Source organism: Triticum urartu, chromosome 2 (genome assembly GCF_003073215.2).
Source record: "Triticum urartu cultivar G1812 chromosome 2, Tu2.1, whole genome shotgun sequence".
NCBI classification, from domain to species: domain Eukaryota; kingdom Viridiplantae; phylum Streptophyta; class Magnoliopsida; order Poales; family Poaceae; genus Triticum; species Triticum urartu.
In genome coordinates this window covers 728,517,029-728,630,866 of record NC_053023.1, presented here as the reverse complement: position 1 = coordinate 728,630,866, position 113,838 = coordinate 728,517,029, and the positions used below count along the sequence as shown (strand labels likewise).

The following is a 113,838-nucleotide window of genomic DNA, read 5'->3' as shown; positions in this document are numbered from 1 at the left end:
GCTAGCCGTGGTGGGGGACCCGAGCGAAAGGCAGGAAGCGCCACCCACTTGGTGCTCCGGGAAGCGGTGATATAAAACCACTCTCGTTGCCACAAGCCTAGCTCCCCTTGAAAAGAGCCCTCGGGCCATGGAGCATCAGCATTTTTGCTTATAACAGCGCCTCCGCACTCTACGTGCCGTCCCTTGATCATCTTCGGCTCCACTTTGAAAGTCTTGAGCCATAATCCGAAGTGAGGGGTAACACGGAGGAACGCTTCGCATACAACGATAAACGAGGAGATATGGAGGATGGACTCCGGAGCTAAGTCGTGGAATTCCAGCCCGTAATAAAACAGCAGTCCCCTCACAAAGGGGTCCATCGGGAAGCCTAACCCCCGAAGGAAGTGAGACACGAACACTACGCTCTCACCGAGCTGGGGACTGGGGATAGCCTGCCTTTGAGCAGGCAACCTGTGAGAAATTTCGGCGGTCAAGAACTTAGCCTCTCTCAACTTTAGCACGTCCTCCTCTGTGACGGAGGAGGGCATCCATCGGCCTTGAAGGTCGGAACCGGACATTGTCGAAGGTCTGAGGCACCCGGAATCTGGAGCCTAGGGTGTTGGAACTCAAGGCGACGGGCGAACTTGTTTTGGGATTGGAGAAAAGGAGTAAGGCCCTGGTCTCTTTATAAGAGGTTGAATACCAGGAGCCCTCCCCGTAACCGTTTGGGACTCGCCTTTAATCGAGAAAACATGCTAACGGGCACGATTGGGTTACCCACGTCCGTATTGATGAGAATCCTGTAAAAGGGGGGGCACACGATCTCTGCTTTGACAAGACGTGCCAAGGAAACCGCCTCGCAAAACACGCTGAGGTGGAAAAGTGAAAACGATTCGAGTGAAGGACTTGGCTGTAGTGTGATGACGCACTGCGGAATACGTCAGCAAATTTGATTTGTGTTAATATTATTCTCTCTATGGCAATATGTGGAAGCTTATTTTGCAGAGCCGGACACTACTCTTGGTGTTTACAATCTTCTATGAAGGACTTGGAGGAGGAACCCGCCTTGCAATGCCGAAGACAATTTGCGCGCCGGACTCGTCGTCATTGAAGCCTGGTTCAGGGGCTACTGAGGGAGTCCTGGATTAGGGGGTGTTCGGGCAGCCGGACTCCTGGACTATGAAGATACAAGATTGAAGACTTCGTCCCGTGTCCGGATGGGACTTTCCTTGGCGTGGAAGGCAAGCTTGGCGATGCGGATATTCAAGATCTCCTACCATTGTAACCGACTCTATGTAACCCTAACCCTATCTGGTGTCTATATAAACCGGAGGGTTGTAGTCCGTAGGCAATCAACTCCATATACAACAATCATACCATAGACTAGCTTCTAGGGTTTAGCCTCCTTGATCTCGTGGTAGATCTACTCTTGTACTACCCATATCATCAATATTAATCAAGCAGGACGTAGGGTTTTACCTCCATCAAGAGGGCCCGAACCTGGGTAAAACATCGTGTTCCTTGCCTCCTGTTACCATCCGGCCTAGACGCACAGTTCGGGACCCACTACCCGAGATCCGCCGGTTTCGGTTTTGACACCGACAGCTACCATTTAGGGTTTTGTAGATGCCGAGGCACCCTAAATGCCCAAGTGGATCCATTTAGGGTTTTGTCGACGCCGAGGCACCCTAAATGCCCAAGTGGATCCATTTAGGGTTTTGTCGACTATGATCAACATCATATGAACTATGAAAACTATGATCACCAACATATCAACACCATGAAAACTAGGATCATCATCCTATCAACTATGAAACTATGATCATCAGCACAACAATAGAACGAAAACTTCTAGAAAACATCATAACTAATAAGTTCATCATAACCAGAGTACCATAGTGCATCACAACCATTAGGTACATTATATAGTCCACCACTTGGACTAGAACTAACTGGTTTCAACATGAAATTCTTAATATTCTTCAGCACAAACTAGCCAAAACAGGCTGAATTAAACATGTTTCAACATGACATCACTTCTTGCTGCCTTGAGAACAATTGAACCATTCAGAAATCTTGTATGATGGCTTTCTCACTCTTCCAGTACCTGACACTCTTGGTGGTATGAATGTTCTCTTTGCCCTTGACCTAGCAGCAGTAGCAGAAGATGAACTAGGCCTATCAGCAGCAGCAGAAGATGAACTTGGCCTTGTTGGAGCAGGAGCAAAAGGAGCTGCCCTAGGTGCAGCCCTAGTTGCAGCTGGAGCTGATGGAGCTGTCCTTGGTGTTGCACTGGTTGCAGCAGGAGCTCTTGCCCTTGCTGCTGGTGGAGCAGATGGAGCTGACATTGGTGCATCAACTCTCTTGTTTTCCTGCAGTGACAACATATAGAAAGATTAGAACATAGTATTAAATATACACAAGATTTAACATGCAGTGACAACATATATACACAAGATTTAACCTGGTGTTGGTTTCTTCTTATTGCTAGGGCTGGCTTCAGATTTTTGTGGCAGCTAGTGTACCTATGACCTGTCAAGTTGCAATTGCTGCAGGTTATTGTTGCCATCCTTGAAGTATCCTTGGGAGCTGGCTTCTCAAACTGATTCCTTCTCCTCTTAGTCTGCTTCTTTCCTGGCTTGTCTTTGAAAACTGGTGGTTCTATGTCAGGGGTCCCAGTATTTGGCCATAGGTCAGGCCCAGACACAGGATACATAATTGGATTGTAGGCTTCTTGGTACATCGGTTTCTTGAAGAAATCACTAACAAAATCTTCTGGATGAAGTTTTGCCTTGTTAATTGCAGAAACACCATGCTTGTAAGGAACACCAGTCATGTCCCATTTGCTACACCCACATGTGTGCACTTGCAGATTTACTGCATATGTGCTTTCTCCACTGCTAACCTGGTATAGAGCAGGTCCTGCTTTGATGGACTGACAGTATCTAGCACAGTGTTTTGCTTCTTCTACCTTTTCAGCATATGTTGGGCATATCTGCCACTTGGCTGTCTCGGTCTTGGTCATGTTTGCATTGAACTTAACTAGCAATTTAGTTCTGATGCCATCAACCATATTTTTAATTGGTTTCCCTCTCACATCAAGTATCATTTTGTTGAAAACTTCACTGATATTGGTAACAACAAAATCAGTTTTACAATTTTTGTCCATGACATGTCTAGCCCATGTATGCTTGGGTATCTTTCTAATCCATTTCCAAGCTGCCTCACACTCTCTTTTCATGCCTTCCATTAATTGATCAAAACCATGCTCAGTATATGAATAACTAGCCTGATCCATATACTTCTTTAACTCTTCACCTCTAAAGCCAGCTGTTTGAAAGTTCTGATAAATGTCTAAGGCAGTATCTTTGAGGGCAATTTGGGAAGACATTGTTTATGGCTTTAAGAAGGCCCTGTTTAAATAACTAGTGTTCAAAATATAGTATAACAACAAACAATTTGATAGTACTAAGCATGGTAAAACTTCAGTAAATATAAGAATCATGATGTGTGAGGTACCTTTTGTCTATTAGATATGATAGTGTAGTTGCCATACTTCCCTGACTCACCACCAAGAGCATACTTGAGCTGGGTTAGAAACCAGGACTAGCTAGCAGTGTCTTCCTTGTGAACAATTGCAAATGCAATGGGAAAGATGTTGTTATTACCATCTCTTCCAGTTGCAGCCAATATTTGTTGCCCTGTTGTCAACTTAACAAAGCAACCATCAACACCTAAAACCAAACAGAACACATTAGTACCAAACATAACCAAATGCAATGGGAAAGATGTTGGGAAAATAATTATGCAAGTACCTATGAAGGGTCTGCAACCATTTAGGAAGCCCTCTTTGCAAGCATTGAGGCACATGAACAAGCCATGAAATCTAGGGTTTCTGCTAGGATGAGTCTTCAAATGCTTTGTTGTAACAATGCATCTACTTCCAGGATTGGTATCCAGCACAGCTTGGAGGTAATCCCTTATCCTAGTGTATTGTGCCCTCTGATCTCCTTGGACAACTTCCTTAGCTGCTTTCCTTGCCCTGTAGGCCATGTGAATGGACACTTCAATTCCATATTTTTTCTTCAAATTGTCCATTATTGCCTGGACAGGTGTGTTTATGTCAGACCTTAACTGTTGCTCACACTCATGTGCCAACCACCTAGCAGTCACTTTGGTGCTCTCTCCAATAGCAGGACAATTGTGGTACAAGTTCATTTTCTTTATGCAAAATGTCCTCTCATGTGCAATTTTGGAAGCAGCAATGAAAAAAGGACAGTCATCTGTACTGCAAACTACAATAACGCTATCTGAGCAATTACTATGAAATGAGTAGTTCCTGTTTTGTGAGATGTGAAATGTAAGCAGTGCCCTTCTGAACTGTTGCACATCTAGGAAACAAAGTTTCTTGACAAATTGTTCTTGTGGGTTTTCCCTCTTCTCATCATACCAAACCCTAACTTTATTCTTTTTGGCCCTGCTCTTCCTACCATTTGGTAGCTTAAATGGTGGAAGCTGAGCCCAATCGTTCTCTTCCTGACTTAAGTCACCTGGGTTGCTCTCCTCATCAGATGAAGGTGTCCAGTCTTGCTCTATGATTTGATCCAAACTTGCATGGGATCTTGTTGTCGGCCCCTTCCCCCTCCTCTTACTTCCTCCTGTGCTGCTACTACCTCCTGCACTGCTTCCTCCTACACTGCTTCCTCCTCTCAAGCCCTCATCTAGTGGCTCCTCCTGTCCTTCCTCTTCAACTCTTCCTTCATTCTCCTCCTCCTCATCTGGTCCATATAGCTCTTCTACATTAGTGTCTCCTTCAAAGTGATATAGTGGATCATCCCTATGCCTCTTCATTGCCTCCAACCTAGCCAATATGTCCTCATCTTCTAGATCTTCATCCTCACTTTCACTATCAGTGAACTCCTCAGCAAGCAGCTGTGGGAGTTTTCTTTTTGCTGCATTGTACTTCTCTCTTTGTATCTTATTACTCCTGTACCTTTGAATTTGTTCATTTCTTTTCTGCTCCATCATCTGCTCAATGTGCTCTTGCTCTTGGTCTGTCTGCATGAAATACGCATGCCTCTCATTACCATTGTCCAAAGCAAACTCAGGTTCACTTGGGCCCTTTTGCTTTAACAAACAAGAGCTCTCCTGTGTGTTCATTACTTGGACTGGCTGTGGTTGGGGTTTCACTGGACTGGGGGAAAAAACTCCTGAATTGTCTACCTCATAGACAACTGGCACACCTATTTCTGACAAAGGAACCTGCTCTTCATAAGCATGACCAATGTCCAAATCAACTGGTCTAGGTGCATCACTTCTCATAACTGTAATGTTAACAACATTCTTTCCTTTACTAGCTATGTGATCCAACATTTCTTCCACCTTGTCATCATCAGTTAATTCTTCCATTCCTGACACCCCAACTCCTCGATCTCTAACATAATACATAAAATCCCTTGAACTATAGCCTTCTACCTCTATTAGGGCAATGAGATTCCAGAAGGTTATGCCTGATAAACATATTGTTCTTTCCAAGTTATCTTTGTCTAGGAAATGGAACCTCACTTCCCATTCTTCATCATCCAAGCTACAAATTCAGATAACAGGTATAAGAATAAGATGAAATAATTCATTTAATTCAGAAAACAAGTCATTTAATTTTGCTGTTAAGTAGGTCAGTTAACTGGTATAAGAATAAGATGAAATAATTCATTTAACAATGTTAAAATTATTGTTAAGAGGTCAGATTCGTGTTAAATGGGTCAGTTCATAGCCATATTAATAAGTTGAAAAAATTCAGTTAACAGTGCTAAAATTCGTGGCAACAGAAATTTCTGATTCAATTTACAATACTAAAGTTGGTGAAGACCAGTATTTGATCAAACAACAGACAGAGAGGATTTCTGTCAAATTACTCATGCTAAAATTAATTTCTGTGAGACCACCAATCATGTGACAGATAGGATATCATATAACACTAACCCTAATGCTAGAACCCTAACCCTAGAACCCTAACCCTAGAACCTTAACCGTACTACACTTACCCAAGAACACTAACTAACCCTAGAACCCTAACCCTAAAATGCCAATCGGGGAAAAGACAAAGAAGGAGGAGGATGACTTACTCCACACCGCCGAAGGAGGAGGCAAAATGTTGGCTGCCCGTCGGATTGGCCTTCACCGCCTGGGCGAACACAGTAGCCGCCGTGTATTCCAACAACTTCGGCGCCGACGACGGTTGGGGAAGAGGCAGCGCGCTCGAGGGATTGGAGCTCCCGCAGAACTCCGGCGGATCTCCAACACCGCCGCCCGGAGCATCCCCACCGGCAGCAACTCCGCCGCCGCCGTCCACGCCGCCAGGTTTCGTCGTCGCCATGGATTGAAGCTGGAGGGAGAGGTCTGGTCTGGTCGGGTGCGGGCGGTCGGTCTGTCCGGCGCGACCAGACCGCGTCGGTCTGGACCAAACGGCGCCGTCCACGCGTCCGTTAGGACACGTCACCCAAATTGGGCCCCACCTGTCGGGAACGCCCTCAACCGCGCCAAATGGCAGGTTCAGTGCAATCTGCAAAACTTTTACTGAATGCGCGGTGGCTTTTGCAAAAAATTAGCGATCAGGTTCTTTTCTGCAAGAGAAGCCCCAAATGTGGTGGTTTCTTGCAATTCACTCAGAAATTGACTCCCAATTGCGGCCAATATCCTGGTTAGGCAGGGCCCTGGCGATTGCAAATGTGTCGTATGTTGCCTTGAGAAAAATGTTGACCACATCCTCTTCAACTACCAGCCAGCCAAGTTCTTGTGCCCGTCAAGGACTGTGGTGTACATGGAACCCTTCCTCTTGCGTCGATCTGATTACCATAGTATCCTACTTAGTAGGAGCAAAACAATGTATAGTGAGGCGTCTAATCGCGGTCCAATCCTAGGCACTTGCCTGCACAACCCTCGTGATGTTCCTTTTGGTGGAGAGATTGTCTAAATTTTTTAACAATGTACAAGGACAATGCCTCATGTTTGCCACAAAATGGGTTCACTGTTGGATTCTGGAATGACAATTGGGGACCCTTGTCGAAGGACTAGACTTGGCCACATCTTCATTCATTTTCCAAGAACACGGAAGCAACACTAAAATCTGTGAGCAGTTTGGAAAACCTAGCAGATCACTTTCATTTACCCCTTTCAGAAGAGGCCTATGCACAGCTCCAAGAGATGACAAATTTTCTCCAGACCCCACATCTGAACGACAGCATGGACCAGTGGCAGTACCCCCCTGGAGCTTCTCACTTCCAAGTTTCCAAAAACTATAAATTTCTAACTATTTGTACTGTTGTCATGCCAGCTCTGAAATGGATTTGGAAGTCTTGTTGCCAGCTCAAACATACATATTCTTCTGGCTTTTGATCTACAACAAACTTAACACAAGAGGATGCCAAACGGCAACGAGACATGGGCTCCAAAGCGGTGCCTTCAAGAAGGGCATATGACATTCAGGGCACTTCAAACTTGATACTCACGACCAAGAAAATCGAAATTTTCAAATGCAAAATCGTAAGTTTCAATGATTAAAACTTAAAACTTACTGTGCCCTCACGCGGGATCCAACTACTTTGCGAATCGCGAGGCAATCGAGCGGTGGGGCAGGGCTTGACAGTGACAGGTGCGTGCCCCTACGAATTTCCTGGATATTGTAACGTCATGTATCCATCTTTTTTCTTGAACTACCCTCAAACTTTATTAATCAACTGAGAAGAGTTACATATTTCAAGACAAAGGGCAACAGAAACGAGGGTGGATCACCATCCCAATTAAAATCTAATTTAGAATCATAAGAGCGCTTCGCTAGTTGGGGAGCAACACAATTTGCCTCCCGGGACAGTAAGAAAAAGAAACTCCTTTGATTATCGTGGCCTTTGCAAAACATTCCGCTAGCATGGCTGTATGAGGACTGAAAATCTCAGAAGCACCATTGCATGCATTGATTAGTTCCAATGAATCAGACTCAAAGGTAACCTGGTTGTATCCCAAACTCTCTACCAGCTCCATTCCTTTTAGCAAAGCAATGGCCTTAGCCGTGGCAGCATTAAGGACAGAACTTAAAAAGGTTGCCGCACCAGCCACTGCCTCCCCCATGTTATTACGAAGAACAATACCAACCGGCAACCGCACATGTACCATTGTCATGGAAAGAAGCATTTGTATTCAGTTTATAGGAGCCAGCTCTTGGCTTTGTCCATGATATTTCAGGAGGTTTACTGTCAGGAGCAGCAAACCCATAGTTGGACATTAAGGCTTGAACTGCAAAGGCAGTACGGGGTGGGCCTGCGACCAATTCTCCTTTCTCCAACTCTCTTCGTTGCCACCATATGTACCAACAAGCAGCAACAATCGATTCTTGTAGTCCCAAAGTTCCCAAGATAGGCGACTGCCGATTTTGATTGCATAAGATATATTCAAAAACAACTGAGCCCGATCTGTCCACAATCAGGGCATTTTTAATGACATCATGAAGACCCAGTGCCTCCCAAATGCACCGAGCACGAGGACATGTGAATAGGAGATGACAAATATCCTCCAGACCCGTCGAGCATACTGGGCATTGCAGCGATACAGGGATATATCTTGCTGCCAAGACAGCCTTTCCCGACACGGTACCATGCAATGCCTTCCAAATGAAAATTTTAATCTTGCTTGGCACTTTTAACTTCCACAAAATATCCCATATAGGGTTTGGTCTTGAAGCTCCCTGTCCATCTTCTCTTCACACCCTAGCACCAAATTGATGCTTCCATTCTGTATAGTACGCCGATCGTACCGAGAAATAAGAAGACTGTGTGTTGTGCCAAGCAATAAATTCCTCCTGCATGTGCTCACTCAATGGGATCATAAGAATATTGTGTGCATCAATGGGGAAAAATACATCTCTGATTAGATCTTCATCCCACCTCCAGGAGTCATGATCAATTAACTCATCAACTGTTCAAAGTATGCAATTCCCTCTTCTAGTAATGATCTTTCTAGACGGCAATTTGGGACCCAGTTGTCCTCCCAAATATTGATTTTTGCTCCGTTTCCAACTCTCCATATGTGTCCATCTATGTAAAACGGATGTTCCAAGTTTTTGGTTTTCTTTCTTTCCGTTTGAACTATGTGTTGTAACATTACTATTTAGCTCCTTTGTGATGGCCTTTATATTATTACCAATGTTTTAAATAGCGGGCTATGGCATTTAGCAGCAACCTTTAAAAACAGCTATAGCGGTAAATTGTACATGAAATCATTTAGCGGCAACATCCTCAAACAGCTATAGCGGAGCTATAGCGAGGCTATAGCCGGCTATTTAAAACTATGATTATTACTAGATAATTCCCGTGAACTAAACTAGGTTATATGGTTAGGTATCCTATGGTGGAACTGGCCCATCGGAATTCAAGACAACTCAGACGAGACCCTGACCTGAGAATGGTCCAAAAAAGACAAGGACGATAACGCTTACATGAAGGAATTCCAATAAGATAATCAATGGAATAAATACTAAGGCTCCTTTGGTTTGTAGGATTTTTGTAGGAATTCTATAGGATAGGATTTGCAAAGGAAAAATTCCTTTGAAGTCCTTTGGTTTGTAGGAATGAATTCCTATTCCTATGTAGGATAGAAATCAATCCTTCACGTTTGGGAGGGAAAAAACATTAGCCTAGATTCAATGAAAAAAAAATCCTATCCTATGCACCAAATGGCATCTCTTTCTCTATAGGAATTGACATGCATATCATCTCACTTCCTATGATTTTCCTATTCCTATAAAATTCCTATCCTATGAACCAAAGAAGGCCTAAGTTTTTTTGCTCCTTCTACTAAGACGTTTCACTTCGCTTCAATCTCATATATCTAAAAGTGTGTACATCTAGACAAGAGCAAAATGGTCTCACTAATTATGGATGCCTATCTAGATGGATGGTAATCCTTCTTCCTAGGAATTCTAAGGGTATCCGATCGATATCCACTTGTGGGTTCTTAGTCAATACGGCGGGCAAACGGTGGCCCATACGCCTAGACATGTATGCATGGAGCCAATTCTGCATCCACCACACAGTACCCGTGAAGCTCTCGTGGCCTCACGCCGTTTTCATGGACCAACGCCTATTTAAAGCAACGGCCATCTTCATAATCCTCCACACGAAGCATCTTCTTCAACCATCCCTTAAGCACCCGATAGGTCAACTGCAATGCTCAAGGTTATGACATCTCGGTTGTGCTAATCCTTGTCGTCCAGTGGCGTGCATTCATGGATGGACGGCGTACCACTCATGCTATTGGCCGAGCAGCCTCGTTGAAGGTTGTTTCCATCGCTACAGACCGCTCATGCAGTCCTTGCCGTCGCCCCTACCGGCAAGTTTGCCATGATGGAAGAAACCTTTCAACAGGCAGCTCGTCCCATAGCTTGAGTGACACCCGTTTTATGAATCACCATGATGAGTGCGATGAAGGTTTTCTCCATCAAAATAATAGAGAACAATGAATATCTTTTTTTTTGCAGGGATAGAACAATGAATATCTTCTCCACACAAAAAGGGAAAATGACGGATATATATCTTACAAAGAACATGATCAGATGATCTACAGAGATGCTCCATGTACATTGAAAGATGCAATGAATTTCTCCCTCTGTAACGAAATATAGTGTTTAGATAACTATTTTAGTGATCTAAACGATCTTATATTTCTTTACAAAGGGAGTACTATATGGCAATTTGCTTCAGTATCAATCCGTGTACATGCAATCCATTATTAAATCAATTTGTGTCAGGTACAAAGCCATTCTTCACATACAGTATCATTTTCTTTTGTTTCTTCCCTTTTTTCTTCTCCAATTTTTCATTATTTTTTTGCATTTCGTTTCTTCTTCTTTTTTCTCTTTTTTTTTTCTTTTGTTTCTTCTTTCTGTTTTCTTTGTTCTTGTGATTATTATTCTGCATTTTTTGTATATGTCAACAACATTTCTCTAATACACATCTAACATTTTTCCAATACAAATTAAATGTTTTTGTAATACATGGTCAACATTGTTTCTATACACATTTAAAATAGATACAAGATTAGCATTTATTGATAGATAAATAAAAAATTCATATATTTTAATTTATTTTTAAATGCTTGATCAACAGTTTTAAAATAAAAGATACATATGTTTTTGAATACATTGTCAACACTTTTTTATACATATTTAACAGTTTTCCAAATGCTTGATTAACATTTTTTAAATACTTGCTTAACATTTTTTTAAATGCTTGATTAACATTTTTACATACATGATCAAAAAAACTCATCATTTTTTAATACATGGTCAAAAAATTTCTATGCACATTTAACATTCTCCAAATGCTTGATTAAATTATTTTAAATACCTGTTCTACATTTTTTCAAATGCATGATTAATATTTTAATATAGATGATACAGATTTTTCTTCTTTACTAATACATGGTCAACATTTTTCCTATACAAATAAAAAATTTCCCACAGGCTTGACTAAAAATTTTCAAATAATTTTCTAACATTTGTTTTCAAAATGCTTGATAAACATTTTTATATACATGATAACAAAATTTCATAATTTTTTATATACATGATCAATAAGTTTTGTATTAACATTCAAGATTTTCCTCAATGCTTTATTAACATTTTTCAAATACTAGATCAATTTTTTAAAAATACTTTTTCTAATTTTTTGAATGTTTTTGAAGAGTGTTTTTGGTAATGCATATATTTATAATATTTTAATTTACAAACAAAGGTAAAAATTAAAACAGAAAACAGGAAAACGAGGCGTCTGGCCTGCTGTGTGCGTGGCCCGGCCCATCTTGCTCTCCCCTTCAGACAAGATTAACATTGCTGGTCAACTTTTTTTTCTATACACATTTAACACTTTTCAAATACAATTTTAACAACTTTTAATGCAATGTTAACATTTTCTCTATACCCATTTAACATTTCTCAAAGGCAAGTTTAGCATTTTTTTAATACATGGTCAACATTTTTTAAAAACTTTTTCAACATTTTTCAAATGATTGATTAACATTTTTCAAATACAAGATTAGACTTTATTTAATACATTGTCAACATTTTTTATACGCAGTTACAAAATATTTGAAATATAATATTAACATTTTTAACGCATGGATGACATTTTTCTACGCACATGTAATATTTTTTTTGAATGATTGATCAAGATTTTTGAAATACAACATTAACATTTTTTTAATTCATGGTCAACATTTATATACACATTTTACATTTCACAAATACTTGGTTAAAAATTTCGAATACTTGTTCAACAGTTTTTTCAAATTCTTGGTTAACATTTTACATTTCCCAAATAGTGATTAACATTTTTATATACATGATAAAAAATGCATCATTGTTTTAATACATGATCAATATTTTTTGCTATATACATTTAACATTTTTCCAACTGTTAGATTAACATTTTGCGAATACTTGTCAACAATTTCCCAATACTTGTGGAACATTTTTAAATGTTTTTTTAATATATAATATGTATTATTATAATATTTAAAGTATAAACAAAAGTATAAAAATAGAGCAAAAAATTAAAACAGAAAACATAAAATGTGAACATAAATATATAAAAAGGAGCTTGTGGTCTCCCGTAAACCTGTGCCGGCCCATCTTGGTCCCCCTTCAGCGAGGGTACCTCGAGAGCAACTAACTAAAGAGTGTTCGTTGCGAACCTCCCCAAGGATCACTTGGGGATGCGTCGAGAGCGCGCCCAGCTGCCGCCACGTGTCCCGCTCTGTGCGGTTTCTCCGGATTTTGTGTTTTTTTTTACACGTGTATTCTGCTTTTTAGATGGGTTTTTCCTGGTTTTTCAGCTTTTCGGTTTTTCTCCAGTCTTCCTTAGGTTTTGGACCAGAAAATATTTACGCGAAAAAACAACTTTTCTTTTTTCTCTTTTCGCGAGAGGCACACTTTTTTTTGGTTTAGGGAACCTTCTAGAAGGTTCATGACTTTTTTATTTTCTGTTTCTTTTTCGTTTTTCTGTCTTATTTTCCATTTCTTTCTTTCCTTCTTTCTCGTTTTTTGTTTCTTTTTTTCTTTTTGGTTCCTTCTTCGTTTTTTCTGTTTCCCCCTTTCTTTTACTCTATTTCAATTTTTATTTTTATTTTTTGCTTTTCAAGTCTTTTTCTTTATCATCAAGTGTTCAGGAATTTAAAAATATTCATATCTTTAAAATTAGGCTCATTTTTTGGAAATGTTTCTAGTTTGAAATTTTGTTTAAAAATTAGGAATTTCAAATTTGTTCACTTATTTTATAAGAATTGTTTGAAAATTCAAGAAAAAAATTAACTACATATTTTTAAAAGGTTCGCCTTTTTTATGTTTTTGTTGCCAAATTCACAAAATGATTGGGGATTTCAAAAAATGTTCTCACTTTCAAAATGTGTTCACGGATTTAAAAAAAAGCATGTCTTTGGATATTGTTCGCGAACTCAAAATATTTTTGAGGAATTTTAAAAAAAATTCTCATTTCTAAAAATTTGTCATAAATTCGAAAAATCTTCTGTAATTTTGAAAAATGGTCCCTAGCTTTTGCAATTTTGTTCACATATTCAAAAAATTCATATCTTTTGAATTTTAGAAAAAGTTTCGTTTTGTAAAAATTGTTCATAATTTTGAAATATGTTCGTGTTTTGAATTTTTTTCATAATTTTTAAAAATATGCGTGTTTTCAAATTTTGTTCACAATTTCAAAAAATATTCAGGAATTTCAAAACATGTTCCAGCTTTTCCAAATTTGTTCACATATTAAAAAAAATGACCATGTTTTCAAAAAATTTCGCAAATACAAGACATGTTTCCATTTTGAAAAATTGTCATTATTTTGAAAATTTTCCGCTTTTTCAAATTTCGTTCCTATTTTTCAGAAAATGTATGTGTTTTTTAAAAGGTTATTCATAATTTCAAAAACTATTCTCACTTTCAAATTTGTTCCTTTTACCAAGAAATGTTTGAGACACCCAAATGTGTTCACGTTTTCCAGAAATGTTTGAATTTTTATAAATTTGCTCATAAATTTAAAAATATTCATTTTTCAAAAAGTATTTACATTTAAACAAGATATCGTTCAAAATTTCTATTTTTTTAATTTGTTGCGACTTGATAGTTCATATGCTTTGGATGCTATTTTAGTTACAAATTCCTAGGAGTTATACTGGCTAGCGATTTTAGTTCACTAGTCATGTCATTTAGATTTTGCTGATGTATTTTGTTTCTTTAACAACCACGTTGCATTTGTAGCAGAGAAGCTTGTCACGCACCACAATGTAGTCTTGGGTTCGAGTCCCACTAATTTTCTGACATTTTTCACGTCGCGAAGTGCCACGGCCTAATTGGCCAGCCTAGGTGAGCCGCACCCTATGGGAAAGGTCGACTCTCTGACGCAGAGAGCGTCACATAGGAGCTCCCATATAGGGGCGCCCGAGGTCCGTCGAGTTTGACTGACAGAGCAGCCTCTTTATTGGGCCGGGATTCAAAGCATATTGGGTTGCTCCGCTACGCGCTAACGCTAAGCACCATGCGGGTCACAGGGTTGTTTCTGTCCCGCCTCGCCTGCTTACGGTGATCCGAACCAGCTTAAAAGGGGATTCACATAGTAATGCATCACGACCTTACTTGAACACTATCTGTTCTATAGGAATTGTACTATTGCATCCTCCTCTAATAAGGAGACAAACTAGCCAGCCACCGCCTCCAAAAAGTTAGGGTTCTTTGCCTCCCGTCGGCGCCGGTCCGTCCCGTCTCCTGTTTTTTGATCTTTTTTCGAGTTTTGTTAGGGTTTGTGTCCTGCTCAGTTAGGTGAGACGGAGGTGACTCTCTAAAGAAGAAATAAAGGTCTCCCCGCCTAGCCCCTGTTCCGGTGATGTGTCTAAAGAAGAAATAAAGGTGTGTCTCCGGCAGATCTATCTTTGGTGGATTTGCTTGGATCTGTTCGTCATTCGTCGTTCGTTCGTGCGTCTTCACGTTGGATCCTTTTGATCTACACTCTTCATTTGCGGCGGTTGCTATTCTGGTGCGTTGGTTCTATAGGGCCTTAGTACGACGACTTCCCGACTGTCTACTACAACAACGTTTGCCCGGCTCCGGCAAGGAAGGGGTAATGACAGCGGCGCGCTCGCTTCAGTGTTCGTAGTCGTCGCTAGGTGGTCTACGGATCTTGATGCAATTTTTTATTATTTCTAGTTTTCGTTGTACTATCATGATTGAAGATGAATAGATTAGAAATTTTCCGGCAAAATAAAAATAAAAATAAGGAGACAAGCAGTTAAGCTTGTTTGATGACATCTCACCCGTGGGCCAGAGCGTGATAAACGGCTCGGATCACAGTTCCCTTATCCCATGGCTGTAGAGCATTGCTGACCAGGGTGGCTCTCAGGTTGTCTGACAGACCCATTTCTTCTTCTTTTTTCCTCTTTGACATGCCACGGTAGTGCTGAGCATCACCCAACTTGCCATCCTTTTTGGAGGGAACCAGTTAAGTTGCTGCTAGCCTGCTTACCTGGATGAGCCAACCTGAAGCTTGCTTCACTAAACCAACGCCCGAACTGAGATCGCTGGCTCACCTGGCCACATGGCCCTCCCCGAAAGCCTCTTTCCTGCAGCGAGACACGGCCGGTGTGCCTCGACTTTGTTGCTGCATGCGGCGGGGCCAGATGCTAATGGGATCAGCAGAGCTGATTGAGCCATATGTCTCGCTGCAAAGCTCCTCCCCGGCGCTGGCCCAGCCATTGTCTTCCTCATCTTTCCTCCCCCGGATCGAATCCTTTTCGATCTACAAGCTACCGCAAGTTGCCCAAAAGCTCCCGCGCACATGCACGGCACAGTACGGCCGGCAGTGCCGGCCGGGCCAACTCGCCGTGTCTCGCTCGATCCATCCCCCGGATTCCTCTGGCACCGGCACCGCCCATGCCCTCCAGATTCCTAACGGCACAGTCACTTCTGAAGCAAGACTTCTCATGCGTGCCACCTTTACCCTCGTCTTTTTTTCTTCTCTTGCTCGTGGAGAACAGACTTGAGAGGTGATCTTAATTATGAGCCCTTTGACAATTTGAGCCCGTGATAATTCACACACTGTGCAACCACTCCATGGTTCCGCCATGAGTCAACGAGTGGTCGCCAGGCCTGGTCGGTCCATGCATGCACGGCCATGAGTGCACCGGTGCTCCTCTGACTTTGGATCACCGAGAAATGGCCAAGCCCCGTCCCACACGGTTGAAGTTAAGGAGCAATCGCCGGCGTGGCGCGCCCTCGCTTCTAGACCTGTTCTTGCATCTTGGCCTTGCTTCCACAAGTCAGACCGGCCTAATATGGCTTGTCGCAGCACAGATGGCGCACAGCACAACGTGGACACGGTGCCTACTCCCTTTTGACACGATCGCATCAATGAGTAACGAGTCAACCGGACACAGTCAGCTAATTTCCACGTACTACTACTGCATGGAATCAAGGCCATGTACGTAGATGGAGCTTGCATTACTTGGAAGAAAACGTACTCTACCGTTTCATGCGTGGCTCCGTCTAGTGCCATGCCCTTGCACTCGAATGCACACAAACCACCTAACTGGCTACTCCTATGTACTCATGTAGCTAGCTGCCTCGTTGTGTGGCAACTCACGAAAACACCACGGCACATGGACACTAGCTCAAGTATCATTCCTGTTGGTAGTGCCCAGTAAGCTAGGAACCACCATGCAAATGGTTGCCAATCCAAGCCTTTTCGGACGTGCTCCGATACGTACATCTGCTAGGGCACATGCATGCACGTACGTATATATGGTTGGCATGGTGCGGCGGGCGTCACGGCCGCGATCGTCGGACCGCTCACCGGCGGCAACGTCGCAGCCACTTTCACGCCGCGCGGGCCTAGTCGTTATAGCCCAACAGCGCAATGCAGTGCGCTTAAACCTCGGACGCAAACACCATTGTTTTCAAGCCTGGCATGATCTCTGCAAACACCCTTGTTTTCCCTCGTCGCAGTCCTACGTACGTAATGTTTCCATCAGCGCACAGAGAACTGATGTAGCAGTAACTCCGACAGTGACCCAGGGAATTTCGAGGCAGAGCTCTCGCTCTCCCGATCGCAACCGGAAAGAAAGAGAGAGAGAGGAAGAAAGTGAAAGGTGAAGCGTCAAAAGGGGGTTGACCCGTGCACCCAGGCTGCGATTGCGACGGACACTGCCTCCACAGGCCCATCGCCTGGCCCAGCATACCTAACGCAGTCACACGCATAACACGGCCGGGGGCCCGGCTGGTCAGGGAGGCTGCTGCGGGCCTCACTACTGGGCTGGTTTCGTCAGAGCCCACCTGCATGTGCCGTCTCGGGGTCCAGCGAGTGTTGACCCCCCTGGGAGCCAGATGGAGAGTTTGGCCTCGTTTCACACTGCGCACATCAATAAAGTCGGAGAGAATTCACAAGACGGGAAAAGGCGGTGTATTATTAGTGCACTAACTCCTTCAGGAGACGCCTCTTGTCTGTTGTTGTTTGTGCCCAGGTAACGGTGAGCTGAATCTAATAGCTTGTGTACTGCTGCTGCTGCTGCTGCTGTGTCTTTAATTTTCTGCTAAGGTTATCTATCTGTTCCACGAGTGTGCATGACGTGCACACTGCACACACAGGGGCCGGTGTGGGTGTGGGTGGGTTCCGATCAGGTAAAAACACACCAAAGCGTCCTGCAAAAAGTGCTATAGAATATTCGTGTAGAAATATTGGCAAGTGTATTCCCGGTGCGGTGCTAGCTTGATCCTTGCTAGCTAGTCTAGAGTCTAGACTTGTGAATCACAAGTTCTCAATATGCATGCATGAGAACGGATTTCTCTTAATTTGGATCATCTGATGGTTGACCTTGTTGCTTGGACGCATCAGTCACGGGCTTACCTCCCGTGCTCACTTCCAAGTCCAAAGGCGCACATGTAAGTACATTAGCGAGCTAGTTGCGATGGAAACGAAGGAGAGATCAACGGAACCAACCCCACTTGACACGGTAGCTTGCTAGGCTCCAAAGAAGCTCGATCGGGTCTGGCCTGCCATGGATCTCGGCAGCTGTCGGGAGAAAGAAACTGATCGAGTAGACGATCGGAAGTCAGGGCAGGTAGCGTACGCTTTGACCCACTAAATCAACTCCTAAAATATCGGTGGTACTACCAGATCCCCCAAAATCAGAAAGATGCTAGCTTGACGATCTAGCTAGAGGTCGTAGCGCACCCCAGCCCTGAATGCCGTGTCAACGCCGAGCCTAACAGCGAAGACGCCCCACGTACGGGCCCCCGCGTCCCATCGTAACTCGGAAGGCCGGCACACTCATGATCGACACCTCTCGCTTTTTCTGACTGACGCGTTGGATCGACGCCGGCCGTCGCCTCGGTCTGCCCGGCGCCGGGTCAGCGTCGCCGTCGGCGCGCGCGTGCGACCGGTTCGCGGGCACGTGTCACAGGACCGGCCAGCGACGTACAGTGCGTACATACGTGCAGCAGCGCGCGTGGTGTGATGTGCCGGCCGCAGCGCGCGCACTAGGCGTGGTCGATCGCCGTGTCCGTGCGCGCGGCCGTGTCGCCGTGTGCCGCACAGACAGCAGAAAGCGGCGGGGAGAGATTCTCCGTGGGAGGATGGGGGCGGGCTCAGTAGTAGGAGTTCCCTGGGTCGCACGGCACGGCAGGGCCAGCGGCTTGCCGTCTACGACTGGATCCGTCGACCCACCAACAAATGATGGAGATGGAGAGTCTACACGTCTGTCTCTCTTCTCTGGCGAATTGTCTACGTCGACGCCTATCATCAGTGCGTGCGTGGGCGTGGGCGTGGCTACGTACTACGTGCAATGCACGATCGAGTAAATTTATGTGTCATATATCTATCGTAGCTAGCTAGCCTGTGGGTGGCTGATACGGATCGTGCCACAAGTTACGGCCAGGTAAAACTCTTGCCTCTTGGTACGTACGTGCTCTGTCGTTCCGATCGCGGGAGGAGGTTGATTGCACGCGACTAACTGACGCGATCTATAGCTAAATTAGTTGGCTATATAATCTTCCACTCCATCTCGTGCATGCCAACGACCGACCAGTCCCTAAACGAAAACACAACGGACGGCTAGAAAGGTCATGCACGATCGCGCGCTCCTTAGTGTTATTTTCCGCGAGTTGTTCGGTGAAGAAACACTGAGGCTAGCTAGCTCATCACAGATTCGAGTGTCTGCCTTTGTGAACCTATATATAATTGTACTATATTACTATCAGTTCCTCTCTGCAACTGCTGCACTGCCAAGCACGCTAGCTAGGGAATGGAATGAACAACAAGTTGACCTCCACAACCCCAATGATTTCTCGCCTAGCAGTAGTACTGCTACAGAACTATAATATCAATTCATTCATCTGTGGAACTGCTACACTGCTGGCTGTCCAGCGAGGGAAATGAGATGAAATGAATAGAAAGTTGACCCTCTTCTCGTCTACCGAACCCGAGAATGATGATCCCTCCATCGCGTCGCCTAGCTAGTAGCTAGCTCGATCGGATCGGATGGGATCGGATGGTCAAAGGTTTGTCGCTGGTGGATACGTGGCGGCGACGTCGTGGGTCATCGATGGGGACACCGGCCGGGCGGAGCGGACGGATCCTTGTCGAGATCGATGAGGCGATGGATCGATCGACGAACGCTGCTCCGGCTGGCCGGACGCTGTCCCTGTCCGACCTTTTGACTCGGCCTCCGACTACTGGAGTGGCGCTGGCTTGCGGGCGGAGTGCACTGCATGCTCCTGCGTGTGGCTTGGCTGAGGCTCAGTATAGATGTGTGTGTGTGGATGGGGTGAGTGGGCGGCTGGCTTTTTCCGGGCACGCGTGCCGTCCCCCGGGCCCCGCGCTTTTGACGCCTTCTCTTTCTCTCCCGCCATAGACTTCGCCGTAGCTAGCAGTCGATCGACGGCCATCAGCATGACGTCAAGGACGTCGTCGTCGAGCCAACCTACCTGTCTGTGCTTGCAACCATGGTGTTGCACTAGCTAATACCTATGGCTACAGCTGTAGGTTTAGGCCGGCCACCGTCTTCCTCTTCTAGAGACGAAATCCTGCGGCGATACTACGCCGAAAGAATGTTCCTACAGTCGTCGTCCACAGGACTCTCTGCTCTGCTGCAAGCCTCAAGTAGTAGTAGGTGTATATATTTTTTACGTCTATGCATGAACCTAGGCTGCCGTTTTTTAAGTCCACTAAAAGCGCAATTAGGACGTACCTGCCTTGATTAACCACTTGCATGTTTGAAATGCTGTATCCAGTATCTATGCTGCCCGTGGGCACGACGGTTTCATATCACGATCAACCAGAATGAGAAGTTGTCTTGACTATTTACGGTTGGCATGTCTATATATAGCTACGCATTTGGATCGGTCGAATCGCACTGTGCTACTACGAGCTACGAGTAGCTAGCTATAGCAACCTCACTAATTACACACTCCGTTACACCGATCTGTAAGGAGAAGAAAAATATAAGGGGAATAATATGAGTTTGGCTAGTCTGAAAACTTTTTTTAGAAAAAAACTGGGACTTGGCTAGTGTGGACTTGGAAGGGAATATAAGTACGTGGCAGAAAATTCCAAAAAGGAATAGGGCGGAGGGAATCATAACGATCCAGGACAAACATGGGGTGCTTAACGCGTGCGTTAGGGAGGCGTTCTTCCATCACGTCACCCATCCCCGACGAAACTGACGTTTTGGCATCTGAATTAATTTTCAGATTCATCCAGAACATGCATGCATGATTCATTGTGACCAAAAACAATTTTATCACCGGCAGGCAAGCACGCATGCATGAAAAATTCTTACGGCAAAAACCAAGGGTGCATGCATGCATCCATCCATCGACCATTCTTCCATTATAATGCCATATATAGTAGTAAAATTTAGCTAGCATTTAAAATGCATCATGCTAGCGAGAGCTACAACGTTACTATCACTGGATATGTTCCGCATGCTACACATATTATAAACTACGATTTGTAGGATCAGGGCACGCAAGTAATTTGCATCCGATTGTGACGCTTGAATTTTATCTTCTAGTGGTCGGAATGCTTGACAATAAAATAAAATAAAGGCCGATGGTCAGAGGATTTGCAATTATCACCACGTTGAAAGTAATTCGCTACTAGCTAGGATAGATTAGATTAATTCTAGCCGACTATAGCGCACACAGACGTGACTTCTTGGTACAAAAGATTAGGTCCAACAGTTGTACTACTAGAGTTCATTACCCCTTTATAGCAGTTAGGCAATTTCATCAAACATTCCTTCTGGATGATGTAATTCATTTCACTGTGTTGCTATCATCAACAAGACCTCCTTTCGGAGGTCAATGCCTTTGATTGATCCATTCGAATTTATACCCTAGTCTCACTCCTTTGTTTTATTTGCAAGTAAAAGATAACATATTTTATGCCGACTCGACATATTTATCCTGATTCTAATGTGTGAAACATGCATGCACGGCGCCAGGCATATGTCAATTATTGAATCCCTGCTTTGTAATCTCAATATCCCTAAATCCTTACTATTATATGGCTAGCTAGTGGCCCGAGCCTCTAACCGAAGAATCATAAAAGAGGAGATTGAAGGATCAGAATTTCTTGAGGGTATAGCTAGATGTGACTTGTCTGGAACAAAGACATCGTGAATTTTTCTTTTGTGACCATCAATTATTTGCCAAGATTTGTCCGTAGTATTGAAATACTATAACACACATGTACTGAGACAATATCAACTTTTAACACATAAATGTTCCCCTCCTTAGAGGCGTCGTCACAGATACCTTAGATTTGTCTCCCGTGCCTTGGGTTTTGGGTCCTCAAGTTTTCCCGGAAGGCTTTAACCTAGGACCAAGTCACACAACATGTTGTCTAGCAAGATCAATGGACTCTAGGTTGGCGGGCTTGGTAGGTTGTTGAGAGATGAGGGAGAGACCAGGAAGGCGGTGCGGCAGCGATGAACCAATTGGGTGGGAATGTGGTTTGGCATGGCAGAGAGTGGTGATCTTGTGCTAGAAGGGTGACCAATTTTTCTGATCCAAGTACACAATCAAACGGGGTTGGTTTGGCTGGTACTTCGTTTGCGAACTAATATAAAATCGTTTAGATCACTAAAGTATCTAAACGATCTTATATTAGTTTATAGAGGAAGTACATTGGAGCGGCATGCCTGAATGTTGGTGTGTTGGTTGGGCATGTAGCTAGCCATGCAGGCATGTGCATGAGCGAGTGGTGTATTTGGAAGTGAGAGCAGCAGCCCACAAGAACGATTTCTCGCGGCAGATCTAGTTTAGCTAGGCGGTTTGAGCTTATTGTGTTGGTTTATTTATTAACTAATCCCTCCGATCCAAGATAAGTGTAGTGGTTTTAGTTCAATTTTTCCTAAAATCATGAAACATATTTTCGAATGCAGGGAGTAGGGTTTTCAGCCGACTTTTCCTTGTAAACAGAGTCTCTCACCCTTTTATCCATTCAAGGTTTAAAAAAAAAACTCGCTCCGTTCGAAATTAGATGACGCTCAAACGGATGTATGTATATATATTTCGGTGCTAGATACATCCGTTGAGGACGGAGGTTGGTTATTCTTTAAGATTACACCTAGTGTGATGAACCTTAACAACACTATGATATGTCTTTTTCGTTGTTGGTAGTCATCTAACATTACGCGCATACGTCAAAACCCTAAGACAATAAGAGGTTACTGTTACAACTACAAGACAAGATTGAGAGTTAAAAGAGACTACTACCGGTGAGCACGAGAGTGTTGTGTAGTGCTCTACTCTAGTGATGTGGGTTGTTCAACGACCGCTTGATCATGATCTGTTGCACCAGATCGATTTGAAATTTACCAGCTGACGCAATGCGGGAAGACCGCCAACGACCCAAGCCACGGTCAGGCAGGCGAAATTCTCCTCTCCGTTTCATTTCCAAACGCAGTTTATATATACCCAGACCACACAACCCCATCTTTTCCACTGAGCTTAGCTTCACCCCTTTCCCCTCCCTCCTCTCCTTGCCCACCCAACAAGCACTCACCACTCCCTTGCATCTGGCTCTCCTATCCCTCCGAGATCGATCGGTCGACGAAGAAGCGGAGCGGTGATCGGCAGATTGAAGAGATGGGAGATCATCAGCTGATGCATGCTGCTCCGGCCATGTACAGCGGCGGCGGTGCCGGAGCCGTGTCTCATGGCATGTGGTGGAACAGCAACGCGACGGCGGGGGTGCCTGCCGCGGCGTGCTCCACGGAGCTCGCCGGGTTCAACAGCTGGCCGGCCGGTCTGGCGGCTGGTGGCTACGACGTGGCGGGGGTAGACGGCGGGAAGCAGGCCAAGAGCTGCACCACCACGGCCTCCTCCGAGTCGCCCGGGAACAACAGCTCCATAACCTTCCAAGAAACGGCCAGCATCAACGACCCGGCAGCCGCCGGCTTCGCCGACTGGAATAACCCTTACATGTGAGTTGTTCGTTCCCACTTAGTTCCACACCTGCCCTTAATTTGCTCGATTGATTCGCCGTTCGTCCGTGATCTCGTACTAGTATCATATGATATGATGATGGTCGATACACATACGTACATACTCCCGTGACATGCACTGAAACTAATTAACGAAATCTACATGTGTATGTATTTTAACTTCCAACAGGAGCAGCGGCGCTGGTAATATGCATGGGTTTCTCCAAGTTGGCCACCATGACATGAGCTCGAGAACGGACCCGCAGAGCATGATGAATGCCGTCGCCGCGCCGAACAACCTAGACCTAGCTCTACAAGGCCACCACCACCATCAGCAGCAGCAGCAGCAGGACGATCACCAGCGCCAGCAGCAGCTGCTGTCCAGCCTGGGGGCGCCGGAGCTGCTCCTGTCGCCCAACTCGCCGTACGGGTTCCAGTCGTCGCTGCTGAGGAGCCTCATCGAGCCCACCGGTAAGCCAGCACCGGCAGCGGGGCTCCTGCAGCAGTATCAGTACCAGCAGATGGGCGGCCAGACAGGGGCCAGGGAGCCGCTCCAGTTCACCAACGACGCCGCGTTCTGGAACCAGTCTGCCGGGTTCGGCATGGGCATGGCAGCGCCGCCGGCGACTGACAACACTAGCGTGCGTTTGGCGAAACAACCGGCGCCGGCGCCGCGTGGGGCAAACCTTGCACTTAAGGTACGTAAGCTTGTGCTAATGATTTAGTATTTACTACTACGATACTCTATACAAGCAGTTGCAAATATTGCATGGAAGCACGTACAGATGTAGTAGGTGGCCGATTGTAATTTACTTTGGTTGTCTGTATGTATAGACTGTGCTAGAAGGCGTGGGAGATTCTAGCTCAATCGTCACCAAGAAGGCGAGCGGCGAGCCGGCGTTCAAGAAACCGAGAATGGAGACGCCGTCGCCATTGCCGACCTTCAAGGTAAACATGCATGCTCATGCTCATACTCATGCATGGTTAGGTACTTAGGTTAGGTTAAATCATGCCACTTGGTTCTCTTAAACACCATGGACATTATTTGATGTCACATAGTATAATACATAGACGCAAACCCAGATCGGTGCATGATGCATCTTTATCGGTTGATTAAAGTTGTGCATGCAACACATTTCAGGTTAGGAAGGAGAAGCTAGGGGACAGGATCACAGCGCTCCAACAGCTCGTCTCTCCTTTCGGAAAGGTATAAGCTTGCTTGCTAGCTTCGCTTAGCTAGGCTTTTCATGCATGCATGCATGCATCACATAAACAAAAGCTAGATATATTACACATGACCTTGAGTAGTATCATCCAATGTGCATCTCTTCTCTGCAAAAGCGTTCATCGTTTCCTCCCCTCCTTTCGAGATCTACTTTCATCTAAACACACATGTGGAGGAGTATCTAACACACAATCTCGTTGTGCGTGCCGCAGACAGATACGGCGTCGGTGCTGCACGAGACCATCGAGTACATCAAGTTCCTCCACGACCAAGTTGGTGTAAGTGCACGTTCCAAGTCCCTACATATGATTCCATGCCCCCATGCACGCACACGCACGCTTTAATCATGGCGCCCCGAGCACGCACGGGCTCTATCGGTTTCCTCCCACGAATCATCCACCAGGAGACTCCATTGGAGACCGAGCTCAACATTTGTCTCTGCAACCTTGCATGCAGGTGCTCAGCGCCCCATACCTCAAGAGCGGCCATCATCAGCATCAAGTGCCACAGTACCTCAAGGTATGTACATGTACATCCATGGCGTGCTTGTCAGTCTGCATGCTTTGCTCTCTCTCACTTTCCATTGCCCCATGGATGCTGCCATTTCAAGTCTCAAAGTGCTTGCATGTCTGATGGTGGCTTTTTACATGTGTCTGCGCGTGTCTGGTCACAGAGCTCGAGCAATGGTAGCCCCGACAAGTCGTGCAAGGACGGCGGCGAGGTGTCGCTCAAGGGCCGGGGGCTGTGCCTGGTGCCGATATCGAGCACCTTCGCCGTGGCCAGCGACGTGCCCGTCGACTTCTGGAACCCCTTCGGCCCCCAATTTAGGTAGAGGAAGAAGAAGAAGCACAAAGCTTGATGAACGTACGGCCCCGATCCGATCGATCAGAAGCAACCACGCACGGATCGATCCGACGACAACGTTCCTCGATCTTCATGAGCTATCTAGTAGTAACAGCCTATGATCATAATTTGTAACAGGTAGTAGCACCAGTGAGGAACGCTTAATTAATTATATGGCTAAGCTAGATGAACCTTTGGAATGAGTGCTTGAAGACTTGGGCTCATTCTTCAGGTTCATCAGGGAATAATCTATTGACCAAGGGATCTGCATGCTAGCTGAGAGGATCAGTACTGGATTATGTCGCGCTGATCATTCGATCATCGTCGTCGTCGATTGTCGTCGTGTGATTGGTTGTTAGGTTTGCATCATTGGGCAGTTGTGGAACAGCTTGTTGTTTTAAGAACTACTACTAGTACTTTAATTCAGCCATGATCGATCAAAGCAGATCTGTCTGTAGCAGGTTTCATTTCTCTATGGATTTGTACTACCAAATAAAGAAGTGGCATCTCCCCTTGATTGATCTCAGCATGCGGTTTACACCTTTGGATCTGGCCACATGCTCTTGTTTTAAGTAGGGCTTCCAGAATCTGTGCGTGCTGTGTGTCTTTTTCTTGAATATTGCCTTCCAGAATCTTTCAGGTTAGACTATCCCATTTCTGAGCCAGTGGATATCAGCATGCGTGTATAGCATATTCTTCTGTGTGTTTCTTATCGTGTGGTCTACGTTTCATTCCTCTCAGCGGTACCAACTAAGCCAGGACCCGTGTATAGTCATCGCTGAAATTGTATCCAAGCAATTTAGAAAATTCAGTTGCATAACAAGTAGCAGGAGTAGAAAAAATCACTCTTTCATAACAAGTATAGGGGTAGTAAAAGCGATGAAACTCACCTGAAAGTGACTCGCGGCACGAAATTCAGATAAGTTCGACACACCGAGAGTAGCGAACGGCTGAATCTCAACTGAAGTGTTGCAGCACTGAAGCTTGGCTGCTGAGTGCTGAGCACAACTGTTTTGCCCTAGCAGCATGCTAGCACCCCATTTCCTGTGCTTTTTTTACATTTGGGTGGTATGGTACCGGACCAATATCGAGTGCACTTTTAGCTCTTTGAGTCTACCTGCGTGGAAAACTGTTGAAATGAAAAAGAGTAAAGCACCAGTTTTTTTATAGTATAAACTGAACATCATAGTGGGATGGTTGGCATAAAAACAACTGTTCTTCAGAAGAACGCACTAAACTACTTGGAGGAGATGTATGAACTGTGTTCGAGTATTTAATTTCTGCCCAGCCCACCAATTCTCCTGCGGCATGGATATAAGTTGAACCTCTCATTTGTCCTGTTCTTGGGATGAAAGAAACTCGTGTACTTTTCGTAGAATTTGACCTTGTTTCTTGCCATAGAAAGAATTGGTGCTAAACTTTTGAATTTGACTCTGTTTGAAAGCTACCATCACGCACCTCAACACCCTACGTTAGTGTAATGGTCGAACTAGTAAACCCAGCGTGCAAGACAAAGTTCAACTTCACGTCTCGTTAAGTGACTGAGAGACCTACAGTGAAATTAAACACCTTTATATTGATTCTCCATCTTTTAAAAAGCACTCCTAAAAGTAACCACACATTTTTAATCGTCTGATTTAGCCATTTAGGTAGTCACACAATCCAAACAGAAGCTTGTGTTAGATAATAACGAGAAATAAACGAGACAAAGAGACATGGATTTTTACGTGGAAACCCTTGCGGGAGAAAACCACGGACGCACGAAGGCGCAATCATTATGAGGAGGAGTATTACAAGCACGAGACGACAGGCCGTCTGAGGTGCGACTACATGTGATATATATGAGGGGCAACACATAGGAGTCCTTGTAGGACAAGTAAACGAGTTGTACTCGTACGCATCGGTACCAACGCAAAAGGCCCACACCGTATGTACTACGTCTAGTCCAATACGATACTAGAATTTGGATCACAATTTAACAATCTCCACCTTGAGCCAAATTTCTTTCAGTAGTCGAAGAAAGTGAATAACTCCATCCAAATCAGGTTAAACACCTTGTGCGTCAAAGTCCATAGGACTAGTGAGAAATACCAACTAAGCCTGAGTAAAGCTCAAACTTATTGGTCGGAACTGGCTTTGTCATCATATCAGCTGGATTATCATGAGTACTTATCTTGCATGATGTCCTTGTTGTTACTGTGGTGTTCCTCTTGCAGCCCGATTTACACCTCTCACAATAAGCTCGACGTATAAGAATTTCTACTCCCTCAATCCCATAATGTAAGACGTTTTTTTGACACACGTTATGGGACGAAGTGAGTAGTATATAGAATAACAGAGCTCATGCCGGTTGCTCGAGAAAAAAAAACTTAATAGCAACTGATTAGATATCAAGAACTGATAAAATTTCACTAGGAAGAATTAAGTCCAACAACGACTACACATATGAAAACATCATCACAACATAGACAAAAATATGCATGCAACTACACGAGCAGAGGTTCAACAATGGTAAGATATGGAACTAGGAAGGGGACATAAGTTTTACAAACAAAAGATGCAACCATATAGATTGATCAGTCCTTAAGCACTGGATATATATATATTCCTTGGCGCATGAAAATACCCAACACACCTCGCTTGTCGGCAATGTGCCTGAGGATCCTCCCAAACCCACCCTCACCCCAGTCTTCTCTCCACGAGTTCTTGAAGCGCCAGTACTTGACACCGTCGGAATCTGTGCCATAACCAACAATCAGGACAGCATGTCTGCTGCCGGTGTAGTCTTCGTTAGGTTCATAATCCAGGATGCCTCCTTTGTATTTCTGCAGATCATCGGGACTCTGTATACTGACAACCACGGGCTGTTTTGCTACCGCTTTCTCTAGAGCCTCTTCGGTTGGGTTGACAAATTGAAAGCCTGCTATCCTTGCTGCTACTGTTTTGTTCGGCTTGCAACCCGATTTACTCCTCTCATCGATGTATGGGTAGTCAGTTTCGCTCGAGAGTCCATTTGTTTGTATATACCCGAAGGCCTTTTCTTTCTCGCCCCCGTCACACCCGTCGTTCTCTGTGTCACAGACTCACAGTCGATGAGCTCTTGAACCGACAACGAGACTGACTGCAAGGTATTCATGTAATGTACAGCTTCGACCGAGGATGCAACAGCTATGGCCCAACAGCTGCCTGCGACAAATGCACAAGTTAGGGATCCATGCATGAACGCACTAAATTGTAGATGCACGCTAGCATGTTAATTAGCTGCCGTCCAGAATTAAGCTACACGCAGCAGCAAATAAACTACGATGCACTATGAGAACAATTCAAGCTAGACACTAGCTAGCAACGGAGAATAATGTTTTCAATCTTAAGGCACTCACCACAATTCTTTTGTTCCCTCACAATCGGGGAGACGGCGCCAGCTTCAACCCAGTCAATCTCTGACGGCACAATCCTGCCAATCTCCTTCACACAGATCCAGACACCAAAAACAAATAATCCATGCCATGCAGCTAGCGCCATATTCCGTGGTCTGAGGTACCTGCGAAGAAAGCCAAAGCGGTGGCCAGCAGCATCCATTGCTCTTCTGAGACTGCAATTTGATCACCAGAAAATATTCAATTACTTTCATCAAACACGCACGAGTGAATAGCAAAAAACTATCACATTACGGGCTATCGTTTCGAAAAACTACCGCTTTTTTTAATTTTTCAAAAAAACTACCACAAAAGTGGCTGGCTGTTCCAAAAAATCTAAGTGGCCGAACGGTTAAGTTTTAACTGGGGTTATGACATGTGGGGCCCGCCCGTCAGGGTTTTGTCGGCCACAGTGCTCACGGCGCGCGGGTGACGGCCGTTAGGGCGCACGGGCCGTCCCGACCAGGTCAAAACGGATCCGGCCCTCACTCTGTCTCCCTCTCGCTCACTCACTCTCTCCCCCCTCACTCTCACTCTCCCCCCTCGCTCTGTTTCCCCTGGCCGAGCTCTCCATCGTCGCCGGCCACCTCAGTTCCTCGTCACCGGCCAGGATGCCTTCTTGGAATGATGGGGATGAGAGCTCCGACGACAGCATGGGGGGCAACCTGATGGACATGGAGTACTTTGTAAGCCTCATCCTCCTCCTCTCTGTCATTATCTAGGGTTAGGGTTGAATCGATTTGGGAATGAGGGTTGATGAGCTGTATATTTGTATGGATGGATTCGTTTGGTTTGGTTATCTATTAGTTTTGATCTAGGGTATGGATGGCACTGTGATGTCTGATCTGACCTTGAGCAAGGCAAAGCTTGACTCAAGTTGAACTAGTTGATGCATTGGTTCTGATCTACCTTTTACTGCTTGTAGGACACACCTGACACCATCCCTGAGCCACTCTGGTGTGGTGCTCCCATGGAGGAAGTTGCCAAGTGTACTCTGCACGATATGAAGCCTAGGAAGTGTGTTGCTTTTGAAGGTGCTAAAACTGGGAGGAGGTTCTATGGATGCCCTGTTCAGGTGAGTAATTGAGTATGCTGGGTGGATTCAGTTATGCCTAGTGGATTCAGTTAATGTCTAGTGGATTCAGTTATGCCTAGTGGATTCAGTTATGCCCAGTAGTTACTGAATTTGTACATTAACTCTGTTTGAACTGAATTTAGTACTGAATTTATGGTTACATGTCCTCCTTGTGTACCAATCCTCTTTTTGAATTGAAGTTAGAACTGAATTTATGCATTTTCTGAAGTATGTGTTCTCTGATCAAACTACAGGGAGGTGTGAATTGTGGTGTAGTTCAGTGGGTTGATCCTGCCTGGCCTGATGTACTTAAGAACTGCCTCATCAAGTTGTGGGAAATGTTCCATGAGCAAAACCTTGGAAGGATTCAAGACAAGCATGCATATGAGGATGAGGTTGCCAAGTTGAAGAAGGACTATGATCATCTCTGCACTGAGTATCATAAAATGGTTGATGATGTTAGCAAGATGTTTGACTGGCAGGATGGTGTTGGCAAGATTGACTACCAAAAAGCAATGGATGCTGAGAAATTTGAGAAGCAGAAGGAAGAGCTAGAGCTGGAGATGAAGATGGAGAAGCTAAGGCTAGCAAAAGAACAGAGGTGTATCCTTCAGGCCCAGGCAGACATAATTCACAACACCAGGAAGGCAATGAAAGAGATAAAGGTGGACAGGGATCTTCTTGCACAAGAGAAGACAGAGCTTGAGAAAGTAGTTGCTGATCTGCTGAATGCTGGCCATGGGAGTAAGGAAAAGCTTGAGAAAATCAAGGCCATACTGGAGGCTTGAAGATTTGGACAATGGTGGTTAAGTAAGTAAGGTGGCCTACACATATAACAGGCCTTGCAAGATGATGGTAGGAGTATATTTTGTGCAGTCCTATATGAACTATTTAAGTTATGGTAACTAGAGTGGTGGAGAACCTTTGCTAAGTCTGGCTTATGTTATTGTACTGTTAAGAACCTATCTATCTTAAGTAATGCAGTGAAGAACTGTTTTATTTCTTTAGGTTGTTTTCCTAAAAGTAGCAATGCTGAACTAGTATATTTTTGGGCCTAAAACCATTATGTACACATTGTGGGCCTAGACTGGGTTGTTTTATTACTCCACCTACCTACCACCAACCATTAGTAGTCTATAAAGCCCACCCCTTGAGTGAAACCGCAGTCAATCCCCCCATCCCCACCCTTCTCAACCCCCCAGCCGCCAAAGAAACCCTAGAATCCAAGGGAGAGATGGATCCTGGAGAGGTCATAGATGGAGAAGAAGAGGTGCCTAGACAAGCCAGGCGCAGAGATGCAAGGAGGAGGGCGAGAAGGCAACTTGCTGAGATGATCCTTGCAGCACGCAACCGCAAGGACATAGAGCAGTTCCTGGAGGCATTCCCCCTGGTTCCAACCCTAGTGATGATGATATCATCTACTGGGCAAGGAGGAGGGCAAATTTCCATCCCTTTCAGGTCACTAGGCAAAGGTGGACTAGGATTCTGTACCCATGATGCTGCTGTTATGTTTCTGTGTTCCTAGATCTGTCTTTCTATCTATGTGATGTTTGAAGTTGGTGTAAGAACAATGTTGAATGAGCTATGTATGTGATGAATCAAGTTGTCTATGATGCAATGCAATGTATGAAGCTAGTGAAAGAAAAATGTTGAATGATCTATCTATGTGATGAATCAATCTGTCTATGATGCAATTTATGAGTGAATCTTTTATCTATATTTGTATGTATGAATGAATTGATCTGGTGATCTTGATGTTTTAAGTTAGAAATGTTATGGTTTGGTCAGATGGCCATATCTTGTTGTTTTAGGTTTGATCTCTTAGGGTTTGGTGCCTAGAGGGGCAAATCTTGATGTTTTAGCTTTGATATGTTAGGGTTTGGTGCCTAATCATATCAATCAACTATCAACAAAATAAATCACTTGATGTACATAACAATGCTCAGCATAAGAAATAATTTCATATGAAACAATTCATAACCTAGGACATATCAAATCAAAATATAGCTTGACAGCAGATAACTCAACATGGATCAAGCAGTTCAAACACAGACCATATAACTTAATTGTTTCAAGCAGTTCATACATAGACCACATAACTTAATTGTTCAAATGAAAACAGAGTTCACTGCAAATAACACATTCAATGGTTGCCACTAGCTGTGAAATACAAAGCAAGTTTGCTTGGGGCCTTCCTCTTCCTCTTAGAACCAACATCAGCTTGACCTGATGTTGATGCTGCCCTTGGAGCATTGAAACCTCTTGCACTTGACCTGGTGTTCTTTGCTGGAGATGATGCACTTGACCTGGTGTTGTTGGCTGGTGCTGAAGTAGGTGGTGGGTTCTTTCTCTTTCTTGATCCACCTGTTGAAACTGCAGTAGATGTGGTTGCCCTTGTTGTAGCAAATGTGGTTGCCCTTGTTGAACCTGTTGCTGGTTTCCTGCCCCTAAGTGGTCCTGAAGATGGAGCTGGACCTGATGATGTGGCCCTAGCTGGAGGTGGCCTGGTTGGTGCTGAAGTTGCTGGGTAGGATGCCCTGTTTTCCTACAATTAAAAACAAGTTGTAGCTCACAAGATGTATGCATAAAAAACAAGTAGCAGATTTTCCTTGTTGAACTAGCTTAGTTACCTGGTGGTTGTTTTTTCTTGTCATAAACTTGGCCTTAAGTCTGTCTCCACACATTGTCCACCTGTGGCCTTGCAGACCACAGTTACTGCATGTTATTGTGCCCATCCTTGATGTATCCTTTGGAGCTGGCACCCCAAATTCACCCTTTCTCCTAGCTATCTGCTTCTTGCCTTTCTTCTCCCTAAAAACTGGTGGTTCTATGTCTGGTGTGTTGGTGTTGGGCCAGAATTCAGGGCCAGGGACAGGGTAGATGATGTGCTGGTATGCAGCCTTATACATTGGCTTCTTAAAGAATGGATGCACATAATCTTCGGGGTGAACTTTTATCTTCTGCATTGCAGATATTGCATGGTAGCAAGGTGATCCAGTCATGTCCCACCTCCTGCAAGAGCAGCTCCCTACATCAAGCTTCACACAATATGTGTTCTCTCCACTAGTTGCTTGCCAGATGTTGGGACCAGCCATGTTTGCTTCACAGTATTTAGCCCACTTCTTGCTCTCCTCAAGTTTCTCCATGTAATGTGGGGTTATTTCCCACCTACAGCTCTCTGTTTTCTCTCTGATGCCCTAGTACTTAACCATTAGTTTGGTCCTCAACCCTTCAAACATGGTCTTAATTGGTTTTGACCTAACATCTAGAATCATTTTGTTGAAAACCTCACTAAGGTTGTTCACTACCAAGTCAGGCTTGCACACATGATCCATTGCATATCTAGCCCAACACTCCTTAGGGATGCCATTCAACCACATGTAGGCTGGTTCACATGCTGCTTTCAAACCTGCCATTCCTTCTTTGTGACCATGTTCAGTGAAGGAATAGCTAGCTTTGTCAACCCATTTCTTAAGTTCTTCTGCTCTAAAGCCAGCTGACTGGAAGTTGGCATATATGTGTCTTAGACAATATCTTTGTGGGGATTGAGGAAATACTTCATTAATTGCTTTAAGAAGGCCCTGTTGTTTGATTACATAAGGTAGTAATGATATAACTATAGCAACATTGCTATGTGCATAAGAATAATACAGAGTCAGAGAAAATACCTTCTACCTGTCAGACATGATGGTGTAGTTCCCAAACTGGTTGCTAGTGCCAATGCAGACTCTAAGTTGGTTTAAAAACCAGGTCCAGCTAGGCCCATCCTCTTTGTCAACCACCCCAAAAGCAATTGGGAACACATTGTTGTTCCCATCTCTTCCAGTTGCTGCCAATATTTGCTGGCCTGTGGATAACTTGATGAAGCAACCATCAAGTCCTGCATAAACAGAGATAGTTAGGGCAAAATTGAATAACTTGATTACATTTCTAACATGATTAAATCACTGATTTGTACCTATGAAAGGCCTACAACCAGCAAGAAATCCATCTTTTGATGCCTGGAGGAAATAGAACATGTACTTGAACCTTGGTGTGGGGGCTGGGTTCAAAGGATCCTCAAAAGTTGTCACTATGCACCTGCTTCCAGGGTTTGTGTCAAGCACACATTGTAGGTAGTCCCTCAACCTCAGATACTGCTTTCTATGATCACCTTGCACAACATCAACAGCCATCAGTCTTGCCCTATATGCCAAACTCCTAGGTACATGCACCCCAAACTTCTTCTTAGTATGTTTGAGAACTGTCTCTACATCAGCCTTTACATTTGATCTAACTGTGTCCTCCACAGCTTCTGCAACCCATTCAGCAGTAACCTTTGTACTCTCTCCACAAGCTCCACAACTATGATCCATGTGGCACTTCTTGATTGTGAATGTATCTTCATGGGCTACTTTGGATGCAGTCATGAAAAATTCACATCCATTCTTCCTCTCTGGGCACCAAACAATAACCCTTGATGGTTCATTCCTATGGTACTGAAAGTTTCTCAAAGTCCTAACATGAAAATTTCTCAATGCCTTTCTAAACTCATACACATTGGTGAAGCAAAGGTCCTTGCATAGCTGGTCATGTGCATCAGGTACCTTTGGGTCATACCATTTCCTCTCTTTCTTCTTCTTCAATCTTCTCTTCCTTCCAGAAGGTAGTCTTGGAGTCTCCCCATCTGAGTCAGAAATGCCCACATCACCAGGGAAGCAATACTCATCAGCTTCAGGTACAAAATCTTGAAACTTTGGGATCTCTGGCTGACTGTGAGCTCTGGAAGTTGGACCTGGATTTGCTGCTGCTCTTCTCACAGGCTTGAGTTTCTCAGGCCTGCATTTTTCCACAACTATTTCCTCTCCACTGTCAGCCTCTTTCTCCTCCTGCCAAAACTCTGAAACATCACTGTCACCTTCAAACTGTGGCCTGTCTTCTATAGCATCTCTTTCTTCTTCATTTCCAATATTTTCTTCACCTCTCTTCCAAGCCTTGTAAGACATCTTTATCCCTCTATAGTCAGCCCTATCAATCTCAAAGTCTGAGGATGATTTGTCAATATCATCATCCTCTTGATCAGCAGCCTATCCATCATCATCTCCACCATTAGCTTCTGAAATGTTGAAGTTACAGCTTTGCTGTGTGTTCAAATTAACTTCAAGAGGGTGGACCACTCCATCTTGTGACAGACTTAACACAAAACCAGGACCCCCCACTGGACTGCCTATTGGAATTTGTTCTTCACAAACATTGTGAGCCCTGTTACATTCAACATCTCTATCTTCATTTGCCTTGGAAAAAATGATATTGAGCACTGTGAAATCTGAGTGGTCTATCATTTCTTCAACTGCATCTTGACTGTCCAGAAGAAATAAACCTTCCTGTCCAATCCCTTGTTCTTTTACCCAGTACATGTAGTCATCTGACCCATAGCCTTCAGTCTCAGTAAGTGCTATCAAGTTCAGAAATGTGATGTCTGAAACAGAAAACCTCCTTTCCATATTATCTCTGCCCTGGAAATGCAGCCTAACCTCCCAAACTTCATCATCCAGCCTGCATTACATAATATGTTATTTGAAAAGCCCAACTAACTAAGTGTTTTTTGCTACAAAAATTCAGTGCACACTAACTATAAAGTACAGTAAGGAATCTGAATCCAACAAATGCTTCTCTGAATCCACCATGCATTTCTACTAAATCTAACTAATCCTTCAGTGCTAAGTGATACTGTTGCATCCAAAACACGCCACAGAGTGTTTGCTCAACTATTATTCAGTGCATGTTCATGTTCTAAGATGAATCACAGCAGCATCAACCTAGGGTTTGGTTAAAAAACTAACTAAATTATGCTATGTTGTTTGAAATGAACAAGAAGAAATGCAGAAACTATTGAAGGAGCTCATAAGAGGAAAAAAAATTACTCCACCCCTCCAAATGCAGAGGCCCAGTGCTGGGAGTTGGCCGGATCTGCCTGCACAGCCCTAGCAAGAGACCTCGCTGCTTTGTACTCAAGCGAGAACTGGCAATCATCAGGCGACAGCGGTGTAGCCTGTGTCGTAGGAGCCTGCATCAGAGCTGCAGCCTGTGGTGTCCGCTGCGGCGGCGGCGGCGCCGCCGGCTGGGTTGCGAAGCTACCGCTCCCCAGCCAGTTATCAACCTCTGAGAACTCGCCGCCTCCATCCCCCCTTCCACCTCCACCCGTTGAATGGCCGCCATCGCCTAGTTTCGCCGCCGCCGCCGCCATCGGAGAGGGAGGCGCGCACGAGAGAGAGGGAGAAAGAGAGGGGGAAGACAGAGTGAGGGCGGGCCGGATCCGTTTGACCTGGTCGGGACGGCCCGTGCGCCCTAACGGCCGTCACCCGCGCGCCGTGAGCACTGTGGCCGACAAAACCCTGACGTGCAGGCCCCACATGTCATAACCCCAGTTAAAACTTAACCTTTTGGCCACTTGGGTTTTTTGGAACAGCCAGCCACTTTTGTGGTAGTTTTTTGAAAAATTAAAAAAAAGCGATAGTTTTCCGGAACGATAGCCCGTAATGTGGTAGTTTTTTGCTATTCACTCAACACGCATGTCCATGCTGAAAGAGAGGCAGATTGAGTTGAGAGAGTGTATGGAGCTAGCCAGATGCGTACGTACGTGTAGGTGTCTCAGGAGCCTGCTAGCTCTGGCCGGCCTCGACGGCGACCCGGCCGCCGCGGCCTGGCCGCAGAACCGCCGCAGCAGGGTCCTCCCCGCGACTCCCAACGCCGGACGAAACATGCCTGCCTGCCTGCACCTCGCTCGACCATGGATCCAATGAAGAGTATAGATGACGAGGAGGAGGGCACTACCGGAATAACCCTATATGCCTACGGCCTTATCTATGCCGACGGCTTTTTGTCGGGGCCGTCGGCATAACTTGAGCTACGCAGACGGCCTGGGAAAAGCCGTCGGCATAGAGAAGCCGTCGGCATACCTTCATCTATGCCTACGGCAGCCGTAGGCATAGTTAGGCCATCGGCATATATCGATCTATGCCTACGGTGGCCGTAGGCATAGTTAGGCCGTCGGCATAGATGTGGCCCTGGTGGCCCAGGGACAAACGGCGGGCTGACGCCGTCAAATCTATGTCGACGTCCCTGACGGCGGCCGTCGGCATAGATATTATCTATATTTTTTTAGTAGGAGCTTCCACGTGGCAGAGCTATGCCGACGGCAAAGCCGTAGGCATAGTTTTCCATCTATGCCTACGGCCTTGCCGTAGGCATAACCCCGCCACGTGGCGCCTCCTGGCAGCCCCTGGCCGAGAACTATGGCCGTAGGCATAGATATTATTTGTTTTTATTTTAAATTATTTTTATTTTTAAGTTAAATTTTGTTTAATTTAAATCTAACTTATCTAAACTTAAACATACACAAATTATACATCGATTTAGGGTAGAATTTTCCATAGATTATGAATATCCAGTTTGTTTTTGTTTTTGAGTATGTTAGAAATGTGGCCTCCTGTACTTTTGCATGTAGGTCCTTCTGCTTTATTAAAATCATAAGTAATTGATACTTGGATTGATTTTGACAAAATTTATATGGTTTTTTTATCAGAATCTTGAAAGGATTATGTGTTATACTATGTTTCAAATTTGAACAAACTTAAATCATGTTTGCTTCATCAGATTGTTTCAAGGACTGTGGTGGCGGGTGCAAAGGCAACTGGCTCAGGAGTGTGACCCTTCATGGACGCCGATGCCGCTGTCACTTGGGGGGAGGAAACGGCCATGTCGGGTTGACACGAAGGGAATCTTATGGTAGGTTTGTCCCAGACCTTGTTCTCAAGTGTTCCTATGGGCCGACCTATCACAACCAGGTGAAAACGTCCATTGGTCAAAGCTCGTCCGGTGAAAGTCAAAGGCGTAGATTTCCGGGTCAACTTGTCCAGGGTTCGGCTGACCGGGGACCGGTTCGGCTGACCGAGTCCTCATACATGCCGAAAGATGTGGTGCCATGTCTAAAGAGGCAATACGCGGCTCCAGTGTGAGGTTCGCCCTCATGAACGGCGATGCAATCGAAGTAATCCTTCTGCGGTTTTGGCGTTGCATGAATATTCCTGAACACTTGAGCGTAATCAATTCATGAGATTTTTACACAGTGCAGACACATATGATATAATATGTGTGGCAATTTCTTATATTTTTGTAAGATGCAGGAGTATGTGAAAAAAATCCCCACCATGGATTGTTCTTTGCATGTCTATGAGTGTGGTCGAGGGCCTTTGGGGGCTAGCTACGCCATCAAATCTTGCGCCAGGTCCTCTTACATGTCTGGAAGTGTGCTGTCAAGTGCAAACAAATGACATGCGGCTCCGGAGTGTGACCCCCTTCACGAAAGGTGCTGCCGCCGGCACTTGCAGGGGGGGGGATGGCCGCATCGGGTCGACACGAGGGGGGTCCGCTGGTGTGTTGGGCCCAGACCTTGTTTTGAAATGTTCCTATGGGCTGACCTATCACAACCAGGTGGAAAAGTACGTTGGTCAAAGGCCGTCCGGTGAAAGTCAAAGACCTAGATCTTCGGGTCAACCGGGCTAGGATTAGGTCGGTCGGGGGCCTTGGGGGTATCAATGGTACCCAAACTTGCATTGTGTCTTAATATATGTATACAAGTGCGATGGAGGGTTGAAATAGCCAATGGAGGAACGGGTAACACATTTCATTCACAAACCAGACACGTTCTCTCTCGATAGCTAGATACTAACTCGGAGATGCTGCAGTTTACAAGCGGCCTCCGGTCAGGCTTCTGTGAAACGCGCTCAAACTTTTACCACACCCTACAAGGGGCATATGAAGACATTGTGCCGGGTCCCTAGGATTTCCGGCATCGTATGATTTTTCACAGATTTTTATGGCTTGATCTGGCATGCCACCAAGGTACATTCGCCCCCCCCCCCCCGGTTGTGGGGCTCCTTCTTTGGTTGCACTAGGCCTATGCATGCTGCAAGACATCATATATGATTTTACAAACCACTTCTGGACATCATTTCAGGTGGCCGTCGTGCAGATCTGCAATTCCCCGCATTGAAACCCTACGGATGTAGTAAATGTCTCAAATAATCCAGGCAAGCCCGAAAAATGCCATGTCCTGGCACGTGTCATGAAATGGCCCCCTTTGAGAGCATGAGAATTTTTGAGGTCAACGGAGCAACAGGCAGCGCAGTTCCTTCACAAACCGAAACATTCTCTCTCTATAGCAAGATACTAACTCGAAGATGGTGCAGTTTACAAGTGGTCGCCGGTCAGACTTTTGTGAAACGCGCTCAAATTTTTACCACACCTTACAAGGGCCATATGACGACATCGTGCCAGGTCCCGAGGATTTCCGGCATCGTATGATTTTTCGTGGATTTTTACGGCTAGATCTGACATCTCGTCGAGGTACATTCGCCTCTCCCCGTGGTGGGGTTGCTCCTCCTTTGGTTGCACTAGGCCGATGCATACTGCAAAGACATCATATATGATTTTACAAACCACTTATGGACATCATTTCAGGTGGCCGTTCTGCAGATATGTGATTTCCCGCATTGAAACCCTACGGATGCAGTAAATGTCTCAAATATTCCAGGCGTGCCCGAAAAATGCCATGTCCTGGCACGTGTCATGAAATGGCCCCCTTTGAGAGCATGAAAATTTTCGAGGTCAACGGAGCAACGGGCAGCGCAGTTCCTTCACAAACCGAAACATTATCTCTCTATAGCAAGATACTAACTCAAGGATGGTGCGGTTTACAAGTGGCCGCTGGTCAGACTTCTGCGAAACACGCTCAAATTTTTACCACACCTTACAAGGGCCATATGACGACACCGTGCGAGGTCCCGAGGATTTCCGACATGCCGCCAAGGTACATTCGCCCCCTAGTGGTATGGCTCCTCCTCCTTTGGTTGCATTAGGCCTACGCATACTGCAAAGACATCATATATGATTTACAAACCACTTATTGACATCATTTCAGGTGGCCGCCGTGCAGATCTGCAATTTTCCACATTAAAGCCCTACAGATGCAGTAAATGCCTCAAATATTCCAGACGGTCCCAAAAAATGCCATGTCCGGGAACGTGTCATGAAATGCCCCCCTTTAAGAGCACGGGAAGTTTCGAGGTCAATGGAGCAACGGGCAACACACTTCCTTCATAAACCGAACACGTTCCCTCTCGATAGTCAGATACTAACTCGAAGATGGTGCAGTTTACAAGTGGCTGGATCCAGCATGCCGCTGTGATCCTCCTCTCCCCTCATAGATCGCCGACAGCCGGGTCCGCCGGACCTCGTCCTGCCGTGTCCATCCATGCGTCAGGATCCGCTCCTTCCGTCCACCCAAAACCCTACCTCGTGGCTATGGTTTCGGTGGCCTCCACCTCTAGCGCTGCTCCGATGGCGGCAAGGCCAGAGGACGCCAGACCCTTCACCGGCGTGGACGCGGTTAGCACTTGCCCTCCTTCAGCGGTACAAGAGAGTAAAAAATTTTAGAAGAAAAACAAAAGGGAGAACACAATTGCATGAGCTTGATTCCTATTGGTGGAAACGTTTGTGCCACGGATCGATGACGTGGCGCATATCCATCCATCTAGCTCTCCACCCCACATCCATCCAGCCATCCATCCATCCATCTAGAGAAAAGGAGAAAAAAAGCCCATGAGATAGAGCCCACCCAACTCCACCGAACGCCTCCTCCCTCTCTGTCTCGCGACCTCGCTCCTCTCTCCCCCACGAACCCCTCTCCCTCGCCGCCGCCACCACCCACGTCGGCCTATTCCGGTGAGCTCCGGCGACGGGAAGCACTCCCCCCGAGCTCCCCAAGCTCCACGCCTCCTTACCCTCCGTCCAGAATCGGCGCTCCCGCCCTCCATCGTCCCCCGTGCTAGCTAGGGTTTCGGCCGCCACCTCACCTCGGCGACGGCGAGGCCAGCGGGCGGCGGGTCAGGTACCGGCGATCTCCCGAGCCCCTCTCTCTCGATCCCGAGCCCCTCTCTCTCAATCCCCAGCCCCTCTCTCTCTCGATCCCGAGCCCCTATCTCTCGATCCCCTTCTCTCTTTTGTCGCCTCACATCGCCGCCTCGGGCGCCGGCCGATTCCAGCCTACTCCGGCGAGCTCTGTCGCTGAGCTAGCTACCCAGGGCTCCCCGTTGAGCCGCTCTACCTCCTCCACTCATTCGATTCGCTTCTCCCTGCCGCTCGTGGTCGCCCCCATCAGTTCTCCCTCTCTAGGGTTTCGGTGGTGGGGAGAGGTTTGTTGTCGGCATGCTCTTGCTCGTGGATCTAGTCACCTGCGCCACCTCCCGTGCCTCCTTGTGCACCAGCGCCTCCTGGGTTTTGCCTGTGGTGCTACTGCCCCAGATCCGTCAGCCTCGACTACCTTATCGCCTGCCACCGTGCGACGACGGTGATTTGGCCACACCGCAACCATGGTGGTGGCGTTGCTTATGGTAAGCTCCTCAATCCCTCTGCTCCCCTGCTCGTACTACTCTCTTCGGGCATGTCATGGTCGATTTGATGCTGCTCCGCGTGTCCTGTTAGTGCTTGGTGAACATTGGCTCACCTATTATTAGCTCAATTGATTACTGTGCTATCTTTATGGATTTGGCAATGTAGACTTCGGTCTACTTATGCTCCTGCTGCTTTACATGTTCATATTCTAGTTCTAGTTCATGTCTATGGACTGATTACAAGAAATTCTATGCTACGGTTGGTCTATCACTGCAGTTATCTTGGTCTTATAGATGTTATTGTTCCTGTCATATAGCACATGCTAGTTTCTTTATTAGTTGGCTGTTGGTTCTATTTATTCATATGTACAAGTGCTACTGTTTCTTTGTTATCTTATAAAGGATATAGTCCTTCATTTTTATATAGCTGTAACGTTCTTATTGATCAACATATACTGATTCATCTCTTTACTGCAATTACTCTGTGTAGTTCATGATTTGCTCCTGTAGTAGTATAAAATTATAGTTTCTCTTTCAAGCTGGTATGTGTGTTTGATATATACTAGTCTTTATCTAAATACCATGTATTGGTATTTCTTGTATGGTTTAGTACATCATCTACTGGTGGTTTACTTGTATATTGTACAGGATATAGTCCTCATGGTTGCATGTAGTGTTTAACTCTTTCTTTGCTTTAGCTATTTCAGATGTTTGAGATGATTTAGATGCATGCTTATACTCCTATCTATACCAGGTCCATGTGTTGTGCTTGTGTACCTATATACAGAATAGTACCCATGGGTAAGTGGGTGTATGTTTTCTGCACTTCTTCTTACGACAGATGTTTAGTAGATGTGCTATCAATGGCCTATTTATTCTTGCAGGTTATGGAATGTATCTTTCCTTGCCAATTCCCTCTCTCTTAAATCTGATTTGAACAGATGCTACACTGGTGTCTTCACTTTCTTTCTCTCTCACACACTCTCACTGATAAGAACAGGTGCTCCTTAATCTTGCCATGCCAATGATGGTGTCCTGAGGCTCTCATCGTTACTTAACAGCAGATGCTGCACTACTTGATCCAATGATGCAATAGTCCTAGCACTACTAGGTTGCCTGAGGACAATCCCTACTTCAAACCCTACCTCTGGGTTAGTTGGTTAGTAGTGGGTTAGTTGGATTTCATCTGAAAACTAACCCAAGCTTAATCGAGGGATCCCCTAATCATGGAGTTAGTGCTAATTTGAGTTGATCTTTGGGTCTAGCTTTGATCTATACTTTGCTGGCTTTACTTCTCTATTGGGTTATTCCTTACTGCCAATTGAACCTGTTCCTTTTGGCCTTGCTGGTTACTATTTCATTGCCTCCATTTATGCAGTGTTGGCTCTCTTCTAATGTTTCTTTTATCAACTTAATCTGATTGGGGTTTGACTAATGTTTCCAAACTCCTAAGTGCTAGCTCCTACAGCAAAGGCATTTCCCTAAGGGGAATGCTACATTTTAACCTTAATCAAGTTTTTCCTATTTGTTGTTTCTTGTTTTGCAGGTTGATGAACTAGAAGAAAGAAGCAGAAGATGAAGTAGATAGTTTAGTATAGGTTTAGTTTAGGACTTTTCCTTTCTTCTTTTATTTCCTTTTCCTCTAAGTGTAATTCCTGAATGCTTGTAGTTGACATTCATATTAATAAAGTCTATTGTTTATTATTCAGGCCAAATAATTGCAATGCTTCAGTTATTATGAATATAGTTTCTTTTATTCAGTTTTTGCAATATCACTTGTCTTATTTATTCATGTGGTAGCTCCTGGCCGAGGAGTATGCCTACAGCTTTGGCAAAGCTGTCGGCATAGATCATCTATGCCTACAGCTTTGCCGTAGGCTTAGTACTCAGCCAGGAGCAACCATGAGCTGCCACGTGGCAGAGATATGCCGACGGCAAAGCCGTCGGCATAGATTCATCTATGCCTACGGCTTTGCTGTAGGCATAGCCCTGCGACGTGGCATTGCGTGATTCGTCAGCGCTTTTGACGGCGCCGTCCGTTGCCGTCAGACGAAAAACACTGCCGACGGCTATACTATGCCGACGGCTGACGGTAGGCCGTCGGCATAGGCCCCTATGCCGACGGCTATACTATGCCGACGGTCTGACAAACTACGCTGACGACATCTACGCCGACGGGGCTATGCCGACGGCAGTTGTAGGCATAGATCTATGCCGACGGCCTAGGGGCCTATGCCGACGGCCCGTGGCCGTAGGCATAGCCCGCAAGTCCGGTAGTGGGGCCAACCGAGCTGTGGAATTGGAGTCGGAATCCAACTCATGCTCAGACGATCCACCGTGGATGAATAGAAATCTCAAGGCGGTAGGCTTTACTGTCTTTCAGCCGTGCACTACGTACGCTCTCCCGGTCCGACACGGCTGCAACCACTGCCGCTTCACCCCCTCTTCCTCGGGTAGCAAGGGCCATCCACTGCCATGGCCGCACCTTACAGCCTCCTCCGGATGGTGCCGCCTCGTTGACATGTACTCCCTCTGTCCCAAATTACTTGTCGCAGACATCCTTATCAAGTAATTTGAGACGGAGGGAGTACGTGTACTACAATACCTTCTTTCCAGTGAATAAGACGTGCACACATTTTAAAATTTAACTGTTGATAAGTTCGACACATCGAGAGCGTGGCGAATACAGCTGAATCTCAACCGAAGTCTTGCACTGAAAATTGGCTGCTGAGTACTGAGCACAACAGTCCTGCCCTAGCTGCATGCCAGCACCCTCTTTTCCTGTGTCTTTTACACTTGGGTGGTATGGTACCGCACCAATATCCAGTACACTTTTACTTTTTATTAGGTCTTGCTGAGTCTACCTGCGTGGATGACTGTTGAAACGAAAAAGAGTAAAGCACCGGTTTGTTTATATAGTATAAACTGAACATCATAGTGGGATGGTTGGCATAAAAACAACTGTTCTTCAGAAGATTGCAATTAAAATATTTGCAAGAGACATATGAACTGTGTGGGAGTACTTAATTTCTCCTCAGTCCACCAATTCTCCTGTGGCATGGATATATATAAGTTGAACCTCTCATTTGTCCTGTTCTTGGGATGAAAGAAGCTCGTGTACTTTTCGCAGAATTTGACCTTGTTTCTTGCCATAGAAAGAATTGGTGTTAAACTTTTGAATTTGACTCTGTTTCCACCCTCTGTGAAAGCTACCACCATGCACCTCAACACCCTACGTTAGTGTAATGGTCGAACTCCAGCGTGCAAGACAAAGTTCAACTTCACGTCGTGCAGAGACTGAGAGACCTACAGTGAAATTCAACACCTTTATCTTGATTCTTTGTCTTTTAAAAAGCACTCTTAAAAGTAACCGCACGATCACAATGGATGTGCAGAGTGTAAATCAAGATTATTGCTCTCAAGTGAAAATAATGCTATCTAAATGATGAAAGGGGTGGTGCAAGTGCAACAGCTAAAGATTTTAGTGTGATTTCTGAAAATTCGGAGGAGGTATACATGATTCTAGATGAGTTAGGCTGGCGATGTCAAACTTAATTTATGAAGATATGAGCTGAGTACCCTAAACCACATTCTGGATGAGCTAGGCTGGCAAGATTTATTCTGGTGATACAGGGGCAAAATCACTTGAAAATACCTTTATACCTTTCTGATAGATACTGATAGATCCACACTTTTCTGACTTTTCCGTCGAGGCTGGACCTGAACTTCCAACAGTTTTCCATACCTGAAGTTTAATCCTAGCTTACTTGCCACTTGCAACAGAAGATAAAAAGTGGACTACATAGCAAGATGCACTGCATGCTAGCTCAGAGAAAACATGGATTTATATCAGCCTTGTTACCAACATAGCAATTCAGAGTTCCAGACCCATTGACCAACCAAGAAAGCTGGGATGCAGAAAATTCTTCAACAGAGAAGAACTGTGTTACTGATCCACACATGATCAGGTAGTCTTCCACTTGACAAAGTAAAAATAAATGCACAAACTAGTGAAAACAAGTACTCCCTCCGTTCACTTTTGTAAGACCTTTTAGACATTTAAGACAACACCTAAAACAGTTCAATTTCAGCTGTTCTAAACGACTTACAAAAGTGAACAGAGGGAGTAGCAATTCAGAGTTTCAGACCCATTGACTAACTGAGGAAGCTGGGGTGAAGAAATTCACCAACACGAAACAATTGGGTAATCTGGTAGCCTCTTCCACTTGACAAGGTGAAAACAAATGATAAACCAGTGAAGTTCACAAAATATGGAAACCGTCTATGAAAATAGCACACAAAGAGCATTACATGTCAATACACTATGTGTTTGTCCGTAAGAACATGAATCAAAGAATTTCTCAACTGTACAAATGAGAGAATTTTACAAAAAAGGACAAAATGGAACTAAACATTTAACGCCCCTCTTGCATTGTCATAGTCATGCCATTCAGAGATATTTCCACGTTATCTCTTTGGTCTTCAATTTCATACTTCCGTTTCCTAAAATATACAGGCTCCTTCGGAGTAGGAAGCGGGGCTTTTTCATTTTCTAACATGAACACGGTGGATGACATGAGTGGACGAGCACTTGGATCGTCTTGAACACACAAGAGACTTAACTGAATACACCGCAGAACTTCATGAAGTGGACAGATCTCCGTAATGGACGAGTCCACCAATTTTCTTGCATTTCCATCTTTCCATAAGCTCCATGCCTAAACCAATGAGATCCTCAATTTATTATGAGTTTTTTGAGTTAAAAAAGTTTAGAGCATAGTAGTGAACTTACATAAGCTATAAGGCTTGGAAAATCCATTATGAGATTGGATGAACTGATCTTTAACCCGCTTACAATCTCCAACAGTAGAACACCAAAGCTGTACGTGTCAGACTTGACTGAAAAGGAACCTTCCATTGCATATTCAGGTGACATGTAACCGCTGTTTGAATCATTCCAAGAAAAATGAATTAGTTAAGTTGAGTAAAATTACAATGTTAAGCCTTACCTAGTGCATATATTACTTACTATGTCCCAACAACACGGATAGTGTTCGCTTGTTGTTCATTTCCACCAAAGATCCTTGCCATACCAAAATCCGATATTTTAGGATTCATTTCCGCATCTAACAAGACATTGCTTGCTTTGAGATCTCTATGGATTATTGTTAACCTTGAATCTTGGTGGAGATAAAGAAGCCCTCTTGCTATTCCTTTAATTACCTTGAACCTGGTCGGCCAATCAAGCACACCATCTCTTGTGGCATCTTGCAAGAAAGTGCAAAATTAAAATCATTAACAACCATCACAACTTCAGTTATTCTAAGAATATTTTTGCGAGACATGACCATAAGAGCAGAACATACCAAAAAGGAAGGTATCTAAGCTTTTGTTAGGTAAGTATTCATATAGCAATAACTTCTCATCTTCATGAGTGCAGTAACCAAGAAGCCTAACTAAGTTTCTATGCTGCAATTTGGCAATCAGAACCACTTCATTTCTGAACTCGTCGGCCCCTTGCCCGGAACTCTTACTAAGCCTTTTGACAGCAACTTCATTACCACCTTCTAACCGGCCCTACATAAAGACATCATTTTTCAATTGAACATCAAATGGCGATTTTTTCCCCGATAATCAGGCTAAAAATTATTACCTTGTAAACTTTTCCAAAGCCACCTTTCCCGAGCATGTTGTAGTCTGAGAAATTGTCTGTTGCAGTAACAACATCTTCAAAACAAATATATGGAAGTTCTATAATTTCATTCTCAAGTTCATTAGATTTGGAATTTTTTGACAGTTGTCCTGTATATTTGTTCTTAGTTTCCTTGATTCGTCGTTTTCCTGCCAAAAATAGATATAGGTCAATATTATTTCTTACGAATAACTCATGAAAATTACACCCTGAGAAAGTAAAGCAAATATTGTTTTTACCTCTTGACTTGCATATCCACACAAGGCTGATGCATGTGAGTATCAGAATACTAGCAATTACTGGGAGTGCAATCTTCAACACATTACTCTCTCTGTCAACTGCATAAAGCCAGAAATATAATCCAGGAAGAGAATCATGGGTTCAAAATTTAACATGCGTTTTTTTGGCATGTTTTATGTTTGTCGTGATTAGTATGTCATCCAAACCGCATCTAAGACATTTCTGGGAGTACAATCTTCAATACATTACTCTGTTTCTCAACTGCAGAAAGGCAGAAATATAGTCCAGCAAGGGAATGATGCTTTCAAAATTTAACATGCATTTCTTGCAAGTTTTGTGTTTTTCATGATTACTATGTCATCCCAAACCACATCTAGCATTCAACATTAAAAAGGATAGATCACACGGTACAATCCATAAGGGCATAAGGAAAGATGTGTATACCTGTTGAACTGGCTAGACGAAGGTACAGGTTCTCGCCACTACCATCACGAAGTTTTCCTGTGTCGACAAGCTCCCCCAACCAAATCAAGCACCTTGACTGGTCACTAGACATGCTGCCATTTTTCATGTTAGAAAAAGCATATGCGGTGCAAGCGCAGTTGTTTCTGCACTCTGCTTCGCATTGGTCAAAGCTTCTGTTCCTGACATACACAAACTTATCGGGTGTCTTCATGCCACTCAAGGTTGAGAAACTATCTCCACCACCACATGTCAGCTCCTCCTTTCTTCGACACCCTTGGGAGAAGTTTACACCATCAGGCTCAAACCCACTGAGGCAGTTGCATTTCGGAACTGTTTCAGTGGCATCACAGTAACCAAATGGTCCACAATAGGCGTAGCGGTCACAACTAGGATTAGGCCGCTCTATGAAAACATTCCATGACGATGAGGTGCTGTTCCACGCTAAAAACTGAAACATGCCCGTGTAGTGCAGAATCAGGCGCGTGCTTGGCGAGCCGTCGGAGACGGTGAATGTCAAGTAGAACTTACCCCCTATGTCGACAGTTGTTTGGGTCATGATGAAGCCAGTGCTGCTTTGATACAGGGCAGTGACCAACGCACCATCCCATGCAGCTCTGCGCCAATACGGCCTCGTCCCATTCCAGATGACAACCTGGAGGTCTGAACTAGAGTCACCGCCCATGGAGTAGTCGCTGGTGGCTGGGTCATCAGGGCCCCTCCAAGCCACGAGGCGAGTGTAGAGATCATCATCTGTGCTCAGTGGTAATTGCATGCCGGGGAGGATGGTGTCGGTTGGGTAATGGAAGCTTTGCCATATGTCTGTGCTGTTGGGCAACCGGATGACAAAGTTTCCGGAGTCGAGAAGTACAGCAGAAGTTCCCGTGGCTCCGGTTGTGAAGTTGTTCATGGTTGTCCAAAGAGTGCGGCCTTGGGAGTCAGACAACACAAGATCAGAGTTGTTGGTCACAACCAGCTTCCCGGAAGAAGCGTTGGTGATCGGCTTGTCGCGGTTAGCAACCCACACATAAGTACGCTTGGGGATGTTGTTGTACCATATGCCGACGTATGAGCCCGCAGTCGAGTTTGTGGGGGAGAAGAAGCCAAGAGCAAAGACACCGTTGCTCGAGACGAGCTTGTCGCCGGCGGAGAGCGGCTTTGCAGGAGTCAGGCGGTCATCAGATCTGCAGATACAAATCAATGACAGGAGGATGACAACATGGAGGGCGGCCATACCTATTCAGGATTCTGTCACATATGACTCTCCTGTGAAGATCAAAGGAGGGAGCCAAGGAAGGAGGAGGAGAATGGCATGAAGGTAACGTTCTTGGATCCTTGGACGATCTAACGCCACGACGAACTAAGAGGAAACGTGCTCTGACTTGTGTCTGGTTTTTGTTGAATATTAGCTCATCATTCATCACATTAATTTGCAGGAGTTGAACGTCCAGCTTGCCCGGAACGGTGGTGATTCTCGGACCACACAATAATACAAGGTGGTTATTCAGCATTGGCTGCTGGTCTGGTCTCCGTGGGGAATTTCACATCAGGAAAATATCTAGCAGGATAAGTTTTTCGCTGTAATGTCTGCATCAGCCACCGTGAAACTGTAAAAGTAGTAGTCTTACTCAAGAACAGGAAAGGGGATAATGCTAAGAAATGGGTTACCGTCAGGTGGAGCTCCGGCGGGGTGGCTCGCGGCGACGGTGGCGGCCCGACGCCGACGGCGTAGGGGCGGGTGGCGCACCAACCCGAGGGATTAATGGGGCTTCACTCGGCTTACAGCCGTACATATGTGGCAGAAGGAAGGCCGGCGGTGGGCGTGGCGGGCACATCGCTTCTGGCGACGGCGCCGGTGGAGGGCAAAGGGAATCGGCGGAGGATGACCGCGACGGAGCGATGAGGCGCAGGAAAGAGGGAACAGAGCGACAATTTTTTTTTTTTGACAAAGGAACAGAGCGACAAGTGCCCATGGGTCAGAGCGACTCTCGTTCAGCTGGATGGTGGGTTAGGGCTTGCGGCCCAGCCCGAGACTTCTTTTCCACCCAATAAAAATCTCCATATATGTCTAAAAAAAAATCTCAATATAGTATGTATAGGGGCAATTCCCCTAAAAATATGTATAGGGGCAATTCTCAAAGAAAAAGTATGTATATGGGCTCTCCTAATAAATTCACAGAAATGGTAAATATATGATGTCAGCTTTTTAGGCATGGCAAATCAAACGTTTTTCATGGCAATTTATTTTGGCACAAGGATGGCAAATTTTTTTTGCAAGCATGAACAATTTCGTGGCAGAAAAAAATGAACTGGGACAGATTTGCAATGCAAACCAACTAAATTTGACATCCCTCGACGAACATAATTTGCCGGGAACATGCTGCTAGTGTAAAAAGCACTGGGAAAAATAGTACACTATAGCTTACTGAGGATTGTCTCGCTAAATGAATCAGTATAGAACGCCTCGCTAATAGCACGTACGCTATAGCGCGATATAGCACGCTAATACCATATTCGGAGGCCAACGCTATTTTGTTTTAGCATGCTATTTTTTTTTCCTTGACTAAAAAGAATAATTGTGTTTGCTAATTATCCGGCATTGCATCTGATATCGAAATCTGTTGAACCTGAGCAGATTTTCGGATACAGGGTTCAGGATTACAGCAGAACTTCAGTGAAGTGACGTACCATGAAGGCGTGAACCAACACGCTGTACGAGTCGACTCGTACGGGCCACGCTACCCGTTTCAAACAATGTCTTGTACCCTCAAAGAAAGGTGCCTTTTGAACAGAAAAAAATGGTTAATTCAGGGGGCACATTGCAGCCACCTGAATTATACATGTGTACGATCTCGGTCCTTCCTGCTGCATTATGATGCAGTTGCACAACTCAGAGAAAACATGGACTTTCCATCAGCCTTGTTATCAATATAGCAATTCAGAGTTCCAAACCCGTTGACTAAAAGAGGAAGCTGGGATGCAGAAAATTCATCAAGAGAAGCTAGTGTAAAAGTAATGATCTACACATCTCTTCCACTTGACAAAGTGGAAACAAATGCAGAAACTAGTGTAGTCCACAAAATATGGAAACCGTCTATGAAAGTACCGCACATCAGATGGATTGTTTCTTTGTCCATGGGAGCATAAATCGCTGAATTGATCAACCGTACAAATGCGAATTTTACAGAAAGGAGAACAATGAAATTAAACATTTAACGCCCCTCTTGCATTGTCATAGTCATGCCATTAAGAGACATTTCTAGGTTTTCTTTCAGGTCTTCGGCTTCCTGCTTCCGTTGCCTAAAATATACTGGCTCCTTTGGAGTAGGAAGCGGAGCTGTTTCATTTTCTAACATGAACACAATGGTTGACATGAGTGGCCGAGCATTTGGATCATCTTGAACACACAACAGACCTAACTGAATACACTGCAAAACTCCAGGAAGTGAACAATTCTCCACGATGGATGAGTCCACCAATTCTTTTGCATTTCCATGTTTCCATAAGCTCCACGCCTAAACCGATGAAATACTCAGGTTATTATGATTGTTTGACTTGTTGAATATAGAGCATTTTACTATACTTACATAAGCTATAAGGCTTGAAAAGTCCATTATGAGATGGGCTGAACTGATCTTTAATCCGCTTATAATCTCCAACAGTAGAACACCAAAGCTATAGGTGTCAGACTTGACAGAAAAGGAACCTTCCATTGCATATTCAGGAGACATGTAACCGCTGTTTGAATCAATCCAAGAAATTGAATTAGTTAAGCTGTAGAAAATTACCATCTTAAGCCTTACCTGGTTTAATTTATATATTACTTACTATGTCCCAACAATGCGGATAGTGTTCGCTTGTTGCTCATTTCCTCCAAAAATCCTTGCCATACCAAAATCAGATATTTTGGGGTTCATTTGCGCATCTAACAAGACATTGCTTGCTTTGAGATCTCTATGGATTATTGTTAATCTTGAATCTTGGTGGAGATAAAGAAGCCCTCTCGCAATACCTTTAATTACCTTGAACCGGGTCGGCCAATCAAGCACAAAATTTCTTGTGGCATCTTGCAAGAGAAGTGCAAAATTAAAAGCATTAACAACCAGGTCGGCCAATTCAATGATTATAAGAATGTTTTGCGAGACATGACCATAAGAGCAGAACATACCAAAAATGAAGGCATCTAAGCTTTTGTTAGGTAAGTATTCATATATCAATAACTTTTCATCTTCATGAGTGCAGTAACCAAGAAGCCTAACTAAGTTTCTATGCTGCAATTTGGCAATGAGAACCACTTCATTTCTGAACTCCTCGGCCCCTTGCCCAGAACTCTTACTAAGTCTTTTGACAGCAACTTCATTGCCACCTTCTAATCGTCCCTGCACAAACACATCATTCTTCAACTGAAAAAAGGGCAATTTTCTATTATCGATAACCAGGTTAAAACTTGTTACCTTGTAAACTTTTCCGAAGCCACCTTTCCCGAGCATGTTGTAGTCTGAGAAATTGTCCGTTGCAGTAACAACATCTTCAAAGCAAATATATAGAAGTTCTATAGTTTCATTCTCAAGTTCATTAGATTTGGAATTTTTCGAGTGTCGCCGTGTATATTTATTCTTAATTTCCTTGATTCGTCGTTTGCCTGATAGAAATGTCTTCATATCAATATTGCTTCTTTTGAATAACTCATGAAAATTGCATCCTGAGAAAGTGAAGCAAATATAGAGTTTACCTCTTGACTTGCAGATCCATACAAGGCTGACGCATGTGAGTATAAGAGTACTAGCAATTACTGGGAGTACAATCTTCAGTACATTACTCGCTTTGTCAACTGCACAAAACTAGAAATTTAGGAAGAGAATGATGCTTTCAAAATTTAACAACATGCATTTTTCCAAGTGTTGTGTTAGTATAATCTTCAATACATTATTACTCTGTTTCCCAACTGTAGAAAGCCAGAAATATAGTCCAGCAAGAGAATGATGCTTCCAAAATTCAACATGCATTTCTGGCAAATGTTGTGTTTGTCAGGATTAGTATGTCATCCTAACCACATTTAGCATGTCATCCTAACCAAAAGGGATCGATTATACCGTATAATGAATAAGCTGAATAAGCGCATAAGGGATGATATATACCTGTTGAACTGGCAAGACGGAGGTACAGGTTCTCGCCATTACCATCAGGATACTTTCCCGTGTCAACAAGCTCCCCCAACCAAATCAAGCACCTTGACTGGTCAACAGATGTGATTCCATTTTGCAAGTTAGCATAAGCATACGCAGTGCAAACGCAATTGCGGCTGCACTCTGCTGTGCATTGGTCAAAGCTTCTGTTCCTAACATAAACGAACTTATCGGGTGTCTTCATAGCTCTCAAGGTCAAGAAATTATCACCACCGCCACATTTCAGATCTTCCTTTCTCCGACACCCTCTGGAGAAGTTAACACCATAAGGCTCAAACCCACTGAGGCAGTTGCATTTCGGAACTGTTTCAGTGGCATCGCAGTAGCCAAATGGTCCGCAATAGGCATATCGGTCACAGCTAGAACTAGGCAGCTCTGTGAAAACCTCCCATGATGACGAGTTGCTGTTCCATGCCAGAAATTTAAACATGCCCCTGTAGTGCAGCATCAGGCGCATGCTTGGCGAGCCGTCAGAGACGGTGAATGTTATGTATAACTCACCCCCTCTGTCAACAATTGTTAGGGTCATGATGGCGCCGGTGCTGCCTTGATACCAGGCAGGGACCAATGCACCATCCCACGCAGCTCTGCGCCAATACGGCCTCGTCCCATTCCAGATGACAATCTGGAGGCCGGAACTAGAGTCACCGCCCATGGAGTAGTCGCTGGTGGCTGGGTCATCAGGGCCCCGCCAAGCAATGAGGCGAGTGTAGAGACCATCATTTGCGCTCAGTGATAAAGGCATGCTGGGGAGGACCGTGTCAGTTGGATGTTGGAAGCTCTGCCATATGTCTGTGCCATTCGGCAACCGGATGACCAAGTTTCCAGAGTTTTTTTTTTGGAAAAGGGGTGATTCCCCGGCCTTTACATCAGAAAGATGCATACGACCCTCTTATTAACCAAATAAAGTAGTGTCAACATGGTTCCAAAGGTCTCCAAATAATAAAAAAGCACAGACAGCTCACACAGAGCCAAAAAGGGGCTAGAAACATCAACTAGCCGAGAAAAGACGCCACAACCGGCTGGCTAAAAAATAGATAGGAAATCTAAGTGCCTATCCTATTACATGACCGCCATCCAAACCGGTTGAAAATATCCCGAGCTACCATCTCCCAGCGGAAAGACCCAGTAACCAAATGCTCCCTGGCCTCCGTCTGGGTGAGTAGCGACCACGAACGGATCAGTGCCGTAGTTCGGAATATGACCTGCAAAAAATGTATACATGATATTCTGTTAAAAACCAAATCATTTCTGCAAGTCCAGATAGTCCACAGCAAAGCACAAACTCCAACCCGAATATGTCTCGCTAAATTAGGCTCAATCCCATTAAGCCATGTCCCAAATAACGCATAAACAGAATTCGGTGGATTGATACTAAAAGCAATGTGGAACGTCTGCCAAAGTACCTTGGCTAACGGGCAATCAAAAAAGAGATGTTTGATAGTCTCATCCCGATCACAGAAACTACACCTAGTAGGTCCTGTCCAATTACGCTTCATGAGGTTGTCCTTAGTTAAAATAACTTGTTTATGGACAAACCACATAAACACTTTTATTTTCAAAGGAACTTTGACGTCCCAAACATGCTTGGACGTAGGAATGGAGTTTGAGTTAATAGCATCAATATACATTGATTTAACCGTAAATACTCCAGATTTAGTCAGTTTCCAGCGTAATTCATCGGGTTGTTGTGAAAGCTGGACTTCCATCAGTCTCCTAACTAGATGGAGCCATTGTTCCCAATGATTGCCCGCTAGCGTTCGTCGGAACTGAATATTAAGGGGGATCGATTGAAAGACCGATGCAACGAACACCTCACGTCGTTGCACAATACGGTATAAAGACGGATATTGGATGGCCAAGGGTGTCTCGCCAAGCCAAGTATCCTCTCAGAAACGTGTACTCGTGCCGTTTCCAATAACAAACTTCGTCCTATTAAACAACGACTGTTTGACTTTCATCAAGCCTTTCCAGAAAGGCGAATCGGTCGGCCTGGCAGTAACCTGGGACAAAGTTTTTGTCTGGAGGTACTTGCTGCGAAGGATTTGAGCCCACATAGCATCAGTCTCCAATGAGAGCTTCCACAGCCACTTGCTAAGAATGCATTTATTCTTAACTTCTAGATTCTCAATACCTAGACCCCCTTGGTCTTTCGGTCGACAGATGATGTCCCATTTAGCAAGCCGATAGTTTCTTTTAAGCTCATCACCCTGCCAAAAGAAACGCGATCGATAGAAGTCCAGTCTCTTCCTAACCCCAACTGGGACCTCAAAGAACGATAGGAGAAACATTGGCATACTCGTGAGCACCGAGTTAATCAGGATTAATCGGCCTCCGTATGACATGAGCTTACCCTTCCAACAACTCATTTTTTTCTCAAACCGATCCTCGATGCACTTCCACTCTCTGTTAGTCAGCCTACGATGGTGGATTGGAATCCCCAGGTAAGAGAAGGGTAACTCGCCCAACTCACACCCAAACAATTGCCTATAAGCCTCCTGTTCATCTTTGGCCCTACCAAAGCAGAACAGCTCGCTCTTATGAAAGTTAATCTTTAACCCGGTCAATTGTTCAAATAGGCATAACACCAGCTTCATATTTCTCGCCTTGGCCAAGTCATGCTCCATAAAGATGATTGTATTATCAGCGTACTGAAGGATGGATACACCTCCATCAATTAGATGAGGTACCAATCCACCTACTTGACCATTTTCCTTAGCCCTCCCTATCAAAATTGCTAACATGTCCACCACAATGTTAAACAAGATAGGGGACATCGGATCTCCTTGTCTTAGGCCTTTATGTGTCTGGAAGTAATGACCTATGTCATCATTAACTTTAATTCCCACACTACCTTTTTGCGTAAATGATTCAACCTGTCGGCGCCAGGCTTCATCAAAATCTTTCATACACAATGACTGTTGGAGGAATGGCCATTTGACCTTATCATACGCTTTCTCGAAATCCACCTTAAAAATTACTCCATCTAATTTTTTGGAATGGATTTCATGGAGTGTTTCATGCAGGACGACCACCCCTTCAAGGATATTTCTGTCCGGCATGAAAGCAGTTTGAGACTGCTGCACCACAGAATGCGCAATCTGTGTGAGTCTGTTTGTCCCGACCTTGGTGAAAATTTTGAAACTAACATTGAGGAGACAGATCGGCCTAAATTGCTCAATCCTCACCGCATCCGTCTTCTTGGGAAGCAGTGTGATAGTCCCAAAATTCAAGTGAAATAATTGAAGCTGGCCACAGAACAGATCATTGAACATAGGTAGTAAATTCCCCTTAATAATGTGCCAGCACTTTTTATAGAACTCTGCCGGGAATCCATCCGGTCCGGGAGCCTTATTGTTTTTCATCTGTGCAATAGCATCAAACACCTCCTTCTCCGAGAACGGGGCAACCAGAATATCATTATCGGAAGCCGATAGCTGAGGCACATCCTCAGTCCTGGACTCATCGAGGGACACACAATTATTCTCCGGAGGTCCAAACAACTGCTTATAATAGTCGGTAATATATGTTTTTAGGTTGTCCTGGCCTAAAATAGTACCCTCGTCTTGCTCAAGCTGAAAGATACGCTTCTTTCTGTGCTTGCCATTGGCTATCAAATGGAAGAACTGAGTATTCGCGTCCCCTTGGACTACTTTGCAGACTTTAGCACGCAAAGCCCACTTCAATTCTTCTTCGCGGAGCAGTTCTTTCAACCTCTTCTCCGCCTCATTTTTAGCCTGAAGCTCAGTTGACGTTAAGATAGTGGATTCGGCCTGTATGTCCAGGGCCTGTATAAGAGCAAGGAGTCTATCCTTTTCCATCTTATACACACCACTGAGGTTCTTAGCCCAGCCCCGTAAGAAACTCCTTAAATGCCTAATCTTATTCTGCCAACGCTCTAACGCAGTCTTGCCTCCAACACCTCTATCCCACTCCCTGGCAATCAAATCCAAAAACCCCTCACGTTCAAACCATGACATCTCGAAGGAGAAGGTGTTCTTGTTACCCACATGGTTTGGCTCACCTGAGTCCATGAACAATGGGGTATGATCAGATATTCCCCTTGAAAGAGCTTGCACCGTCACCAAAGGGAACTTTTGTTCCCACTCCATGCTCGCAAGAACTCGATCAAGTTTTTCATAGGTTGGGTGTGGCAGAGCATTAGCCCAGGTGAACTTTCTACCAGAAAGCTCTATCTCTCTCAAATCCAAGCTTTCAATAATGGTATTGAACATAAACGACCATCTGCCGTCAAAGTTATCATTGTTCTTCTCCTCTCTCCTCCTGATGATATTGAAATCACCTCCAACTAAAATTGGAAGCTGTTCTGACCCACAGATACGAACCAGGTCCGCCAGAAACTCCGCTTTAAGCTCGGGCTGTGCGGCACCATACACCGCCACCAAAGCCCAGTTAAAACCGTCTATCCTAGACCTGACTCGAAACTTCACCGTGAAGTCGCCCATCACTACACTTCGGACTTCAAGCGAATCGCATCTCACACCCAGTAAGATACCACCCGACCTTCCTCGCGGAGGGAGGCAATGCCAATCAAAATCAATACCACCCACCAAAGAAGAGAGAAACTGGGGTGCAAAGTTATCTCTACCCGTCTCCGATAGAGCAACAAAATCTAACCTCTGCTCTAAAGCTGCCTCAGCAAGGAATCTTCTTTTAGCCAAGTCCTTCAGACCTCTGCTATTCCAAAATATTCCTCTCATAATTCATCATGGAATTTTTTAGTGGTTCGAATCCTAGCACTCCTACGAACTGCGGAATCGGGATAGATCTTCCGATTCCACTTACGCTTAGGTTTACTAGGCTCTGTCGCCCGGTCCTCATAACCGTGTTCACAAATATTACTATCATCAATCTCTAGGGGTACATCATCTTCGTCAGAGTCATGATTGGGTGGTGCTAAATCCGCACATAGATTATCTAGCACTCTGACCCCTAACACATCAATCTCATCATCCTTCATTGGTTTAACGGCTGCAAGATTACGAATAGTCTCTAAGGCACGTTCCGCCTCCAAATCTAATAAATCATTCACCGAATTGGAAATCTCACTATCCGTAGCACCTAGTGAAACTCCTAATTGGTTTGCATTATTTATAATCTCCTCATTAGAAAAATGCAATAAGGAATTAGATAGGTTGACGGACATACCGGAAGACAAAGCAGCCTCCTGAAGCTTGGCCGCCCTCATAGCGCACCGCTGCTGCATATCATCCACCTCGGGGATGTCTAGGATGCGAGCACTCATCCGTCTCCCCTCGGCGATAGGGTCCGGGATCCCGCCAAACGCGACAACCTCCTCCCTAGTAACACCTGGCACAGAGTCCCTCAAAGGCTCTACCGGGGTTACCAGAGACGGCGTCTGCGGGCTCCCGATCCCCTTAGACGGGAGTCCCACACTAGGGACCCTGGCCATGGGTAGGAGCGAAGAGGAGATGACGGGGGCCGCCTGCCCGCGCCCTCCTCCGACCTCAGCCGCCGGCTCAGACGTATGAGCCATCGGCGAGGGAGAGACGGTCCTCCTGATCGTCGAGGGCGAAGGGGGAGCCAAGGCCTCCTGCCCCAGCACCCCCCAGCACAGCTGCTGCCGCGGTGGTTACCGCCACCGTCGGGGAAGCAGGAGCCGAGGCCGCCTGCCTCGGGCTCCCGCTCCCCGCACCGGCCGACCCACACGGGGCTGGCGTGACCGACGCCGCCGAGAGCGTGGTGGGGTGGGGAGAAGGCGAGGCCACCTGCCCCGAAGCTCCTCCCCCACGACCCATCTTGCCCGTAAACGCCGACACCAGAGTCGCGTCCACATGGGGCGCCAGGACAAGAGAAGCTCCCTCCGGACTCCTCTCCGTAGCTCCGACCATAGACCTGGCCGGCCGTCCAGCAAACAATCCAGCATCCCCCTCGAACTCCAACGGGGGGAGCGTGTGCTCAAGAGAATCATCAGAATCTACCCGGTCACTCCATAGTCTGGGAGGTGCCGAGGCTGGCTCAAAGGACCCAAAACGCAGAGTAGTCATGGGCACCGCTAGGGAAGCTGCAGGCTCAACCCCGGTCCCATCCCCAGGCAACTGAGAAGAACCATTAGACCCCTCGCACGTGGGCTGATCTGACGGTGCCCCCTCGGCCCCGGCATTGCCATCACTGTCGTGCATGTGAACATCGTTACCATTAACCGCCTCATCAAATAAAGCAGTGTCCTAAAACTCGATGTCTAGCGGGAACACCTCTCCCCTGTAGGTCCAGTTGACCTTATCGGGCACGAACTCAATATCCAGAACACTCACTAATAGCCGGGCCACCCCATGGGCACGTGTGAAAGCCATATCCACTTTTTCTGTCTTCCTCACCATGATTCCCATACTAGCCACCACTCAAGCGTCCTGTAGAGGCTTAGATGGGGCCCCTGTAAACCGCAGTTCATCCACAGTTCTCTGCAAATCATCCACAGTTGGGAACTCAACCTTAAAAGACCTGTCCTCAATAAGCACCAATTCCCATCGAAAATCCCCGGGAGCCAGGTCCTGAAGCCTCCTCACAATCTGTGCCTCAGTCACCTCGCCCTGGGTTGCTTTCACAATCCCGGTAGTCAAGCTGAGGGTATCCTCCGGGACCTCTCTCGCCACCGGGGACTCAAAAAATATGAGCTCAGCACAATAGACTCCATACATATTCAGCGTCGGAGGCAGGTCACGCAATAATGGGCACTCCCCCGAGTCATGTGAAGGCTTGCCACACGATTCGCACAGCTGGGCCACACACTCAGCAATGAAGTGGCCCTTCTCACCGCAACGGTAACAAATCATCCTCTCCTTCTTACGTGCATATTTGGACGCCCTGTCGGCATCAGTCCTGTCAGTAGCCTCATCCACCATCCCAGCCTCAGGAACCTCGACACTGGCCAAGGCGTTCACCACCTCCATCGCCTGCGAAGGAAGCTCAGTGGAAGTATGGTCAGACTCCACTGCAGGCGTCGCAGGATCAACTGCCCTGGGCGGGGGCGGTCGGCGAAATCTCCCACGGCCCCCACCCCGACCACCACGATGGCCACGAAAGCCTTCTCTCTGACGGTGATCCGGGCCGGAAGCCCCCTCGACAAATCCACCTGCCGGACCGAGAAACGGTCTCTCAGTAGACCCATCACTCTGCCAGGCATATCCGCGACCTCCTCCTGAGGAGGAAGAACCTCGACGTCCTTCACCATATGCATCATACCCGTCATCCCCCCACTGGCCTCGGAGCGGATCATTGGGCTGTTTGTTGCTAGAATCCTGCGCCGTGAGCGTCGCACCCACCCGGTTCTGAGGCGGTCTTGCGACGTAGTGGGGCGGCGGAGCGGCACGATGCGGACCGCCCGCCGGCTTCTGCACCACCCCAGGCGCAGTACTGCCGCGGCCAGCCGGAGCAACAGCAGGCACGGCCGGCGCAGGCGGCCGGGGGCCAGCACGTCCCGCTGCTGGCAGGGCCACGGGCGCCCCTCCCGGCGCTGGCGGTCTCAACCCGCCACGCCCTGCAGCAGGGTGCATCTGCCCCGAAGGCCGGCTACCCTGGTTGCCAGCGCCTCGGCCCGGATGAGCCAGGGCCACTCCGCCCCCCGCCGGCGGCCTCTGACCAGCCGGCACTGGCGGTAGAGCCGGCCCACCCCTTCCTGCTGAATTGGTCGCTGGAGGCGGCGGCGCAGCCCCGCGGCCTGCCATCGCAGAGAGCGGCCGGATCCTTCTCGCCCGCCCGGCGCCACAGACCGGGAATCCTCTCTTCCCAAGCCTGCGAACCCTAGAACCCTTGAGAGACGGCGCAGTACAGGAATCGCGATCGCCCTCATACGTGCATGGAGTATTGCTATGGGCAGAAGGTCGGCCTGGTACAGCGTGGGCCTCATACCCACCTGACCCCGGCCCAACACTTCGCGGATCCATCCGAACGGCCCAGCCGACCCCAATAGCTGATTCAAACGAAGCTCTCTCGCCTTCGAGATTTCGGCCGCCGACACGGCCATCGTGGACGCCGCCGGCGCCTGACGAGCGACACTCCGCCTCGCATTCTTTTTCTTCTTCACAGTGACCCAAGACTCCGGTCGAATCATATCGAATAACGTAAGGTTTGGGAGACTCACCTTAGGTATAGGACCTTTCCAAGGCCGTATCGCCGACGCCGCCGTCTTGCGATGAACGACTCGCCGAAGCATCTCGATCTTCTCGCCCGCGTTTAGACCGATCCGTGCCGGATCTTCCAGCGGCAGGACTCGATCGATCGTAGTGGCCACCTCATCTTTGCTATAACCTGACTGAAAAAAATCGCAGATGATATCCGAAGGAGTTGGAGATATCGGCGACTCCACCAGTGATGCATCTACATCGTCGTCCGCTTCCTCCTCGTCGGATTCGGCGAGAGCCCAAAAACGCCCGCCGACTCGCCGGCGACCATCGGTTATGGACGACACCACCGCGGTCGGGCGCACGGTCGCCCGCCCAGTCGCCCGTCCCGTTGCCATGGCGATTCCAGTGCGCTGCTCCAGTTTAATCTTCCCCAAAGGCGAGGTCGCGTGTGGCTGAGCCACCGACTGCACCGGGCATTCTTCCTCCGGATCTTCTTTCACCGGTGTTACATCAACGTCCGCATCAGCCAAGACAGAAACTCATCCCCCGAACTGCGGTTTTGATCGCTTGGGATCGTCCGTGAGATCGATCACCTCGGTTTGATCATGCGTCTCTGGTTCTTCCTGCAAGAATGAACAAATGGTAACATCGAAAAAATCAATCAACAAACGCGTACCTTCAGAGATCTCCTCTTCCTCGTTCAGGTAGCGGCCGCCTAGGATATCATCATCCAGGTCGCGCACCACCATCCATCTCGATGGGTAGTACGTAAATAGGACTCCCTCCGATCGGAGACCGATTGCCCGAACATCCTCGAAGAGAATTCTCCATTTTGCAGGATGCAGGAAGCCCCCGATCTGCGCCGTCGACTCCGGATCTCGTGAATCGCCACAGTCCGGCGATCGCGCCGGCAACTCTATCGCCGGCGATCCCTCGAGGGCTTCCGTCGTTGGCCTAGATCTCTCCGTAGGAGGTGGCTCGGGTGGGGGCGGCAAGGGCGCCGCCCCGGCATTCGCGTCCGTCGCCATGGTCGCTCCGGTCAATCCATGGCCATGTGGATGAGTATGTGCTACTTCCCCCTCGTATAGTTTCCGGAGTTGAGCAGTACAGCAGAAGTTCCTGTGGTTCCGGATGTGAAGTTGTTCTTGGTTGTCCAAAGAGCGAGGCCTCGGGAGTCAGACAATACAAGGTCGGAGTTGTTGGTCAGAACCAGCTTCCCAGGAGAAGCGTTGGTGATCGGGTTGTCGCGGTTAGCAACCCACACATATGTACGCTCAGGGATGTTGTTGTACCATATGCCAACATATGCGCCCGTAGTTGAGTTTGTCGGGGAAAAGAAGCCGAGAGCAAAGACGCCGCCGCTCGAAACAAGCTTGTTGCCAGCAGAGAACGGCTTGCAGGTGTAAGGCGGTCATCAGACTTGCAGACACAAATCAATGACAGGAGGACGAACACTGGGAGAGTAGCCATACCTATTCAAGATTCTCTCACATATACCTCTGCTTCTTGGCATGTCTACTCAGGCTTCATTGGGAGGGGAATCATGTCTACTGAGGCTTCTTGGCATATGCCTTTTTTTCTTGTGAAGATCAAATGGAAGAAGGAGAAGCGGAATGGCATGAAGACAATGTTTGCTTGGATCCTTGGACGATCTAACGCCACACGTACTAAGTGGAAACGTGCAGCGTGCTCTGACTTGTGTCTGGTTTTTTGTTGAAAGATCACCAAAGTCACTAGTCACCTCATTTGCAGGAGTTGAATGCCCAACTTGCCAGGAGTATTTTTCAACATTGGCTGCATCAGGAAAATTTCACATCAGGAAATTTCTGGCGGGCTACCAGTACGTGTTGTTTCGCTGTATTATCTGCATCAGCCACCGTGAAACTGACACATGAGAAAAATTACAAGTGGTCTTGCTCAAGAAATGAGTTGCCGTCAGGTGGAGCTCCGGCGGGGCAGCTCGCGGCGACGGTGGTGGCCGGAAGCCGACGGCGGAGGGGGCGGTGACGCACCAACCCGAGCGATTCGTGGGGACTCACTCGGTCTACAACCGTACATATGTGGCGAGAGGAACTCCGGCGGTGAGCGTGGTGGGCCCATCGCTGCTGGCGACGGCGAGATGAGGTGCCGGCCGAATGCTATGGCCGCCTGGAGAGGGGGGCCAAGATAAAGCGGCGGCGGCAGTATGTATGTGGCCAATGCGCGGCGGTAACGGCGACAGAGTCGAAGCGCGCGCTATGTCTGGCTTATGGCGAGACTGGGACGGCCCAGCGCACGGGAGGCACGGGCCACAGTCTCTTTTTCTGCTTTTATTTTATTTTATTTATACGCCTTTTGTTTTCGTTTTCTGCTTTCCTTTTTTTATTTTTTTCGTACTTAGAAATATTCTAAAAATATATATTACAAAAAAAGTTACATTAAACATTTTAAATATATTAATCAAGAATTTGAAAAATGTTAAACTTGTATAGAGAAAAAATTTCTCATGTATACAAACAATATACAACTATGAAAAAGTTGATCATGTATTTAATAAATTTTAATCAAACATTTGAAACAAATTATCAATTATTTGAAAAAATTTCATCAAGCATTTAAAAATCTATTAAATATGTATAGAAAAAAATATTTCTCATGTATACGAAAAATGTATAAAATGAATATATAATGTGTATAAAAACATGCTGATCATGTATTAAAAATATTAAATGTGTATAAAAATGTTCCTAGTGTGTAATAAATATGTACAACGTACATTAAATAAAGGCAGACATCAAAAAATATATTTTAAAAAGTGATCGAATGAGAAAATTCTGCATTTTTGGTCCGCATGTGCCTTCCAAACCTTGGGAGGGGTGAACTTACAATGTAATCCAATGAACTGTGCCGATTTAACAGAGCCCGAGAGGTATTCTCCCCTCTTGCCCCAAATCCATGTAATAGAGCGGGTGCCAAATTAATGAACCCTTGCAATCAGTCCAGCTTGCCCAAACGCGTCGTTAATCATATCCAGTTACCATTACGAAACTCCTGCTGGACCGTTTTGTTACTACACAACACAATACCAAATAGTTGAGGGCTCCTAGATTGGTCCAAGTGTCGTGCCAGAAGGAGGCCTTCGAACTGTCCCCAATGTTGATGAACGTGGAAGCCCTGAACAAGGTCATATCAGTTGCATCGCAAGGAAGTTGTGAGCCAAACCACGGGGATCCCAGATCAATCCACTACAGCCATGGCCATCACAGATGTAGAGCCCGCCCAAAACGCTCGAGATCTGCAATATCGACTCCTCCGAGCCCCTTAGGGCGATAGTCCGTATTTTATAGTTTACCAACGCGTGCCCCTTCAGTAGTCTCACCGTCGTCCCCGCTCCAGACAAACTCGCTCTAGATCTTTTCGATTTTCACTTGGGCCCACTTAAGTAAAAGGATAGCCGTCATGTGGAAAATGGTCGTAGAGGTCAATACCTCCTTGGCGAGTGTGACCCTACGGACTCTAATGATGTTTTTCCCATTCCATCCAGGGAGTCTACCATGAATCTTGTTAGTGAGAGGAAGTACAAAACAACTTCCCAAATTTCAGCTTTGTCGAAGTCCACATCAAGATTGGATGCCGATGGTAGATGAGAGCCTCCCAGTTGAGCTGGGCAGAACAATGTGTCGGCGCCCCCAAATGACTTTATAGCCATGCATGCATTTTTTGCTTTTTGTTTGGAGAGTCTGGATGTAATTTCTTCTTTGATGTTTGTTGGCCCTGATATGGAACAGCTTTGTGTTAGCATTGGCCTACAAATCCAAATCAACCCGGAGCATTGTCTCATCTTCATCTTTTAACCCCGGGAATACCATGGTACATTCCCTTTAAACTACAACATAGGTCGAGTGCCACGATGGACAGGGGACGGGTGCTTCCACCACGTCCAGATGCCAGGTAATTTCCTTAGTGACCATGATCTGCTGCTCAATACCCCCCCCCCCCCTATGTCTCCGCCAAACATTCAAGGCATTGGTCAGGCGACTAACCTTTAATGTGGAGGCGATGTTGTTCTTTTGCGAGACAAAAGACACCTTGTACTTGAAGTCACCAAAATAAAACCAATACTCTTCAAACTTGAAACATGGATTCCTTATCTCAAATATGTTCTCGTTTAGCAGGAGTAGGGCATGATATGAGTTATAAATGGATGGCTTGTATGAAGGCCCCAGGAAACATCACATCTCAATCATCCGAAGAAAATTCAAGGCCAACTGATGAAGCAATCATCACTTTCCCTTCAAACTTGATCGGTTTCATCTCAAAACCTAGATTCTTACTCGAAGATTATCCAATTTTCTAAGCAGTGTATATCACAACTTTTTTAAAACCTTCTCATTTTTTTACCACAGCATGTTGATGCCATCAAGTTTCATATTTTCCGGACTTTGTTTACATTTTGAAAACTATATGTACAAAATGTCTAAAAAAACACTTAATGACTACAAAAGGAAATAGATGTGGGGAAAGAAACGATAAGAAAAAACATGAACAAATAGTATTGGAAAGAACATAGCATAAATGAAAAAAGAAAGCACGTAATGCACAAAAGAAATGAAACAAAAGAAAGGAGAGAGAAAAAAAAGTTTCTCGAGTGCCATGTGGCAGGAACTCCGGAAAGTCCTTGTTTCTCGAGTACCACGTGGCAGGAACTCGACACAATCCTTGTTTGGCGAGTACCATGTGGTGGGAACTCAGCAAAGACGTTATTTGCTGAATGTCGGCCTTTTGACTAGTTTTTTCTCCGTGTAACTCAACATAAGTCATGTTTATCGAGTGCATGCACTCCGCAAAACAAGTTGTCACTAGGCAAATTCGATATTAACTACTAACTATTTCCTCCATACAGTATACTTTAATGATCTAAACGTTCTTATATTTGTTAACGGTGGTGGGAGTAGTATTTTTTGAGTAAAAATTAGTTCCTCAAATGCTTGAGCCCACAAAGCAGCGAGGCCAATTCCCTCTGGCTCATGCCCAGAAGGCCAGAACCCAGAACAGACCATGTCAAGAACTCCGGCGATTCACCTCACCCCAAATCCGGCGTGGAGCTGTCTTCTCCGTCAAATCCGGCCAACGGGGGAGCTCGCCCGCTTCGCTCCGGAAGTGATGCCCTCGAAGTTGGTGGCCGTTCGTCGTCCTTCCTGTGATGGAAGCGACTGCCGCCGTGGAGGTGGATCTGACCGCCGCGGCGCTTGATTTGGCAGCGCAGGAGCTTGAATCGGCTGCCAAGGATCTCGCCTTGACATGGCCTTTGACCACCCCTTGAGCCATTCGCATCCGGCGTCATCGGCGATGAGCGCGAGGTAAGGAGGAGCTGGTGGGGCGGAAGGAGCCAGAGGAGGCGGGTTCCACTATGCTGGCTACTCCTCGTGGAAGGTTCCACCCGGGCGCTGCACTCCGCCACCAATATCATCGACCGAGCTCGGCCAAGGTCCGGGCGTCCTCCATCCTTCCACAGAGCAGAGCAGCGGCCAGCATGGCGGGGCGGCTTGCCGCCGCGCCGGACGGGAGCGCCAACGCCAACGGCTCGGCGGCTCCCGACCGAGCGCGCGGCTTCTACCGCGACCGGATCCGGCGGGTCGCCGTGTCCGGAGGGCTGAGAAGATCGGCTCTCTTCGACCACTCCCAGTCCGGTCATAGCGGATCCGGCTACTCCAACCACTCCGGCGCGTCGAATTCGTACCCGTCCAACAACTCCGGCATCTCTGCTGCTGAACCGGACTTCGGCGCCCATGAGCTCACGGTGATCGCCATCCAAATGGTCAGTGACGGTTACGCCCAGCGCATGGTCCGAGAATTCTGCGGCGGCGGCGGCCTGGAGAATTGGTTCTTGGAGCTTGACGTGGGCTGGGTTCTCCAGATCCACAACAAGACTGACTTATGTCAGCAGCTCCAGCTTCAACTCAAATCGCCGTCATGGCTCCAAGACTTTGTCGAGAGGTGGATTCGAGCTCTCATGATAACAATCTCCAGCATCGTTGAGGCGCTCGACAAAGTTCAGACGTTGTTGCTCGCAAGGTTTGGCAAAGCAAGCATCTCGGAGATGCTCGTCTTTGTCGACGCCGTCATCCCACTGCTCAAGGCGGGGAAGCTACGGGCCGTGCTAGACATGTATATTTGTGTCTGCACTGCGTCGTACATGTTCACTCTGGATGTGTTCTCTCTGGAAGCCCAGATCATATTCGACGAGATACGCCGCTCGTTGGGGACAGAAAGAAACAAGCTATGTGATGCCATATCCACCACAGTGGAGGAGGTCAGGGCACTCATGGAGGACGATGACTCGTGGGCTATCGAGTTTCCTCAAGGAGGAGCCGGGGTTCACCGGAACACCCGGTTGATGGTGGGTTACATCGTGTCTATGACGGATGCATTGGTGTCGACACGGAAGTCCGCACCAAGCCACAACACTGGAAATCTTCATGGCCTGATAGATGACACCATCAAACATTTGAAGGATCTGCTTCCGAGAAAGTCAGAGCTGTGCTTGGATGCAGGCATGAGGTACCTATTCCTGCTCAACAATTCCTATTTCATAGCCACCAGGGACTTTATTCGTGGGCCATACTGTGGAGACTCTCAACACCACCAGGGACTTGAACTTACACTTGAGTGCAAAGATCACATGGACAGCTATCTCGATGTTTCGTGGGCTCATGTGATATCCTCCATATCGAAATCGAATCCTCCTGGACCGCTGCGTCGTTGGATGACCAACACCTCTTCGCTGGCTAAATTCGAGTCAGCGTTTCATCAAACCTACCAAGCTCAGAAGCTCTGGAAGGTTCCGGACCCTCAGCTCAAAGATGCGCTACGAAGGGCTATCATCGAGAGAGTCATCTCAAGTTACAACGACTATCTGAAGAAGCATCCTGAGCTAGCGGAGCACGCTCGCCGCGGAAACAGCACTCCCGCCGTCTTGGAAGAGATGTTGGGACAGCTATTTGAAGGCTGAAAACTTCTTTGAGGCATCGAACAGAGTCACCAACTAATAAGAGGCCAGAGTTATGTTTCATCCAGAGCATTTGAAGTGAAGTTTTATTCTGGATTTGAGCGGTCTTATTTGACTTGTGATTCCATGTTAAATACTCCCACATACCTATGTGTCATGTTTACTTTTCATTATTCAATATTTTATAGACGTTTATTTTCATCTATTTCAGTGAAACTTGAGCTTGCAGAGGCAAGGTCACTCAGATGCACAGGAGTCCTGTGCATCTGAACTATGGGATGGGGAAATTTCATCATAAAATAGCTATATTTGTTGTAGCTGTACTATTTTGTCTGGAAAATCATTTGCATTTCATATACATAAATTTTTCTGATGTCTTTTAGGAAAAAAACTATCAAAAACTGTTTAGTATTGTAGTTTTTGATAGTTTTCCTACAAATTTGGTCAAACTCTGCACTGTTTGACATCAGACGAAATTTATACACCTTCTCAGCCACCGGCTGACACTGGATACACAGTACTGCAAGCGCAGTACACACAGAAAAGTACCATGAGAAATCAACACTCAGTTTTGCCAAAAAAAAATCATCAGACTCTGAAAGATGAGGTATACAAAATTCAGACCAAAATCGGCAATTCTTTTGCACATAAGGAGCCTGTATGGACATGGACATCAGCCTCTAAGGAATTTAGGGATCTCTCATAAGCATGGACATGGCCTGCAAATACCAAGCCCGACATTTACTTAACAAACCATTTCTCGAAAGCAGCCCTCCATATAATGTGGAGCATGGATGAGAACCAACTGGGGAGTGTATTTTGCTAATAATAACAAAAATACATGTATTGGAATAGTCATAATAATAAGCAAAATGTGTCTACACTAAAAATAGAACATCCAGCTGTTCAACCATATACATGCTGCTAAAACAGAATATAATGGTCAGAATATGCTGCCAGTGTATAAAGAATAACTGTGTTTGCTAATCACATTCAGCATAGCATCTCATAATGGTCAGGGTACAGGGTTCAGGATTACAGCAGAATTTCAAAGCGACGTACCATGAAGGCATGAACCGACATGCTGTACTATGACCCATACGGCCCACATTTCCTGTTTCAAACAATGCCTTATACCCTAAAAGAAGGCGCCTTTTGAAGAGGAAAATGGTTAATTATAATTCAGGGGGCACATTGCTGCCACCTGAATTAATACATGTGTACCATCTCAGTTCTTCCTGCTGCATTATGATGCAGTTGCACAGCTCAGAGAAAACATGGACTTTCTATCAGCCTTGTTACCAGTACAGCAATTCAAAGTTCCAGACCCATTGACTAACCGAGGAAGCTAGGATGCAAAAAATTCATCAAGAGGGAACAACTGCGTAAGTAGTGATCCACACATGATCAGGTGGTCTTCCATTAGTGCAGTTCACAAAATATGGAATCCGTTTATGAAAATAGAGAATTTTACAAAAAGGAAAACAATGGAACTAAACATTTAACGCCCCTCTTCCATTGTCATAGTCATGCCATTAAGAGACATTTCCAGGTCATAGTCATGCCTTTGGTCTTCAACTTCATACTTCCGTTGCCTAAAATATACAGGCTCCTTCGGAGTAGGAAGCGGGGCTGTTTCATTTTCTAACATGAACACGGTGGATGACATGAGTGGACGAGCACTTGGATCGTCTTGAACACACAAGAGACTTAACTGAATACACCGCAGAACTTCATGAAGTGGACAGATCTCCGTAATGGACGAGTCCACCAATTCCCTTGCATTTCCATCTTTCCATAAGCTCCATGCCTAAACCAATGAAATCCTCAATTTATTGAAGTGTTTCAGTTGCAAAAAATTTAGAGCATAGTAGTTAACTTACATAAGCTACAAGGCTTGGAAAATCCTTTGTGAGATGGGATGAGCTGATCTTTAACCCGCTTACAATCTCCAACAGTAGAACACCAAAGCTATACGTGTCAGACTTGACAGAAAAGGAACCTTCCATTGCATATTCAGGAGACATGTAACGGCTGTTCGAATCATTCCAAAAAAATTGAATTAACTAAGTTGAAGAAAATTACAATGTTAAGCCTTACCTAGTGCACATATTACTTACTATGTCCCGACAACACGGATAGTGTTCACTTGTTGCTCATTTCCTCCAAAGATCCTTGCCATACCAAAATCTGATATTTTAGGGTTCATTTCCGCATCTAACAAGACATTGCTTGCTTTGAGATCTCTATGGATTATTGTTAGCCCTGAATCTTGATGAAGATAAAGAAGCCCTCTTGCTATCCCTTTAATTACCTTAAACCGGGTCGGCCAATCAAGCACAAAATTTCTTGTGGCATCTTGCAAGAGAAGTGCAAAATTCAAAGCATTAACAACCATCACAAATTCAGTGATTCTAAGAATGTTTTGGGAGACTTGACCATGAGAGCAGAACATACCAAAAAGGAAGGCATCTAAGCTTTTGTTAGGTAAGCATTCATATATCAACAACTTCTCATCTTCGTGAGTGCAGTAACCAAGAAGCCTAACTAAGCTTCTATGCTGCAATTTGGCAATCAGAACTACTTCATTTCTGAACTCATCGGCTCCTTGCCCAGAATTCTTACTAAGCCTTTTGACAGCAACTTCATTGACACCTTCTAACCGTCCCTGCACAACACATCATTCTTCAATTGAACAAAAGATGGGAACTTTTTTTTATCGATGATGATCAGGTTAAACTTTTTACCTTGTAAACTTTTCCGAAGCCACCTCTCCCGAGCATGTTGCAGTCTGAGAAATTGTCAGTTGCAATAACAACATCTTCAAAGCAAATATATGGAAGTTCTATACTTTCGTTCTCAAGTTCGTTAGATTTAGAATTTTTTGAGTGTTGTCGTGTATATTTATTCTTAATTTTCTTGATCCGTCGTTTGCCTGACAGAAATAGCTTCATATCAATATTGTATCTTATGAATAACTCACGGAAATTGTATACTGAAAAAGTGAAGCAAATATTGTTTTTACCTCTTGACTTGCATATCCAAAAAACAAGGCTGACGCATGTGAGTATCAGAATACCAGTAGCAATTACTGGGAGTGCAATCTTCAATACATTACTCTCTTTGGCAACTGCAGAAAGCCAGAAATTTAGGAAGACAATGATGCTTTCAAAATCTAACATGCATTTTTTCGAAGTGTAATATAGTCCAGCAAGAGAATGATGCTTTCAAAATTCTACACGCATTTCTTGTGATGTTGTGTTTGACGTGATTGTGTCATCCTAAACCACATCTAGCATTCAACATAAAAAGGATAAGTCATGCCCTACAATCAATAAGCGCATAAGGGAAGATGTATACCTGTTGAACTGGCTAGACGGAGGTACAGGTTCTCGCCATCACGAAACTTTCCTGTGTCGACAAGCTCCCCCAACCAAATCAAGCACCTTGACACGTCATCAGACGTGCTGCCATTTTGCAGGTTAGCATAAGCATACGCAGTGCAATTGCAATTACGGCTGCACTCTGCTCTGCATTGGTCGATGCCTCTGTTCCTGACATATACGAACTTATCGGGTATCTTCATACCTCTGAAGGTCAAGAAATTATCGCCACCACCACATTTCAGATCCTCCTTTATCCGACACCCTCTGGAGAAGTTAACACCATCGGGCACAAACCCACTGAGGCAGTTGCATTTCGGAACTGTTTCAGTGGCATCACAGTAGCCAAATGGTCCGCAATAGGCGTATTGGTCACAGCTAGGACTTGGCTGCTCTGTGAAAACCTCCCATGACGACGAGTTGCTGTTCCATGCCAGAAACCTAAACACGCCCGTGTAGTGCAGCACCATTCGCATGCTTGGTGAGTCGTCGGAGACGGGGAATGTCATGTATAACTTATCCCCTCTGTAGACAATTCTTAGGGTCATGATGAAGCCAGTGCTACCTTGATACGAGGCAGTGACCAATTCACCATTCCACGCAGATCTGCGCCAATACGGTCTTGTCCCATTCCAGATGACAACCTGGAGGTCCGAACTAGGGTCACCGCCCATGGAGTAGTCGCTGGTGGCTGGGTCATCAGGGCCCCTCCAAGCAACAAGGCGAGTGTAGAGATCATCATTTGCACTCAGTGGTAAAGGCATGCCGGGGAGGATGGTGTCGGTTGGGTGATGGAAGCTCTGCCATATGTCTGTGCCGTTTGGCATCCGGATGACCAAGTTTCCGGAGTCAAGCAGTATAGCAGCGGTTCCGGTGGTTCCGGATGTGAAGTTGCACATGGTTGTCCAAAGAGCGCGGCCTTGGGAGTCAGACAAGACGAGGTCGGAGTTGTTGGTCAGAACCAGCTTCCCAGGAGAAGCTTTTGTGATCGGGTTGTCGCGGTTAGCGACCCACACATATGTGCGCTCAGGGATGTTGTTGTACCATATGCCGGCATACGAGTCGTTTGTTGAGTTCTTTGGGGAGAAGAAGCCGAGAGCAAAGACACCATTGTCCGAGACGAGCTTGTCGCCGGCGGCGAGCGGCTTTGCGGGAGTAAGGTGGTCGTCGGATTTGCAGAGACAAATGAAAGACAGGAGGACAACAACTTGGAGGGGAGCCATACCTATTCAGCCTTCTCCCGCATATGCCTGATGTCTGTGCTGTGAGGATCAAAGGAAGGTTTTTTTTTCAGAGGGAGCAGCCAAGAAGATGCTTAGGGATCGATTGCTTGATCGGAGCCTCGGTCTTCTGTGTGGAGGGAAACGCTGCTCTGACTTCTGTGTGGTTTTTGTTGAAATTAGCTCATCAGTCAATCACATTTGCAGGAGTCTCGGATGACCACACAATGCAAGGTGCAATAGTGAGTATTACAGTATTATTCAGCATTGGCTGCTGGTCTCCGTGTGGAGTTCACACAAAGAAATATCTTCTACGTAGTAGGCTACAGATTTTTCGCTGTGTTGCGTACAGCAGGCAAACTTGTTCTTGGCGGCATACAACTGTACAAGTAGTAGTCTTACTGAAGAACAGGAAAGGGGGTAATGGTAGGAAATGGGTTACCTTCAGGTGGAGCTCCGGCGGGGTAGCTCGTGGTGACGGTGGCGGCCGACGCCGACGGCGTAGGGGAGTGTGGCGCACCAACCCGAGCGACTAGTATACCGGCGGTAAGCGTGGCGGGCCCATCGCTGCCGGCGACGGCGCGCAGCCGAAGGGCCAAGGGAAATCAGCGGGGGATGGCCACGACAGCGCGATGGAGTGCCGGACTGGTTCGCCGGGGAGGCACAGGTAAGGCTGAGAAGATAAAGGCGGCGGTGGCGTCATTAGCTGGCTTTGAAACCGCCGGCGGCAGCAGAAGCAGTGGCCACAGCGGGGGGCAGGATGGTGGGCGTCAACAGCTGCCAGAATGGGCCGGTCCAGCGGGGAACAAAGCCTTCAGAGCTTTTTTTTTTCCTTCTTCTTCCGTTTTTTTCTTCACATTCTCTGCTTTTGTTTTTCGCTTTATTTTGTTTACTTTTGCTTATATTTCGAAATATTCTATCTACATATTATAGAAATCACTTCATATACAGAAATTGAAAAGTGTTGATCATGCATTTAGACAATGTTAAACATGTACTCCCTCTGATGCAAAAAAAAAGTGTTGCGCCTTTAGTTTAAATCTGAATTAATGTTGAAGCCACGACACCTTTTTGGATCGGAGGGAGTATAGAAAATGTTTCGGATGTATACAACAAAATGTATAATTTTTATACCCATGGAAGGGCCGTCATCTCGCTTCCTTTCCCCTTATCCTTCTTCTTGTCCTTCTTGACGGGCGCGACGACGCGGTTGAGCTCCTCGGTGAGGTACAGGACCATGGTGGCCACGTCCATGGTCACCGTGACCTTCACCTCATCCTTGCTGGCTTCCAGCATCACATCCTTCACTCCTGGAGAAGAATGAAACACACACAGAGGCGTCAGTTTCAACCGAGAATACAAAATTAGGCTCCGTTTGGTTCATAGGAATATAAAACATAGGAACAAGAGAAAATGTAGGAACCAAGAAAAGAAAATGTAGGAAGCAAAAAGGAAAGTACCAGCCTAAATAAGTACAATGGGGGGGGGGGGCATGGCCCCTGTCCACTAATTATTTTTCACATGCTAATAATCATGATATACGATCCAAGCTTTTAAGGATGCGTTCGTTCGTAGGTTTCCTGCAGGATTTTTGTAGGAACACCGTTCCTCTGGAATTCTTTAGTTTTTCACTTTATTTTGTTTATTAGTTTTGCTTATATTTCGAAATATTCTAAATATATCTATTATAGAAATCACTTCACACAGAAATTGAAAAGTGTTGATCATGGATTAAAAATATATTAGAAATGTATTCCCTCCGATAAAAAAAGAGTGTTGTGCCTTTAGTTTAAATTTGAATTAAAGATGAACTAAAGACATGATACTTTTTTTGGAATCGGAGGGAGTATAGAAAAATGTTTGTGATGTATACAAGAAATGTACAATGCGACATCAAAATATGTATATGAAAAAATGTTAATCATGTATTTAAAAATGTTAAACGTGTATAAAACATATTCCTGGTGTACATAGAAAATGGAAAAAAATGCGTATGGAAAAAAGTATATATATATATATATGAAAAAATATTAGTAATGTATTTATAAACATGTATAAAAAAATTGTTGTGCTTTATAAAAAATTGTACAATCTGTATGAAAAAAGTAGACATAAAGAATATATGTTTTAAAAAAATGTTAATCCTGTATTTAAAAAATGTTTAAAATTTATATAAAAATGTTGCTGATGTATAAAAAAAATCTACAATATATATCGAAAAATTAGGAACAAAAAATACATGTTAAATGTTAATCATGTATTTATATTTTTTCCTGATGTGTAAAATAAATGTTAATCATGTATTTATATTTTTTTTCCTCGTCTGAACCATGCTGCGGGGCGCTTCAGACGAGGGGAGCTACCATAGTTCCCGCGAGCAGGATATGTGCGGGTAAAGCACGACTAACTTCCCATGGGCTGACCGACTTCTGTTGCTCCGCTCGATGAGATCCCATGCTTCCTATCTGGGCCTAGGGCCTGCCTCTTCTCTGCTTAGTTCCAACTGCATTATGCAGTTCTGCTATAAAAAAGTGCATTATCCAGTAGCAATTTGCATTTTCCAAAAAAAAAACTACTTCAACTTGCATATAGTACATGAGCCGAAGGCATGGATCGTAGGATATAGCACAATCATGCATAACCCCATTTCACTTTTCTACTCCCTCCATGCCAAATTATAGTGCATTTAATTTTTTTTCTTGAAAGTCAAACTTTATAAACTTTGATCAAGTTTGTAAAAAAAAATCAGTAGTTACAAATACCAATAAATTCATCATTTTTGCTACCGACACGTCAGGCAAATTGGTTGAACAAAACCACCACAACCATTTCCAGACAATTACACCCAAAGGCCATAAGCCCCCGCGCATTCATACGTTATAGTGATGACCACATACAGATTGACGTCGTAGCTATAAAGATACCATGGAAAAAATGGAATAGATGATCAGTTAAAACACACTCATTTCGGCAATTCCAAATTGCCCAAAGAGTGGCATGAACTCCCATGCGGATTCAGTGGCGGAGCCAGCTCGGCCGGCGAGCCGGGGCAAAGTACACATGGCTGCTGTCTATCAGTTGTTTGCCCTTTAGTATGATGATTAGCTCTCCATTTACTGCTATTATTCAAACTAGAGTGCATGGCTGAACCCGGGCAGCTGCCCCGGGTAGCCGCCAGAAAAAATGATTTCACTCATTTGCTACACTGAAATAGATTGATTGAAATGAGTGGATTAAAACATTGAAATCTAAACATCTTGAAATGTAACCAAGATTGGTCTTTGTTCTAAAGGTCTTGGCGTGAGCAGTTCAAATATATAAAAAGTTTCACTAACGGAACTTTACTGTAAAAGATTCAAGGCCTCTTTTGGTTCATAGGATAGGATTATCATAGGAATAGGAATCTTGTAGGAAATGAGATGACATGTATCTCAAATCCTATGAGTAGGAATAGGAAACAAGATGTCATTTGGTTGATACCAAAGGAATTTTTCCATTGAGTCTAGGCTCTTTTTTATTTTCCTATGAAATGTAGAGGATAGGAACCAATTCTATGTAGGAATAGGAATCCATTCCTATGAACCAAAGGACTCTAAAGAAAAAAATTCTATAAGAATCCTATCCTCTAGAATTCCTATGAAATTCCTTTAAATTAAAGGAGGCTTTGACTTGTCTACATTTTATAAGAAAAACAAATTTGATGGATTACTTTGGGAGAGAGGGGGGGGGGGGGGGGGGGGAGTAGAGACTCATGCATGCAATTCTGCTGTCACTGACCAAAAGTGGTGGGGCTTGGGCTAGAAATACCAACCTAGTAAAAGAAATGGAATATGCATGGAGGTTTGGATATTGGATGAGTTGGTATAATATTACCGGTTCGAGATTCACCACTAGTTGCGGCACCGTTGGAAGCCTCTTTGCACAACGGCCCATCCAGCGACCATACCACCACCATCTCCTACTACTCATGCCCACCACCGGTTTTTGAGGATATGATTTCTAGGGAAAGGGAATGTGAGTCTAAGGCTGCTGGTAATAAGAGTATCATATCTAGTATAGACTTGGTAAGGCCACGGAGCAATTTTGATGAGGTGGCATAAAATTAAAAAGAAATGTATGTTTTTGATCCCTTAAGTTTTTCAAAAATATAGACTTGGTCCCTCAAGATTTTTTGGTATACATTTAGTCCTTCAAGTCTCAGAACCGGGTAAGTCAAACCAGATTTTGACCACTTTTACGGGGTTTGACCGAATTTGACCAAATGAACACACTAGTAGAAAAATGCCCATTTGTCCCGGTTTCAGAGGGCCTTTAGTCCCGGTTCTGGAACCGGAACTAAAGGGTCGGTACTAAAGCCCCCCCTTTAGTCCCGGTTTTGTTACGAACGAGGACTAAAGGCCCTTCATGTGGCCGCTGTCTGGAGCTCCACCTTTAGTCCGGTTGGTAACACCAACCGGGACTAAAGGAAATTTTATGGGTTTTTTTTCATTTTTTTAAATATTTTTTTCCTGATTTTCAAATTTCTGAATTATTTTACAATTTAATCTCTAATCACCTCTCATCACTGCTCAACTTAACCTCTAATCTTTAATCACCCCTCATCACTGCTCAATTTAACCTCTAATCTCTAATCACCCCTCATCATTTCAAATTATCTAACTTCCCGGCCGGTCACCCATCCTCTCACCACTCCAGCCTGAGCACGCTTAACTTTCGGGTTCTATTCCCCCTTGTTTCCAACTCTGCACTTGTTGTTTTTCTAACAATAGTAAGATGTCAATCCTATTAACCCTCAGGAGTTTTGCTTGAACATGAAGTCACACGTTTCACTGTCTGAGTTTGAAACTATTATTCTAAAAAACAACAATTATTTAGTAACACTAATATTTTCTTGAATAAATAGTTTGACCATTGGTTGACCATAGTTTGACCACAGTTTGACCAGATTTGACCAAAATTCAAAAACCTGAAATAATTATTTAGTAACACTAATATTCTTGAATAATTATTTAGTAACACTAATACTTCTTGAATAAGTAGTTTGATCCAACTTTGACCAGATTTAACTAAAATTCCAAAAAACTGAAACTTGAGCATAACTTTTTTTCCTTTTAGAATTTGAGGATTCTAAAATTGTGCAAAACGGCCTATGGCGGTCAAAATTGGATGCATATTTTCGTGCTGAACATTTTAATATATTATAAGTTTTTTTTCGACATCATATGCAAAAGTTATAGCCGTTTTTCATAACACTTTTTTGCAAAACATGTCCAAATCTAAGTTTTTAAATTTTCCTAACTAGTAGATGTAGTAATATAACTACATCTCGAAGGATTTTATTTTTTGAAGTTTTTATCATTTTCTTTTGTTTTTTTCAAAACTGAAATGGCGATACACAGGGGGGGGGGGTAGAGTTTGAGACACGAACCCCTTTAGTCCCGGTTTGACACACACGAACTGGGACTAAAGGGCATCACACCCTTTAGTACTGGTTCGTATCTCAAACCGGGACTAAAGGTCTCATTTGAACCGGGACTAATGCCTTTAGCCGCTCGAACCGGGACTAATGCTCACATTAGTCCCGGTTCGTGATGCAGCCGGGACTAATGTGTATATTGAGCTGTGACCAAAGCCCTGTTTTCTACTAGTGACAGTAAATTAAAAAAGAAAACTGGATTATTTTGGCATGCATTGTGCTTACATGCGCAAGCTGCGTGCTAATTTTCGTGGTCTTGCGCATGTTGGATGCAAAAAAGCAGATAATTTTTTGTTTTTCTAAATTTTATTGGAAATATGCCCGGACGTCACGAGGAGTTCCGTAATGGTCCGGAGGTAAAGAATTATATATAGGAAGTGCTGTTTCGGCCATCGGAACAAGTTTCGGGGTCACCGGTATTGTACCGGGACCACCGGAAGGGTCCCGGGGGTCCACCGGGTGGGGCCACCTGCCCCGGGGGGCCACATGGGCTGTAGGGCGTGCGCCTTGGCCTACATGGGCCAAGGGCACCAGCCCCAAGGGGCCCATGCGCCTAGGGTTTTCACAGAGGAAGAGTCCCACAAGTGGAAGGCACCCCCTAGGTGCCTTGGGGGGGAGGGAAACCTCCCTTGGCCGCCGCCCCCTAGGAGATTGGATCTCCTAGGGCCGGCGCCCCCCCTAGGCCCTCCTATATATAGTGGGGGAAGGAAGGGCTTTTTCATCCACGCCTTTGGTTGCCTCCTTCTCCCTCTCCAACACCTCCTCCTCCTCCATAGTGCTTGGCGAAGCCCTGACGGAGTACTGCAGCTCCATCACCACCACGCCGTCGTGCTGCTGCTGGAGCCATCTTCCTCAACCTCTCCTCTCCCCTTGCTGGATCAAGAAGGAGGAGACGTTACGCTGACCGTACGTGTGTTGAACGCGGAGGTGCCGTCCGTTCGGCGCTAGGATCTCCGGTGATTTGGATCACGTCGTGTACGACTACCTCATCCCCGTTCTTTGAACGCTTCCGCTCGCGATCTACAAAGGTATGTAGATGCATCCGATCACTCGTTGCTAGATGAACTCATAGATGGATCTTGGTGAAACCGTAGGAAAATTTTTGTTTTCTGCAACGTTCCCCAACAAATTTACTGTTCATCGGTCAAACTCGGTCAAAATCTGGGCGGTCAAATCCGGTTAAACTGGTCAAAATCTGGTTTTGGACTAAACTTAGGTTTTGAGACTTGAAGCACCAAATCTGTACCAAAAATCATGAGGGACCAAGTCTATACTTTTGGGGACTTGAGGGACAAATATCATACTTTTCTCAAAATTAAATGAAGAAAAAGATGGTTAAGTATCATATCACGATACTATATTGTAATAAATATTATACTACTATATATCTTGCATGGCAATAAATAAGGTCATCTAAGGTACTATTCTATGATACTATGCATTATTGAGTTAATATCATACGCTAGTATCATATGCATGATACTAACTTATGATACTACCTACTATGGGCAGCCTAAAGTTAGGAGTATAGTGTAAATTCGACTTGAAAGTTGATTGTTAGTTATGTGGTGGGAATTAGTAATGATAATTTCGGAAGTTCCATCGTGCATGAATTAATAGGGGCAACATGAGAATCCTCCTCTTTAATTCTCATTCCTCTGCTATGTTGCCCCCCAAACAATGGATTGTATATCTCCTTGCTCTCAAACTTCCATTCTCCACTACTAGCCGTTGTTGCTGGTGCTCTAGAGTTGGTTCCATCGTATCCGGTGGGGGCTGCTACATGCTCTGGGAGAAATACCTTATCTGACTTGGTGTCATGCCAACCACAGTGACGCAATTCTGGCGCCGTGTTTCTAGGCGTGGACGTGGAGCTATATCCCTAATTCCTTGGCTAGATTCGATGAGCTGAGAGCCTGAGATGCGTGCTCCTGGAGAAATGCCCGCTCTAGTCTCCTTTCGAGCGACCATGACGTCGCTGTCCTAAGTTGTAAACCTCCATGGAGGCATATGGCCCGGGAGATGCACCTCCCATCGGCAGTGGTGTCGAGCGAAAGATGTATGATAGTGGTGTCAGACGTCGTTCGGGAACTCCTGCCCTTGCCTATGGTGTATTGTTTGGGGCCGGTGGCCATGCCAAGATTTATCAGGAACATGCACTTGTGCTGGAGGCGTGGGATCGTCGGAGCGTCTTCAATGTGTGATTTTGGAAGTGCCATCTCCACTCGTCAGTATTCTCGATTGGCATCACACATGCATCGATCAACGGATGTTCTTGGCACCCCGGATAGCTCTGGGAGGCATTCACTCCGCGTGGCTTGTGAAGGGTGTTCAATCAGCGTGAGAATGTCCAAGTGCAGACCGTGCTCGCTTGCACCATCTTTATTTCCTCACCTGCTCCGGCATGGATCACCGTTGCTCTTTTTTCCTTTTCCTCTTTTACTCCGGCCATCCATGATTTTGCTTTTTGCATGTGTGATCCTTTGTGTTGTTGATTGACTGTATACATTCTAATCATATAGAAGTCGGGTGTATGCTTATTGTGTCTGTATCACCTATCCACCTTCATTAATGCTAACGAAAGACGTCCTTTACAAAAAATAAAAACTCCCCTCGCCAAACACGCAGTGAATTGAAAAATGCTGAGAAGTGGGAGCTGACATAGAGATGCTGAGATGGAATGTGGGCAGGATCCATTTGGATATACATATGTGCGCTGCAGGTGTATGTCGTCTGCCCTATTTTCTACTGTATTTTATCGAGTGGGCTGCAAGTGGAAGGGCGTGCATGGTACTGGTTGTGCGTTTTATATCTGCCCTATTTTCTATGATCTCCCTCTCACACGCCAGCATTCCAGCGCCGCTCTCTTCTTCCAATCGCTAGCTGCTTGCAGCTCTTCCTTTCACTCCACCGCGGTGGCTCTTCTTTGCCATTTTTTAGCATGCCGACCTTGGCTTCCATGGCGATGCCAGAAGAAGGGCCGGTTCCTTTCGCGGACGCCCTTGTTGCTGTAGGCACAAACCCCGTCTCCTCGCCGCAGGAGGTCCTTGAGGAAGAGCATGCGGACCTTGTGTCCACCCTGCCGAGCGCGCTGGAGGCCAACGGTGTCAAGAAACTCCGTCTTTACCAGGGCTTCTGGCTACGGGATATCCACGTACCGGCGGCCATCGCGCTCCAGCGGCGATTCGAGCCTCGCCCCGACGACGTCATTGTGGCCAGCTTGCCCAAGTGTGGCACCACGTGGCTCAACGCCCTGACCTTCGCGACGATGGCACGCAGGGCATACCCACCCGCCGGCGCCGACCACCCGCTCCGCCGGCTGAACCCGCACCAGTGCGTGCCTTTCCTGGAGGGCCTCTTCCAGGGCGGCCGGGAGGCGGAGCTCGAGGCGCTCCCGTCCCGGCGCCTCATGAACACGCACATGCCGCTCCCGATGGTGCCGTCGGCCGTGCCCGGCTGCCGGGTCGTCTACGTATGCAGGGACCCCAAGGACATGGCCGTCTCGGCGTGGCATTTCCTCCGCCGCCTGCAGACGGACCTGGCGTTCAGCGTCGTCTTCGAGTCCGTCTGCGACGGCGCGGTGGCGTTCGGCCCGGTCTGGGACCACGTCCTCGGCTACTGGCGCGCGAGCAGGGCGATGCCGGACAAGGTGCTCTTCCTGCGGTACGAGGAGCTGCTCCGCGACCCGGCCGAGAACGTGCGAAAGCTGGCGAGGTTCCTCGGAATGCCATTCTCCGCAGCGGAGGACGCGGCCGGCACCGTCGACAGCATCGTCCAACTCTGCAGCTTCGGGCACCTCAAGGGCCTGGACGCCAACAAAACTGGGCATTTGGATCCCCTCCTCCCCGTCCCGCGTGATGCGCTCTTCAGGAATGGGGCGTCCGGCGATTGGGTGAACCACATGACGCCGGAAATGGCGAGTCGGCTGGACAAGATCGTAGCTGACAAAATGCGCGGGACAGGGCTCACTTTTCAGTGACATTTTACCCATTCACGCATTACTTTTCTGGTCGTTTTCCCGTCAATATATCCAATAAATCCCTGCAATGTATTGCCAGCATTTTCTTTTAAATCAGTATCAGTAGTCCATCCAATTTTTTAGTCCACATATTAGGTTTGTCTTTAGTCAAACCTTTCAAAGTTGGACAAGTTTATAAAAAAAATGAACATTCACAGTACCAATCAATACCATGTCCGTCATGAAATATAATTACATATTGCATTTATTTTATGTTGTAGATGTTGATCATTTTAATATAAATTTGATCAAACTTCACTAAGTTTGACTTAAGACCAACCAAATATGTGGAGTAAAAAAGATGGAAAGAGTAGTTTGGTGAACTAGTTGGTGCATGCAACTTAATATCTAGTATGGCACAACATGTAGCACATCTTCTAAAAGCATCTACAACCATGTATACATAATTCAAGTCTCTATACGCCTACGGACACGCCTGTGGACAGTGACTAGACGGATATCAAAACTTGGCATTTACAGCCCCGATCCCTATTTTGAAAATACCAAATTCATACAAACACACACAGTGATCATTTTGGACAAACATAGCTTTGGTTGCGAAGTGATTGAAGCTGCAGAAGCTCAAAACCTGATTGACAACCCCACTCTTCTCCTTCTCTTCGGTGAAGTGATGTTTGTTGACGATGACTTTGGCAAAGAGCGGTCGAAGGAAACAACATTGGATACAACGGTACGCGATGCCACCTGACTTGGAAAGAAAGCGACCTGTGGTGATGAAAGTGAGCAGTTACACGTAGCGTTTTCCAGAAACCTAATTCACCCTTTTCCGATGCAAGATCACAAAGGCAAGAGGTTCTAAAGACTTGCTCTCCTGCTTGCAGGTGGACACGCAAGCGTTCCTGATGGGGACATGTTGGCGCCAGAAACAACTAATTAACTCATTTGGAATTCAAATAAATACATTCCTATTAATTCACTACGTAAAATTTGGCATATGAAAATAAAAATATAGGTCATAAGACAAGAAATTTTGCAGTTTATGTGTATTTTACACTATGTTTTTACGTTTGTAATTTTACATAACATAAAATATTTTTTACGACAATTATATATTTTCTTACGGTCGCTTTTTGTGTTGGAAATAAGACAAAAACTTACGGAACGTAAAATTACGGTGCATTGATGGTAAAATAGAGGGGGGGGGGGGTGAAGAATAACTATTCCTCACCCAGGGTGACGAATAGCGCGACTACACTGACTAGATTTCCAACTTCGAAACAATTTAAAACGACAAAAAGAATTGTGCTCTTGCAAGGCACATTTTTTTTTCAGAAGACCATTCACATGCTTGCTGCTGACCCGCCTCCTTCGCACCGGCACCAACCCGGCCAGGCGAGTGGGTGTGTGTTTTTCTCTTCCTCTCCTCGTACCCACCACTTATTGAAGTGCGGAGACTCTACTATAGAGTATATGTCGGTCACGGTGTCACATTCCACCTCCACGTCTGATGTGGGACTAAATATTGCACCTCCACCTCGGTGCCATACATGAGTGTTTTGATTTATTTGGAATATGAGAGTTATTCACATGAGCGAAGCCCACTAATTCTAACAGTCGGTACTGATTTGTTGCAAGTAGTTGGAGTAATGCCTTTCTTTGTTTTCTCTTCCTCTTCTTTTCATAATTTTTGGTTGTGTGTGTGCTTGGACTAGGCCATGACATTGTATTGGTGTATATTGGTGTGCAGAGTCTGCGTGCAATTGGCAACATCCTGATATCAATATTTTTGCAAAATAAATAAATCTTAATACTAGTATATTGCTCTTTATAAAAAAACACAAACTGATCTTTCTCACAACTAACTTTTCACAATGGCCATGTCGTCATAAACATGATTATTTAATTTTATTGCAGTGTACATAGACTTCATGATACATCAATACAATATTATAGGCACTCCGATCCCACTGATAGATGCAAGACAAGAATGCATCTCAGAACTCTAGACCAGTTCCTTTGAACTTTTCCTCCACGAGGCGATCCATTTTTTCTCCCATTTCATTGCTCATATGGTTCACCCAGTCCCCAACCTTCCCTTTTATAAATAGTGAGGAGTGCTTGATGAAAATCTTACCTCCACGTTCCGCACCTCCATACGCCTTACAATTGGCCACAGGGCCGGACCAGCAGTCAGATGTTCTGCAGCCTGACATTCACTCGGAAGGCAATAAACCACTCGGAAGACAACTCTCTACTCAACCGGTTTATTTCACTTAGAGTACATGTCATCACTCGGTCAGAGAATACCAGAAGGCTCCCCAGGATTGCAACGATCGGGATGTGCATCCACCCTCATCAAGTGTAATTATTGCGCTTGTTACCAGTAACATGCGCCCTTAAACCCTCCCGTTAATCCTTGGTAATGGTGGCATTCATGAGGACCTGATGAACTCTGTATAAGCTACCCCTCTGCTCTATAACAAGGGTTTGCATCCTTTGTAAACCATACACTCAATCAATAGCTTCAGAACATCGAGATGTAGGGTTGTTACCTCTATCGTGAAGGGCCTAAACTCATAAATCCGAGTGTAACAACTGCGCCGTAGCTGGGCTCTGCCCTCCAATCCGTACCTGTATACCTTACTGTCAAACTTACACCCATGACATCAGGAACATGCACTTGCGCTGGAAGTGTGGGATCGTCAGAGCATCTTCAGTGTGTGATTTTAGGAGTGCCATCTCCACTCGTCAATATTCTTGACTAGCATCACACGTGCACCGATGGATGTTCTTGGCTCCCCGGACGGCTCTTAGCGGCATTCACTCCGCGTGGCTTGTGCAGGGCATTCACTCCGCGTGACAATGTCCAGGCGCAGATCATGCTCTCTTGCATCATCTTGGTTTCTTCCCTCGCTCCCGCATGGATCACTGTTGCTCTTTTTTCCTTTTACTTTTTTACTCTGGCCATCCATGATTTTGCCTTTTGCAGGTGTGATCCTTTGTGTGTTTTTTTGAAAAAGGAGGTTAAGACCCTCCGGTCTCTGCATTAATCGATGCATGCATCCATCTTTATTACTTATTCAACAAAGGTCTCACAAGAACATACATCAAGCCACCCAAAGCCACCACTCACACCTACAAACACGATAATGTGGAGTGCTCCCACTCCCCATATCTAAAATTAGTGTCGTCGTCGGTCCATCCACATAACGTATTGGAACCAACAGCCGGTGCAACGGACCTAAAGCGTACACCACATGCACACATTTTAGAAGCCGCCATCATCATCAAACCGCTAACCCATCTTCAGGAGAGAGATCCGCATTATTCTTGCCAGTCCGGCCATCCGTCGACGCCACCACGGCGCCCAACGGCACCCCCTCCCTACGCTCGTCCATCCAGACGCGAAGACTCTGGAAGATCTGTCATGCGTAGCACCTGCCGAACAGGCATGAAAAAGTGTAGCACCTGTTGGCCAGACATGACTTGATGTCACCACCGAAGCTCCGTGCAAGACGAAGACGCTCCACCTCCTGCCTCTGTCTTCCAGCGCTGCTCCACAATCCGATCTGGAAAATCAGATCCTAGGGTTTCCCCCGGAGCAGCACGAGTGGGTCGACAATAGTTACAGGACGATGCCCTCATCAAGGTGATGGCGCAGAATGCCGCCATCGTCCGCCGTCGGCTCGGTTTTCACCGGCAACTATGTTTCCCCGACTCGCAGCTGGGACTAGATGACAGATCTGGAGATCCGATCACCCAGCCTCATGCCGACCACCTCCGACGTAGGAGATGACCAACACAGCCATAATCCTCGTGATGCGATGTAGACCCGGAGTGCCACTGCGAGCCATCGACGAAGCCGACGAGATGCAGCAGTTCGAGGATGAAACAACAGCTGGCCGCCTAGACCCAAAGGTCCCAGATCGAGCCGGGGATGCGCCCCGGCCACCGCTGCCGTCATCTCCTACATATCTCGCAGGCTGCAGCAGACCCCCCCCCCCCCCCCTCGACGCACCCCGGCCGCCGCTGCTCGCCATCCTCGTCGCAAGGAGGTCTAGGTCAGGCCACCGCCGCCTCAGATCTCAGGATGCCAGAAGAGGTCTGTCGCCGCCGCGTCACAGAGCCTTCGCCCGGCGATATTGCTGGCGGCTGCGGAGGGAGAGGAGTTGTGTGGAGGATGAGGGGAGGTTGGGTGGTGGCCACCCGGTGTGGCCCGGCAGCGGCCGCACAGTGTCGGGAGCGGAAAGAGGGGTCGAGCTTTATATTAGGGGAGAATTTCACTTCCCCAACCCTATAAAATGGGTGAAATTTTCACTTCCCGACCTCTGCACCAACTGAGGATGCATACGGCCATTTTAGTATGAGTATCAAGATAAACATGGTCCTCGAAATTATTTGATGAGTACCAAGATATTTCTAGATGCGTGGTTTCACCACATCAAGTTTGATCCTCAATAAACGGGTGAAAACCCCTGTGATCCTTTTGTGTGTGTTAGTTGACTGTATGCATCCTAATCATATAGAAGTCTGGTGTATGCTTATTGTATTTGTATCGCCTATTCACCTTAATGAATGCTAATGAAAAACGTCCTTTAACAAAAATAAAAATTCCCCTCGCCAAACACGCACTGAATTGAAAAATGCTGAGAAGTGGGAGTGGACATAGAGATGCTGAGAGATGGACAGATGACGGATCCATTTGGATTGGATATACATATGTGCGCGGCAGGCGTATGTCGTCTACCCTATTTTCTACTACTATTTATCAAGTGGGCTGCAAGTGGAGGGGCGTGCATTGGTACTGGATGTGCGTTTCTATATCTGCCCTATTTTCTGTAATATCTCTCTCCCAATCGCTGCCTGCAGCTCTTCCATTCAACGAATTTTCCCTTCCTGCGCCCCTCCACCACAGTGGCTCTTCTTTGCCCTACGGGAGATTTTGTGACGTATAGGTAAGCAGAAGAAGAGTATGCCCGGCCGCCGCATAGCGCAGCACAACACACAACAGACGCAGGCAACTTCAAAGCGGCATGATGAGTTCCATTTTGTTACAATGCAGATAGATTTCATATACATCAATAATATAGGCATGCCGACAAAACCAAGGATCCAACGGCATGGAGGGCACTCGATCGCCCAGAGGCTACCAGGAGGAAACGCTCTGCTTGGGTCGCACGTGCGGCGCAGCCCGACCGTGGCCAAGCTCGCCCATCGCGTGCGACGCAACATGCGAGAGCACACATGCAACGCAAGCATGACGCAAACCCTCTGCAGCACTGGCGGAGCTATGTGTTAGGAAAATGGGCCATGGCCCGCCCAACACATAGCAAATACAATGTAGGATTGAAAGTAAACTGGGCCATGTTGGTAAAAATAGTTGCTCTCTCTTTGTATCGGCCCGCACAACTTTGCTTGCGTAGCTCCGCCACTGCTCTGCAGTAGGTGGCCCTGGGCGCACGGTGTGTGGCATGGACTCACGCAGGATAAATGGCCGGTATGTGGCGTGCGTCATGATCGGACGGATGCGCGTACGGTAGGCCGAAGCCAGCACTACTCGTGCGTAGAATGGATGGCATGGAGGACTCTCACCCGCGAAAGCTCCCAGGAAGACGGGTACTCCAGCATCCTTTATAAAAGTAATTTGAAATATGTTAAATATTCACAATTCAAACAGTTGCTACTGATTTGTTCCAAGCAGTTGGAGTACGGAATATGGACTTTCTTTCTTTCCTCTTCCTCTTGTTGTTATTCTTTTTGGTTGTGTGCATCCTCATTGTCTCAATTAGGTCGTGATATTGAATTGTTGTAGAGGCTGTGTGTAATTGGTAACATCCTGAGATTAATATTATTGCAACTTTTTCATCATACTAGTATATTGCGCTTTTAAAAAAACAAACAGCAAACGGATCATTACCGCAACTAACTTTTCAGAATGGCCAGGTCACCATAAACATGATGATTATTTAATTTTATTACAGTGCACATGGACTTCATAATACATCAACATTGTAGGCACTCTCCCAGCAAGCAAGACAAGAATACATCTCACAACTCTAGACCAGATCCTTTGAACTTCTCCTCCACGAGGCGATCCATTTTTTCTCCCATTTCTTCGCTCATATGGTTCACCCAGTCCCCAACCTTCCCTTTCCTAAACAGTGAGGAGTGCTGGATGAAAATCTTACCTCCTGCACGCTCCGCACCTCCTGTTTTGTTAACGTCTAGCTTGCGAAGTGATTCGAAGCTGCAGAAGCTCACAACCTGATCGACGACCCCACTCTTCTCCTCCTCCTCCGTGAAGGGCACGTCCAGGAAGCTTGCGAGCTTCCTAACGACCGTGAGCGGATCGGACACAATCTCTTCATACTTGAGAAACATCACCTCTTGCGGCCTCGCCAAGCTTTCTTTCCAGTACTGGAGATAATGGTCCCAGAAGGGCCCGAACGGGGAGAACCCTTGGCAGAACATGCTGAATGCAACGTCGAGGGCGATAGGAGCCCCTTTGCCCATCTTGTTGTCGAAGTGCCACCTTGACACGAAGGCGTCTTTGGGCTCGCGGCAGAGGTACACGACCCTGCAGCCGACGGTGGAGACGGCCGGCGGGAGCAGCGAGAGAGGCAGGTGGGTGGCGAGCAGCCTCGGCGAAGGGAGCGTCTCGAGGAAGTCGAGGTCTCCGCCCACGGCTCCGATGAAGGGCACGACCCGCTGTGGGTTGGTCGTGAGCAGAGGGCTGTCGGTGAGGTCGCAGCGGGAGCGGGTGGAGATGGTGAAGGCGAGGGCCTTGAGCCAGGTGGTGCCGCTCTTGGGGTGGGTGGCGAGGATGATGTCGTCGCGCCGGGGCTTGAAGTTGTCTCTCACCAGCATGAATCTTCTCAGCATGTGTGATCTCAGCCAGCAGTTGTTGTAGAGGGTGAGTGGCGTCGACCATCCTTCCCTTGTGGGAAGTGTAGCTATGAGAGCTTCGGACTCATTAGTAGAGCTCTCTTTGATCTCAGACTCAACTTGTGCCATACTGAGAGTGAGAGGTGGAAGAGTGTGTGGGTCGACCTTAGGTAAGGGATTTGGGGTGTGTTATATAGACGTAACCATGACTGGTAGCAGATGTTATGAGCGAAGCGAGGGGACAGGGATGTGCTAGCTAACCCTACCTACTGCCATCAATCAATCATCCTCATCTCCAGCTTCATACCTTTGCTCGCCATCATCCACCAACAAAGCAACAGGTCCAGGTCCAACAACTACCACCACCTTTGCAGATTCAAACAAAATGAAACTTGTCCAATCCGCAAACCTCGGCGTGCTGATCCCTCACCCGGAGAGTTGGTCACTGGGGTTCATTTCTCTTGTTGGCCATAGGCCATAGCATCACTCCATTCAGAGCAAAACCTTCTCTTCTTTTTGTTTTTCTTACGCTGGTTTTCATCTACTACTAGTACTTTTCAAATTCCCAACAGACTACATGAAATTTTGGAGGTTAACCCTGGCTCATACTCCCTCCTTTTTAAAATGTAGCACGCACTACATTCTAGACATTTAAAATTGCACTGATCGATGTTCCCACATCTCGCACAATAATCTAGAGTATGGGACGCACCACGTATTAATTACCCTGTCGTACTGTGGCAACATAAAACAATTCTGCTTATATCATCTCAATAATGGAGTATATAAGATGAAAGTCGATTCTCATACAACCCTTCATGACTTGTACAAATCTGCATTTTGAAAATAATAATAAATCATAGTTTTTTAAGAATAATCAAGAGTTGTTAACACATTATGGCAGAAAAATATTGCAAATGCCATTTTTTTAACTATTTCTGAACTATACAATGCAATGCATGTCTTAAGGCCAGACATTCTAAGTTTAACTATGTTCAAAAATATTTAGTTAGAGCGCAACGAATTGATCATAATGTTTTCCTCGTGGCAGAAATACAGCCAGATTACCACATGGCACACGTGGTGAGCAATCCCAAATAAATATATAGTTGGATTAAAGAAAAGAAAAACTACATTAATCCTGCCTCTAGCCTTTGAGAAGGAAAAACAATTAGACAAAAAGGTATTCATGTTTATACTGATGGGAACCAAAACAATGTGTGTTCCTAAACAATAAGGAGACAAATGTATTGGTTTACCATTTCTTTGAAGATCAAAATGTTTGATGATAAGGAGATTGGTAATACAATTTAAATCTGGAGATCAAGTTACATGATATGTGTGTTTCGAGGTCAGCATCGTTGTTTTTTTTTTGCAGGGAAGCATTCACGCCTTTTCAATCTCGTATAGGTGGTTGAGGCCTATTCTGATGTAGGCCACTGCATAAAAAAAATAACCTCCTTTTTACATTGTAGTGCATTATAGGTCCTCTCAAGGCAAAGCAAAACAAAGAACCAAATTTATTATAAGCCAAAGGGGCTCATCCCTTCCCCATAAGGCCCCATCACCGGGGCATAAGCGTAAACTTGCAAAGAATTGTTGTTTTATTTCTTTATGTCCCTTTATGTAGTTCAATAAAATGGCTAATCTGGCTGAGTTGAAAGGCTAAAACATAGAAGCTTTGCGTAAGTTGAAAACCTCTCACTTTGAAGGAAATGTTTTGACCAGTTGAAGGGATTTTGTTGTAGTTGGATTTTGAAATGATTATGATTATGTTCATGGCTTTTTGAATTGGCAATTTTTATAACTAAAGTCTAGAATGTGCTACATTTTACAAAGAGGGTGTATGGGCTAGAGTTAACCTCCAAAGTTTTGGGGAGTTTGCTGGAATTAGAAAAAAAGAGTAGTATGTGCCTCATTTTTACTCCACGCATACGTCAGAAATTACTCCCTCCAGCCCATAATATAAGACATTTTTACAAGCTAACATATAGCTTGCAAAAACATCTTATATTATGGGACAGAGGAGTATGTTGTTGTATATATTGTATCTGTACAATGTTAACGAGTTTGCACTGCATTGCATGATCAGATGGGGAAATAGCATGTATTTTTATTCTAGTTCTGTTGATGACTCTGGAGTGGATTTCATTTTCAGTTTTTTTCTCTCTTGGAAAAAGATTTCAACGTTTTCCGGTTGTGCAGAAAGTTTTCACTATGCGAATCTGGGAAAAGTTCATGCCAAACCCCGACGAGAGCTCAAAAACAGTGTTTGATTGCCATGGGTAGTATTATCGAGTTGGTTGGATAAAGACTGGATAATGGTCATTGTTATTATAGGAGTACTTTTGCTCAATCAAGCTTCAATACCTGAAGGGAGTCCTTTTTGAGCAACTTATGATGTGGATTAAATATAGGTAAATCTGATCCATATCTATACCAATATAAAAAGACCCAAAAGGGCAGATCCAAATCATCTCAACTGTCAAATCATGTTATCTAGCGGTTCAAATCGCTTCAATGTTGAGCACCAAACATGTTTAACGCTCTAATTATCCACCACTGCCATTGGTTATAAACACAATTTGACGATATTCCATGAAATCTGTTATGTAATTAATATCCTACCATTCCCACGAAAAAGTATTTGATATCTTACCAAATACCAACGTGAAACATATATCTTACCTAATATAACGTGCAACTAATACCTTATCTAATATAAACATACATTGCACGTACATTATTACTAGTTATAGTAAAATATAGGTACCGTAGATGTCTTGTTTTACGAGTGTAAATTATATGTAGATCTGATCCGTATATAACTTAAAAATATAGGTACATCTGATCCATAAAATTTAAAATACAGATTGATCTGATCCTTATAAATTAAATATAGATGGATCTTTTTTTTTTTGCGGATAAAATATAGATGGATCTGATCTGTGTAACTTTAATATGGTTGCGCCCATCCTCTCATGCCACCGATGGCTCAATACGTGCCGGAGGGGAGTGCCACCGACTTCGCTGCTCCCTACCCTCCCCGCACTTCCTACCACGAGTGGATCCGGAGCATCAGCGGGCCCGAATTGCACATCGGAATCGGATCGGCTGTCTTCTCCAGATCGGCCATCGTCCAAGTTGACAATGCCGACAAGCTGCTGGCAATGCTACATATGTATATTTGGGTCTCCAGTGCTTCACATGACATGTTTACAATGCATGTAATCTCTTCGGAAGCTCAAAGCATTTTGAAGGAGATGGGCACTTCATTGGACAGACAAGGCAGCAGGTTCATTGCGTGCATAAATGACACTATGATGCAGGTGAAGCAGACACTCATCAAGGACGGCGACTCATGGGCTATCGAGATTCCGCGGGGAGGGGGCGAGGTTCACAGGAACATTCAATTATTGGTGGATTGCATACTGTTGATGAGGAACACCAAGGCTTCGACGGACAACTCCGCACAAAGCCACAACACAGAAAAGCTTCGTGACCTGATACATGACATGAGCAATTTCCTCAAGGAACTGCTTCTGAATTTTTTCGGTACTGTTTTCGTTCTAATTTTTTTAACCGTTTATGGGGATGAGGCGTGTAATATACCATTGAAAAGCTCTGGATTAGGCGCAACTTCGACATGTTGAACACTTTTCGAGATTCCACACGGTTTAAGAGCAGTTTTGAAAATAGTGCGGCGGATGACGAGTGGCAGCGAGCGTTTTTTCGTGTTTTTTTCTAAACCGCTTGTTGGAATGAAGCAAATGATACGCCGTTGGATAGATATCGTCGAGGCGCATCTTTTTCATATATAAATCTTTCTCTAATTCATTACGGTTTAAGAGCAGTTTCAAATTTACTAAATCGTGGAACTCTGCTTTTCAAATTTTTTGAAATTTTCGGTACTGTTTTTGCTCCAGTTTTCTAACCGTTTGTCGAAACGAGACATATGATACACCGTTGGAAAGCTACGGACAAGGCGCAACTTTCATATGTTGAAATGGTTTTAAGATTCCTTACGGATTTTAGTTAATTTTGAAAATCGTGCGGCTGACTTCGAGAGGCAGCGGCTGTTTTTTCGCGAAATTTTTACGAACGGCTGGTCAGAATAATTCAAATCATACTCTGTTGGAAAGATATTGACGAGGCTCAACTTTTTCATGTAGAACACTCTCTCTAATTCTTTACGATTTAAGAGGAATTTCGAATTTACCGAAATGCGGACACTGTTTTTCACGACACCCAAATCGATGTGGGTACTTCATCCGACTGAAAACCAAACTACATCGGACGAAAAACCGCACTGCATCAAACGGGTAAGAGAACTGCATGGTTTCTTTTATTCAAACGTAATTTTTTCAAGGACAAGAAAGTAGAGTGCACTTCACATCGGGTGTAAATGAACCACAACACTATCAAGAAGTGAACCGCATTACTTTTTTTTTTGCTTCCGTAACAATTGTTTTGCACTTACGGGATGAACAACATCATACGGCCGACCGCATTGCTTCAGAATGAAAACCGCACTGCATCGAACGGGCAAGTGAGCCCCGTGAGTTTTCTCTTTTTTCAAACTTTTTTACGCTTATTTGTGAACCTCATGGTCAAAGTTAGTGAACCGCGTGGCCCAGACTAGAGAACTGCATTGTTTCGGTTGGTGAAAGTGAATCGCATGGCAGAAACTAGTGGACTTCATCTAAAAAGAAACGAACTTCTTTTCTGTGTTGATTTTTTATTGTTTTACAAAGGGAATATTTTTACAAAGGGAACCACAAGAGTGCACTGCAAACGTACATACACCGCATTGCAAGCATACAGAAAACAAGTGAAATGGCCACATGCGACAATACAAATTGTCTTCTAAAAAGACACATGACTGATGGGGTGTACTGCAAGACATACACACACCGCATTGTAGGCATATACAAAAGGAACTGCATGCACATGATGCTTCCTTTTTCTTGCATATAAAAAAGTACAAGTGAACCGCATCGAAAAAGAAAGAATACTGCTTGTGGTTTTATTAACAGAAGTGAGGCACCAAATTCTTGTCACAAACAAGAGCGAAACAAGAAACTTTTCCAGTTTCCTTTTTGGCCTGAAACGTACTAAAGCACAATATGAGCTGCACTGCACACTGAGCCTTCGGACCACGAGACATGTCCACGAACTGCATTGCATGAGGTCGACACGAGAGTGCCATCAAGATGAGCATGCACGGCTTTGGCCGTCGGGGTGCTCGTCCACTACAAGAAACACGGCGCACATCACGAACATACATGCCCACACTGCAAGACCATGCCAACCCACTTCAAATAACGTGCCTGCCAAACCACTTGCTTATGCGAGTGCATTGCATGTCGTGCCGCCGGAAAGCTTTGAGCGTGCCTGCAAAACCACTCTTCCCACGCATGGCTCCAAGGCTTTTTGTAGGCAGTGCTCCACGGGGACTCATGTGGGAGGTGCAGTGTAAGGCACACATCATCCAGCGAACTGCATGAAGGAATCGAACAACATTAGAAAATTCACTACACTGAATTCACTAGATCAACAGCAAAAATCTGAAAAACACAAAAAAATGAACTCCAAGCCGCGGTGAGCTGGATCTCATTTTTACGGCAGAGGATAAAGGTGGTCAGGGGTGATGACCTTGTTGAAATTCAGAATCCAAAAAAAATGCACGTCGTGGCTCTTCGCACTGCAGCTAGCCCGCGCCGAACCACGAGCAGTTGTCGAGCGAACTGCGCTCTCGTCCTGCGCGCCGGCGCACTTCAAGTCCGGGCCGGCTGGACTGCAAGGGGAGGACCTAGTGGAGGGCCTGGGCGGTGCGGATCCCACCAGATCTGGAGCCTGGAGGGGTACGGTGGTGGCCGCGGGGGAGGGTGGCCGTGCGGCGGGGCCGAGAAGGGGTATGGTGGCCGAAGAAGTTAGGACGAAGAAGAAGGAAATAAGAGAGGGAAGGAAGAATCGCCTCTAGTGTCGTTGTGGTCGTCCCGCACGGCCGCGTGGGGTGGGTTGGGCGGCGAGGACCCGTGCGGAGGCTGAGGGGCGGGCGACCACCAGGGATCCGGAAGGTGGCTAGGGACAGCGGGTCTACCAGATCCGTCCTAGTCGCCGGGGGCTGCGGGGCTGGTAGGTTGGATCCGAGCGGCGGAGGGAGGTGGGAGGAGTTGGCATCGAGGGTGTAAGGGGGTGGCGCGCCGGAGGAAATTGGAACCGGCGGTGGATGGTGGTTTGGGGTGGGCCGGCACAGAGGAGAAGGTGGTGGGTGCGGGGTGGGGTGGGGTGCTGTTGCGGGCAGAAGGAGGCGGGGTGAGGTTGGGTTGCTGTTGCGGGCAGAAGGAGACGGGTCGGGGTGAGGTGTTAGCGGAATAACAAAGTGATGTGCAGAATAAGGTCTTAAGGGGTGTTGTTAGAATAGACCCTCTTCGGTACTCTTGGGAGTATATACTCCCATCCTCAATATACCTCATATACGCATTAATTATACCTCTTTATTATTCTCAATATACTTTATTAAATATTCTAAGATACCCCAATATGAGTTTAGTTCAAAAAATATCATCTGCGACGTACTTTTTGTAATATACCTTTTCACGTACAAACACATCAGTATATACATAAATATTTAAAAATACATAGACTCACATGAATTTTTTCATGAAACTCATTTTGGGGTATCTTTTTTTAGGGTATCTAATAATTACTAATGAAGTATATTAAAAATAATAAAAAGGTATAAAAGATTCATCTATGTGGTATATGAGGAGCGGGAGTACGTACTCCCAGGAGTACACAACTATTTTCCTATATATACACCATTAATTCACACATATATACACACATGTATATATATATATACAATTAGCTAGCTATATACAATTTCTCCTAATTGGTGCATTCGGAGCCAGTGACATTAGCCTAATTGGTACCTTTGGAGCACGATGACAATTGGAAGTGGTTCATGGGGGCGGTAGCGGGTAATAGTATTCTCTTTTGGGATCTATGACCTGGTCGAGCAAAAATCCCGCTATTTCCTCTTGAATTGATTCTATGCGCTCCTCTGCTAGGAGCTGCTCCCGCACCTCTCTGGACTGTTAAGAAGGAGATCAATATGCATGTGTATTAGTTGTGTGACTAGATATCGATAATGATGTAAAATTTGTGAATAGTGTTTTGACAAACGTACCCAGTCCTGTCTTTGAGATCTGCTCCTTTCGGACGCCATCATGCGAATGTTATCGCAAACATAGTATGCACACAGATTATTCCCCGGCGCCTGTTTCAGGGCCTTTACGAGAATGGAATTTGATCAGATAATAATTAATCAAGCATGATAATTAAAGAGATGGCAGCTAGCTAGCTAGTACTACTTAATTACTTACCTTGGGTCGATACCATTCCAGCTTTCATTTCCATTGGCCTGGAGTGACGCTGATGAACTTTGCCCAAGCCCTGCCCGCCGACAAATTAAATGAATAAAGGGGTTATTAAATAGTTCATATCAGGAAATGACGAACTAAATAGGCCGAGATATAGTTAATAATGATTGAGATTACCTGTTGACTATCCCAAACAAGATGGTGTAGTCACTTTCTTTTTTAAGTAGTGAGTCCAGTATTTTAACTGTTCCTTCATCAACTTTAATGATTAACAAGATCCAGTAAAATCTGCATGCACACACGTTTGCATGTCTTAATTAAGCGGGCATATGTAAGCAAAAACATGTAGCTAGCTAGTAGGCAAAAACAGAATTTGTAGTACAAGACAGTGTGACTCACTCGAAGTTGTAAGGAAGTAGTATATATTCATTGGTATTGAGGCGCTTGAAGAACTCTAGCATGCTTTCCTCTACACTTTTTTCATAATATGCACCTAATTTCCATGTGTATTCATTAATAGTATTTGGGTCAATGAACCCAATGCCATAGCGTCCACCTTTTTTCATTTCATACATCTTCATCCTGCATAATACCACAGAAAAGAATATAGTGAGGATAATTACAGGTAATGATTGATCAATGATCACTACAGCTAGCTTGAGACTTAAATTATAGAAAGAAATCACTTACAGACAATAGCAACTGACGATATATTTGTTGAGTGCGTCTTGATTGTATAACTGAAATAGTTCTGAATACTCAACGGACACATCTTTCTCATGGAAGTAATGATCCTTCTTGACATTCACCATGAGGGACTCATGATTGGAAATCTTGGTAATGCCCATGTACCATTGATGCAATTCATACATTCTCATTGGGAGCTTCTTGACCTCGTCTGGCTCGACCAAAGGTTGGCCCCGGACATATTTCCGTTTTATTTCCTCCTCTCTAAGCGGAGGCATGGACTCGATCTCGAGGAGTTGTCCAACAGTGATCTTGAGGATTTCAGCCTGCCTTATATGCTCCTCGATTATTACCACATCACCCAGCTTGGGAACGTAAACGGTTTGCCCACAATAATATTGGGCGCGCCTACTCTCATGTGTTGTTGGCACAACAAGCAGGGGGATTGATTGCGCCGCCTGTTCTCCCAGCTAGGGAACGGTTTTACCGCATTTTTTGCCAGCTGATTTGCTCAAGCTCGAGCTCGCCTCTTTCTGTAGACGTGCTCGATTTAACTTCCTGAGGTGGCGCTCATAGTCTGTGTCAACAGGCTTGGGAGCTGGTGGTCTAGCCATACAAATGAAGTGGTCAATCTTTTCCTCAGGCACTTTCTCCCTTGGCGGCGATGTCGGTTTCGGTGCAAAATGGGCTTCCACCTCGGCCTTCGATATGGCTGCGTTTTCCTCCTCGGACTTGTCGTAAGGCCTCTGCGGAAGAGGCGCGAGGCTGCTTGGACCATATTGAAATCGCTTGCCTCCGCTTGTACCTCCCGTCCTACCTCGACTTATACCACTACGCACCATAGCTACGACGGCTCTCTTCCGTGATTGCTGAGGCGGTGGAGACGGCTGACGTGGCTGAGTTGGACGAGGAGGAGTGGCCTGAAGCTATGTCGGACTTGGAGGAGGAGTGGCCTGAAGTTGTGCCGGCACTAATGGACACGTTAGTGCCGGTTCTGTTACAAACCAGGACTAATGTGTCTCACATTTGACCCTTTTTCTACTAGTGGGTTATGCCCAGGAATCAAACAGAGCCAATAAACATATAATATAAGAGGCCATAATTCGTAGTTTGTCATTGCATTTTATTCGTTTTCCTTCTGTAGTTGTATTCTGAGTTCCGCTTCTTGCTTGAGCGTCAGATGCTTTATCAAGTGGCCACAATCTAGCTGATGTTCTGATTCGATTTCAAGGTTCCATGTCACAATACTTGTACCATTTTGCTTCCACATCAAACTTATACATAATTGTAATGTTTACTTCTGATTATACGGCATTCTATTTGTGTGCAAACACATCAAATTTATATATAATTGTAATGTTTAGTTCTGATTATACGGCATTCTATTTGATACTATCTTCAACAAAACTTCAGCTTGCGGATGCAAGGTCACTCAAACGTACAGGTAGCCCATACTCCCTCCGTCCGGAAATACTTGTCATCAAAATGGATAAAAGGGGATGTATCTAGATGTATTTTAATTCTAGACACATCCCTTTTTATCAATTTTGATGACAAGTATTTTCGGACGGAGGGAGTACATATGAGCTAGTGTATGGGGAAATTCATCACAAAAATTTATATTTGTTATGTAGTAATTATGATATTTATTTATTTATTTAGAAAAGGAGGCTTGCCTTCGGCCTCTGCATCTAAACGATGCATGCAGCCCTATTATTAAAAGTCTCAAAGTATTACAAAGTCTTCAAAATATTACAGCTCGCAAAAGGAGCAAAAAAACAAATGAAAACACAAAGCGACAACCGGTATGAATTAAAGGACTAGGCCCTAGACTCCTATCCTGTTATGCGACCGCCATCCAAACCAGATGAAGATAGCCCGTGCTACCATCTCTCATTGATTGCATCCAGTAACCAAAGGCTCCCTAAAGACCGTAGGAGTGAGTAAGGACCACGTACGGATCCATGTCGTAGCTCTGAAGATGACCTGCAAGAAAGTTAAAATGTGTTGTCTGTTAAAAATCATATCATTCCTGCAGTTCCATATAGCCCACGTAAGTGCACATATTCCAATTCGAATACGAGCCACAGTATTATGTTCCCCCCAGCTAACCACGTCCCAAATAACGATTCAATGCTAACTGGAGGGATGATGTTGAAGGCTATATGAATTGTTCGCCAAAGTAATTTGGCGAGAGGGCAATCTATGAAGAGATGTTGAATTGTTTCATCATGATCACAAAAGCAACATCGTGAACTGCCTACTCATCGTCACTTTAACAAATTATCTTTGGTGAGGATCACTTGCTTGTGGACAAACCACATAAAGATTTTAATATGCAAGGGAACCTTAACCTTTCAGATATGAATAGATCTCGGGATTGGGCCAGACTTAATAAGATCCATATAAAAATATTTTATTGTAAACACTCCGTTTCTAGCCAAACTCCAGTGTAATGAGTCGGGTTGGTCGGATAATTGAACATCCATCAATCTCCATACCAAGTAGATCTAGGAATTCCAATGCTCACCAACTAAAGATCGCCTAAACTGGATTTGCAAGGGAGCCGATTGTAATACTGTGCCTACATAATCTTCCTTACGTTGCACAATATTATAAAGGCTTGGATATTGTATGGCTAATGGCGTCTCCCCTAGCCACGTATCCTCCCAAAATCTTGTTGTCACACTAGTAGAAAAAGGCCCATTGGTCCCGGTTCATAAGGCCCATCTGTCCCGGTTGGGAAACCGGGACTAAAGGGTCGTTACTAATGCCCTAGGCCTTTAGTCCCGGTTCTTATACAAACCGGGACAGATGGGCCTCCACGTGGCCGCTCCGGCGAGCCCAGGCAGGAGGGCCTTTGGTCCCGGTTGGTAGCACCAACCGAGACCAATAAGCTTCCACACGTCAGCATTTCAGCGGCTGTTTTTTTGAAAGGAGGTGGTTTAGGGGTTTTGGGGGTTAATTTAGGTTCATATAGGTAGCTAATAGAGAGATGTGTCCTCTCTTATCTCCGTGCTACTGCTACTGCTATGCCTAAACATGACTTAGATTGAAGTGAGGCAACATGTGGTGCATGTCGAAAGTAATACTAATCCTAACTTGATCAAGTTTGGATTGTACTACCTTCGACATGCACCACATGCATGTTGCCTTCACTTCAATCCAATCCATGTTCATTTCACCCGCTGATATATAATAACTCTTCATGCTCGCAACATGCATCATCATATATAATAACAAGTCTACTAATCATCATCATACAACTTCTACTCGTTATTAATAACAAGTCATACGATCATCATCCTCATAGCATCGAACCAACCCTACTTAACTGTTCTTAGCACATGATCATCAGTATTAGGTAGGACCTAAATACCCTCTTTAAGGTAAAATAGCATAAAACAATATAGACCCTAACTCTCCATTATGGAGAATGGAGATCATCCTGTCTCCAATTCTTGCGCTTCGCTTCCCTTTGCTTCCAAGAACCTCATTACGAATGTCCATACTTTTTTCCATCCTTTGATTTGCATGTCTCCATTCCTTTTAGAAATCTGGTATGGACAGTTGAGATTCGTAGGATGACCTGGCTGTATGTTCAAAACATTAAGGCTACATTTCTGATACATCAAATGAGGCACACAATTCTCTGGGATTATCTGTTGAAAAACATAGTAATAACTTCATAGTTAGCAATGATGTACTAGTTTTAGAAGTATGCAAAAGATGCACGGATGTCATAATAGTAAAAAATCTTACCAGGGTATCTCGATGGTAGTTATCATAGTTGAACACATGCACTAGTGGCACGTATTGACCATAATGTTGAGGAGTTTGATTGTAGATATTGTAATTCTCAATGTCAGTACAAAATCCGACCAGATGATTTTTCTCCTTGTAAGTTAATTCGAAGCCATCGGTGTAGTGGGTTTTGTCTACCATCTCCCGCACATTCTTTGAAGAATGAAAATAAGTTGTCAATGGAAATAAGCTGTCAACTATTTTGAAATAAACAATATAAATTAGCTAATAACTATGTTTGAGAAACTAAACTCACATAGCGGTAGAATTGGAGGCGTATCAACAAGGACCCAAATGTCCATATTGTCTTGCTCGATTTCAGGATCACCAAGATCCATGGTGACGACCATACCCGCATCAAAACCATACATCTTGCAAAGTGCTTCCCATTTTTTGCAACCAAAATGGGTTACGCTCTTAGAATTGTACAAATTTACTTCAAAATCCACATCATGATGAGTCCTTAGGTGAATTTTCTTTGTTTCAAAACTTTCATGGTCATCAAAACCCATCCTCTCCAAGACATAGCGCCTTGCATGGCATGGGATAAGCTACTCGAATTGTAAAAGATGAGAATTACACGTTGAAATAGTTGTAGTCATGCTTAATTACGAAAAAACACTTGTCATCGTTGCGTACCGTTTCAACATCGAAGGTCTCCTCGAGCTTAATGCTGAAGCGCCGATCATCGTTCAGGTGAGGCATGTCACACAGACCTCGATCTTCGTGGCACCAGCTGCACTCCCTCGGGAGACTTTCGTCGTCTGATGACGACATTTCCTACGTTCATATATTCAAAGATTAACTTGTACAATTAAATATATGTACTACAAAAACTAAATTAGATCATTATTATTCATAACGGGTTGACTATCGGTTTGTCGAGTCTTTTCTTGAAAACTCTCAGCTCACGTGGTGTATATATTCGACTCTCGGTGATGGTCGCTCCTCACTTTATCCCCGAGTGCATTACACCAAAATGTCTAGCACACAGGAACGAAGGAGAAGCGACCCCCATGACAACAGTCGGGATTCTTCGTCCTCTCATATATATGGTGGAACTCTCCCTCACTGATTCCTCTCTGACATTTGCGACCGTCGGTGATGGTCGTTACTCCTTCTTCCCCTAGTGCATAACAAAGGTCTAGCACCCGGAGAAGAAGGAGAAATGACCCCCACGACAACAGTCGGGCTTCTTTGTCCTCTCATATATGGTGGAGACTCGACAGACTTAAAGTCAACCTGAAATATCGTTTAATTATCTTTCTAAAAAAGGATTTGGCTGGTCTCACCTCGAGGTCGGAGGGGGTCGGTGACGGGGACGATGGCGGGGATGATGGAGGGGGGCTCCTAGATTTCTGCGAAAACAAAAACCCTATAAGCTATCAACTAATCATATTCATACGCCTTGCAAAGTGCTCTCGAATTTTAGCATTCAAAGTATGAGTAGTTTTCCAATTTGAGCATTCAATAAGCAAAATCAAATCACAGAATAAAGTAGTATTAAAATTAGGATGCATTCAATTATAAGCAAAACTACATCATCTCTTGCGTCCGTACATCGTCAAATATTATCACTAATACACCTCGAATACTATCATACATATAACATCGCTAGTACAGCTAGAACCGTAGCGCCCGACGGGTATCGACACGGGCTCTGGACACCCAAAGAGAAGGAACCATCACTGGCTCGCTCCAGTGAGATCCCTAAGGAACCTGCCAGGTATTGTCGAACCTTCCCTCCAACGCAACCATATAGCGACGGACGTGCTTGCCCTCCTCACTGACACGGTGACGTACCACCTCCGCGATGTCCGGAAGCCTCGGCACCGTCACTGGCCCACGCGACCGCCACCAAACAAGGATCGGGTCAACGACGGGCTATCTCCTCACCAACCTACGCCCCCCGGAAGGTAGCACATCCCAAAACCATCCCGGCGGAGCCCAGTCCCGGACATGGTCCCTCTGATCAAGCCGGCCTCATCCGCCGAGTCGACGACGAGGATGCGGGATAGGCATCGTCGACGTCGATGCGGGAATAATTGCTTGAACTAAAAAATAAACTAGTTCTATTAATTTTCTTGCTAAAAATAAACTACTTCTATATATAGTAAAATAAAGTAGTTTTATTAAATAAACTAGTTCAACTACTACTAAGCACTTAATTACTATAAATAAAATAAAGTAGTACTTCCTAAAAATAAACAACTTCTATATATAGTAAAATAAAGTAGTTTTATTAAATCAACTAGTTCAATTACTAAGCACTTACTATAAATAAAATAAAGTAGTACTTACTAAAAACAAACTATTTCTATATATAGTAAAATAAAGTAGTTTTATTAAATCAACTAGTTCAACTACTAAGTAAGCACTTACTATGAATAAAATAAAGTAGTACTTACTAAAAATAAGAAGAGGAAGAAGAAGGAAAAGAAGAAAGAAAGAAAAAAAAGAGGAGAAGAAGAAGGAATAGAGGAGGAGAAAAAAAATAGAATCTTCTATTTTTTTTCTTCTCCTCTATTCCTTCTTCTTCTCCTCTTTTTTTCCTTCTTTTTCCTCTTCATTTTCTTCTTCTTTTTCCTGTTCTTTTTCTTCTAAATATGAACATATACATAAAAGACTTTGATCATACACAATTTTAATATGAGTTTTAACTTAGTAAATTCTATGAACAAAAAAAATTCCACAAACATCTCATCTCGTCTCCACAAAACACATCTCATCTCATCTCATTTCATCCAAAAATAATTCCTTGCACATTCGTTGCATATGAACATACATACATTTACTTTTTCTTAAATGTAACATATGAACATTTTCTTAAATGAGCATATGAACATACATATCACCAAAAAATAGACCTTTTTCTTTGCATATGTACATAAAAAAAATCTATACACATCAATCCATCCATCCATATATATAAATACATTAATCCATCCATATATATATATGAAAACAATTAAAGAAAAAAATTCTATGAACCTAAAAAATTCTAGGAAGCAGGGGCAGGGGCGGTGGCGGCAAGTCCCTGGGCAGGGGCGGCAGCGGTGGCAGCGCAGGGCAGGGGCGGCAGCGCACGGCGGCGACGCAGGAGGAAGGGAGTGGAGCTCACTTGGGGCGGCGGCGACAGCGCGCAGGGGCAGGGGCAGCGGCGGCGGCGGCGCGCAGGGCAGCGCAGGGGCGGCGGCAGGACAGTGCAGGACGGGGGCGTAGTTCAGGGGCGGGGGCGGGGGCGTAGGGCAGGGGAAGAGGGGGCAGAGCTGACTGGGGGGCGGCGGAGCTCACTAGGGGGAGCGTGCAGGCTCGGGGAAGGGCGGGCAGCCTAGCGGCATCGAGGAGGGTCGGCGTCGTCGAGCGTCGTCGAGCAGCAACTGGAGATGAAATCTGAAAAGATGCTAAGGGCTGACTTATATTGGAAAGGCTTTAGTCCCGGTTCGTGGCAACAACCGGGACCAAAGCCCCCCTTTTAGTCCCGGTTGGTGCCACCAACCAGGACCAAAGGCCTCTTTTCAGCAGCCCAAAGGGCGGGAAGCAGAGGCCTTTGGTCTCGGTTGGTGGCACCAACCGGGACTAAAGGGATGCTTTGGTCCCGGTTCGTGGCGCCAACCGGGACCAATGCCCCCCTTTAGTTCCGGTTGGTGCTACCAACCGGGACCAAAGGCCTGCGCCTGCCAAAGCCGCGGTGCGGTGGGTTGTTTAGTCTCACCTTGCTAGCCGAGGAGCGGCATGACCTGTTTATAAGCCCTGCCCCGCCATCTCCATTGAACTCCTCTGAATTACAGGCCTCTGGGCCTAATCTCGCACTGCTATGCCTGTGGGCCTGCTGGGCCTTCTGCGGGCCTGAATCCTGGCCCATGGATGGGTTTCTAGTCGTATTCAGGCCGTGGGGGCCTAGTAGGTGGCACTTTTTTATTTTCCCAGTTTATTTCTTTTCTTTTTTTGCTTTATTTATTTTATTTTGTTTCTACTTACAACAAAATACGTATTTATTTTATTTTGTTTCTAATTACTTATTTATTTTATTTTATGATAATTCTTTTTGCTATTAAAGTTTCTAACAAAAAAGTTCTTTATGATAATTCTTTTTTCTTTTAATGATTTTGAACAGAAAAAACTTTGATAGTTTTAGTTGCATCAATTTTATATAATTTTAGTTTCAATAATACTAGAGGTTGCTTATAATGTTTTGAACAGAAAATACGTTGATAATTTTAGTTTCATAAATTTTATTTATGTTATTAAAGTTTATTTTATTTTATTTTGTTCCTACTTATATATTTTATTAAATTTTATTTTATTCTGTTTCTAATTACTTATTTATTTTATTTTATGATATTTTTTATTTTACTTATTATTTTGAGCTATAAGACCTTGAAATTGAAAAGCACTACAAATGAACTCTGAAAAGGTTGAAAGTTGGCATGGTATCATCATTTCATCCACATAGCATGTGCAAGAAAGTAGAGAGGGTTACGGCAAAAACTGGATGCACTTCGTGTACAAAACGGACAATCTCTTTTGAAGTAACAGGGTTTCATACGGAAACTCGCCTGTTACAAAGGAATTTCATTTTTTAGAACTCTCCATAGTTTTTTTTGTTCAAAATGCACCATTCAAAGTCACATCATCAATTTTCAACCCTTTCTGACTTCATTTGTTATTTTCCATGCATTTATTGATTATTTTGAGCTATAAGACCCTGAAATTGAAAAGCACTACAAATGAACTCTGAAAAGGTTGAAAGTTGGCATGGTATCATCATTTCACCCACATAGCATGTGCAAAGAAAGTAGAGAGGGTTACGGCAAAAACTGGATGCACTTCGTGTACAAAACGGACAATCTCTTTCGAAGTATCAGGGTTTCATACGGAAACTCGTCTGTTACAAAGGGATTTCATTTTTTAGAACTTATTTGAACTCCATAGTTTTTCTGTGTTCAAAATGCACCATTCAAAGTCACATCATCAATTTTCAACCCTTTCTGACTTCATTTGTTATTTTCCATGCATTTACTGATTATTTTGAGCTATAAGACCCTGAAATTGAAAAGCACTACAAATGAACTCTTAAAAGGTTCAAAGTTGGCATGGTATCATCATTTCACCCCACATAGCATGTGCAAGAAAGTAGAGAGGGTTACAGCAAAAACTGGATGCACTTCATGTACAAAACGGACAATCTCTTTCGAAGTATCAGGATTTCATACGAAAACTCATCTGTTACAACATGCATTTCAAATGAACTACGAAAAGGTTGAAAGTTGGCATGGTATCATCATAATAGTTGTGGAGAGAAAGTCTTCACTTTTTTCGCTTGTGTGCTTTGCTTATTGCGCCGTAACCATGGATAATCTTCATCGTTTATCAGGATGCTTGGGTCAGCCTTGACTTTGAAGGGAGGAATTTCATGAAAATTTTCATAATCTTCAGACATGTCTGTCTTGCCCTCCACTCCCACGATGTCCCTTTTTCCTGAAAGAACTATGTGGCGCTTTGGCTCATCGTATGATGTATTCGCTTCCTTATCTTTTCTTTTTCTCGGTTTGGTAGACATGTCCTTCACATAGATAACCTATGCCACATCATTGGCTAGGACGAACGGTTCGTCAGTGTACCCAAGATTGTTCAGATCCACTGTTGTCATTCCGTACTGTGGGTCTACCTGTACCCGCCTCCTGATAGATTGACCCATTTGCACTTAAACAAAGGGACCTTAAAATCATGTCCGTAGTCAAGTTCCCATATGTCCATTATGTAACCATAATATGTGTCATTTCCCCTCTTGGTTGCTGCATCAAAGCAGACACCGCTGTTTTGGTTGGTGCTCTTTTGATCTTGGGCGATCGTGTAAAATGTATTCCCATTTATCTCGTATCCTTTGTAAATCAATACAGTCGAAGATGGTCCCCTGGACAACGAGTACAGCTCATCACAAATAGTGTTGTCACCTCTGAGACGTGTTTCCAACCAACTGCTGAAAGTCATGATGTGTTCACATGTAATCCAGTCATCACACTGCTCCGGGTGTTTGGAGCGCAGACTGTTCTTGTGTTCATCGACATACGGGGTCACCAAGGTAGAGTTCTGTAGAACTGTGTAGTGTGCTTGAGACCAAGAATGCCCGTCCCTGCATATTATTGAGTCCGCTCCTAGCGTGCCTTTTCCAGTCAGTCTCCCATCATACTGCGATTTAGGGAGACCTATCTTCTTAAGGCCAGGAATGAAGTCAACACAAAACCCAATGACATCCTCTGTTTGATGGCCCATGGAGATGCTTCCTTCTGGCCTAGCACGGTTACGGACATATTTCTTTAGGACTCCCATGAACCTCTCAAAGGGGAACATATTGTGTAGAAATACGGGGCCCAGAATGACAATCTCGTCGACTAGATGAACTAGGACGTGCGTCATGATATTGAAGAAGGATGGTGGGAACACCAGCTCGAAACTGACAAGACATTGCGCCACATCACTCCTTAGCCTTGGTATGATTTCTGGATCGATCACCTTTTGAGAGATTGCATTGAGGAATGCACATAGCTTCACAATGGCTAATCAGACGTTTTTCGGTAGAAGCCCCCTCTATGCAACCGGAAGCAGTTGCGTCATAATCACGTGGCAGTCATGAGACTTTAGATTCTGGAACTTTTTCTCTGGAATATTTATTATTCCCTTTATATTCGACGAGAAGCCAGTCGGGACCTTCATACTGAGCAGGCATTCAAAAAAGATTTCCTTCTCTTCTTTGGTAAGAGCGTAGCTGGCAAGACCTTCATACTGATTTGGAGGCATGCCGTCTTTTTCGTGCAAACGTTGCAGGTCCTCCCGTGCCTCAGGTGTATCTTTTGTCTTCCCATACACGCCCAAGAAGCCTAACGGGTTCACTCAAAGGTTCTTCATCACGTGCATCACGTCGATTGAAGAGCATACCTCTAGCTCTTTCCAGTAGGGTAGGTCCCAAAATATAGATTTCTTCTTCCACATGGGTGCGCATCCCTCAGCGTCATTCGGAACAGCTAGTCCGCCGGGACCCTTTCCAAATATTACATGTAAATGAGAGACCATAGCAAGTACGTGATCACCGGTACGCATGGCGGGCTTCTTCTGGTGATCTGCCTCGCCTTTGAAATGCTTGCCTTTATTTCGACATTGATGGTTGGTCGGGAGAAATCGATGATGGCCCAGGTACACATTCTTCCTGCATCTGTCCTGGTATATACTTTCGGTGTCAGCTAAACAGTATGTGCATGCGTGGTATCCCTTGTTTGTCTGTCCTAAAAGGTTACTGAGAGCGGGCCACTCATTGATGGTCACGAACAGCAACGCCTTTAGGTCAAATTCTTCCCCCATGTGCTCATCCCACGCACGTACACCTATTCCATTCCATAGCTGTAAGAGTTCTTCAACTAATGGCCGTAGGTACACATCAATGTTGTTGCCGGGTTGCTTAGGGCCTTGGATGAGAATTGGCATCATAATGAACTTCCGCTTCATGCACAACCAAGGAGGAAGGTTATACATACATAGAGTCACGGGCCAGGTGTTGTGATTGCTGCTCTGCTCCCCAAAAGGATTAATGCCATCCGTGCTTAAAGCAAACCATACGTTCCTTGGGTCACGTGCAAACTCAGCCCAGAACTTTCTCTTGATTTTTCTCCGCTGTGACCCGTCAGCGGGTGCTCTCAACTTCCCGTCTTTCTTACGGTCCTCACTGTGCCATCGCATCAACTTGGCATGCTCTTTGTTTCTGAACAGTCGTTTTAACCATGGTATTATAGGAGCATACCACATCACCTTCGCAAGAACCCTCTTCTTGCGGGGCTCGCCCTCAACATCACCAGGGTCATCTCGTCTGATCTTATAACGCAATGCACTGCATACCGGGCATGCATTGAAATCCTTGTACGCACCGCGGTAGAGGATGCAGTCATTAGGGCATGCATGTATCTTCTCCACCTCCAATCCTAGAGGGCATACGACCTTCTTTGCTGCATACGTACTGTCGGGCAATTCGTTATCCTTAGGAAGCTTCTTCTTCAATATTTTCAGTAGCTTCTCAAATCCTTTGTCAGGCACAACATTCTCTGCCTTCCACTGCAGCAATTCTAGTACGGTACCGAGCTTTGTGTTGCCATCTTCGCAATTGGGGTACAACCGTTTTTTGTGATCCTCTAACATGCGATCGAACTTCAGCTTCTCCTTTTCACTTTCGCACTTTTCCCTTGCATCAACAATGACCCGGCGGAGATCATCATCGGGCACATCATCTGGTTCCTCTGGATCTTCAGCTTCCTCTTGATCTTCAGCTTCCCTCGTTGCAGCATCACCATATTCAGGGGGCACATGGTTGTCATCATCCTCCTCTTCTTCGCTGTCTTCCATCATAACCCCTATTTCTCCGTGCTTGGTCCAAACATTATAGTGTGGCATGAAACCCTTATAAAGCAGGTGGGTGTGAAGGATTTTCTTGTCAGAGTAAGACCTCGTATTCCCACAATTAGGGTATGGACAACACATACAACCATTCTGCTTGTTTGCCTCAGCCACTTAGAGAAAATTAAGCAGGCCCTTAATGTACTCAGAGGTGTGTTTGTCACTGTACATCCATTGCCGGTTCATCTGCGTGCATTATATATAATTATGTGTGTCAAAAGTGAGAAAATTAGACAAGTATGTATCTAAAGTAAGATTTTTTTTCTTTCAGAAAGAAGATAAGAACAAGAGGCTCACCATGATGGTGCTGGCGACGAGATCGACGCGGGGGATCGGCGGTGGTGAAGACGAGGACGGGGAGTGATGGACCGCTAAACCTAGACAATCTCGGAAAAAATGGAGCTCGGAGGTCGAGCTTCGAGAGGAGAAATCTTAACTAATGTGGCTCGGGCATTTCATCAAACACCTCATGTGCATAGGAGGTGAGCTAGAGCACCCAATGCCCTCCTCCTCGCCGGCCAGCAAAAAACAGAGCACTGTGGAGTGCTCTGCTCGCCGGCGATGGGGTATATATAGGCAACTCATTGGTCCCGGTTTGTGGCTGGAACCGGGACTAAAGGCCATCCTTCTGTCCCGGTTCATGCCACGAACCGGGACCAATGGTTGTGGGCCAGGAGCGAGGCCCATTGGTCACGGTTCGTGCCAAGAACTGGGACAAATGGGCCCAGACGAACCGGGACCAATGCCCACGAGGCCACGGCCGGCCCCCTGGGCTCACGAACTGGGACAAATGCCTCCATTGGTCCCGGTTCGTGGCAGAACCGGGACTAATGGGCTGGCCAGGCCCAAACGAAAGCCCCTTTTTCTACTAGTGTCATCTGATACGTCTCCAATGTATCTATAATTTTTGATTGCTCCATGCTATATTATCTACTGTTTTGGATGTTTATGGGCTTTATTATACACTTTTATATCATTTTTGGGACTAACCTATTAACCCAGAGCCCAGTGCCAGTTTCTGTTTTTACCTTGTTTTAGGGTTTCGAAGAAAAGGAAAATCAAACGGAGTCCAATTGACCTGAAACTTCACGGAACTCATTTTTGGAAGGAAAGAAGCCCAGAAGACTTGGAGTGCACGCAAGGGGACTTACAAGGAGGCCACGAGGCAGGGGGCGCGCCCAACCCCCTGGGCGCGCCCTCCACCCTCGTGGGCCCCTCGTGGCCCCCCCTGACGTACTTCTTCCGCCTATATATCTCCATATACCCTAAAACTTCCGAAGAGACGATAGATCGAGAGTTCCGCCGCCAGAAGCCTCCATAGCCACCGAAAGCCAATCTAGACCCGTTCCGGCACCCTGCCAGAGGGGGCAATCTCTCTCCGGTGGTCATCTTCATCATCCTGGTGCTCTCCATGACGAGGAGGGAGTAGTTCTCCCTCGGGGCTGAGGGTATGTTCCGGTATCTATGTGTTTGATCTCTCTCTCTCTCTCTCTCTCTTGTGTTCTTGATTTTGCACGATCTTGATGTATCGCGAGCTTCGTTATTATAGTTGGATCTTATGTTTCTCCTCCCCCTCTACTCACTACAGGAATCAGCTACTTTGCCGTCCGCCACGGCGGACGGCAAAGGCCTTTGCCGTCAGCCGCGGACGGCAAAAGGCTCCGGCAAAGTAGGCTTCGGTAAACAGCTACTTTGCCGTCCGCTGCTGATGGCAAAGTCTTTGCCGTCCGCCGCAGATGGCAAAGAGAGCGCGACAGACGGCAAAGAAGACGGACGGCAATAATTGCGCTGTCAGTCCATTAAGTGGCTAACGGCAGGCCTTTGCCGTCCGCCGCTGACGGCAAACTTTCTAGTGTCTTTGCCGTCCGCCGTATGATGTCATCTACACGTCACTACATGGCAGGTTCTTTTCCGTCTGCCACTGATGGCAAAGTCTTTGCCATCTGCCACTGTAGGCAAACTGACCAAACGGGTCAGCTCCCAGGAAGCACAGCTGGATGCCACGTGCCTTCTTTGCCGTCCGCGGCAGACAGCAAAGAGCCCGTTGCCGTTGGTGGCAGACGGCAAAGAGCCTGCATATTGGCTCTTTTATCTGTTTTTTATTAAATCCAACAATTTTCATCACAAATATAGATGACATATATAGATATATTTCAAAAGGCCATTACAGAGCAAACATATAAGATATCCAACACATAACTTCATCATCGAACCATATATATTACATGCATAGTTCCATCATACATAACAAGTTCAACATAGAGGCATCCAACCATATATATTACAATAGTTTCATCCAACGATACATGCATAGTTCAACGATACAAAAGAAACAGAAAAAGGGATAAGGAGCACTCCATCTATGCAAGCTTTCGTCAAGTGAATGAACTCTGCAAAATGAAAAATAAGAAAGTTAGAACAAGAAGAGTAGAACAAGAAGAAGAGTAGAACAAGAAGAAGACTAGAACAAAAAGAGTAGAACAAGAAGAGTATGTCATTTATGAGCTAACTTACGTGAAATGGATCATATATGAGCTAACTAAGTTGAAATGGGTCGTTTATGAGCTAGCTAAGGTGAAATGGATCATTTATGAGCTAACTTAGTTGAAATGGGTCGTTTATGAGCTAACTAAGGTCAAATGGATCGTTTTTCAGGTAACTAAGGTGAAATGGATCTTTTTTAGCTAACTTAGATGAAATGGATCATTTATGAGCTAACTTAGTTGAAATGGATCGTTTTTGAGCTAACTTAGGTGAAATGGATCATTTATGAGCTAATCTAGTTGAAATGGATCTTTTTGAGCTAACTTAGGTGAAATGGATCATTTATAAGCTAATTTAGGTGAAATGGATCGTTTTTTAGGTAACCTAGGTGAAATGGATCGTTTATGAGCTAAATTAGTTGAAATGGATCGTTTATGAGATAACCTAGGTAAGATTGGTCATTTTGGAGTTAACCTAGGTGAAATGGGTCATTTTAAAGCTAACGTAGGTAAAATGGATCATTTAGGAGCTAATCTAGGTAAAATGGGTCATTTTTGAGCTAACTTGGATGAACTGGATCATTTATAAGCTAACCTAGGTAAAATGGGTCATTTTAGAGCTAACTTAGGTAAAATGGATCGTCTATAAGCTAACTAAGCTAATTATGCAATTTTTTTGACATAAGTAAGCTAAGTATAGATCATTTTAGAGCTAACTTAGGTAAAATGGATGGTTTTGGAGGTCAGTAAGCTTATTAAGTCATTTTGGAGGTGAAGAAGCTAAGTCTAGGTCATTATGGTAAGCATTGGAGGAAATAAAGCTAAGTCTAGGTCTTTATGCATGTGTTAAGCAAAACACTAGATAAACTTACCAAGATGTAGGAGGTGTAGGAGCGGGGTGGCTCGTGTCGGTAGCTGGAGAAGGATCGTGCGATGCTTGTCTGGAGTTACGCTGCACCAAAGATCATTTCCAATGTCTTGTTAGCATGATGACACTCAAATGTTAAGACTAGCAAGTAATGTCCATTCAATAAAACTCACCGTGGTCCCAGGAGCAATCACTGGCATCGGCGGAGCAGTCTGACTTGTCTTCTCGCACACAGACTGCACATTTGGTTTTGACGACTCAGTCATACTAGTTAGTAATGAGACAAACACTACATGAATGTTTTGGCTAATCTGCAGAAGAAACTTACCACAAGGAGCTCGTACATGGCCCTTGCCTGCATGTCATTCCGTGCCCTCTCCTCCTCCATCATCTTTGTCGTCCTCTCCTCCAACTCCCGCTGCCTCTCCGCCGCCTCCTCCAGAAGTTTCTCCGTTCTATCTCTCTCACTCTGTATAGCAGCCTGCAACACCACTCACATGACCATTTGTAATCATTGATGGAAGCGCACACAATGTAATGGAGAAAGATAACTGAGTACGTATCACTAACCTTGATGGCGAGTTGCACTGGCCGTTCACGAGGCCTTATCTCAGGAGCGGAGCTCGACTGGCGCGCCTTGATCTCCGGGAGAGTGCTAGGAGAACGGATAAGTCCATCTCCAATGGCTATGGAGCCATGGGACCTCCCGCCACCAGATATCATCAACAGCTCTGGATCAATGGGACCCTGGCTCGGGTTAAAGTCCCCCCCTTTCCTCGCCTTCCCCTCATCTCTATATCTCACGAGCTTGTTGTGGGAGGAGATGTTGGTGAAGTTGTTTGCATCATTGAGGTCAGACTGAAAGAAAGCCTTGACTTTCTTGAAAGAGGCAGTGTGGGCCATGGCATACAGGTCGTACACCTCTGGCACCTTATCCGCCTTATTGTAGCGTGCCTGAAAGAGAGAAACAATGAAAATTAGTAATTAAAGGGCTCAAGCTAGCATGATGAATGAATTGCATGAATCATGAAGCAAACCACATACCCAGTTGCGC

The 113,838-nt window shown here is 45.2% G+C and overlaps 6 protein-coding genes and 2 pseudogenes across 9 annotated transcripts; 3 read left to right on the top strand and 5 right to left on the bottom strand.

Moving 5' to 3' along the window:
* Positions 1 to 23,012: 23,012 nt before the first annotated feature.
* On the top strand, positions 23,013 to 26,099 carry LOC125540211 (transcription factor bHLH112-like). The gene is made up of 7 exons (XM_048703789.1): positions 23,013 to 23,505; positions 23,696 to 24,203; positions 24,340 to 24,453; positions 24,647 to 24,712; positions 24,943 to 25,008; positions 25,187 to 25,249; positions 25,404 to 26,099. The coding sequence occupies exons 1-7, from the start codon at positions 23,168 to 23,170 to the stop codon at positions 25,560 to 25,562; spliced, it is 1,314 nt and encodes a 437-aa protein (XP_048559746.1). The 5' UTR covers positions 23,013 to 23,167; the 3' UTR covers positions 25,563 to 26,099.
* Positions 26,100 to 28,149: 2,050 nt separating this feature from the next.
* On the bottom strand, positions 28,150 to 29,152 carry LOC125538285 (annotated as a pseudogene).
* A 16,605-nt stretch (positions 29,153 to 45,757) lies between these two features.
* On the bottom strand, positions 45,758 to 49,895 carry LOC125540206 (G-type lectin S-receptor-like serine/threonine-protein kinase B120). Of its 4 annotated transcripts, none has more exons than XM_048703785.1 (10): positions 49,127 to 49,895; positions 48,946 to 49,046; positions 47,873 to 48,820; positions 47,428 to 47,526; positions 47,150 to 47,337; positions 46,863 to 47,073; positions 46,670 to 46,763; positions 46,526 to 46,579; positions 46,289 to 46,439; positions 45,758 to 46,214 (listed from the first exon to the last, which is right to left on the bottom strand). In XM_048703785.1, the coding sequence occupies exons 1-10, from the start codon at positions 49,399 to 49,401 to the stop codon at positions 45,912 to 45,914; spliced, it is 2,424 nt and encodes an 807-aa protein (XP_048559742.1). In that variant the 5' UTR covers positions 49,402 to 49,895; the 3' UTR covers positions 45,758 to 45,911. The 4 variants fall into 4 exon arrangements, with proteins under 4 accessions (XP_048559742.1, XP_048559739.1, XP_048559740.1 ...); XM_048703782.1 differs by having other exon boundaries at positions 46,526 to 46,763; positions 49,127 to 49,477; positions 49,559 to 49,890; XM_048703783.1 differs by having other exon boundaries at positions 46,526 to 46,763; positions 49,127 to 49,448; positions 49,559 to 49,890.
* Positions 49,896 to 51,102: 1,207 nt separating this feature from the next.
* LOC125540209 lies at positions 51,103 to 53,837 on the bottom strand (annotated as a pseudogene).
* A 12,108-nt stretch (positions 53,838 to 65,945) lies between these two features.
* Positions 65,946 to 68,374, top strand: LOC125540210 (exocyst complex component EXO70E2-like). The gene has a single exon (XM_048703787.1). The coding sequence runs from the start codon at positions 66,571 to 66,573 to the stop codon at positions 68,170 to 68,172; it is 1,602 nt and encodes a 533-aa protein (XP_048559744.1). The 5' UTR covers positions 65,946 to 66,570; the 3' UTR covers positions 68,173 to 68,374.
* Positions 68,375 to 69,468: 1,094 nt separating this feature from the next.
* LOC125540208 (G-type lectin S-receptor-like serine/threonine-protein kinase B120) lies at positions 69,469 to 73,137 on the bottom strand. The gene is made up of 7 exons (XM_048703786.1): positions 71,530 to 73,137; positions 71,195 to 71,299; positions 70,917 to 71,104; positions 70,627 to 70,837; positions 70,290 to 70,527; positions 70,053 to 70,203; positions 69,469 to 69,979 (listed from the first exon to the last, which is right to left on the bottom strand). Exons 1-7 carry the CDS (start codon positions 72,773 to 72,775, stop codon positions 69,671 to 69,673), a joined length of 2,448 nt encoding a protein of 815 aa, XP_048559743.1. The 5' UTR covers positions 72,776 to 73,137; the 3' UTR covers positions 69,469 to 69,670.
* A 7,963-nt stretch (positions 73,138 to 81,100) lies between these two features.
* LOC125540212 (cytosolic sulfotransferase 5-like) lies at positions 81,101 to 82,305 on the top strand. Its single transcript, XM_048703790.1, has one exon. It carries the CDS (start codon positions 81,190 to 81,192, stop codon positions 82,225 to 82,227), a length of 1,038 nt encoding a protein of 345 aa, XP_048559747.1. The 5' UTR covers positions 81,101 to 81,189; the 3' UTR covers positions 82,228 to 82,305.
* A 5,872-nt stretch (positions 82,306 to 88,177) lies between these two features.
* Positions 88,178 to 89,289, bottom strand: LOC125540205 (cytosolic sulfotransferase 15-like). The gene has a single exon (XM_048703781.1). The coding sequence runs from the start codon at positions 89,239 to 89,241 to the stop codon at positions 88,276 to 88,278; it is 966 nt and encodes a 321-aa protein (XP_048559738.1). The 5' UTR covers positions 89,242 to 89,289; the 3' UTR covers positions 88,178 to 88,275.
* Positions 89,290 to 113,838: the final 24,549 nt, after the last annotated feature.

Coding starts and splice junctions, on each gene's coding strand:
- LOC125540211 (XM_048703789.1), top strand. CDS start 23,168: ATGGGAGATCATCAGCTGATGCATGCTGCTCCGGCCATGTACAGCGGC. Junction 23,506..23,695: donor GACTGGAATAACCCTTACAT/GTGAGTTGTTCG, acceptor AACTTCCAACAG/GAGCAGCGGCGCTGGTAATA. Junction 24,454..24,646: donor CGCCATTGCCGACCTTCAAG/GTAAACATGCAT, acceptor AACACATTTCAG/GTTAGGAAGGAGAAGCTAGG.
- LOC125540206 (XM_048703782.1), bottom strand. CDS start 49,401: ATGCTGAATAACCACCTTGTATTATTGTGTGGTCCGAGAATCACCACC. Junction 49,047..49,126: donor TGTGACAGAATCCTGAATAG/GTATGGCCGCCC, acceptor ACTCCTGCAAAG/CCGCTCTCCGCCGGCGACAA. Junction 46,215..46,288: donor TTCCAAGCCTTATAGCTTAT/GTAAGTTCACTA, acceptor TCATTGGTTTAG/GCATGGAGCTTATGGAAAGA.
- LOC125540210 (XM_048703787.1), top strand. CDS start 66,571: ATGCTGGCTACTCCTCGTGGAAGGTTCCACCCGGGCGCTGCACTCCGC.
- LOC125540208 (XM_048703786.1), bottom strand. CDS start 72,775: ATGGCTCCCCTCCAAGTTGTTGTCCTCCTGTCTTTCATTTGTCTCTGC. Junction 71,300..71,529: donor CCGTCTAGCCAGTTCAACAG/GTATACATCTTC, acceptor GGCTTTCTGCAG/TTGCCAAAGAGAGTAATGTA. Junction 69,980..70,052: donor TTCCAAGCCTTGTAGCTTAT/GTAAGTTAACTA, acceptor TCATTGGTTTAG/GCATGGAGCTTATGGAAAGA.
- LOC125540212 (XM_048703790.1), top strand. CDS start 81,190: ATGCCGACCTTGGCTTCCATGGCGATGCCAGAAGAAGGGCCGGTTCCT.
- LOC125540205 (XM_048703781.1), bottom strand. CDS start 89,241: ATGGCACAAGTTGAGTCTGAGATCAAAGAGAGCTCTACTAATGAGTCC.